The sequence below is a fragment of the Heptranchias perlo genome, chromosome 4, assembly GCF_035084215.1.
Source record: "Heptranchias perlo isolate sHepPer1 chromosome 4, sHepPer1.hap1, whole genome shotgun sequence".
In the NCBI taxonomy this organism is placed as follows: Eukaryota; Metazoa; Chordata; class Chondrichthyes; order Hexanchiformes; family Hexanchidae; genus Heptranchias; species Heptranchias perlo.
This window is the reverse complement of record NC_090328.1, coordinates 56845532-56989710: the sequence shown is the minus strand read 5'-3', so window position 1 is coordinate 56989710 and position 144179 is coordinate 56845532.

Genomic DNA, 144179 nt, shown 5'->3' with positions numbered 1-144179 from the left:
GCAGTGTAGGGAGTTCAAGAGCTGCACTCAGTGGCCAGGAAGCAAGTAAATTCATAGTTGTTGGGCTACCAGCATAAGGACTTACACTAATGGACTGGATAAAAAAAGATAATGGGGGTAATTTTACCACCCGCTATCGGGTGTGTTCTCGGCGGGGGGGCCCCGAAAATCGGGGCATCCCGGAGCGGGACCGGATCCCGTCTCGATCCCGCCCACTTCCGGGTTCCCCATGGACGCGCCGGCGTGCGCGCGCAGCCCCCGCTGGTGGGAATCCCACAGGCAATTAAAGCCAGCGGGATGCCACTTGACAGTATTTAGTTAGGTATTTCAGGTCACTAACTGACCTGATTAAGGGATTATGTGGGATTTTAGAACAAAGTGGGACTGTTTCCCACACTGGGGGAAACACTCCCAGGTCAAATGGACCTGTTGCAGCTGTCAGCCTGTGGCAGCTGCAAAGGTCCATTTGACTGGTGTGCGGGGAAGAGACCCTCACCCATTGCAGGAGCCCACTCTGTCACTTGGGACAAAGTTTGGCCTCCACCACCCTCCTCCTGACAGTCAAAGTCACCAACTTGCACACTTACCCCGGGGTCCAGAGACATGTACCTACCTTGCGGACCCCCTCAGATGTACATCTTCTGGATGGGGGCCGCCGTAGCTGCAGTCATGACCTCCTCGGAGGGCGAACAGCATCACCAGCCTCACCAGCCTCGCCATCCATGCCGTCCACCTCTGACACGTGGAGCTCCACAACACAGTGCTGTGATACATCCACCTGTACAGCAGGAGGGAGGGCTACCGCAGAGAGAGATGCGTCGCAGAGGGCACTACCCTCGCCACAGGGTCCACAGACCGAGGCTCAGCCTCCTGGACCTCTCTGAGCAGCAGTGCACACGGAGGCTCAGATTCACTCGACATGTAGTCGTGGACATCTGCAGCCTCTTTCATGCCGAGCTGCTCCTAGCTGGCCCGAGCACCATCTTCTTACCTGTCGCTGCCAAAGTCACCACTGCCCTCAACAACTTCTCCTCCGCATCCTTCCAGGGTGCATCCGGGGACATCGCCGACGTCTCCCAGTCGTCTGCGCAGAAGAGCCCTGCAAATACACCTACACCCACTCTGCAGTGACACAATGGGTGGCATCAGTTGTGGGTCCTCTTAGTGATCCTCAGGAGCGGGCATTATTGCACAAACCAGACAGGATTCGCGAAGACATGGCAGTAGTGGTGCCAATATAATATGCAATGTGAGTTGGTCAGAAATTCAATATAAGTAACACCCATGACAAACCCTCAAACAACCTTGTGCATCCCCTTCATGCTCACGACACGTTTGCCTTACGCTGCCTACTGCACATATGTGATGCATGCCCTGTGGCTGCAGCACAGGTAGTGGCAGGTTGAGTGAGGCTGGCCGTGAAAGAGATGCACGAGAGGGTGAGTATGAGATAGAGCCATGAGATTGTATGAGGATTGGGTTGAGTGGTAGTGGCGGGATGAGTACTGGCGAGGTGAGTAAGTGCAGGTAAGATGAGGATGAGGTTTGAGTGGGTCTGAGGGGTGATGTGACAGAGTAGTGTTGGCAGTGCCGAAGGAGATGTGGGGTGGGGGCAGTGATGTGGCAGACGGAGTGTAGGGGAAAGACTTCGTGTACTCATTTTGGCTGACCTACTGAGGTCATTGGAGCGCCTCCTGCACTGTATGCAGGTGGGCGACATGTTGGTGGTGCTGGTGACCTCCTCTGCCACCTCGAGCCAGGCCTTCCTGGTGGCAGAGGCAGGCCGCTTCCTCCTGCCCGCCGGGTGGAAGGTCTCTGTCCTCCCCCTCCTCCTCACCCCATCCAATGATACCTGGAGTGAGGCATCATTAAACTGGGAGCAGCCTTCCCCCTGGGCTGCTCCATGCTGTAATTTTTTCTATTTGTTGCAGCATCAATCAGTGGAGGACTGCCCCTTTAAATAGAGCGCCTCCAGCTGACAGATCTTACTGCGCATGCGCAGCCCGCCCGACGCGCAGATCAGCAGTGGGGAACCCGGAGGAGCAGGTAAGTGGCTCCAATTAGTGAATTGTCTGCTACGATCGCGCGGGAAACTGACTAATTTCACCGGGCGCGTTACCCACGCGCCCGATAGCCCCCCCGCCGAGAACCCGCAGCCCTGCTAACATCGGGCCCAATCAGTCAAAATCCTGATTTCACCAAGCTCCAATCTTCTGCCTACAGAATAGAGACACCCGACCCCCCATGCTATTAATTCATGTTCAAAATTCAAATTTAGTTGATGCTTTTGTTACCTCCAGACTCGATTATTTCGATGCTCTCCCGGCCAGCCTCCCATTTTCCGCCCTCCTTAAACTTCAGCTCATCCAAAACTTTGCTCCCTGTATCCTAACATGCACCAAGACCAGTTCACCCATCACCACGGTGCTCGCTGACCTACATTGGCTCCAGGTCAAGCAATGCCTCAAATTTAAAGTTCTCATCCTTGTGCTCAAATGCCTCCATGGCCTCGCCTTGCCTCACCCTTCCCTATCTCTGTAACCTCCTTCAGCCTGTAATCCTAAACTGTCTTACTGCAGTTTGTTTTAAGTTGTGTCTGCCGGAAAACTGCTGAAAAAAATCAGAGAGAAACAAAGTGGATGCATGTCCATATATGGGTTAAATGGACTACAGTGTTTTTGATTGCCAAAGGTGGATGATATCATGGTCATGTGGATACCCCATGGAATTGGGAGTATATGAAGAACTGTCTTAAGGGGGAAGGGGAGAACAGGAGCAAAGAACAAAGGCACAGATAGTTTCAACACATGATCGCCTGTTCTCCAAAGGATTGGGATAAAATCCATCTTTTGTACTTACAGCCTTGTTACTGCTTGTAGCTAATTGTACTGTAATCATTAAAATTATTTATACCACCACATTTGTTGTCTTGTCGAACTGATCTACAAGTCCTACAATCTTCGAGAACTCTGCATTCCTCCAATTCTGGCCTTTTGTGCATCCCTGATTTCTTTCACCCCTGCATTGGCGGCCGTGCCTTCAGCTGTCTATGCCCTATGCTCTGGAATTCCCTCCCTAAACCTCTCTGTCTCTCTACCTCTCTCTCCTCCTTTAAGATGCCCCTTAAAACCTACCTCTTTGACCAAGCGTTTGGTCACCTGACCTCATATCTCTTTATGTAGCTCAGTGTAAATTTTGACTGATAATGCTCCTATGAAGCACCTTGGGATGTTTTACTACGTTAAAGGCGTTATATGAATGCAAGTTGTTATCTGAAATAATAACATTTAATAGATAATGAAGGACTCAACAGGAGTATCCTTAACTAAAATAGTGCAGTTACACATTTTCACATCAAAATTTCCACGTAAATTGAAAATATGGAACTAAAATCAGTTGGCAAGCAGAAATTCGTACCTCATCCAGGTCTTCCATATTTATTTGCCCTTTGGCCGTGTATAATTTGATTGGCAGCTAGGACAAAGCTTTTGCATCTTGGCTAATTTACAGAACAAACAACTGGTGCTGTAGTTAACTTGCCTCCAAGTCTCCATTTTGAAGTTGAGAAAGGAAAATCCATTTAACTCGAGTTATTTCAAAACAGTATGACATAAAATACTGAAGTTTTGCCTATTTGGTACAAAATAAAAACATTGACTTCCTCATAGTGCCATCTGAATGACTGTACTCAGAACCAGCTCAATTGAATAATTACCATCCTATTACCTAACTGTAAATTAAATAATTGAAAAGCAGAAAAAACATGAGAGGAGTGTCAACAAACATTTTTTGAATTCATTTGGCGGTTAAAGAGTCCAGGGACTGTTAACAGTTTTATCAACAATATGAGGGCTAAATTAGGCCACATAGCGCCCGTCATGTAGGCACTACGTGGACACCTAAACCCCAAAAATGGCGTCCAAGATGCGGGCGCACACTTCCGATGTGACGTGAGCAGGCCATCTTGGTAAAGGTGGGTGCGCACCTAACAAACGCCGGCAGCATGTAAAGTAGGGAGATTATGACACTAATAAGTATACAACGCTGATTTGAAGCAGCAAGCGGCATTTTTGAACTCCCTGCTCCAGCCAACGCACTGTACTAACCTCGCATGTGCGAAAACAAATGTTGCAGGGCATGAAGGACCCCCCCACTCCCACCAATTCTATTTAAAGGGACCATGCAGGAGTTACAGGTTAGCTGCTGGATTAGTTATTCTGGCTGCTGGTACAATTGCGGGTGTTTGTGGAAGTTTCTTATATTGGAGAAAGTTGCAATACTCTATAGAGAGTGGTCTGGCAGATTGTGCAGTACTGTTAGTGGCATTTAAAATAGTGCGCTGACCAAAGTTGTTGCCAGAAATGGGTGGCCTGCTAGGGCTTCCTCTGGGATTTAAACATGACTGGGATCATGCAGAGAGGCCACGCAAAGCAGGACAAGCTGCCAGAATAGGGAGAAGGAGGAGGAGGAGGGGGAGCAGGGCACTCAGCAGGAGGCCATATCCAACAAGGGCCTTCAGGGCCTAATTCTTTTACTTCAACTTCAACAACGACCAGTGCATCTGACGGCTGCGGTTCACAAAAGAGGTCGTGACTGAGATTTGTCAACTGCTGCAGCCACAACTGCAGCCTCGGAGCAGGGCAAGGACAGCATTGCCTGTGGCTGTCAAAGTAACCGTGGCACTTAATTTTTATGGCTCTGGCTCATTTCAGGCTGCTGCTGGAGATATAAGCAACATCTTGCAGTTTGTAATGCACTGCTGTATAAGGGAGGTCACTGAGGCTCTGTACACACTCAGAAGCAGATTCATCACGTTCTCTCTTGACAGAGACAAACAGCATGAGTGAGCACGAGGGTTTGCTCACATTGCAGGCTTCCCCATGGTGCCATGCGTGCTCCACATCTGAACTCGGCCATAATCATGAACAGAAAGGGATTCCATTCCTTCAATGTGCAGCTGGTCTGCGACCACACGCAGTGCATCATGCAGGTCAATGCCCGCTATCCTGGCAGCAGTCATGACTCCTTCCTTCTGCAGCAGTCCAACGTGCCATCTATAATTCAACTAGCATGGCAAGTCAAAGGCTGGCTACTGGGTGACAAGGGTTATCCCCTCATGAGGTGGCTCATGGCTCCAGTCCAGAACGCACGTTGAGTACACCATAAGTGTCCTTAAGCAATACTTCTACTGCCTGGGCCACTCTGGAGGATCCCTGTAGTACTCAGCCTAGCAGGTACCAAGATTTGTCATTGTATCCTCCATGCTGCACAACCTGGCCATTATGAAGGAACAGCCCTTGCCACCGCCTATCCGACCAGAACCTGAGCAAGAGGCAGAGGAAGAGGAGGAAGAAGCAGAGGAGGGTGAGGAGGAGGAAGAGAGAGAAGAGGAGGCGGGGGAGGCGAAGGAAGTGCAGCAGGAAGTGGAGGAAGAGACAGGGAGGCAACAAGACAGACAGGCTCTGTCTGCCAGGGCTGTGTGTGATCAGATTATTAATGAGCGATACCAGTAACCTCAATGACACTTCCCCATTCACGAACAGTCCCACACTTCTTACCTTTCTACTCCCACATGACCATCAAATTGTTCTCCTTGTGATTACACATTGCTACCTCCCTCAGCTCATCGCAGAAATAAAAACCACCACCAAATGCAAATTCAAATTATAAATTAACACATGAAATGACTGAAACAACATGAGACTATTCACCCTTGTACATTCCCTTAGTGCCTGTCATTCGTGGCCTTTTCCTTTCCTTGTGCTCCTACGAGGTGCATCCCCAGTGGCTGGAGCATGGGTGGTGGAAGGTTGCTGACCTTCAATGGAGGAGAGTGCAGATGGATTTGGAGGACGACCTCGCCCTGGGCCTAGAGGACTCGGCTTCAGACTGCACCATCTCAGTCTGGACTGCAGCAATCTGGCCTGGTTGGCTGACAGGCAACAGTAAGGGCACTGATGTAGTGGCAGGGGTGGGAGCAAGAATGCTGTCACCCTGAGAGAGGACAGCAGGTTCGTCTTCCATGGAGCCACTGCCACTTTCCCAGGGCGGCACTCCAGCAATCCTGGTGATCTGCTGAAGAACAGTTTGCTGGACTGCTGTGATGCCCTGGAAGCCCCGTTCCACACTGGAACCCAGAGCCAAGATAGCAGCAGTCTGAGCTTCCACAGCAGCAGTCAAACCTTGGATGGATGATTTTTATGCTGCAATGGAAGCTGTGACATTGGTCATCAGAAACTGCATCATGGTGGGTTCCACAAGGTACACTGATGGAGGTGACTACCCGTTCCATGTGGGAAAGGATGAGCTCCAAGCTCTGCGCAAAGACGTGTGCCAAGTTGGAGTTGGACTCCTCCATGCTCCTTGACATTGTGCGCAGGCTTTCTGGCACACTTTCCAGTGCACCAAGCATTTGGTTGTGTACGCCCATCAGCCTTCTTCTGTAGCCTGGCCCATCGAAGTCCTCATCTGACTCCTCGGCAGCAGAACTAGTGTGCGACCTTGCCCTCCGGTGAGCTGACACCTGTGTATCCATTATCCTTGCCCCGGCTCCTGCGCACTTGTGCCTGGTGTCTCACCATGTGCAGATCCCTCCTCTAACCTAGCCTCTAAAGTACCTGCAGTGTCAGTCTTTGACCTGGTGGCTGCGAGTGTAAGATCAAGTGATGGTGTGTCTGCACCATCACCGTCATTTTCCTCTGCCTCCTCTGACTGTGACAGTTCCAGTTCTTGGGTATCTGAAATGACAAAGGGACAGGGTGTTGTGGTGAAGGGAGAAGAGAAAGTAAGACGTGTGTGCTCACACCATCTGCAACACGTGAGTCATAAAAGATTGTGGGATGAGGGAGAAGTGAGAAGGGAGAAGGAGGATTAGGTATGCAGAGACCCTCATCATCGATACCTCCAGCACCGCCAGTGACCACGGCTGCAACAATGGCCCATACAATGATCGACAGTACGGTGTCCTCTTTGGGGGTGAAAACGTGGAGACTGCACCTATCCTCCCCCAGTTCTTCCCTGCTGCCTGTTGTTATGCGCTACCTTCTCCTGCAAGAAAGACGGAAGTGTGTCAGTGAGTGTCCTGCAAGATATTTGGGTGATGTGGTTGTCATGGTTGAATAGCTGTCAGTGTGTGTGACCTGTTGGTTGTAGGTGCACAGCTTGCAAGAGGGTGAGATGCAGCATCTGATTTGAAGAGTTGCGTGCTGATGGAAAGTGTTTGTTGGTAGGTGGGTGATGTGGGGTGTAGTACATGGAGCAGTGGATGAGGCCAGTGGTGCAGTTGGTAGGATATGCCACTTGACAGTTAAATCACTCACCTTGACCACTCATGTCAAATCATTGAACTTCTTCCTGCACTACATCTATGTGCGCGGTGCGATGCTCCTGGCATTTCCTTTGTGTGCGACTTCCTCCCACTATCTCTTCAGCATTTGTCTGGAAGGCTTCCTGCCCCACTGCGGATAAAGGATGCCCCTCCACGCCTACACCTCTTCCACCAAGGCCTCTAGTGCATCGTCCAAGAACCTTGGTGCACACTCTCTTGCAGGCACTACCATTCCTCACTTTCCTGTAGCACAGAGTTAGCTGACAAACGAATTCCAGATCTCCCTATAGCCACAGTGCACCGCCCCTTTAAGAGGTGCAGGCTGCCTTTAAGTAGTGCTAGCCACTCCCGATATCAGGGCTCCCTACTGATGCATGCAGCCACAAACAGTGCAGGTAGTGCTGGCTGCACACAGCAATCATGTATATCATCGAGCAGCACAAATGTTACGTGCTGCCTGCATCTCAACCAACGGGCGCCAGTTAATCGCGCACCGCGATCCCAGTGCCCATTTTCAGGGGTTAACCAATTTAACCCCCCATATCTCTAGAAATATTTTCATTCAAATGAATTATGCAATCAAGGGTTAGCAACAGACAGATGTTATAGGATTTATTTAATTTTGAGGGTAGCTATACCTGATAGCACCATATTGACGAGTGGCCATGCAGTCATTCAAGTGACACAGTGATAGAAGCAGAGTTTTCATATAACAGCAAATGGGGAAAATTTCTCTTTTATTTTATGTTTTATAATAAGATGTTGAACTACATAGCCTAAACAATAGAATATAAATCAGAGGAGGTCATCACCAAACTCTATAGTGGTCTTAAATACTGTATCCAGTTATTATTCAAGCGCTGGAAGCAGTGCAGAGAGGAGCAATGAGGTTGATCCCCAGTATCAGGGGTCTGAGTTATGAGGAAAGGCTGGAGAAACTTGGGGGCCAGTGCTCCCGAAACAGGCAGGAGCCTTATTTAAATATTCAGATCAGGGCACTTTGCCCGTTCTAAAATCCTGACACAATTTTCGCAGACCAATGGGTAAGGTGGGCATTACGCAGGCACTACCCATTGTTCCCTGGTGTGGACAGTGGTTCTTAAAGGGATCACCACAGGCCATTTTTGTGCAGCTAGGAGGATATGCCGGTCCCTGTGCTCCCTCCCCCACTAAAATTGCCTCCCCCCCCACAAGGTCTGTACTCTCAGCCGGTTCGCTGTAGGAGCTGGCTGGTGTGCTATCCACATTACTTTGATGGCATCCATTCCCAGGAAGTTTAAGCCAGAATCATTTCAGTGGTGGATAATGAATGTCTAATTACAATCCCATTGGCTTTGTAAGTACAGCAAAATTGATCAATTAGCATCTCGTTAACAAAGAGGAATTTTCCAGCCTTCTGACTAATGGTGAGATCCTTAAATGTCCTCTGTAATCTTTGAACCGATCATTCAGCTTCCGTCTACAAGGTCAGTTCGTAAATTCAGATTCATTTTGTTAAGAGCTACTTATTTAAAATGGACTCACTGACCCAAACATTTCAGAAATTCTCATGCTAACTTCGGTGTGCAATAAATGTAAATTATTGTTCCTTAAAACCAACTTGTCCACAATCTATATTTGAAGCACATACATTGAGTAACAGTAGAGAAATTGAAATATTTTACAATTACGAAATAGGGAACAAATGAAACTTGATGTTTGCAAATATGGATTAATTAGGAGCAGAACGCTTTACCCCAAGATCATTTTATTATGTGTTTTTATAATATGTAAGAATTTTATAGGAAAACCTATCTGAATTTAGCAAAATTACTCTATGTATAGTCAAAGCTATGTAATGATCCTTTTCTATTGTAATCAGGTAATATTTGGGGGTGGGGGGCGATAATGTGATTCCCGTCCAGGCACCTCGGCACTATGACTGCTGACCAATGTGAGCTGCACACGCCTGTAGCACTGAGAGCTGACCCCACTCTATAATACAAGGTCAGCTCATTACCATGTTATCACAGTGTTCCACCTGATACACCAAGAGCATACTGCAGTTAATGGGTGTTATACTTGATGCCAGCAGCTCCTAAAGGGCTGCTGGTCACCCTTAAAGAGTTAATGCGACTCATGTTGAAGCAAGATCATAAATCAGAACATTTGAGAAAGCAGCTTTGCAAATCTTGTTGCGGAAAGTCTTTTTGGAGCAGAGGGGCACCTCCACACAAGACCAGTGCTTAAGCCATGTGGATGGAGGGGGTTCAAAGGGCCAATGCTGTCTCACCTGCGCCATGAGCCTGGGAGCAGGTGAGGAAGAAATCTTTTGGTCTCTCGAAGTACTGCTCACATTTGCTTAATTTTACAAGGGTAAATTATAATATATTGTAAGCTCGGTGCAGCATCACACCACAAATTGCATTTTGGTAGCTCAGTATCAGCAGTACTTGGAATCATTTGCGACTGGACGAGCTGCTGAGGCTGAGTTACTCAAGCCGCCTGTGCAGTTTGGGAGCATTTATGGAGGATTCCACAACCTGCATCATGTTTATGAATGCCCAAACAAGCTACCGACTACCAGAGAGATTGTGGCTATTCCTGGGCCATTTGGAGGCCAGCCGCCCCACCCCCCGCCCCCCCAACTTTCTTCCTCACCTTGGCCAAGGTCCTAAGCTCAGACATAGTTTCCATCATAAATACCCTGGTTGAATCTTTAGAAATCTGGGACGTCAATCTCCAGCATTTTGTCTTATCCAGATGCACTATGCTGGGGAATTAGATCGAGAAAAACAAGTTGCTCAGATTTTATGCTATAAAATTTTAGGTCCACAATTCCAACTGAAACTAAAAATTGCAGAATAGTACCAACTATATTTGACGTTTGCTTTTTCAGCACATTTTACTTGCACACTGCAAATGTGATATGGGTTGAAACTTTGGGGACAATGAAGTGAGCTGGAGAAAGATTTTGAAGTGGTACAGAAAATGTGCAAAATGAAGTGAGGTGAGAATTCATGAGCACATGGTGGGAGAAGCATGGAAATCCAAACTGGCAAAGGGGAGGATAAAATCTGCATAGGAGGAAAGAGTGGAGATTTAGACACACTAGGATGAAAAGGACAGAACGCACCACTGAGAAAGATAAAATGTATGAGAGATTAAACTGTTCATAGTAGAAAGTGCCTGGCAAGGACAAAGACGCAGTATAAAAATGTGTGACACTATCAACAAGGCAAAGCTCATGGTGAAACACAGAGAAATAAAAACTGAATTAATTTCAATTCATCTGCAAAAAAGATGGAATTGAGAGCAGAAAAAGGCTGGTGCAGAGATTGTGAGATGGACTGACCAGGAAAGGGCCATGCTTGTAATACAGAATAAACAGGATAAAAAAACAGACGAACTCAGTATGTGTCCAACCTAAGAGGACGGGAAATCCATAGACTGAAGCCAAGTAACAGAACCTTAGACAGACTTTGTTACTACTTACTTTTAAAGTTATTTTCTCCTCTTTCCTGGTCTCCAAATGCAACATAAGACCTGCATCTGGGCGAGCAGACACTGCCAGAACTCAAATGTTCTGCTTTGAACTAGGAGATACGGAACAATGGCCAGGTGATGACGCCACCTCTACGTTTTCCTTCCTTTGGTGCATCCACCCAGACCCTATAACCTACAATGTACCAGTGACCAATGACAGAATTACTTCATTATGTAGGTGGAAGAATATGAGGGCAATTTTCAAGAAGCGTCCAAAATGGCAGCGTTTGGCTGAGCGAATGCTCTGCCCACCTGGTGGTGCTGGTGTGAGGCCCGAACCATTTTGAAGCCTCGTTAACATGCCAGCGGGGAGCTGCGGGCAGCATGCTGCAGCTCGCCGGTAATGGGTGGGCAAGAAATTGTCTGGCTCCCATGTTGAGCCGGCTGACAGGTCATGCCTGGGAGGAGAGGAATGAGGTGATCCCAGGGCGGGGCCTCGAACGAGCCAGCAGCTTTTTGGGGCCCAACAAGAAAAAATGAAAAGTTTCCTGGGCCGTTTTTTTCACTAACACCAGCGGTCCTTAAAGGGATCGCTGCTTAGACCACTCAACACCTGGTACAATGGGCGGAGTGCACACTTGCACCTGAAAATTGCAATTGGGGTCCTACAGCCTACGTAAGACCCTCCTGCCTGCCTCCTGCTGTTTCAGGCAGGCGAGCTGTTCGCCCATTTACAAGCTCGTCTGGAAATTGCATCAGGCAGGCCTTGGGTATCAATGGATGGCCGAGGTGCCCCCCATGACCCCCCCATCCCACCCCTAGATTTTCAATTGCTGGCCGCCCCTTTTTCAGGCAAGAAATGGGTGCCGGCTGTTAAAAATTGTCCCCTATCAATTATAACACAGAGTTAACTAATAGTTACAGCTTTATGACAATGAATGAAACATTAGGGCATAGAATAAAATAGTTTTACTCCATTCAACAAACGACATTCACTTTTATCACACTATCAATTGAATTATCATTGAATTGATATTGTGCACTCTGTCTACAGTGTTGTGCACTAGATGTTTATCTCAAATCATACACTTTCAAACCATTCAAATGTCGATGAATGACATAGATTGAGTTGTAATCAGTGGCACATCACTGGCCTCAGTGGCTGGTTCAGAACAGGTGAATGCCAAATTGGTGCCATTTGAAGAACAACTGGTCTTAAAAAGCTGTCATTATAACTGAAAAGTACCTGCTGTCTGTTACAATGGAATGCATTCAATTTCATGAATTTGTCTTCAATTCTTTTAACAAAAAACGCATAATTTTTTATAGAAACAAAATATGAGGCAGTCCAATCGCATTATTGTTCAATGACTATTGTTCAATATGTGCATGAAGTATGAAGGTAAACTGTTAAATAAGGCAGTTTAGCAAGAGGATAATGCTTCTTTAAAACATAGATTTTGTATATATTGAAGGACAACTAAATCTAACAAATAATCCTGTTAATGTGGATTGTGTTCTCCTCCAGATCAAGAGCGAGAATATCAGTTTAAGACCTGAAATCTTTTCCTGAGTAATACCTGTCAGATTATTAATCTGATTATCGCAGATGTTGCAAGACTTCAATGTAAACAGTAACGTATTGATAAATTAACATTTAGAGGACTATCAGTTTTTTGCTACTGAGATGTATTAGGGATGGGCAATAAATGCCGGCCTTGCCAGCGACGCCCACATCCCGTGAACGAATAAAAAAAAAGTGGTTTTGATGTAAATGTAAATATTTTTCTAATGTTACACAGAGTTACACGGGGCTCGATTTTAAAACAAAAGTCTAGCTGCGTTGGGGGCGGGGGGCAAAGAAAATCGGCTTTTCGAGGAGCGGGCAGAATTCCCGGCTCCAAGATGCCGAAGAACACGCACAACCCAGAGCCATCCGGGTGCACACGCTGTTCCCGAACCTGGAAGTCCCGTCGACTTTCGATATTTAAACCAGCAATCCATCCACTTAAAGTCGTTAAAAAATGACTAAATATAACTTGCAATGAAGGCAAGCGAATTCAACGCTGCCTCAATGTGTTTCCCGTGCTTTGTGAAACACGCCATGGGAATTCATCGGGTTTCAGCCAGCAGCCATTTGGACATTTAAATCCCTGTTTGACAGATGGGGATAAAAGGTGAGTTATTGCAGCAGGGCACTCAGTTCTCTCAGACAAACTTTTGGCTGGGAGATCTTTGTGTTTAGACTGAAAATTCTTGGTTTTCACTCAGAATTGTTCTGTCTACACATATTTACCAACTTTTCGGGCCCCCTCAAACTGACACCATCAGGATGGGGGGGGGGGGGCGGCGCCATGGCTGCATTCACCAGTACATCCGAGGACAAGGAACATCACCATCCTCGCCAGGCACAGCGTGCATTTCCGCCACTTGCAGTTCCACAACACAGTGCTGCACTAGAGGCACCTGCACAACAGTTCAGAGGGGAGCAACAGAGAGAGTGACATCGCAGGAGGCACTACCTTCGTCAGAGGGCCTACAGACCAACGCTCAGATTCCTGGACCTCTCTGAGGAGCAGTGTATACGGGGGCAGAGAGTGAGTCGCCAGGCAATGGGTGAGACGTGGGAGCACTTTGAGTGGCATCCCCACTTCCATGTCCCCTTTCGCCATTATCCCTCCCCTGGGCCAGGGCCACATCACTCCTACCACCCTGCCGGATAACAGTTTGGAGGACATGTATCATGCCTCCTAAGGCCAGTTGTAAAGTTTTTGTCTGCCTGTTTAAGGCGGCAGAAATTTGCTCACCCTGAGTCCGAACGGCCGTTGTCAGGGCCTGAATGGACTCATTTGTGAGCCGTGCTTGAAGCTCAATGGAGGCCAGCCTTCTCTCCATCGCAGACATTCCCGCGCATACCTGCGACACTATCTCAGACATTTCCACAGTTACGGGCGACACTATTTCAGACAGTTCCTCATGTCCCTTTGACACTATCTCAGAGATTCCCTCACGTACCTGTGCCACCATTCCACTAATGCAAGAGTTGGACTCCTCCAACCTCTGCACTATTGTTGGGAGTGTGCATGGCACCTGTTCCCGTACCTCACAAATGTGCTGCTGTCCCTTGATCATTCTCCTTTTAAAGGATGGCCCCCGTGGTTCAGCATCTGTGTCCAGCTGAGCAGAGCCTGGAGAGGAGTGCTCCCACCGACGCCGACTCCCCACAGCTGCCCCTGCCACCAGTGTTTGCTCGTGCTCACTTGTGTGTGGTGGCTCACCAGGTGTCAACCCAACTAACTGATGACCAGGACCCACCGAGGTGTGAGTATCTGCGCTGGTGAATGGCTCGCTATGATGTGACGGTGCACCCTCAGAGGCCGGGAACTCCTCTGAGGAATCGCCCTCTGCCATCACTGTGGTCATTGAATGGCCTGTAAGAGAACAGAAACCAATATTAAGCATCATCACAGATATGTCATGTTGCGATGAGCATACTGAGGTATTCAACATGCCGATCATTCTTAACATCAATTTATATTGTGTGTAATGAATGTTAAAGTTGTATCACCAGACGTTTGTGGCGTGCCAGTCTCGGCCTCCCCGACGGACAGGCACTCGAGGGTGCGGCTGATGTACAGGGCCTCCTCCTCCGCCTCTGTGAGAACCATTATTTGTTGTGGCCCCCCTCCAGTCTTCGCCCTCTCCCGTGCATTTTGCACTCTCTTCTCCTAGAAGGGGAGAAAGTACAGACGTGTGAGTGAGTGATGGTGAAGTGGTCAGCCAATGAGTGCATTGCTTTGGGTGAGGCTGACCGTGAAAGAGGTGCATCAGAGGGTGAGTATCAGACAGAGACATCACATTGGATCAGGATTGGGGTGAGTGGTAGTAGTGGAGTCACAAATGGGGAGTAAGGAAGTGCTCAGGAAGTGAAGGTAAGTTGAGGATGAGCCTTAAGTGGGGTAAGGAGTGATGTGATGGAGTCGTCCTGGCAGTGGTGGGGGGGCTGGTGGGTGATGTGCATCACTGAATGCAGGGAATCAGTAAGTGTACTCACTTTTGCTGACCTAGTTAGGTCATTGAAACGCTCTCTCTGCTGGACCCAAGCGCGGGATATGTTGGTCCTACTGGTGACCGCCTCTGCCACCTCGAGCCAGGCCTGGTGGCAGACGCAGGGCACTTCCTCCTGTCGGCCGGGTAAAATAGTTCCCTCCTCCTCACCACGACCTGTAGCACCTCAAGTGAGGCATCGCTGAATCTTGGAGCAGTCTTGCCCCTATGCTGTTCCTTTGGGTCTTCTTGCTCCTTGCTCCAGCAAAATCCATTGAAGCAATGGTCATTTAAATCTAGACCCTCCACGTGATAGCCTGTCATGTGGGCTCACAGTCCACCCGCTGCGCAGCTTTTGAGCGGCAAACCAGGAAACAAGATTAATGGCCACCAATTAAGTCGCAATCGCGTGGGGAACAGTAAGTTTTTATTATTCGCGTTTGCCGCGCGCATATTGACAACCTCTCCCCACCCCCCGCCATCCTGCCGCCCTTTTAAAATCGTGAATTCGTGCCCCTGGAGTCTACAGCACAGAAACAGGCCATTCAGCCCAACTGGTCTATGACAGTGTTTATTCTCCACACAAGCCTCCTCCCACCCCTCTTCATCTAAGCCTATCGGCATATTCTTCTATTCCTTTCTCCCTCATGTGCTTATCTTAAATGCATCTATGCTAGTTGCCTCAATTATTCCTCATGGTAGCGAGTTCCACATTCTTACCATTCTTTGGGTAAAGAAGTTTCTTCTGAATTCCCTATTGGAGATATTAGTGACTATCTTATATTTATGACCTGTAGTTTTGGGCCCCGCCACAGGTGGAAACATTTTCTCTACGTCGATCCTATCAAACTATATCATAATCTTAAAGACCTCGATCAGGTCACCCCTCAGCCTTCTCTTTTCTATAGAAAAGAGTCCCAGCCTGTTCAGCCTTTCCTGATAAGTATATCCTCACAGTTCTGGCACCTTCTCCAGTGCCTCTGCATCCTTTCTATAATATGGAGACCAGAACTGTGCACAATACTCCAAGTGTGGCTTAACCAAGGTTCTATACAAGTTTAACACAACTTCTCTGCTTTACAATTCTATACCTTGAGAACTGAACCCCAGTGCTTGGTTTGCTTTTTTTATGGCCTTATTAACCTGCATCGCTACTTTTAGTGATTTGTGCATCTGTACCCTGGGAACCCTTTCCTTCTCTAACCCATTTAGATTCTTATTATCCAAGCAGTATGTTGTGTCCTTATTCTTCCTACCAAAATGCACCACCTCACACTTATCTATATTGAAATTCATTTGTACATTACACGCCCATTCTGCAAGTTCATTAATGTCTTCTTGTATCTTGTCACATTCTTCCTCAGTATTAACTATACACCCCAATTTGGTGTCGTCCGCAAATTTTGAAATTGTACTTCTGATTCCCGAGTCCAAATCGTTAATATAAATTGTGAACAACAATGGTCCCAGCACCAATCCCTATGGAGGGAAAGAACACCACTTCCCACCTTTTGGCAGTCTGAGTAGCTACCTTTAACTCCTACTCTCTTTTTTGTTTTATAGCCAGCTTACTATCCATTCTGCTGTTTGTCCCCTGACTCCACATGCTCTGACCTTAGTCATCAGTCTACTCTGCGGTACCTTATAGAAGGCCTTTTGAAAATCCAAGTATATTACATCTACTACATTATCCTTGTCTACTCTTTCTGTTACTCCTTCAAAGAATTCAATAAGATTGGCCAAGCATGAACTTCTCTTTTGAAATCCCTGCTGACTATTCTTTATTATATTTTTGGTTGCTAGATGTTTTTCTACTACATCTTTGAGTAAAGATTCCATTATCTTTCCTTCCACCTATATTAAGCTAACTGGTCTACAGTTCCCTGGACTTGTTCCTTCTCCCTTTGTAATTATAGGAATCACATTAGCTGTCCACCAGTCCTCTGTCACTATTCCCTTTTCTAATGAATTTTTATACATATATGTGCCTCTACTAGGGGTTTTATCCTCTCTAAGTTTGATTAGTTTATCAATACTCTTTCTCCTTTCTATCTTAAATGTCATTATATCTTTTTTGATCTCTTGTTCTAATGTTATGCCCACCATGTTGATCTCCCTGGTAAATACATGTATTTAGTAACGTAAATTGATCCTTTGTGGTTTAATTTTCAGAAGATCTGAATTGGGCCCAATTTGGTTAGTTCTGGCTAATTTCTGTTCTAAGTGAACATAAGAACATAAGAATATAAGAAATAGGAGCAGGAGTAGGCCAATCGGCCCCTCGAGCCTGCTCCGCCATTCAATAAGATCATGGCTGATCTGATCCTAATCTCAAATCTAAATTCATGTCCAATTTCCTGCCCGCTCCCTGTAACCCCTAATTCCCTTTACTTCTAGGAAACTGTCGATTTCCGTTTTAAATTTATTTAATGATGTAGCTTCCACAGCTTCCTGTGGCAGCAAATTCCACAGACCTACTACACTCTGAGTGAAGAAGTTTCTCCTCATCTCAGTTTTGAAAGAGCAGCCCCTTATTCTAAGATTATGCCCCCTAGTTCTAGTTTCACCCATCCTTGGGAACATCTTTACCGCATCCACCCGATCAAGCCCTTTCACAATCTTATATGTTTCAATAAGATCGCCTCTCATTCTTCTGAACTCCAATGAGTAGAGTCCCAATCTACTCAACCTCTCCTCATATGTCCGCCCCCTCATCTCCGGGATTAACCGAGTGAACCTTCTTTGTACTGCCTCGAGAGCAAGTATGTCTTTTCTTAAGTATGGACACCAAAACTGTATGCAGTATTCCAGGTGCGGTCTCACCAATACCTTATATAACTGCAGCAATACCTCCCTGTTTTTATATTCTATCCCCCGAGCAATAAAAGCCAACATTCCGTTGGCCTTCTTGATCAACTGCTACACCTGCATACTAACGTTTTGATCTTATTGCACTAGAACCCCCAGATCCCTTTGTACTGCAGTACTTTCCAGTTTCTCGCCTTTAAGATAATTACTTTCTCTCTGATTTTTCCTGCCAAAGTGCATAACCTCACATTTTCCAATATTGTATTGCATCTGCCAAATCTCCGCCCACTCACCCAGCCTGTCTATATCCCCCTGTAGGTTTTTATGTCCTCCTCACTCTCCACTTTCCCTCCCATCTTTGTATCATCTGCAAACTTTAATATGTTACACTTGGTCCCCTCCTCCAAATCGTTAATATAGATTGTAAAGAGTTGGGGACCCAGCACCGACCCCTGCGGAACACCACTGGCTACTGGTTGCCAGTCCAAGAATGAACCGTTTATCCCAACTCTCTGCTTCCTATTAGATAACTAATCCTCCACCCATGCCAGAATATTACCCCAATCCAGTGATTCTTTATCTTGAGCAATAATCTTTTATGTGGCACCTTGTCGAATGCCTTCTGGAAGTCTAAATACACTACGTCCACTGGTTCCCCTTTATCCACCCTGCACGTTATGTCCTCAAAGAACTCAAGCAAATTTGTCAGACATGACTTCCCCTTCGTAAAGCCATGCTGACTTTGTCCTATTAAATTTATTTATCCAAATGTTCCGCTACTGTCTCCTTCATAATAGATTCCAAAATTTTACCCACCACAGATGTTAGGCTAACTGGTCTATAATTTCCAGCCTTCTGCCTACTACCCTTTTTAAATAAGGGTGTTACATTAGCAGTTTTCCAATCTGCCGGGACCTTTGCCGAGTCCAGAGAACTTTGGAAAATTATTACCAAAGCATCCACAATCCCTACTGCCACTTCCCTCAAGACCCTCGGATGTAAGCCATCAGGTCCAGGGGATTTATCCGCCTTGAGTCCCATTATTTTACTGAGTACCAATTCCTTAGTGATTTTAATCGTATTTAGCTCCCCCCCCCCTAAAGCCCCCTGTTTGTCCAGTGTTGGGATATTCTTAGTGTCCTCTACCGTAAAGACTGAAACTAAATATTTGTTCAGCATTTTTGCCATCTCCATGTTTCCCACCATTAATTTCCCGGTCTCATCCTCTAAGGGACCTACGTTTGCCTTAGCCACCCTTTTTCTTTTTATATAACTATAGAAACTCTTGCTATCTGTTTTTATATTTTTTGCTAATTTATTTTCATAATCTATCTTCCCTCTCTTAATCAATCCTTTAGTTACTTTTTGCTGTCTTTTGAAGACTTCCCAATCTTCTATCCTCCCACTAAGTTTGGCGACCTTATATGTCCTTGTTTTTAGTCGGATACTGTCCTTAATTTCTTTACTTAGCCACGGATGGCTGTCATTTCTTTTACACTCTTTTTTCCTCAGTGGAGTTTTTTTTTGAAAGTTGTAAAATAACTCCTTGAATGAACACCACTGCTCATGTACCGTCTTACCCTTTAATCTATTTTCCCAGTCCACTTTAATCAATTCCGCTCTCATACCATCATAGTCTCCTTTATTCAAGCTCAGTACACTTGTTTGAGAACCAACCTTCTCACCCTCTAATTGGATATGGACTGTAACCATGTTATGGTCACTCATTCCAAGGGGATCCTTAACTAGGACATTATTAATTAATCCTGGCTCATTACACAGGACCAGGTCCAAGGTTGCTTTCCCCCTTGTAGCATCAGTTACATACTGCTCAAGAAATCCATCCCTAATACACTCAATAAACTCTTCCTCAAGGCTGCCCTGCCCAATTTGATTTGTCCAGTTAATATGATAGTTAAAATCCCCCATAATTATAGCTGTTCCCTTATTACATGCCCTGACTATTTCCTGATTAATACTTCTTCCAGCAGAGTTGCAACTATTAGGAGGCCTATATATTACGCCCACTAGTGTTTTTTTCCCCCTTATTATTCCTTATCTCTACCCAAACTGTTTCATTATCCTGATCCTTTGTCCCAATATCTTTTCTCTGTATTACAGTAATTCCTTCCCTTATTAACATAGCCACCCCACCTCCCCTTCCTTCCTGCCTGTCCTTCCTGATTGTTAAATAACCTGGCATATTTAATTCCCAGTCGTTGTCACCCTGCAGCCATGTTTCTGTAATGGCCACAAGATCATACCCATACGTAGTTATTTGTGCCGTTAACTCATCCATTTTGTTATGAATGCTACATGCATTCAGATAAAGAACTTTCAAATATGTTTTGTGACACTTAGTTCCTGCTTTATCCTTTTTTAACACTTTACCTTTTACTCCATACCTTCTGTCCCTTCCTGACACGCTTTCCACTGTCTCCCTGCTCAGGTTCCCAACCCCCTACCACAGCTTTGATGCTGGGTTAATCGCCTTACGCCTTCGAGTTTTTATTTTTTCTGTCGTGCCTAAAGTACACTTTCTTTCCGCTGCTCTACGCTTTTCCCTTTCACTTGTTCTTGAACAACTGTTTGTACTATTTATATTGTAGATTTCCCTTGGGTCTTCCCCTCTCTTGCTGCTCTCAATTTTATTCCCTTCTGACTCCCCGCTCAGGTTCCCATCCCCCTGCCACTCTAGTTTAAACCTTCCCCAACAGCACTAGCAAAGACCCCCGCGAGGACATTGGTCCCGGTCCTGCTCGGGTGTAACCCGTCACGCTTGTACAGGTCCCACCTTCCCCAGAACCAGTCCCAATGTCCCAGGAATCTAAATCCCTCCCTCCTACACCATCCCTGCAGCCACGCATTCATCCTGTCTATTCTCCTGTTCCTATACTCACTAGCACGTGGCACCGGTGGTAATCCTGAGATAACTACCTTTGAAGTCCTGCTTTTTAATTTATCTCCTAACTCCTTAAATTCACCTTGCAGGACCTCATCCCTTTTTTTACCTATGTCGTTGGTACCAATATGGACCACGACTACTGGCTGTTCACCCTCCCCCTCCAGAATGCCCTGCAGCCGCTCCGTGACATCCTTGACCCTAGCACCAGGGAGGCAACATACCATCCTGGAGTCACGTTTGCGGCCGCAGAAACGCCTGTCTGTTCCCCTTACAATTGAATCCCCTATCACTATAGCCCTGCCACTCTTCTTCCTCCCCTCCTGTGCAGAAGAGCCACCCGTGGTGCCCCGAACCTGGCTCTTGCTGCATTCCCGTAATAGGCCATCTCCCCCAACAGTATCTAAAGCAGAATATCTGTTTGAGAGGGAGATGGCCCCAGGGGACTCCTGCTCTACCTGCCTAGTCCTTTTACTCTGCCTGGCGGTCACCCATTTCCTTTCTGCCTGCGTACTCTTTACCTGCGGCGTGACCACCTCACTGAACGTGCTATCCACGATAGTCTCAGCATCGCGGATGCTCCACAGTGAGTCCACCCGCAGCTCCAGCTCCGAAAGACGGTTCACCAGTAGCTGCAGCTGGACACACTTCCTGCACACATGGTCGCCAGGGACACTGATAGTGTCCATGACTTCCCACATAGTGCAGGATGAGCATATCACGGGTGCAAGGTCTGCTGCCATGACTTGCCCTTAGACTCTCCGACTCTCCTCCCGCTCTAGGTCTCTCCTTTTATACTGTGCTCACCTCTCGGACTCTCCTGCCTCACCTGTGACGTCGCACAGTAGTTGTCTCTTATTGCAGGTCTACTGCTGCTTTTTATTCCCCAATCTCAGACTTCAAGGTAGATAAATCTCCGGGACCTGATGAAATGTATCCCAGGACGTTATGGGAGGTTAGGGAGGAAATTGCGGGTCCCCTAGCAGAGATATTTGAATCATCCACCGCTACAGGGGAGTTGCCTGAAGATTGGAGGGTAGAAAATGTTGTGCCTTTGTTTAAGAAGGGCGGCAGGGAAAAGCCTGGGAACTACAGACCGGTGAGCCTGACATCTGTAGTGGGTAAGTTGTTAGAGGGTATTCTGAGGGACAGGATCTACAGGCATTTGGAGAAGCAGGGACTAATTAGGAACAGTCAGCATGGTTTTGTGAGAGGAAAATCATGTCTCACGAATTTGAGTTTTTTGAAGGGGTAACCAAGAAGATAGATGAGGGCTGTGCAGTAGACGTGGTTTACATGGACTTCAGCAAAGCATTTGACAAGGTACCGCATGGTAGGTTGTTACATAAGGTTAAATCTCATGGGATCCAAGGTGAGGTAGCCAATTGGATACAAAATTGGCTTGACGACAGAAGACAGAGGATGGTTGTAGAGGGTTGTTTTTCAAACTGGATGCCTGTGTCCAGCGGTGTGCCTCAGGGATCGGTGCTGGGTCCGCTGTTATTTGTTATTTATATTAATGATTTGGATGAGAATTTAGGAGGCATGGTTAGTAAGTTTGCAGATGACACCAAGATTGGTGGCAGTGTGGACAGTGAAGAAGGTTATCTAGTATTGCAACGGGATCTTGATAAATTGGGCCAGTGGGCCGATCAATGGCAGATGGAGTTTAATTTAGATAAATGTGAGGTGATGCATTTTGGTAGATCGAATCGGGCCAGGACCTACTCCGTTAATGGTAGGGCGTTGGGGAGAGTTATAGAACAAAGAGATCTAGGAGTACAGGTTCATAGTTCCTTGAAAGTGGAGTCACAGGTGGATAGGGTGGTGAAGAAGGCATTCGGCACGCTTGGTTTCATTGGTCAGAACATTGAATCCAGGAGTTGGGATGTCTTGTTGAAGTTGTACAGGGCATTGGTGAGGCCACACTTGGAATACTGTGTACAGTTCTGGTCACCCTATTATAGAAAGGATATTATTAAACTAGAAAGAGTGCAGAAAAGATTTACTAGGATGCTACCGGGACTTGATGGTTTGACTTACAGGGAGAGGTTAGACAGACTGGGACTTTTTTCCCTGGAGAGTAGGAGGTTAAGGGGTGATCTTATAGAAGTCTATAAAATAATGAGGGGCATAGATAAGGTAGATAGTCTAAATCTTTTCCCAAAGGTAGGGGAGTCTATAACGAGGGGGCATAGATATAAGGTGAGAGGGGAGAGATACAAAAGGGTCCAGAGGGGCAATTTTTTCACTCAAAGGGTGGTGAGTGTCTGGAACGAGCTGCCAGAGGCAGTAGTAGAGGCGGGTACAATTTTGTCTTTTAAAAAGCATTTGGACAGTTACATGGGTAAGATGGGTATAGAGATATGGGCCAAGTGCACGCAATTGGGACTAGCTTAGTGGTATAAACTGGGCGACATGGACATGTTGGGCCGAAGGGCCTGTTTCCATGTTGTAACTTCTATGATTCTATGATTCTATGATTCTACTCTCAGGTCCACTGCCGCTCTGGGGAAAAAGTTAGGAAAAGCAAGGCAAAGCAGCACCTCCTTCCCCCACTTCACCGAACTCCCACACTCACCAAACTCTCAGTTCACACTGTGTATCCGCACACTGTGCTGTTCGCACTGACAGGCCCCTGTATTTCTACAGTTGAGACTCAGATGAGTCAGGCCTGCCCCACCTTCAAGTACCAGTTGAATCTAGCTAACCAATTAACTTGCTACAGCAGCTCTCTCTGCTGAAGCCTGACAGAAACTTAAAAATTTAAACTTTATCATTGAACTTAAACAGTTAATAGCAATTGAACTTAAACAGTTGGGAGCAATATGCACTAGATTTTAAAGAGATTAACCCTTAAACTCCCACAAGAGATTAACCCTTAAACTCCCACACTCACCAAACTCAGTTCACACTGTGTATCCGCACACCGTCTGGTGCAATTTATTTTTTTAATTATTTGTTCACGGATGTGGGCAACACAGGCAAGGCCACATTATAGCGCATCCCTTTATGTTGCTACCATGTATGTTACACCGGTGTTTGAAATGTGTTGAGTATTGATAGAGCAGAAAGATAACGTTACTGTTGATAGTCCCATATTGAGCTTGAATTGGGAGTCAAATGGGATGAAAGCCTCTGCTTGCTAGATGAAATGGGTTTGAGCAATCTAACTTCAATTCTTCGGGTGATAGCCAGCATAAAACTGCTTATAAAGTGGTACTAATTGGACCAATATCAGCAATCTCGCTCAGAGAAGGTGTGGAAAATGGAAATATCACACTGACATAGTCAGAATTCTGCTCTGAAACAGAAAATGCAACAAACATTCAGCAGGTCGGTCGGCATCTGTGGAGAGAACAGACAAGTTAACGATGCAGGTGTGTTAGAATGTCAAAAGAATACAGATACACAGCATTTAAAAAGGAACAGAACAGAATGGGCTAAAAAGTGACCGAAGGAATTCAATGTCAGTAAGTGTGAGGTGATAAATTTAAGTAAAAGAAAACAGCAGTAATTATACTCTGAATAGAAGCAAACTCAGTTTTACCACAAGAGGTATAGAATATAAAAGCTAAAAGGTAATTATGAGCCTATATAAAACCTTAATGAGACCTCAGTTTGAGGGTTGTGTGCAGCATTGAGCTCCACATTATAGGATGTGGATGGAATGAGGAAATAAAACTACAAAGAAAGACTTGAAAAATTGAGACTTTTTTTATTAGAAAAGCTCACATCACGGGGTGATAAGCTAGAATTGTTTAAAATTAGGAAAGGATAGGACAAGGTAGATAGAAGCAGATAGTTTCCAGTAGTTGAGGGACCTAGAGTGAGGAGCCATAGATACAAGATTAAATGTAAGAACTTTGGAAGAAACTTTTTTACACAGAGAGTTGTGAGGCTGTGGAAATCATTTCAGGGTTAGTGAGGCAGAAACACAGAAACACTCTTAAAATTATTCCTGGGAGTAAATAGGTGTAACTTATGTGTAAGCATTCACCCTTGTAAATGTTTTTTTGTATGTTGTGGGCTTGTTAAGCAGCAAATAACAGAGCACAGCAAAAGAGATTGACAGGAGTAACTCATTTGTTTTAGTCCACACAGCAGTATGGGCATGTGAGAAAAATTGAACTCAACGACACTGTTTTCATCAAATAGTATTTGTCAAATCGTTTTTTCTGCTTGGGGAGTGAGAAGATCCAGAAAAGCCATAATTCAATGTTGTCACAATGACATACATGTGTAGGTCATATGATGATACATTTAGTATGATTTATATCATTGTACTGTGTTTGCAAACAAAAAAGATCTGCCTAGCACGTTTTCATGCCCCTTTAACAAAAAGGTAAGTACACTGAATTTCTCCAAACTGTTTAGGGTGAAGTAGAAAATAATAATAGGATTTGGCAGAGTCAACATGGATTTATGAAAGGGAAATCATGTTTGACAAACCTATTGGAGTTCTTTGAGGATGTAACTAGTAGAATAGATAAGGGGGAACCAGTGGAACTGGTGTATTTGGATTTTCAGAAGGCTTTCGATAAGGTGAACAAAGTTAGAGCACATGGAATTGGGGGTAATATACTGGCATGGATTGAGAATTAGTTAACAGACAGAAAACAGAGAGTAGGAATAAACGGGTCTTTTTCAGGTTGGCAAACTGTGACTAGTGGGGTACTGCAGGGATCGGTGCTTGGGCCCCAGCTATTCACAATCTATATCAATGATTTGGTTGAGGGGACCAAATGTAATATTTCCAAGTTTGCTGATGACACAAAACCAAATGGGAATGTGAGTTGTGAGGAGGCTTCAAGGGAATAGAGATAGGCTAAGTGAGTGGCCAAAAACATGGCAGATGGAATATAATGTGGAAAAATGTGAAGTTATCCACTTTGGTAGGAAAAACAGCAATGCAGAGTATTTTTTCAATAATGAGAGATTGGGAAATGTTGATGTTCAAAGGGACCTGGATGTCCTTGTATATGAGTGACTGAAAGTTAACATACAGGTGCAGCAAGCAATTAGGAAGGCAAATGGTATGTTGGCCTTTATTATAAGAGGATTTCACTACAGGAATAAAGATGTTTTACTGCAATTATATAGACCCTTGGTGAGACTGCACCTGGAGTATTGTGTAAAATTTTGGTCTCCTTACCTAAGAAAGGATATACTTGCCATAGAGGGAGTGCAACAAAGGTTCACCAGACTGATTCCTGGGATGGCGGGATTGTCATATGAGGAGAGATTGAGTAGACGAGGCCTGTATTCTCTAGAGTTTAGAAGAAGGAGAGGTGATCTCAGTGAAACATAAAAAATTCTTACAGGGCTCGACAGGGTAGATGCAGGGAGGATGTTTCCCCTGGCTGGGGAGTCCAGAACCAGGGGTCACAGTCTCAGAATAAGGGGTAGGCCATTTAGGACTGAGATGAGGAGAAATTTCTTCACTCAGAGGGTGGTGAATCTTTGGAATTCTCTATCGCAAAGGGCTGTGGAGGCTCAGTCATTGAGTACATTCAAGTACATTGAGTACTTGTGCTCCAGAACTAGCTGCACCTCCAGCCAAGCTGTTCCAGTACAGCTACAACACTGGCATCTACCCGACAATGTGGAAAATTGCCCAGGTATGTCCTGTCCACAAAAAGCAGGACAAATCCAATCCGGCCAATTACCACCCCATCAGTCCACTCTCAATCATCAGCAAAGTGATGCAAGGTGTCGTCGACAGTGCTATCAAGCAGAACTTACTCACCAATAACCTGCTCACCGATGCTCAGTTTGGGTTCCGCCAGGACCACTCCAGACCTCATTACAGCCTTGGTCCAAACATGAACAAAAGAGCTGAATTGCAGAGGTGCGTTAGAGTGACTGCCCTTGACATCAAGGCAGCATTTGAGCGAGTGTGGCACCAAGGAGCCCTAGTAAAATTGAAGTCAATGGGAATCAGGGGGAAAACTCTCCAGTGGCTGGAGTCATACCTAGCACAAAGGAAGATGGTAATGGTTGTTGGAGGCCAACCATCTCAGCCCCAGGACATTGCTGCAGGAGTTCCTCAGGGCAGTGTCCTAGGCCCAACCATCTTCAGCTGCTTCATCAATGACCTTCCCTCCATCATAAGGTCAGAAATGGGGATGTTCGCTGATGATTGCACAGTGTTCAGTTCCATTCGCAACCCCTCAAATAATGAAGCAGTCCGAGCCCGCATGCAGCAAGACCTGGACAACGTCCAGGCTTGGGCTGATAAGTGGCAAGTAACATTCGCGCCAGACAAGCGCCAGACAATGACCATCTCCAACAAGAGAGAGTCTAACCAACTCCCCTTGACATTCAACGGCATTACCATCACCTAATCCCCCACCATCAACATCCTGGGGGTCACCATTGACCAGAAACTTAACTGGACTAGCCATATAAATACTGTGGCTACAAGAGCAGGTCAGAGTCTGGGTATTCTGCGGCGAGTGACTCACCCCTTGACTCCCCAAAGCCTTTCCACCATCTAAAAGGCACAAGTCAGGAGTGTGATGGAATACTCTCCACTTGCTTGGATGAGTGCAGCTCCAACAACACTCAAGAAGCTCAACACCATCCAGGACAAAGCAGCCCGCTTGATTGGCACCCCATCCACCACCCTAAACATTCACTCCCTTCACCACCGGCACACAGTGGCTGCAGTGTGTACCATCCACAGGATGCACTGCAGCAACTCACCAAGGCTTCTTCGACAGCACCTCCCAAACTCGCGACCTCTACCACCTAGAAGGACAAGAGCAGCAGGTACATCAGAACAACACCACCTGCACATTCTCCTCCAAGTCACACACCATCCCGACTTGGAAATATATCGCTGTTCCTTCATCGTCGCTGGGTCAAAATCCTGGAACTCTCTTCCTAGCAGCACTGTGGGAGAACCGTCACCACACGGACTGCAGCGGTTCAAGAAGGCGGCTCACCACCACCTTCTCAAGGGCAATTAGGGATGGGCAATAAATGCCGGCCTCGCCAGCGATGCCCACATCCCGTGAACGAATATAAATAAAAACAGAGATAGATAGATTTCTAGATATTAAAGGCATCAAGGGATATGGGGATGGTGCAGGAAAATGGCGTTGAGGTAGAAGATCAGGCATGATCTTGTTGAATGGCAGAGCAGGCTCGAGGGGCTGGATGGCCTACTCCTGCTCCTATTTCTTATGTTCTTATGTTCTAAGTATAAAGGGCATTCAGTATCGAAATGGATAACAGAGAATTGTAAAGAAATTACAGATCGATCACTTTCTAACTTTGGGTACATTTGCTGTTTCCTTAGCCAAATCCAAGAGCAAAAATGGTTTGTTGCAGTTCAATTTTTCCCTGCTCAGCATCTGACAGTACCTTGGAGAATTGAGATAATCTGCTCAGCCAGATGGAATTACCTTCCGTGGATGTTAACGTAGAGAATGACCTACCCAGCAATTCATTCTGATGGAGATCCCACAGCTGAATAGTAAAAGACAATAACATTCCCGATACAGAAACTGATCAGGAAAGATGGTTATTATGAAAAAGAATGCAATGATATCACCTCGACTCAACTCAAATTAATTGTACTGATTTCTTACAAAATTACGACAGAAGCCATTTACAAATCCCTGAGTTTGTTTTCATCAGGCAGTCAGATAGAGACTGGGAAACCCAAAATCAATTAGCAATTATGCGTATCTCAATTCCGCATAGATTGTTCTGACTATGCTTATATTTTACCACAAGCAGGTCATTCATCACCTTCACACTCCTTATATATATACTGTATATTAGAACATGAACTGTAACAAACTGCTTCTCCTTCTGGATTTGGCTGAGGAAACAGTATGTGTGCACAGCATAAGTATGTGGTAAGCAAAATTCAATATATTACATACAGCTATGGCAGGTTCTGTTCCACTTCAGTGCAATACTTGTTACAAAATATTTATAAAAAGCTGCTACATTCTTTTAAATGGTACTGACATATATAAAAAGTAACATAATTAAATGTTTTGCTCTGTCCTGAAATAGATTACACATCTATTGTAATATTTAATTTCTACTGGGGAGTGCAATGGCGAACCAGCAACTTAAGTACAGTAATGAAATATTGAGTATTAATGGAAAATTAGTTATTGCATTGTTTATCATGTGACTAGAGAACGTCAATATTCATAGTTAAATACCCAATTCACTGCCCTACTGCCTTCAAAGATGAATACTGTCAATGATAATCTTCATAACTTTAAACTTGATTTTTCAACAATTCTCGATGGCTCTCAACAGAAATTATTGAATCACCAGATCCAAATTATAATGGCCTTCCCACAGCTTTTTATAGATAACATCAGGACAAAACCATACATTTGGTGGCCAGAATAAAAATTAATCACGTTTTATTTTATTTGGGCTGTGCGCAGCCTGATAGAGAGCAATATTTAAAGATGCACAATATCTTCTGCAGAAGATATTGTGCATCAAAGAAAGGTGTTTGACTAGTTGTGAAGAAGAAATGACTCTTTCATTAATCAAATTTATTTTATCTCTAATGAAAATGTTCTGAATCAACCTTGTATGATTTATATCTCCTAAAATCCTTTTGACCTTGCAAAGTAATTTTAAAAATCTTTAAATATTGCTCTTTATTATATGTTATTCTCACAGAACACATCCCAGAAGCTGATGGTACCTTATTGTGATGCTATTGAGTATGGCTAAGTAACAGTGTGCTGCTTATGATTATATTAGCCCAGAATTTGCTGGAGCTAGGCATCTCCCAGCATACTCCATTTGATAGATTTGTTCCTTCACCCTTCAGCTCAAAATTGTTTGCACCGCAAATTGCTGGAAGTGTGAGCTGATAACAGGGCACCTGGGTCCTGAGTGAAGGATGGGACCAATAGCGTATCTCCTTAACCAATGAGATTTAAGGATAGAGAAAGAAACAGAGGAACGACAGAGAAGGAAATAGCGTGAAGTTGAGTCAAATCAGGTACAGAAAGAAAATATAAGAACATAAGAAATAGGAGCAGGAGTAGGCCATATGACTCCTCAAGCCTGGTCTGCTAAAATAAAGAGAGGGGAAGAAAGATTGGATTAAGAGGGAGAGACAGAAAAGAAAAGAAAGTAAAAAAAATTTTAAATTTAAATTTTAAATACCTCTAAGAACAATTCACTACCTGCAGGAATGAGACACCACAGTTTCAATTATTCTCTTTCTGGGCTGGAGAGGTTGAGTGACATTGCAGGAATAGAAATCTTGTCATTAAAATGATGCTTGCATCGTTAAGTAGCAGCCTGTAGGGAAATCCTGCTTTTCCAGTGGTTCGTGGACCCGGACAATAGTAGTCAAAGAAAGTCACCCTTTCGCAGTGGTTTCGTTAATCAAAAGTGATTATTTAATGATTTAACAATTCATACAAGCATGAAGCAAAGTAAGCAATACATAGAACACTACTCTATCAGTTTGCACTTATGCAATATTTACTGGTTTAAAAGTTCACACAAATATGAAGCAAAGCAAGCAATACATACAACCATAAACCAAGGATTTCAGTCTCAAGGTGGAAGAGTGATCAACTCTCTGTAGGCCTTGACGTTTCTTCTTCTTCTTCTTGAAGTTTCTTCTTCTTATTGAAGCTCCAGCTCTTCTGACTGCGGTAGGCGAAGCTTCTTCAAGCTCCTCCGACTGCAGCTCCTCCGATTGTTGACTCTCCAACTGTTGACTGCAGTTCCTCCGATTGTTGACTCTCCAACTGTTGACTGTTGAAGCTTCTTCCAGTTCCTCCGATTGTTGACTGCTTAAGCTGCTACGATGTCCTATCTTTATATGATTTTTCAAGGGCTTTTTGTTTATCTCAGATCTTCTTATCCATGTGAATCCAGGTGCAGTTATCTTTCCCAAGTATTTTTTTATTCGTTCATGGGATGTGGGCGTCGCTGGCGAGGCCGGCATTTATTGCCCATCCCTAATTGCCCTTGAGAAGGTGGTGGTGAGCCACCTTCTTGAACCGCTGCAGTCCATGTGGTGAAGGTTCTCCCACAGTGCTGTTAGGAAGGGAGTTCCAGGATTTTGACCCAGCGATGATGAAGGAACAGCAATATATTTCCAAGTCAGGATGGTGTGTGACTTACATAAGACCATAAGAACATAAGAAATAGGAGCAGGAGTAGGCCAATCGGCCCTTCGAGCCTGCTCCGCCATTTAATAAGATCATGGCTGATCTGATCCTAACCTCAAATCTAAATTCATGTCCACTTTCCTGCCCGCTCCCCGTAACCCGTGCAGGTGGTGTTGTTCCCATGCGCCTGCTGCCCTTGTCCTTCTAGGTGGTAGAGGTCGCGGGTTTGGAAGGTGCTGTCGAAGAAGTCTTGGCGAGTTGCTGCAGTGCATCCTGTAGATGGTGCACACTGCAGCCACGGGGTGCCGGTGGTGAAGGGAGTGAATGTTTAACAATTCATACATGAAGCAAAGCAAGCAATACATTCAGCTCTACTCCACCAGTTATGCGCTTATGCAATATTTACTGGTTTAAAAGTTCACACAAGCATGAAGCATGAAGCAATCTCAGCACTGTTTTTTCAACTTAATTGCCTTGAGAACTGAATTGTTATGGGAATCTTTATATTTATTGTGAGAACCGAATTTCTTTTGAGAACCAGAAGCTTCTAGAAGGCTCTTAAGGCTTCTGTCTATCGTTCTTATCAGGTGTTGTTGAAAACTGAAGCTTGTTGAATTTTTCTGCAAAATTGAAGTTTAATCTGATATCCGAACGTACAGTTTTAAACTGATGTCCAAATGTCCAAAAGAGCAAGTTAAATTCACATGCTCAAAAATATAGTGTCCAAATGTAATTTTCAAATACTTTGAATTCACAATATTCAAAGGGATTTTAATCACAATATTTAAAAGGGTTTTAACCGTTGCCCTACAGTCCCTCCTCAAGTGGGTCTGGCTGATCTTCTGACTGGTCCACTTCATATACCTTGGGCATTGTCCTTGGTTGTTAGGTTGTTTTTTTATTGGTTCCATTTAGGACGGGTTTGCCTTGACATACGCAAAAAACCATGTTTTCGGATTAAATGTCGCATTATACATAAACAAATTATCATAACAAACACTAGTATACATTGCATACAGATTAAAGCCATACTAATTATTCTATAAGTGCATTAGTTGGTTCCGTCTTCACCATGTTGTGTGACTGTGCCAGTATGGACCCAAGACTTAATGACAATGGAAGAATAGGGTGACCAAAGGATGGTTTTAAACTACAGAAGTAATCCAGAAAATGGTTTCCTTTACCACTTCTCAGTCTTAATCTCCAACAGCCCCCAGTTACCCCATATCTATGGTCCCTATCTTTTTGGCATCACATACCACCCTCGAGACATTTGCTCTTTAATTTAAGTTTCATTTGGCCAATATCACATATTATGATGGAGACAAAGACAATCATAATATATTGTTCTGAAAACTACAGTGTACAGTATTATCAAGAAATCATGGACTTAAAAGATCCTCCAGCTTTCCTTTTACCATTATCCACCTTGTGGATATTATTTCTCCCCTGCCCTCAGTTGTCCCAATTTCATGGTTAGCTCAAAAGAACGTAACCTTGAATTTTTAGAAATCCAAATTCTATGTCCTTCTTTACTTTTAATTAGTTGGTTTCTCAATGGAGCAGGTGTCAGTGCCTTGAACCTATTTCAGTATAGGCAAGGGCACAAACATCTCCAAGAGAAAGCTATCAATTAATTACTCTCACCTACACTTTCCTGACTTTCACTAGAATGTACTTGTGGGTGCACTCACACATCTTTCAATCACCTAGGGCAATACTCCTAGGTCCCTTTTGGTGGTGCACTATCTCTGCTTCTGTCACATACCTTCAATCACTTTCCCTTACCATTTTACACATCCCATTAATCACCATTTCATCTCATTCATGACCCCTGGAGAAACTTTACTTATACAATATTATCATTAACCCTTAAAATACAAACTAAATGTTCCTAACCTGGTCCAAGTTAGAATTAACACACTTTTGTTTATTTTACTTAACCTCTTCTTGGACCTTTTATTTCTCAAAATATCCCGCTATATTGTGCTTGATTACAATGATGTCATTTCAAAATTATCCCAATTCTAGAGAGCAGTATTATTGAACTGACAGGACATGCCAATGTTCAATTTTATTTCCCCAAAATATTTTCTTCCTTGATACACAGCATTGGGCAGGAACGACTTAGACTGAACTCTTTTTGTTCCAAGTAAAATTTGATCAACCCCTTAAACTGCAGGTAAATGTTTCCCTTCTCGAGCACTTGAACAGCAACTCGTATCAATTTATCTTATCAATTCCAATTTCAGAAACAAATCTTGCCCAGGTTTGGTGGTTTTACAGTAGAGATAGAAGTGCTTTTAATTACTTTTGGATGTGACTCCTATATCCACCCCCCCTCCCCCATTCCCCCTCCCCCCCCCCCCCCCCGCCACCTACTCGAGCATTTTGTCTCGGAAAAGAACAAATAACTCTGCAGATAAGGTCCCAAACTCTTAACACCTCTGGATCGCTTCTTAGACAAACACTTTTGTGACCCCAAAAACTGTTTAAAAGAAAAGAAAAACAGAAAATCCAATGTGGCTCTTCTTGAGAACCCAAGGGATTAAAAATAACAAACAATTCATTAATTTCTTACTGTCACCCTTTATCCCGGGTCCAGAGAGGGCTCCACGCACGTGTCTGTGGATGGATCTGGCACCTCACTCCAGGAGGAATCGGTGGGAAAGGGGGCACAGAAATTATGTCCAATATGTTTACCTTTGGCAATGCAAAGGTTGTTATTTGGTGAATTAACCTTGGAAGGGATTAATTTGTACTGACCACCCCATGTGTATTGCCCTTGTACTTTTTTTTAGCTGATTGACATGGATCCATTTTTCTTTTTCCCTTTGCAGGGCTGCTTTGTACACAGATGGACTGGCTTTATCCACAATGGGATATGGTCCAGAAAAGCGAGCCTCGAATGGCCCTGATGATTGGTATGTTTTTACCATCACTTTTAGTCCCACGTCACATTCTGCTGCTTTGACTTTGGTGTCAAAATACATTTTGTTGACCTTTTTAGATTGTCTAAAATTAGCGGCTGCAGATCTGTTGGTCACGTAATAGCCATTAATGCCAAGGGCTTCAGTTGGTCCCATGTTTTGTGGGATTGTCCAACCAACTTCTTTAGCATTATTTTTAATGCTCGTTTCATTCTCTCCACTATGCCTGATGAGGTAGGTTTATGGGAAATATGGAATCTTGTTTTGATTCCTAACAGCTGCAGAGCGGCTTGCTATTAGTTACCCTCCCAGTAAAATGGCTTCCCTGGTCCGAGTCGATGGATTTCAGAAGTCCCCATCTGGTGAATATGTGGTTCACCAGAAATGTGCTGTTGCACTGGGGGTCAGAAATGCTTCTACCCACTTTGACAATGTGTCTACGTAAGAATGTGTCAACACTCCTGCCTTTTTTGGACCTTTGTGGTGGTTTTGGTTGGCCACCCTACAGTGATGCTTTTTTCTGTCATACACCAGACTTCCTTCTATCACCGTGAGGAAATATCTACTTAAATTAAGAAACTTAAAAATGTTATACACTTGACATAAAGCACTTCAACAATAGCACTAAATTTCAAAGAATTATCCCTTTAACTGAAACAAACTCAACAAAACATGTTCAGAAAAGCATGGGCAAGACTGCCCCGCTTCTCTGTACTATCTTCCAAGGTCTCTCTCTCTGTCTCTCTTTTTAAGCTAGCAGCCGTCTGGACCCACAAACCACTGGAAAGGCAGGATTTCCCTACAAGCCCTAACTTTCTGCGGAGAGTTTGATTAGTTTTAATAGCAAAAATGCAACAATTTCTTGAAACTAATGGGGAGGTTGACGGTGAGCTGCCATTTTCACAAGGCTAACGGCAGAGTGGATCAAATCGTCCAGCAATTAGTGGTGATTCTCAAGTGAAGGCCCATCTCTTCCTCGCCACAAATTGCTGGGTTTTTCACACACTAATAAAGGCGTGTACATTAAACACGCCATTATTTTCCCAGCAAATTCTGGGCCATTGTGTAATCGCAAATGTCTCCCATAGAGGAAGCTAGTCATAGAGGTCATGCTGTAAGCCCCCTGACAGAGTCATGGGTGGTCAACTAGTTAAAAAATAGTTACTGCTCAAAAAGCCGGCACAAGCATGATGGGCCGAATGGCCAACTTCTGTGCTGTATAATTTTATGATTCTATGAAAAGGACAGAAACAGTGATCTTAGAAAATAAATGAATATTATTCGACCCTCAAATCCACACACGAGTAGTATGTTCCAGTTACTATGAATTTGTGCTTGATCATAACAGCTTCTGAAAAGAAATGTAACCTTCTGATATTATTCGCCCTACTGAGACAAGAGCATTTATTGATTGCACAAAAATGCAAAGATAGCAGCAGAATATAAAATACAAGTTTACCACTGCCCCAGGGTACAGTTATTGGTTTGTAATGTAATATGGATGAGTGAAAAATAATGGGATAATTTATTAAGAGTCAGAAACATATAAATGGCAGCAATGATAAATTTATTCAATGAGCTTTCAATCTGCTGAAATTTCCTTCTGCTAAACTGCAAAGACTTCACCATTTGAAAACTGAATTTATTTTACACCTTCTAGGGCAGCAATAGAGTTGGAAACAAGCACTCCCGGTGATATAAATACTTAGGCAAGAAAATTGCTACGACCTGTTCCTGTTCCGCTGCGTAGCTTCACTGGAAGTGCAGTGGAAAACCCGTTTATTGGTGTAAACCGCATTTCTGCTGCACTTCTGGTGCCATTGTGACAGTGGAGTGGGAGCAGCTCTGAGGTAATTCCTGGTTTTTATCACATTTTAACTAAAGTGGAATTTTCTTGCATTTATCATTTGATTGAAAATGTTTTGACTGTTTCCTCTGTGTTATCCTTCGATGCCACTAATCATCCCAAACTGAAAGGACAGGAAGGCAACCTCCTTTGAGGCGTCTATGGATGGAGCTGTAACTAGCTGGCAGGAGATGCATGAGAACAAACTCAGGTGATTCTGTCCCTGATTTTCTCTCCCTTTCCTAAAGGGAAGCATTAACAGGGCCTGAAATTCCAAAGCACAATCTTGGGAGAGGGAGGAGTGGGGGGAGACTCAATTTGGGGTTGATTCCAGCTGGCCACTCCTCACAGCAGTTTGGTGGCTACCTCAGGAATTCTGGCCAGCTTGCACCTCCCTCCTGCCAGTGGATCCCACATAGGCTGAGAGCAGGCATGGGTTCTGTTCTGGGCCTTCTAAAGGCCCCAAAGAAATGAATGAGCAAAGACAATCGATCCTGGAGGGAGTGATTACCTTTTAATGCATGCCCTTAATACCTTTGACGTCCTCGTAAGGGCCTTGGGCTTCCTGCCTTGGAGCAAGAGGGGGCTGCTCCAATTTCTCAAAGTGGGTTAATCGTTCTGTTGTACCTCAAAAGATATGGGCCGTCAGTCCCTAGTGTGTAAATGATCCCATCCTCGAGATTTGGGACAGGGTCATGGGAAAGCCAAAGCAGCAGGCATCAGTCCAACCTTAGTGCACTTCCTTGCCACCCATAAAGGTCTATGAAATGTTTGGCTCATAATTTCCACCTTGACACCCCCCACATAGTATGAAATCAAAAATTCACCAAGTGAGGAGCCAAAATACAAATCACCATCAGTTCACTCCATGATATATACGGCCTGGATTTTCCACCACAAGATCACAAGATAATTCCAGATGTGGAAGACTATTCAGCCCATCTTAGTTCATCCATCCATTGTGATCCTAATGTCCCCCATTGTAGCATCCAATTGTTTCTAAAATGATTCCAGCATCTGAAAGTTTGTTCCATATGCTGTTCACTCTCTGTGTGAAGAATAATTTCCTGATATTAGTCCTAAAATTACCTTTTACTAATTTGAACTTGTGTCCCTTTCTTCTACTCCTGCAATTTAATTTAATTTAAAGTAATATTCCAGGTTTACTTTTCCCACTCCCTTAACAATCTTATATAAGATCACTTCCTGGACTCCTCGTTTCAAGGCTGTAAGGCTGAAGTTTCTCTAGGCTTTCTTCATTACTCACACCTCTAACACTAGGGATCAGCTTTGTGGCTTTTCTCTGCACTGCCCCCAGCACTTGAATGGCTTCCTTGTTTCTTGGTGACCAGAACTGGATGCAGTATTCAAGATGCAGTCTGACTAGAGCACTGTAAAGTTTGATCAACAGCTTTGAGTTTAATTACAGTGAAACCTATAAATTAGGAACACCTAAGGGACTGGCATCAGGTGTCCTTTATTTGCAAGTGTCCCTATTTTCAAAATGGCCATTGTATGTACAGTGAATTATTTGGGACTGTCAATGAGTGTTCCTTTTTTGTAGATGCCTCTCTTTTGGTGCTGTCCCTTTGTACATGTTTCACTGTAATAGTTTTCCATGTGGAACTTTGTCAAAATATGTCAATGATCCTTCTATGGTAATTTTACCGCAAGATGTGCACTGGGAACGCACTTGTTCCTACTGGCGTGATCCTGTCAGATTTTCCTCCGTGGACCCTATTAACATTAGTACCACCGCCACCAATCCCCGCACAGCGACTCAATGCCAGAAAGAGGTTCACTGACCTCACCAGGGCAGCAAAGATAACAGGAGGAAGTTATTCCTTGTGGCAATGCATTACAATAAGCATGTTATTGGAAACCAGGCAGGTAGGGCTAAATTTCCCCCACCAGTGGACAGTTCAGAGAAGAGCTAAGAGACTGATACCCATCATCAGAGGACTGAGTTATGGGAAAAGACTAGAGAAACTTGAACTATACATCCTTGAAAGAAGGTGGCTGAGACAGGACCTCCTGGAGGTATGTATATATTGGTAAAAAGTGTAGAAAAAATGAATTCAAACTATTGGGGGCGATTTTCAACTGCCAGCCATCCGTTTCTTGTCTGAAAAATGAGCAGCTGGCAGTTGAAAATTTGAGGGGGCACCTTAGCCACTCGATTGACGTCCAAGGCCCGCCTGATGCAATTTATAGGTAGGCCTGTAAATGTGTGAGCAGCACGCCGACCTGCTTAAATTTGAAAATATGGGTCCTATTGTGGGTTATAAAATTTCCCACTTTCTTTTTTCAGTTTTCCTCATCTATCATTGGTCCAGCTCCCTTCACCTTTGGTGAAAGTGAAAGTGCAACTGTGATTTTAAGAATGGAAATTCTTATTCTACACTGACCTCTGAGAGCTGAAAGCATTCTGTTGCCTTAGTCTGCCACCCACACGCTAACTGGAGTCATTACATAAAGGGCCCTGTACTGGTTTCTATGGCAATGACTGAATGATAAAATAAAAATTGACAATTAAGGTGTACAGATGTGTTTGTTCTAGAGAACCCTGAGATTAAATTGCAAACTACATTATGTACCATAAATAAATAGAACATAACATAGTTTATTTTAGACAAAGAAAATCAAAGAAATTAGTAGGCAGACATTATGCAACTATTAATAAATATATTTCTTCAAGTAGTGGTGAAGGTTTGCTCCTTCAGTGGAACAAACCTAAGGCCCAGATTTTCCTGGGGACTTTATCTACAAAGTAAGGACCCTTGAACAGCACAAAAGGAAGAGGAAATTATGGAATAAGTGACTTACGGCATTAATTATGCCACTCCATATTTTCCTGGGACTTTTGCGCCACTTCACCATTAGCCTTGCTGAAAACGGTGTTAATTATCATAGCTCTGCCACATTCAAAACCGCAGCAATGGCAATTTTCCTTCAATCGCGCTGGGTTTCTTGCCACTACAAGCACGCTGATAAGGAAAGGGGCAGAAACCACAAAATGAAATGCGGAACAGATTTGTACTTGTCAGGTGCTAAGTTAAAAACAGTTGAGATCCAATAGGGTAGGAAGGACTGTGAATGCAAGCATTGTTGTCATACACCTATCAGACATAATCTGCAGCATTAAAACTTTTATTAAAGTTGTTCCACTGTCTGTGTTGTTCCTGCTCTGTTTTACAACAGATGAGACGTACAAAATTATTTTTTGGCGCAGGTCGGCTCTGAAGAAATATTAACTAAACATTTTGTTTTCTATTGAAAACAAATTCATTTCCTTGAGTTGGCAAGGAGACAGTGCCAGAGATTGTGCTACTAGTGGTTGAAGATGATTTTCTGGGTTATTAATTAGGGTGCATTTACACCTATACCTACCTATAACCTATCTTTAAAAGGTCATCATTCAACAGCAATGAAGTGAGCTGGATTTAATCTGTGGAGTCTGGATATACAATGGGCTCGATATTAGCAGGTCGGCGGGTTCTCAGCGGGGGGTCAACTGGGCGCATGGGTAACGCGCCCGGTAAAATCGGGGTGCTCCGCACGCAATTACAAGATAATTGGAGCCACTTACCTTTGCTTCCAGGTTTTCCGCGGCGGGCAGACTGCGCATGCGCAGTAAGGTCTGTCAGCTGGAGGAGCCCTATTTAAAGGGGCAGTCCTCCACTAACTGATGCTGCAGAAAATAGGAAAAATTACAGCATGGAGCAGCCCAGGGGGAAGGCTGCTCCCAGGTTTAATAATGCCTCACTCCAGGAATCATTGGATAGGGTGAGGAGGAGGAGGAGGACAGAGATCTTCCCCCCGGCGGGCGGGAGGAAGCGGCCTGCCTCTGGAACCAAGAAGGCCTGGCTCGAGGTGGCAGAGGAGGTCACCAGCACCACCAACATATCGCCCACCTGCATACAGTGCAGGAGGCTCTGCAATGACCTAAGTAGGTCAGCCGAAGTGAGTACACTTACTCATTCCCCTACACTCGGTCTGCCACATCATCGCCCCCACCCTACATCTCCTTCTGCACTGCCAACACTATTCTATCACATCACTCCTTACACCCACTCAAAGCTCATCCTCATCTTACCTGCACTTACTCACCTCGCCAGTACTCATCCCACCACTACCACTCAACCCAATCCTCATACAATCTCATGGCTCTATCTCATACTCACCCTCTGATGCATCTCTTTCACGGTCAGCCTCACTCAACCTGCCACTACCTGTGCTGCAGCCACAGGGCATGCATCACATATGTTCAGTAGGCAGCGTAAGGCAAACTTGTCATGAGCATGAAGGGGATGCACAAAGGTGTTTGAGGGTTTGTCATGGTGTTTACCAATATTTAATTTCTGATCAACTCACATAACATATTATATTGTCACCACTACTGCCACGTCTTTGTGAATCTTGTCTGGTTTGTGCAATAATGCCCTTTCTTGAGGATCACAATGAAGACCCACAACTGATGCCACCCATTGTGTCACTGCAGAGTGGTGTAGGTGTATTTGCAGGGCTCTTTTGTGCAGACGACTGAGAGACATCGGTGATGTCCCCGGTGGCACCTTGGAAGGATGCGGAGGAGAAGTTGTTGAGGACAGTGGTGACTTTGACAGCGACAGGTAAGAAGATGGTGCTCGGGCCAACCGGGAGCAGCTCGGCATGAAGGAGGCTGCAGATGTCCATGACTAGATGTCCACGGAAGCTGAGCCTCGGTCTGTGGACCCTGTGGCGAGGGTAGTGCCCTCTGCGAAGCATCTCTCTTTGCAGTTGCCTTTCCTCCTGCTGTGCAGGTGGATGTGTCACAGCACTGTGTTGTGGAGCTCCACGTGTTAGAGGTGGATGGCGTGGCAGGCGATGCTGTTCGCCCTCCGAGGAGGTCATGACTGCAGCTACGGCGGCCCCCATCCGGAAGATGTATGTTTAAGGGGGTCCGCAAGGTAGGTAAATGTGTCTGGACACTGGGGTAAGTGTGCAAGTTTATGCATTTGATTGTTAGGAGGAGGGTGGTGGAGGCCAAACTTTGTCCAAAGTGACAGAGTGGCCTCCTGCAATGCGTGAGCGTCTCCCCCCCACCTGTCAAATGGACCTGTGCAGCTGTCACAGGCTGGTGGCTGCAACAGGGAGTGTTTCCCCTGTACGGGAAACAGTCTCAGTTAATTGCAAAATCCGATCCCTCCTAAAATATCAGGTCAATCAGGTCTGTAAACGACCTGAAGTACCTGTTCAATTACTTTAAGTGGCACCCCGCCGACTTTAATTGCCGGCGGGAGTCCCACATGCGGGGGCTGCGCGCGTATGTCAGCGCGTCACTGGGGAACCCGGAAATGGGGCAGGTTGGAGCCAGGCCCTGGACCCGCCCCGGGAATCCCGGATTTTCGCAGCCTCCCTGCCACCAACACACCTGATCGCGGGTGAGAAAATAGAGCCCCATAACTGTATTCACTAGTCCTTCAGGCAGCCATGGCTGTTGTAGTGAATTTAGGGTAACATCATGGCAATTGACATTTATCTGGGACTAATTGCATAGCTTTTTCAAAAAGCTGGCACAGGCACAATGGGCTGAATGTCCTCCTTCTGAGCCATATGATTATATGATCCTATGATTATCAGAAAGGGTCCAAAATATGTTAAATGGACATTACTGGAAGATGACAAATATTTTTGAAGGGTTCAGTTACAATGTGCAGGGAAGGATAACACTCTTAACATTGTTTTAGTTTTAAATTATGATTCCTATTATCATTAGTCACAACTAATTGAGGAAACCACTTGCACTTTAAAAAATATTTAATGGCTTGTTGTGTATATGAACAATTTTGAAATACTCGAGAAGGCTACAACATGAGAACAAAGTAGATTTCAAACAAGAGTATCAAGTTGTAATGCTTGATTCCCGGACTTTTATATACTGAAACAGACATTACTAAAAAAAATCTGTTAAGATTTATTCAATAGTAAAATATTCTGCTGGAAAACAATGGCTGTGCCACTTCTGATTCGCCACTCGCTGCAGGGTATTTAATTAGAAATGCAGGAAAATACAGAGGAAATTATCAACGGCTAGATCAGCGCACTAAACGGCAAAATTTACACTGTACATCACTGATCGCACCGTTGCAGCAAAATCTGGGCCTATATTTTTTATAGCTTTGAACAAAATGCATTCAGGATGCTATTAACCTGGTCTTCCATTAGGAATGTTGTTGCAATTTTTAAAAATTTGCTGTAAATGGGGTTTCCGCCGCACCTCTGGAGAATGTACAGCGGTGGTGGAATGGGAGCAGCTCCGAGGAAATTCCAGGCCAATATCATGTTGCTGGTGCACTCACCAGCCAGTCTAGTGTGCTCTACGCACCATTTTGAACAGTGGGCTGACCAGCGGCGTGTGCATTATTGTGACTTTGCACAGGAAGAAAAAGGAACTCAAAGATACTGATTGTTTATTCATGTTCGTACCTGGGGGACCCGGTGGATGCCAACTTCAGTCTGTGCTTTAGCTAAAAGTACTTCACATATGATGAATTAGTTTGAAGTACAGTGACTTATGTAGGCAAACGCAGGAGCTGTTTGCGCATTGCAAGATCCCACAGCCAGCACTGAGATGAATTTAATGTCTTATTTGAAGGACAGCGCCTCCAACAATTGACCTCCCTCAATACTGCACTGGAGTATCAGCACAGATTTTGGGGCTGAATATCTTTGGTTCTACTCCACAGCCGTAAGTGTGGCAGAATGGGAATCCTGCTGCTCCTGTGACTTTTGCTGTTAACCCCATTATAGTATCTTTAAATATTTCCAGTGGGTGCCTGAACCAATATGGGTGCAACTTCGCATCCTGCTAAGGCGGGACAAGGAAAACGTCACACTCGGGGGACCAGCCAAATATTTTTCATTCCAAATATTATTGCAAGGGCTTCACATTCGATCTGTGAATAATTGGTCTCAGATTAACTCAGGGTATGGGAGGTGAATGCTATCGGTCGCTCGGAGCCGTCAGGATATTGGTGAGAAATTGCAGCTCAAACACCCACTTGAGACAGTTCAACTGATAAAACCAGTGGCAAATTAGGGTCATAATGTCCCAATAATGGTGCACTTGCTATTAAAATCTTTAGCCATTCAAAACTACCCTGACAGTCTTTTGACAACTCCCACTTTACTTTCTTACAAAGGAGTCTGCTCAATGGGTATGCAACCGTCGACATATTTAGTCTAAACGAATTTAGGCATCCGGGTTGGGAATGGGCTCAGGAGCCTCATTTCAATACTAAAATTATGTCTGCTCTCATTTCAGGCGGCCACCAGGGCCACCTAAAAAAAGGCCCCGATCAATTTAGCAGTGGCCTGAACAACCATGCAGATCAGGCACAAGTCCCTGCCCTGCAAAATTGGTTATCATTTCACGCCTGGAAAACAGGCGTATCGATCTTGAATTTAGACCCCATTGTCCTTCAAACAGAATTTATAAGCTTTGAATAAATTGCCAGAGTCTAATTGGAAGTTAATGCATAATGCAATCTTGGCTCAGCAGAGCTACTGACAGATTTTTATATTAGGAATTGCAAAATGAGTGAAAATATCACTGTCTTGGCTATGCCAAAGCAAAGTGACTTTAGGTGGCAGAAGCCAAGATCTTTTTTTCTATTTGCTCCTACCAGACATGGACCTTATGTCACTCAGTTCGCACATTTGCATTAAAAAAGGCCCAAAACCAAGGTGTGCAGTAAGTATGATAATCTTTACAGTGAAGAAAGAACATTTTTGATTGTGTACGATGGAGAAAATTGTCCAAGTTCAATTTCTTGGCACAGAGCCTTGCTCAATGGGAGGGCAAGCTGGATAATTTGAGCGTAGTGATCATCACGCCTACAAGTGGCCTTACCAAATTATCCAGTTAATTTTAATGACCAGAAGATCAAGAGGACCACGAATTGGTACACTGACCTCTGTGCACAATAATCCAATTCGCTCTCCTATCAAGCGAGAACACTAACTTCTAACATTTACCCCATAAATGTTTCTGTTATTCAACTTACTATAATGATTGCTGTTGATTAATTTTTAAGATAATTGTAAAGGGACAATATGCATTTGTGATGAAATTGAATTTTTTAATTGCATACAATTATTTTATTTGAGTTCAACTTCACTTTAACCTTCCAAGTAATTAACTAGTGACAATTTGAGATTTATTATTATGAGATTTATTGCTTACAATCTCTTTGTGACATCTGATCAAAAGGGTTGTGGCCCCTTCGCCAACACAGAGGTCAATGATTTTTGGAAAGGTCATCCTCTTCCAGTTGCACATCTCAGTGATTGGTTGAAGGCAATCTAGCCCTTTGTAGACTTTTTCATGTAAGAAGTAATCCAAAGTGTGGAATGCCTTGCTGCAACTAACAATCATTGCTGAATTGACTGCAGTATTCAAAAAGGCATTGGGTAATTACTTAAAGACAAATGTAAAAATGTGTGCGTAAAAAGCGGGAGCAAGATTTGTTTGGGGAGAAAACAGTAAAATGAGTCTGTGTGAAATCAACCCCCAAAAGTCAAATTCAACAAATTTCCGTTCTGGCTGTATGATGTTGACTAGGTGGGGAGGGGTTTTTCTTGGAGCCTAATATGGCTTTATCCAATATTAAAATTTCATTCAACGGCAGATTTAGCCAGCCTCCTCCCCCGAAGCATATTTTCTCATTATTATTTTACCCACCAGTTTTTTGGGCTTACCACTAACAGAGACATTGGGCTCGATTTTCGCACCCGTGATCGGGTGCGTTCACGACGGGGGGCTGCAAAAATCCGGGATTCGCGGAGCAGGTCTGGAGCCCGGCTCCAACCCGCCCACTTCCGGGTTCCCCAGTGACGCCATTAAAGCCGGCGGGGTGCCACTTAAAGTACTTAAACAGGTACTTCAGGTTGTTTACAGACCTGATTGACTTGATATTTTAGGAGGGATAGGATTTTAAAATGAACTGAGACTGTTTCCCGTACTGGGGGAAACACTCCCAGTTCAAATGGATGTGTTGCAGCCATCAGCCTGTGACAACTGCAAAGGTCCATTTGACAGGTGGGGGGGGAGACCCTCACTCATTGCAGGAGGCCACTCTGTCACTTGGGACAAAGTTTGGCCTCCACCACCCTCCTCCTGACAATCAAATGCATAAACTTGCATACTTACCCCAGTGTCCAGACACATTTACTTCCGGATGGGGGCCGCCGTAGCTGCAGTCATGACCTCCTCGGAGGGCGAACAGCATCACCAGCCTCGCCGGCCACGCCGTCCACCTCCGACATGTGGAGTCCCACAACACAGTGCTGTGACACATCCACCTGTACAGCAGGAGGGAGGACAACCGCAGAGAGAGATGCGTCGCAGAGGGCACTACCCTCGCCACATGGTCCATAGACCGAGGCTCAGCTTCCTGGACCTCTCTGAACAGCAGTGCACACGGAGGCTCAGAGTCACTCGACATGTAGTCGTGGACATCTGCAGCCTCCTTCATGCCAAGCTGCTCCCGGCTGGCCCGAGCACCATCTTCTTACCTGTCGCTGTCAAAGTCACCACTGCCCTCAACAACTTCTCCTCCGCATCTTTCCAAGGTGCCACTGGGGACATCGCCGATATCTCTCAGTCGTCTGCACAAAAGAGCCCTGCAAATACACCTACACCCACTCTGCATTGACACAATGGGTGGCATCAAGTGTGCGTGTTCATGGTGAACCCCATGAAAGGGACCTATTCCACAAGCCAGTCAAGAATGGGCAAGACGTGGCAGCAGTGGTGATAATAATATTTATTGTACATGTGAAAGAAAACAAATATAAATAAAAAACATGACAAATCGTTAGACACCCTTGTGCATCCCACTTGTGCTCACAAAACCTTAGCCTTACGTTTACGGGAACTCCTATGTGGTGCTACCCCTGTGACTTCAGCAGAGGTGGTGGCAGGTTGATTTTGTCCATGCCCTGACTGATGCCCTTTGGGTTTCGGTGCCTGTGAGGGCCCCTCCAAAGACTGCTCCACCTGCACCTGTGCAGGGGCAGACTCGGCCACCTGGAGAGGGGGCAGCATTGCGGGTACTGGTTGAGAGGGGGGCAACGGGTGAGACGTGGGAGTGCTTTGAGTGGCATCCCCACTTCCATGTCCCCTTTCACCATCATCCCTCTTGTGGCCCAGGCCCACATCACTCCTTCCACCCTGCTGGACGGCAGTTTGGAGGACTTGTGTGAGGCATTGGAAGGCCAGTTGTAAAGTATCTGTCAGCCTGTGTAAGGCGGCAGAATGTTGCTCACCCTGAATCCGAACGGCCGTTGTCAGGGCCTGAATGGACTCGTTGTTGAGCCGTGCTTGACGCTCGAGGGAGGCTAGCCTTCCCTCCATCGCAGACATTCCCGCACTTACCCACGACACTATCTCGGAGATACCCTCCTGTACCTGTGCCACCATTCCACTCATGCAGGAGTTGGACTCCTCCATCCTCTGCGCGATTGTGGAGAGTGCGTGTGGCACCTGTTCCAGCACCTCGGCAATGTGCTGCTGCCCCTCGATGACTCTCCTTTTCATGGCTGGCCCCCAGGATTCAGCATCTGGGTCCAGCTGAGCAGAACCTGGAGAAGAGTGCTCCCATCGATGCGGACTCTCCACGGCTGCCCCTGCCACCAGGGTCTGCTCGTGCTCACATGTGCGTGGTGACTCACCATGTGCAAACCCAACTAAGTGAGGACGGGGACCCACCGAGGTGTATGTATCTGCGCTGGTGGATGCATGGCTCAGATGTGACGATGGACCCTCAGAGACCGGCAGGTCCTCTGAGGAATCGCCCTCCGCAGTCACGGCGGTCGCAGATGGCCCTGCAAGAGAACAGAAAGCAATATTAGGCATGTGGACAGATGTTGAGGTGCTTTAGATGCCAAGTGATGCTAAGGTCATTCGCTATCATGAGTGCTGAGTGTTAGCTTTCTGTCACCGGCCACTTGTGCAATCCCAGCCTCGGCGTCCGCCACGGACAGGCACTCCAGTGTGTGGCTGATCTCCAATGCCCGCTGCTCTGCGTCTGTTAGTGCCACCTGGTGTGGTGGGCCCCCTCCGGTCCTTGCCCTCTCCCGGGCGTTCTGGCATCTCTTCTCCTATCAAGGCAAAACACAGAGGCATGATTGAGTGATGGTTGCATGGTGACCTGCTGCATGTATTGGTGTGGGTGGAGTTGAGCGTGAGGGAGATGCATTGGAGGGTGCGTGTGCAACACAGCCATGAGATTGTATGAGGATTGGGTTGTGTGGTAGTGTTCGAATGGGGACAGGGGCGGTGAGTACGTGCAGGCAAGGTGAGGATGATAGTTGAATGGATGTGAGGAGTGATGCGAGAGCGTTGTGGTGGCAGTGCAGAAGGGGTTGTGTGGTGGTGGAGGTGATGTGGAAGACGGAGTGTGGGAAAATGCGTACGTATACACACTTTGCCTGACCTGGTTAGGTCATTAAATCTCTTCCTGCACTGGACCCAGGATCGTGGCACATTGCCGCAGCTGGTGACCTCCTCGGCCACCTCCAGCCAGGCCTTCTTCGTGGTGGAGGAAGGGCACTTCCTCCCAGCAGACGGGAGAAAGATTTCCCTCCTCCTCCTCACCCCATCCAGCAGCAGCTGGAGTGAGGAGTCTGAAAATCTTGGGGCAGCCTTCCCTCAAGCCTGCTCCATAGTTCAGAATTGGTTGTTTGCTGCAGGATGAGCCTTGGTGGACTGCCCCTTTAAATAGGGCTCCTCCAACTGACAGAAACCCGGAAGCAAAGGTAAGTGGCTCCAAATAGCCTGCAATTGCGTGCTGAGCACACTGATTTCACCAGGCGCGTTACCCACGCGCCCAGTCAACCCCCCGCTGAGAACCCGCTGCCCTGCTAATATCGAGCCCAATGTTCAATTTGTTTGTAAACGGCAAGTGGCTCATTTCCAAGTTACTACGGTAATTCATTTGCATTACCTCGGCTTAGATAGAGTAGAACAGCTTAATTTATAGCCAACAAATACATTACTTGATGAAAGTAAAAAAACAATAGCATTATATTAGCACTTTGATTGTAAGTCAGTGAATTAGTTATTGATCCAATCCAAAAAGCTTCTAGTCTTTAGCAAATCTAGCCCTGTGTGGGGGGAGGGGGAGAGAATCTGGATCAATCCTGATTTCGGCTGTAGCTTTGACTTCAAAATTGTAGTTTTAAGACAGCTCTACACATCCCTGAATGCTGGTAATACTCATGATCCTTATTGTACCTGAAGTCACAATACAATGATAACGAGTTTGGATGCATCACCGTATTAAACCTGAGATCAGTTAATAAACCTGTACATAAAGGGCATGATTTTAGCCCGGAACCAGGAAGGGGGCGGGGGGGGTGGGGGATGGAATTCCTGACAGAAAACCTGGAAGGATGGGTTTCCCAGACTTCCTTACAATTTTGACATAAGGACGTTGGTTTTTTTTGCTGGTTTCCCGTCCGAGTGGGACGGGAGAAGAGCCAGGAATAGGGCGTGTTCAGGTAAGTGTTAGGTAGGGGAGTCATCGGGAGGGGGGGGAATTCGGGGGTCATCGGGGGGTGCTGTCAGTCATCAGGGGACTGTCAGTCACCAGAGGGGTCAATCATGAGGGGGTCGGGGTCGTGGGTCATCACGGGGTCAGAGATCGGGGGGGGGTCGCTGCAGGTCGTCTTGTTGGGCCTGGAGGAAGCAGTCCTGCTCCTCCGGGCCCACAAGCTGTGCTATAAAGGCACTTACCTGCAGTTGCGGGCCTCTCGCCTCCTCTCACACGGCATGATGGGGAATCCCGGTCCCCAGGGGCTAAAATCAAAAAAGCTTTGAAAATGGAGGCCTGCAGTTGGTTGCCCACCCCTCGTCCCGCCCCAGTGAAAACCAGAAATGGGCGGGTTGAAGGCAGGTTGGGTCGGGTTTTAGATTTTTGCAATTGTTACTGCCCCCACCCCGCGCCCAACCCATCCATTTGTCCAGCCTAAAATCATGCCCCTAGTGTCAATACACTATTAAGGGGATTATGTAGGTCTTCAATGAATGTATCACCACTATGAGTTCATCCCTAATTAATAAATGTGTTGAAACAAACTAGTCTAAGTCTAAAACAAACCAGATGCTAACTGGTTCCTTTTGACTTCAGTTAACATATTTTGGGATTCATTGAACAGGCTGTACCCTTACCACTGTTGATCATGACCAAGAGTTAAACACATTGCTCTTCACAGAGTTCCCACCCACATACTTTTCTCAGTATTTGCAAAGCAAAAAACATATGAGCCCCAAAATTCCTGGGGAAGCCTATGGGGGAACGCAGATGGGGATGGAGCAGGACTTTCACTGTCGAGGACCTTGCCCCAATGGAAATCGCAGGTTTGAGACACTCAGTATAACTCGGGTGGGAGCCTACATCATTTCTGGGGAAATTGGGACAGGAAGGAGCGAGGAGGAATCGCACCGTGGCTCTTTGCTGCAGCATCAGTGGGCTTCGGATCTGAGAAGCCATGATTAAAAAATTGCTGATAAATGGATTCAGGCTCCTTCTGCTGTTATAAGCAATTCAACCAATCACTCTGCAATCGATTACATTGCAAAACTGGCCTGGGAGTTCAAGAAACTCCCCCCGCCCCACAACCCGAGCAATATTTTATGTCAAGGACTCCTAGGTGTTCCTGGCATCCAACCTTGCTAAGCACATAAATGAGGATTTTTCCTCTTTTATATTGGATTATAATAGGCTCACCCACAAATTGGCAGGTGTAAAGTAGGCCTGCCCCCAAAAGTGCTGGAATTTCAAAAAGGGCGGGAAAGAGGCAGATCCCAGCTGGATCCAGATTCCATCCCAAATTCTGGCCCACCTGCAGTTACTGCCCCACCCCAGTCCTAAGAATTTTGGAACCATAGGGCCGGATTTTGCTGTGAGCAGCACCGTTCCTTAGACTCACACTTACCCATTGACTTTCCATGAGGTTTTACATGGCAAGTTGCTGTCAGTGGGAGATCCATTCAGCACGGCACCCTGTACAGGGCATCTGCGACCCGTGTGAACAGGGCAAGCAACTGTGTGTCTCCTTAACCAATCAGATTGAAGAATCGTTAATAAGCCGCGCAGTCTGAACCAGGAAGTGTAAGTTAGAATAAGAACATGAGAACATAAGAAATAGGAGCAGGAGTAGGCCAATCGGCCCCTCGAGCCTGCTCCACCATTCAATAAGATCATAGAGTCATAGAGTCATACAGCACGGATAGAGGCCCTTCGGCCCATCGTGTCCGCGCCGGCCATCAGCCCTGTCTACTCTAATCCCATATTCCAGCATTTGGTCCGTAGCCTTGTATGCTATGGCATTTCAAGTGCTCATCCAAATGCTTCTTGAATGTTGTGAGGGTTCCTGCCTCCACAACCCTTTCAGGCAGTGAGTTCCAGACTCCAACCACCCTCTGGGTGAAAAAGTTCTTTCTCAAATCCCCTCTAAACCTCCCGCCTTTTACCTTGAATCTATGTCCCCTTGTTATAGAACCCTCAACGAAGGGAAAAAGCTCCTTCGTATCCATCCTATCTGTGCCCCTCATAATTTTGTACACCTCAATCATGTCCCCCCTCAGCCTCCTCTGCTCCAAGGAAAACAAACCCAATCTTCCCAGTCTCTCTTCATAGCTGAAGCGCTCCAGCCCTGGTAACATCCTGGTGAAGATCATGGCTGATCTGATCCTAACCTCAAATCTAAATTCATGTCCAATTTCCTGCCCGCTCCCCGTAACCCCTAATTCCCTTTACTTCTAGGAAACTGTCTATTTCTGTTTTAAATTTATTTAATGATGTAGCTTCCACAGCTTCCTGGGGCAGCAAATTCCACAGACCTACTACCCTCTGAGTGAAGAAGTTTCTCCTCATCTCAGTTTTGAAAGAGCAGCCCCTTATTCTAAGATTATGCCCCCTAGTTCTGGTTTCCCCCATCCTTGGGAACATCCTTACCGCATCCACCCGATCAAGCCCCTTCACAATCTTATATGTTTCAATAAGATCGCCTCTCATTCTTCTGAACTCCAATGAGTAGAGTCCCAATCTACTCAACCTCTCCTCATATGTCCGCCCCCTCATCCCTGCGATTAACCGAGTGAACCTTCTTTGTACTGCCTCGAGAGCAAGTATGTCTTTTCTTAAGTATGGACACCAAAACTGTATGCAGTATTCCAGGTGCGGTCTCACCAATACCTTATATAACTGCAGCAATACCTCCCTGTTTTTATATTCTATCCCCCGAGCAATAAAAGCCAACATTCCATTGGCCTTCTTGATCACCTGCTGCACCTGCATACTAACTTTTTGATCTTCTTGCACTAGAACCCCCAGATCCCTTTGTATTGCAGTACTTTCCAGTTTCTCGCCATTAAGATAATAACTTGCTCTCTGATTTTTCCTGCCAAAGTGCATAACCTCACATTTTCCAATATTGTATTGCATCTGCCAAATCTCCGCCCACTCACCCAGCCTGTCTATATCCCCCTGTAGGTTTTTATGTCCTCCTCACTCTCCACTTTCCCTCCCATCTTTGTATCATCTGCAAACTTTGATATGTTACACTCGGTCCCCTCCTCCAAATCGTTAATATAGATTGTAAAGAGTTGGGGACCCAGCACCGACCCCTGCAGAACACCACTGGCTACTGGTTGCCAGTCCGAGAATGAACCGTTTATCCCAACTCTCTGCTTCCTGTTAGATAACCAATCCTCCACCCATGCCAGAATATTACCCCAATCCAGTGATTCTTTATCTTGAGCAATAATCTTTTATGTGGCACCTTGTCGAATGCCTTCTGGAAGTCTAAATACACTACGTCCACTGGTTCCCCTTTATCCACCCTGTACGTTATGTCCTCAAAGAACTCAAGCAAATTTGTCAGACATGACTTCCCCTTCATAAAGCCATGCTGACTTTGTCCTATTAAATTATGTTTATCCATTCCGCTACTGTCTCCTTAATAATATACTCCAAAATTTTACCCACCACAGATGTTAGGCTAACTGGTCTATAATTTCCAGCCTTCTGCCTACTACCCTTTTTAAATAAGGGTGTTACATTAGCAGTTTTCCAATCTGCCGGGACCTTTGCCGAGTCCAAGAATTTTGGAAAATTATGACCAAAGCATCCACAATCCCTACTGCCACTTCCCTCAAGACCCTCGGATGTAAGCATCAGGTCCAGGGGATTTATCCGCCTTGAGTCCCATTCATTTACTGAGTACCAATTCCTTAGTGATTTTAATCGTATTTAGCTCCTCCCCCCCTAAAGCCCCCTGTTTGTCCATTGTTGGGATATTCTTAGTGTCCTCTACCGTAAAGACTGAAATAGTGAATGCAGTGTCAAAATCAAGTACAAAAAGCGAAATAAAGAGAGGTAAGAAAGATTGGATTAAGAGAGAGAGAGAGATAAAAGAGACAAAAGGAAAAAGTACAAAAATAAATTTTATTTAAATTTTCTTTTGAAATGTCCAACAATAATTAAAAGTTAAAAGAATGAGACTCCACACTTGTCAAAGTTAATTTTCAGTGCCAGAGGGGTTGTTTGGCTGTAATTAAGGCTTAGCACGCCGTTAAAAGGGTGCCTCCACTGGAATGGCCCAGCCCTAACTTTTTTTGGCGAGTTTAGTCCATATATATGAGGTAAATATAGGAATGTCACGCCGTTCAATACATGTGAATGGGGAGGCAAACGGTGAGATGCCGTTTTCGCGGAGCTTTTGGAGGAGCAGGGCATTTTGGACAGCAACTTCCGGATTTCCACGTTTAACTGCGCACATGCAGTCGCTGGAATTTGCTGTCCGATTTGCAAATAAATAACAGTGAGCACTGTTAGCCTCACCATTATTTTTACAGCAAAATCCATCCCAATAGTGTTTAAATCAATAAAAACTTGTGTAACAATTTCTTACCTGCTTTATTGATGGCATTGAATGTAGTGGCTAATCGGGCCGTAATGTTGGACAGAATTACACCATGAAACACACAGTAAGCATCCAGATTACAAAATACCCAAGTAAATTGTCTGATTTTCTTTCCCTTGTTGTCCGTCTCCAAGAGGATTTCAATTTGATATTTTATACAAGGACCTTGATCTGAGATGCAGCTTTACATACCTGCTTCTCTGATTGGGGCCTGTTGCATTTTTGTGAGCATTAAGAATCATTCTATGCTGCAACAACTGATTGATTTTAAGATGCTATAGTTATTGGAAAATAAAATTTTGGAAAATATTTTTATTAATATAAAAAGCAAAAAAAGAAGGTTCTTGGAAAAAAGTCATTGAACATATCTAAATCGTAGCAGATAATGAAAGGATTCAATAGCCCAATTCTGGGAAATCTGTTATTACATTTCAATGGTGCAGTGTAGTTTACAGCCGACACATCATCATAATCAACAATGACAACACTAAATATCAAAATACCTGGTCTGACCGCCGTGGGACTGGAGAGTGAATGTATGTGAGCCTTCTCCCATTCATCAGCTGTAACCTTGGCAAAAGAGCTATTTCTCCGAGGTTTCCAGGGCTCTATGGTCAAAGTTATGTTGGGCGAGTGGGAGAAGCTCCCTGGAAATTCACCCCCTTAATGTCCTCACTGTTGGTCATATCTTAGGGACAAATTTTAAAAAAACATTTCACTACTACAGCCAACTCACCTTTTCATGCATAATAGTATTGTATTGGGCTATTTTAAGTTGTGTGTAAATTTCATATATGAGAAAAACAGTTAATCTCTGTGTGTTAGATTATCATATATCTCCTTTCACTCCATTTTAAATCAGGTATATTTCTTCACTGAAAACCCATTTTAATTGGCATGCTATTGCCATGAACGAAAGAAAGAAAAAACATGCAATTACTTACTTTCATAGAATCATAGAATGGTTACGGCACCGAAGGAGGCCATTCGGCCCATCGAGCCTGCGCCGGCTCTCTGCAAGAGCAATCCACCTAGTCCCATTCCCCCACTCTTTCCCTGTAGACCTGCAATTTTTTCCCCTTTAGGTACCTATCTAATTCCTTTTTGAAAGCTACAATTGACCCTGCTTCCACCACCCTTTCAGGCAGTGCATTCCAGATCATAACCACTCGCTGCGTAAAAAAGTTTTTCCTCATGTCACCTTTGGTTCTTTTGCCAATTACCTTAAACCTGTGTCCACTGGTTCGCGACCCTTCCACCAGTGGGAACAATTTTTCTTTATTTACTTTGTCTAGACCCTTCATGATTTTGAATACCTCTATCAAATCTCCTCTCAACCTTCTCTGCTCTAAGGAGAACAATCCCAGCTTCTCCGGTCTATCCATGTAAATGAAGTCCCTCATCCCTGGAACCATTCTAGTAAACCTTTTCTGCATCCTCTCTAAGGCCTTCACATCCTTCCTAAAGTGCGGTGCCCAGAATTGGACACAATACTCCAACTGTGGCCAAACCAGTATTTTATAGAGGTTCAACATAACATCCTCACTTTTGTACTCTATGCCTCTATTTATAAAGCCCAGGATCCCATATGCTTTTTTAACCACTTTCACAACCTGTCCTGCCATCTTCAACAGCCTGTGTACATATAACCCCAGGTCTCTCTGCTCCTGCACCCACTTTAGAGTTGTACGCTTTAATTTATATTGCCTCGCCTCGTTCTTCCTACCAAAATGTATCACTTCACACTTTTCTGCGTTAAATTTTATCTGCCATGTGTCCGCCCATTCCACCAGCCTGTTTGTGTCCTCTTGAAGTCTATCACTATCCTCCTCACTGTGTACTACATTTCCAAGTTTTGTGTCATCTGCAAATTTTGAAATTGTGCCCTGTACACCCAAGTCCAAGTCATTAATATATATCAAGAAAAGCAGTGGTCCTAGTACTGACCCCTGGGGAACACCACTGCATACCCTCCTCCAGTCTGAAAAGCAACAGTTCACCACTACCCTCTGTTTCCTGTCACTTAGCCAATTTCGTATCCATGCTGCCACAGCCCCTTTTATTCCGTGGGCTTCAATTTTATTTTCAAGCCTATTACGTGGCACTTCATCAAACGCCTTTTGGAAGTCCATATACACAACATCAACCATATTGCCCTCATCAACCTTCTCTGTTACCTCATCAAAGAACTCAATTAAGTTTGTCAAGCATGATTTGCCTTTAAAAAATCCATGCTAGCTTTCCTTTATTCATCCACACTTGTCCATGTGACTATTAATTTTGTCCCAGATTATTGTTTCTAAAAGCTTCCCCACCACTGAGGTTAAACCGACTGGCCTGTAGTTGCTGGGTTTATCTTTACATCCTTTTTTGAACAAGGGTGAAACATTTGCAATTCTCCAGTCCTCCGGCATCACCCGTGTCTAAGGGGGCTTGAAGTACTTTGAAGTACAATGACTGCTGTTATGCGGAAAAAGACTCAGAAAGATCCCACAAACAGCAACGCGATGAATGACCAGCTTTTGGTATTGGTTGAAGAGTGTTGGCTAGGACACCAGTGATCTCCCTGTTCCTCTTCAAATACTGCCATAGAATCATTAACGTCCACTTTAGCATCTCATCCAAAGGACAGTACCTTTAACTGCGCAGCATTCAGTACTGCTCAAGTTCTGGAGTGGGGCTTGAATCCCCAAAATTCTGATTCAGAGAGAGCTATCACCTGAGCCAAGTTGACCACATATAATTACAGTAGAAACGTGTCTATTTCTGGGGATTGGATTTGCAGTAGCAGAGCATATTGTCCTTTCACCTGGGTTCGAGTTGAGTGGGAACTGATGAAATAAGTCTGCTTACTCTGCTGGCTGTAAGGGTCTAATGTCAAATGAGTTTGGACACTTTTAAGGGAGTTCCTAGCATCCAACCATTTCGGACCCTCCCCCAACCCGCCCATTTCCAGTTTACGCCGTGGCAGGATGAGGGGCAGGCGACCAACCTGCTCCCAGGAGGTGGGTTGGTGATTAAAACCTTTCAAGGAGGCTGCGGGCCTCCATTTTTTCAGAGTTTCCGATTTTCACCCCAGGGGACCAGGATTCCCTGCTTTCTCTTTCACTCCACGTGAAAGGAGGCGAGAAGGCCCGAGGCTAACAGGTAGGTGTCTTTCTGGCACAGCTTGTGGGCCCGGAAGAGCAGGAGTGCTTCCCCCAGGCCCAACAAGCCTACCTGCAGCGACCCCCCAACGATTGCAGACCCTCCCCCCTGATCTCCGAACTCCCCCCAACGATCGTGGACTCCTAAGCCCTGATCCCCCCACAATGATCGCGGACCCACATCCCCGATCACCCCCCCCCCAACAATCGCGGACCCCTGCAATGGCCCTCAATCCCGACATCCCCCCCGTGACTGACCCGCGATCCCACCCCCATGACTGACTCCCCACCATGCCCCTGGCTGGTCTCCCGTCTGACTGAGACCAGCCTATCAGGCTGATCAGTTGGACAGCAAACCGACAAAAAAAAAGACGTCCTTACGTCAAAATCGTAAGCATGTCCGGGAAACCCGTACTTCCGGGTTTCCCATCCACAATTTTTGATCCCCCCCTCCCTCCCTGGCTCGGAATCAAAATCATGCCCACAGAGTTTGTTGGGCTCTGGGGTCTATCTGAATATTCAGGATCCAAAGTGACATCCTTGAAGTAAAGAAATTGAAGCTTTCATTGTTGTGATCCACAATTCTACCAAGACATCAGGCTATCATTCTTCTCATATCTTTCTTGTATTGTGCTTTCTTAGATTCTGATGAAGAACCAAGACCGGGCCCAACCCCGACACACCATTCTAAATTACCAAACATCAGTTCAGGTCCACCATCCTCACAAGGGAGTTAGATAGGGAAGTGCAGCTGAACGACTTGGCACAGGTGAGCAGGAGGGAAGGAGAGGAGATGGATGAGGAAGGGGAAGCCGCTTGCTGGAGGATGAGGGTCTCCCCCTTACCCCAGCCCCTGATGTACATGCCCCTGCTTTTAAATGCAAAATGCCTGAGCCCCAGTTTCCTGTATTTGTCCCAGGTGAGGTCAGGTGCTGCTTGCCCACATATAAATTGAGTGCTATGAGCCAGATAAGTCACTGTTGTGAAAGCTATCAGCAATGGAAGCCATATAAGTTGTGTTTGCAGATTTATATACAAAGGAGAAAAGGTATTACAAACATGCCTTCATTATAACTTCATGGCATGTAGCATTCATTTAAAGTACTGGCATGGGCCTTCTGCTCAATGCCTGCTCTGGTGTCAGTGTGTACATAACTCAATAGGATGAAGACTAAAGGATAATTGTACTACAGTCCCTGAGCTGGGGTCAGGTCTCCTACTTCCCCATTCCTGCTTCTTCTCCAAAGTTCCATTGCTGTATTTGGAGGGCCTGCTACACAAAAGTGGAGAGAGAATGCAGGCTTCCTGGTCCACCACCATTTCTCATACTCTCTTACTATCTGCTCTCTTCTCCAGTGGTATGCATTGCGTGGAATTTTCTTCCCCTCAGCCCTGCCCTTCAGGTATCAGGGGCTGTGTTTGGAACTGACAGAAGTTTTGCCTCAATCAAGCCTCTGCGGAAATTTTCAGCAGGCAGGATTCTGAGTGGAGATCAGGCATCCTTAGGCCTTGCCCGATATCCCACCTTCGATTGGCCATTGGGTTGCAGTTTTCACCGATAAACAAACTGTATTGTGGAATCTGATCCTAAAACATCAATAAAAGCCATGAAATTCAATACAAAAAAATGGAGTTAATTTATTCAGTCACCTTAAAGCAGTGTCCTTTTGGTTGTATGTGGTTTTTAGAGTTGTCAACATTTTTGGGAGTGTGTCTGCTTTTTTCAAGCTGTTCATCAGCTTTTTCAAGTTTTGTTGGTTGGTATGTGAGTGCTCAGGCCTACACGGGCTGCTGACCTTCCTCCCCTGCAACTGTGTTGTGGATGAAACATTAAACCAAAGGCTCTGTGTGCTGCTCAGGTATACTTAAAAAATCACATGGCACTATTTCAAGAGCAGCTGGTTGGTTTTTAGCTCTCAACCAACACCACTTGTCACTCATCCCATTGGTGTTCATGGACCTCGTTGTGCGCAATTTGGCTGCTGCTCTTGTCTTCAACTGCAATTAAATGACGCACAATGACAAAAACATCACTTAAAGACAAGGAGGGCTGAATTTCCACTGGGGTTCTCCCGCTTATCAGCTGTAACTTCGATGAAAGAACCATGGAAATCCCGGAAAAGCAGTGTTTTTACGCCAATTTTCCGGGGCTTCTGCAGTTCTTTTGCCAAAGTTATGGTGGACAAGCAGAAGAAGCCCCATGGAAATAGACCCGTGAGATTTCTACCCATATTAGTATGAACTCCTGCTAATGCTCTTTTAAAGCCACGGATAATTGATTTTGCAATTTTTCAGTTGATAGAGCAAATTGGAACAAACCATGTAGCAATCTGTTACGTAATTAAAATAACAAACATCCTCTCACTCTGAAGCTGTATTTCTTTTCCGCGTTAACTCCTTATTTGATTCAAAATGTGTTCACCCTCACCAGCTTTTATAATCCTCACCTTCAGGGTTTCATCAATATTTACTTACTCTATGCCCTGCAGTTTAACAAATTTTCTAAAATATATGGAGGGGGTTAAATTGGTTAACCCTTGAAAATGGGTGCTGGGATCACGGTACGCGATTAACCCGCGCCCAGTCGTTGAGATGCAGGCAGCATCGTGCTGCCTGGTGATTTCAGTGATTGCTGCGTGCTGCCAACCCGACCTGCACTGTTGAGTGGCTGCTCACCAGCAGGGGGCCCAGATATTGCGAGTGGCTAGCAGCACTTAAAGGCAGCCTGCACCTATTAAAGGGGAGGTGCACTGCAGCTGCAGGAAGTGGTGGAAGTCAATTGTGAAGTGAATCTGTGCTGCAATATAGTGAAACATGGTGATGATGGGAACTCTGGAATTTTTAATGATCAACAATTTGCCTGCTCAAAGTTTGCGGGTGTCTTATATTTTCAAAATATAAGATACAGGTCTGAACGGAGATCAGAAATCACACACATAAAACACAGATACAGGTCCTGTCCTTATGTTCAAAAACTATTGGTTTATTTTAAAACATTGAATAAAGGTTGTTCACAACTACATTCCACATCCTCCAATCTGCACGCCAGACCTCACCAATCTGCCGATCTGAGTTTGTACCAGGCCTGCGAGAGTGCATGCACCAAGGTTCACTGCTGATGCACTAGAGGCCTTGGTACAAGAGGTGGACAGAAGAAGGGGCATCCTATATGCGTAGAGGGGGGGCAAGAGGCCCTCCAGACATATGCTCCTGAGGCAGTGGAAGGCAGTGGGGGACGAGGTCAATGCCAGTAGCATAGCGCCAAGGACACGGATGCAGTGCAGGAAGAAGCTTGATGATTTGACACGAGTGGTCAAGGCGAGTGAGTTCAACTGTCAAGTGGCATCTCCTACCAACTGCACCACCAGCCGCATCCACTGCTCCACACTGTACACCCCCCATCACCCACATACCAACAAACTCTTTCAATCAGTACTCAACTCTTCATCTCACCCTCACACATTACCACTGTTATAAGTCGCACACCCACAACTCACAGGACACACACACTGGCAGCTATTCAAGTATGACAGCCACATCACCCAAACATCTTGCAGGATACTCACCGACACAAGTCCCGCTTTCTTGCAGGAGAAGGTGGTGCATAACAGGAGGCAGCAAGTGGCAGTGGCTCCGTGGAGCATGAACCTGCTGTCCTCTCTCAGGATGACAGCATTCCTGTCCCACCCCTGCCACTCTGCCAGTGCCCTTGCTGTTGCCTATCAGTTAGCCAGTGTTGAAACTTTATTATAGGAACATAGGAAGATAGGAACAGTAGGCCATTTAGCCCCTCAAGCCTGTTCCGCCATTCAATGAGATCATGGTTGATCTGTGACCTAACTCCATATACCCGCCATAGCCCCATATCCCTTAATAACTTTGGTTAACAAAAACTATCAATCTCAGATTTAAAATTAACAATTGAGCTAGCATCGACTGCTGTTTGCAGAAGGGAGTTCCAAACTTCTACTACCCTTTGTGTGTAGAAGCATTTCCTAACTTCACTCCTGAAAGTCCTGGCTCTAATTTTTAGGCTATGTCCCCTCATCCTAATATTCAAGTATAGGAGACTCTAAAAACAGGTACAAATGCATCAGCAGCCAGAAGCAATAATCCAGCAACAAATTCGTAACTGCTGCATGATCCCTTTAAATAGCACTAGTGGGGAGTCCTCCATGCCATTTAAGACCTGTTCAGCGGTACAAGGTTAAGACTGTACGATGGCTGGAGCGTGAAGATCCAATATAGCAGCGGTCCCTTTAAACCAGCGTTGCACACTGATCTACATCATATTGTACCTACTTTACATGCTGCCGGCGCTTGTTAGGTGCACAGTGCAGCCTCTTTTACCAAGATGGCATCCTGCACATGTCACGCTGGAAGTGTGCACGTGCATCTTGGATCCCAATTTTGGGGCTTAGGAGTTTGCGTAGCGCCTACACGGCGGGCGTTACCCAGTCCACTTTAGCCGCGATGAAGATTTGGACAGGCCAACAGAAGAGGGATGATTTTACGAATGATTGCTTGGCAAAAGAACCAAAGGCGACACGAGGAAAAGCTTTTTTAGGCAGCGAGTGGTTTTGATCTGGAATTCACTGCCTGAGGGGGGTGATGGAGGCAGATTCAATTGTGGCTTTCAAAAGGGAATTGAATAAGTACTTGAAGGGGAAAAAATTGCAGGGCTACGGGGAAAGGGTGGGGGAGTGGGACTAGCTGGATTACTCTTGCATAGAGCCACCACTGGCTCGACAGGCCGAGTGACCTCCTTCTGCGCTGTAACCATTCTATAATTCAATTCTATGAATCCTGCCTGTCAGGAATGTGGAATCGTAATTCTGGGGGTTCCCTCCAATTTCTTTCTCAATTGTTTCCAGACAGATTTTTTTTTTACTGTGGGAGGTAATATCATTGATTCAATCATTTAAGAATATCTTATCCACAAAATACATGTGTGGCAAACTCCAGATATTCTGGCTATTAATGGGTCAGCATTCTAGACATTTCAAGCCCAAAACAGTGATCCATTTAGACACCATCTGGTTTGCTGAGTGATTTCTGAATTTATTTGTTAACTTCTAATGAGATGCAGATGGATGCACAATGCAAGGTTAGAATTACATTTGCATCAGCTATTACAACCATAAGTTTCGGGAGGGAACGAAATCATGTATTCCCCGTGCTTTTAGAAGAAAATTTCCTCAGGGAATCACATGATCACCAACATCTTCAATTCCAGTGCACTCTTGGAGATAATTATCATGGCACCTGCCAAACTAGCACTGAAGGGAACAGCTGTAATATAACATTAATCAGCAATACACCAGCTAGCCTTTCAATTTTATGGCTCACTAAAACCATGAATACCTAAGAAAAAGTAGCTGATAATGGGTAGCCCATGTATCCACATCATAGACCCTCCACTTTTTGTATTCAATAACATTATTAGAACTGTAGAAAGTCATTATAATTACTGGAAAATTTAACACAGAAATCCATCGCCTCAGAACATTCAAGGTAGCGCAGTCCAGTCAAAGATAAATTAGAATTATCTGGTAGCTATTTAATGGTTGGTGCATCATTGTGGTAGATGTTTAGGGGTAACTTTGCAAGGCAAGGCTCCCAATGTGACAGGACTAATGGTCAGTGACAGGGCTAGCATAATATAGGGCCAATTTTATGACTTGTGCTGCCAACTAGCGAGGCTCTACACTGGGAGCAGAGACAGGGGTAAGTTTTAACATACTGGTGAGATCTCAGCGGGGGCACAATATGCAGGTGGAAAACCGGAAAAAAATTTTTGTGTGTTTTCTTGAGCGATCGTGACTCAACCAAAGGCCCTTAATGTGACTTCCGGGTTTTGCAACTCCAAGCTGCACAGCGGGCGTACTGTGCACCCGAATGACATGCTGGGAGCTGGAGTATTTAAAGGCACATTGCAACTATGGATTTAGAGGACGAAAGGAGGAATTTAAAGACATGGAACAACTAAGGACGAAGCCAGTACCCCGGTTTACTGACACTTCACTTGAGTTGCTACTGGCAGGTGTGAGGAACAGGAGGGACATACTGTACCCGGGGGATAGAAGGAAGTGCCCTGCCTCTGCCACCAAGAAGGCCTGGCTTGAGGTGGCAGAGGAACTGAGCAGCAGGAGCACTGTGGCAAAGTCGAGGGTGACCTGCCACTACCTCTGCAGAAGCCACAGAGAAGCCACTAGATGTAGTAGGAAGAGGAAGGCAAAAGTTTTGTGATCACCAAAGATATGCACAAAGGTGTCTGACTAAATGGGATGTTTACAATTCTCTTTGGTTTTTTGTTACATTCACAATAAACGTCATACCTGTCACCATCACTGCCACGTCTTGTCCATTCTTGAGTCCCTTTCGTGAAAGTGCCCTTGCGAGTCCCTCACCATGAACGGCAAGACTTGATGCCATCCATTGGGTGCATTTACAATGGGTGTATGTGTGGTTATAGGACTGTTTTGTGCAAATAGAGGTGGGTGGGGGCTGGTGTTGGTGGTGGTGCTCGTTCCAGGTGGTCTGAGTACTTCACTAGCTTCACTTTGCAGATCTCCTTATGAGAATCTATCAAATATGAGTGTCTCCCTGGCATCACGAGCAGCCAGATGTGCCACTGCTCTGCTGATGAGTTGCCCATCCTCCTCCTCTTCCTCCTCATCCTCCTCCTCATCTTCTTCAATGTTGATGGCAGGTGGGATGCTTCTTGAGCACATGGGACCTCATCCACTTTTCTATTAATTAATGGTGTGCAGAATGCAACACGTCTATTATTCTACATATCCTCGCTGGTGAGTACTGAAGGGATCCCCCAGATCGATCCAGGCGCCTGAAGCACATCTTGAGCGTTCTGATGGCTTGTTCAGTGACAGACCAGGTGGTGATGTGACTGTCATTGTACCGCTGCTGTGCCTCGCTGGTGAGGTTTCTCAGAGGTGTCATGAGCCACGTCTGCAGGGGGTATCCCTTGTCTCCAAGGAGCCAGACCTCAAGTCTGCCTTGTGCGTGGAAAAGGGCTGTGATGTTGGATTTGTGCACAATTAAGAAATTTTGGCAGCTGCCAGGGAATTTTGCATACACCTACAGAAACCTCTTCCAGGGGTTGCAAACCAGCTGCACATTGATGGAGAGATATCCCTTTCGGTTGATGAACAGTCCTAGCTCATGTGCAGATCCTCAGATTGCCATGTGTGTGAAATCAATTGTGCCCTGCCCTGGGAAGCCAGCCAAAGAGTGGAAACCCACTGCCCTCTCAGTCTGGCTGATGTTGTCACAGGGGAAATTGATGTAATCGGACACCCTGGAAAAACAAGCCAACCGTGACCTGTCATATACACTTATGTGCAGAGGACTGAGAGGTCCTGGTGATGTCACCAGTGGCGCCCTGGAAGGATCCGGAGTCAAAGAAATTGAGGGCAGTGGTGACTTTAACTACGGCGGGCAATGTGTGGTCACTGGGCCCATCCGGGAGCAACTCTGCATGAAGGAGCCTACAGATGTCTGCAACCATCTGGTGACTCAATCTGAGCCTTTGTAGGCACTGCTCCTCAGACAGGTCCAGGAAGCTCAGCCTCTGTCTGTAGACCCTCTCACGAGGGTAGTGCCCTCTGCGACCTTGGCCCCTCTGTTGGTCCCCTCTCTGCTCTTCTGCAGGTCCCTGTGGTGCACCTCTCTCTTGTGGACCTGCAACTCCCAGAACTACAGGCCGTGCCTTCCGCGGATGGTGATGTGCCTCCTCCTCAGATGTACTGCTGAATAAATCCATTGCACCCCCCACCCCATCTTGATGTTGTCATTTTAAGGGAGTCCAAAATATAGGTAAATATGTCTGAACACAAGAATTCTCAGTGTGAACCAAGAAATCTCAGACTAAGCACTAAGAACTCCCAGCCAAAGGTTTGTCTGAGAGAACCGATTGCCCTGCTATAAAAAAATCACCTTTTATTCATGTCTAAATCAGTGGTTTAAAGGTCCAAATGGGTGCCGGCTGCAACTCGCCTCCGTTTCCATGGCGTGTTTCAGAGGCCACGGGAGACACGTTCAGAAGCAGTTAAAATGGCTTGTGTAGTTCAAACCAGAACAATTTAACATCCTTAAGTACTTTAAGTACCTCAATTGGCCCTTTAAATAACAAAGCCGGTGAGACTTCTGGGTTTCAGAAGCGCGAGCGCACCAAGATACGTCCGGGTCAAACCCGGAAATTGGCGTGTTGGAGCCGGGATGCACTCCTGCTCCCGAAACTGACAATTTTCACTGCCCACCCGCCTCCAACTCACCCGTTCTTCAGGGTTAAAATTCACCCCACAGTGTCAGAAAATTACCATTATATTTTATTTTTCCTGCTACCAAACATATTTAGATAAGTAAAATAATTGATTCAGTCTGTCCTCCCGAAACTTAGGGTTGTAATAGCTTATGCAAATATAATTCTAACCTTGAATTATGCTTCCATCTGGGTCTCATTAGAAATTTATAAATAAATCCAGAAATCACTCAGCAAACAGATGGTGGCTAATATCTGAAGTTTACCACACATGTATTCTGTGGCTAAGATATTCTTAATTGATTGTATCAACTATTGTGCCCCCCACAGTAAATAAAAATCTGTGTGGAAAGAATTCCGTAGTTTGAGAAAGAAATTGGAGGGAACCCCCAGAATCCTGATTCCACATTACTAGTTAGACTGGAAATGCATTGCAAGTTGACCTCCAAAAAGTTGAGGCTGTTTTTTTTTAATCAAAGATTGCAATAATCACGATGTGATAATGTTACTGTCCATTTACCATGTTGAGTAGTTTGGTTCTTCTGATGGTAATGCTACTTCTAATGTAGTTACTTCATTTTACACATTGAATCAACCTCAGTCATAAGAAACCTCTCCTCATTCTTCCTACCAAAATAAATTACTTTACACTTCTCTGCGTTAAATGTCACTTGTCTGCCCATTTCACCAGTCTGACTATGTCCTTCTGAAGTCTTGATGTGGAGATGCCGGTGATGGACTGGGGTTGACAATTGTAAACAATTTTACAACACCAAGTTATAGTCCAGCAATTTTATTTTAAATTCACAAGCTTTTGGAGGCTTCCTCCTTCCTCAGGTGAATGTGGAAATGAAATCCTCGAACCTATCGCATTTATAAATCACAGAACAATGCCTGGTGATTACAGATAGTCTTTTCAACTGCCCGTTGCCAAGGCAACCAAAGTGTTCAGACAGATAGGTGTTACCTACAAGGCCACCGAATATACAAATGGCCAGAACTAAAAAAACAGATGATGTGGAGATTCCAATTAAAAAAACAGCGAGAGAGGCAGAAACATAGAAACATCTGGAAGGAAAAGACAGCAATTGACCCGTTATATTAAAAACAGATAACATTTGTTCGCTGGTGGGGTAACGTGTAGCGTGACATGAACCCAAGATCCCGGTTGAGGCTGTCCTCATGGGTGCGGAACTTGGCTATCAATTTCTGCTCGACGATTTTGCGTTGTCGAGTGTCTCGAAGGCCGCCTTGGAGTACGCTTACCCGAAGGTCGGTGGCTGAATGTCCTTGACTGCTGAAGTGTTCCCCGACTGGGAGGGAACCCTCCTGTCTGGCGATTGTTGCGCGGTGTCCGTTCATCCGTTGTCGCAGCGTCTGCATGGTCTCGCCGATGTACCATGCTCTGGGGCATCCTTTCCTGCAACGTATGAGGTAGACAACGTTGGCTGAGTCACAGGAGTATGAACCATGCACCTGGTGGGTGGTGTCCTCTCGTGTGATGGTGGTATCTGTGTCGATGATCTGGCATGTCTTGCAGAGGTTACCGTGGCAGGGTTGTGTGGTGTCGTGGACGCTGTTCTCCTGAAAGCTGGGTAATTTGCTGCGAACGATGGTCTGTTTGAGGTTGGGTGGCTGTTTAAAGGCGAGTAGTGGAGGTGTGGGGATGGCCACAGCGAGGTGTTCGTCGTCACTGATGACATGTTGAAGGCTGCGGAGAACATGGCGTAGTTTCTCCGCTCCGGGGAAGTACTGGACGACGAAGGGTACTCTGTTGGCTGCGTCCCGTGTTAGTCTTCTGAGGAGGTCTATGCGATTTTTCGCTGTGGCCCGTCGGAACTGTCGATCGATGAGTCGAGCGTCATATCCCGTTCTTACTAGGGCGTCCTTCAGCGTCTGTAGGTGTCCATCGCGTTCCTCCTCGAACTTCCCCGGAGCGGAGAAACTACGCCATGTTCTCCGCAGCCTTCAACATGTCATCAGTGACGACGAACACCTCGCTGTGGCCATCCCCACACCTCCACTACTCGCCTTTAAACAGCCACCCAACCTCAAACAGACCATCGTTCGCAGCAAATTACCCAGCTTTCAGGAGAACAGCGTCCACGACACCACACAACCCTGCCACGGTAACCTCTGCAAGACATGCCAGATCATCGACACAGATACCACCATCACACGAGAGGACACCACCCACCAGGTGCATGGTTCATACTCCTGTGACTCGGCCAACGTTGTCTACCTCATACGTTGCAGGAAAGGATGCCCCAGAGCATGGTACATTGGCGAGACCATGCAGACGCTGCGACAACGGATGAACGGACACCGCGCAACAATCGCCAGACAGGAGGGTTCCCTCCCAGTCGGGGAACACTTCAGCAGTCAAGGACATTCAGCCACCGACCTTCGGGTAAGCGTTCTCCAAGGCGGCCTTCGAGACACTCGACAACGCAAAATCGTCGAGCAGAAATTGATAGCCAAGTTCCGCACCCATGAGGACAGCCTCAACCGGGATCTTGGGTTCATGTCACGCTACACGTTACCCCACCAGCGAACAAATGTTATCTGTTTTTAATATAACGGGTCAATTGCTGTCTTTTCCTTCCAGATGTTTCTATGTTTCTGCCTCTCTCGCTGTTTTTTTAATTGGAATCTCCACATCATCTGTTTTTTTAGTTCTGGCCATTTGTATATTCGGTGGCCTTGTAGGTAACACCTATCTGTCTGAACACTTTGGTTGCCTTGGCAACGGGCAGTTGAAAAGACTATCTGTAATCACCAGGCATTGTTCTGTGATTTATAAATGCGATAGGTTCGAGGATTTCATTTCCACATTCACCTGAGGAAGGAGGAAGTCTCCGAAAGCTTGTGGATTTTAAAATAAAATTGTTGGACTATAACTTCTGAAGTCTGTTATTATCCTCACTGTTTACTACATTCCTGAGTTTCGAGTCATCTGCAAACTTTGAAATTATGCCCTATATACCCAAATCCAGGTCATTTGCCAATCTTTGATTCCAATCTACCTGAGACAGATCCATTTTCAACTCACTGAAATTAGCCCTCCTCCAGTTGAATATTTTCACATTTGATTTTTCCTTTTCCATAACTAAACCTAATGATATTGGGATCACTGTTTCCCAAATGCTCCCCCACTGAAACATGTTCCATCTGCCCCACTTCTTTCCCCAGAACTAGATCCAGCACTGCTTCCTTCCTTGTTGGGCTAGAAACATACTGATCAAGAAAGTTCTCCTGTATACATTTCAGGAATTCCTCCCCCTCTTTACCCTTTACATTGTTATTTTCCTAGTGTATATTAGAATAATTTAAAGTCCCCCATTATCACTACTTTAAAATTCTTACTTCTTTCTTTAATTTGCCTGCAAATTTGCTCCTCTTTCTCCTTCCCACTATTTGATGGCCTATATTATATGCCCAACACCATGATAGCTCATCTATTGTTCCTTAATTCTAACCAAATAGATTCTGCCTTTGAACCCTAAAGTACATCATCCCTTTCTAGTTCTGTAACAGTATGTTTGATCAATATTGTACCCCCCCTCCTTTTATTCCTTCTTATCTTTCCTGAATATATTGTAGTCAGGAATATTAAGTGCCCATTCCTCCCCTTGTTTGAGCCAGGTCTTAGTCTTGCCACCATATCATAATCCAATGCGGCTGCTTGTGCCTGCAGCTCATCAACCTTATTTACCACGATCCATGCATTTTCGCACATGCACTCCAAACTCACCTTAGTCTGCCTCGCATTTCCCCTTGTCTGATCCCTCCTAGTTCTGAATTATTCTTTATTCTAATGCTGTTTGTCTCTCCCAGTCCCCTGTGCTCCTTGTATCTCCTCTTTAATGCTTCATCCTGGTGCCCCTCCCCCAGCCAAATTAGTTTAAACCCTCCCCCACAGTACTAGTTAACCCCCCTGCAAGGACATTGGTCTCAGCCCTGTTGAGGTGCAACCCGTCCATTTTTTACAGGTCCCTTTTATTAGTCCTTTAATGACTGCCCATTTTCTGAACTTCATAATTGATGGTTTTCATTCCTGCATGTTACTTGTTGATTGATATGGCACCTATTTGTTCAGTTGTGATTTATCTTTGACCTATGAATACAAAATTAAGCACAAGTATGACATCGAAATTTGAATGAGTTACATTGTGACACTGAAATATGGTACAGGAAATGTGATGGACAACTGGAAATGCACATAATCGTAAAGTTTATATATAATTACTAGTGCATCTCCTGTGACATTCCTCATAGTGAGTCAGAAGTTATGCAGTTGTAATGTGGGGTAGTAGGGTGTGGAAGTGGGGGAGATATGCCCATTTTCAATGAAAGAATTTTGAAAGAGGTTTATGAGAGATCTCCGCAGAGACTGAATTGTTTCTTGATTAGTTCCTGGAAAATAAATACTGTAGAGACGGTTTAAACCTTGCCCATCCACCCAGCAGAAACTGCTCCCCACCTTCAAAAGCCTCCCAAAAGCCTATCTCCCCAGTCCACTGCTTTATGAAGTCTCTTTTATTTAGTAAAGGTATTATGTAGGTAGACTTTGTTGTTGCTTTTGTCAGTCAAGATTATAATTTCTAAAAAAGTGTAAGTACTGAGAAACGGTGGCCTCATTTAAAGAGCCAATGTTTCTGAATGTTTTTTTTTTCTAAAGGTTTGACCCAGAAGACTGAATAAGACTACTACCCTACCTCTTACTGAATTTAACAGGGACTGTAATGTACTCAATGCTGGATGTGAAAAGCACTCCCCACTGTCAAAAATGGGCCTGACCAGCCATCGGCCTTAGTGACTTATGGTAGGTGTATCTTTAGGTTGCAGTCAGCTATGTGAGACCCCTGCATTGGGAACCAGCGGAACTACTGCAGGTCTCGCGTAGTATAAAAGCAGCTTAAAATTCAAACTGTACAAAGGATTCTCATTAACGTGAACATGTTTTAGTTCATTCTGTCAATTTCAGTCTTCTTACATTTTTTTCAAACTGAGTGTTTACCTTTATCTTCACATCCTCCAGGAATAATGGATTGAACGAATTACTGAGACGAATTGTTAGAGTGCATAATTATCATTAATAGTGATTAACCCAGCAATGATTTAAGCATCGACCCTTTATGGTAATTCAGCCTCTTCACACTGCCGGGCAGAGAAACTCTTCCAAAGCACTACTACCACAGATGTCATTGGCACTCACTAACAAAATAAAGATATTCAAAAAATCATATAAGGCGCACAGAACAGAATAAAAGGATGTTAATTTTAATTGGAATTTTTAGTAACTGCTTGGCTTTTAAAAGGGACCCTGACAGTGAGATTTTGTGCTTAATGTTCACTGTTACATTTATGGTTCCTTAATTTGAGATTACTAATTTTATGTAGGTTGAACTGGAAATACAAATAGTGACCACATATTGCATGGCAACACACCATATTTAACTGGTGACTGATGATTATCATCAGCTTCAGAATGCCATAGGGAGAATATATAATATTAATCAGAGATTCCCATTCTAAGAAAAGTCTGGTGCTTTTCATCCTAGCACTTGATTATTTCCCTTAATAGTTTACAATGAATAAATAATACAGATGTTTTAGTATTTCTGGAGACTATTTTTGTAATTTGCTCCCCATTTTCTGCTCCATTTCCTTATATCCTGTTCACTGACATATATGGTATAGTCTGTGACATTTGGTCAGGTTGCTGGGAGGCACACTTGATGAGTATAAGGAAGTAAAATGATCTTTTCTTTCCAGCTTTCCTCTTTTCTTCCAAACGAGCCAGCTGGGATTGAATGTCAGTCTAAGCTAAAGTTCAGTGCTCCGGTAGTGTATCTACCCACCTGCCTCACAAAATTAACACAGAAATAGTTCAAGAATTATTGGTACTACAGCATAGCGTCTTACTGATAACAGTCAACACGTGACAAAATAGTTGGGTAAATTTTCCTCTTCAGTTACACTGGTAAACTAATAAACCAGCATATCCTGGATGCGTGGAGGAGAAAAAAATCAGGCGTGGAGCCATTCCATCGACTCCCACCACCCGATGTCACTTCCAGCATTTTCCACCGGAAGTGATGTTGGGCATGTAATATATCGGCCTAAATATGGACGGGTATTTGTAATAGGACATAAATAAAAGATGATATCATACAAAGTATTTCCTGTCATTTGCACTTTGGCAGTCACTAGATCGCCTGAGACTGGGTTTCCTTGGTGATCTAGAATCTGTGGCTATATTTTTGTCTTTCTTAGAAGAAATTTTTTTCCATGGTTTTTTCCCTGAAATTAGTGCCCACAATTTTAAATAGTGCTCACAGCTGCTTTGATCTTTCGTCCTGAGTCATCTGCGAATTCACTACTCTTAACACCCACATATAAGCCAATGGGCACAGATCTGAAATTATGCTGGTTTCCCGCATTTAGTAGCCTAAATCACCTACTGATCCTTTTACATTGAGAAAGTTTTGCTAAAAATACACAAGTCCATCACCATCTGTAATGAGAAGAGGCAGATTAATCTTTCTTTTTGGTCAGCCCCATTAATGATCTCAGCTAGTTTCTGGTTTCCAACTCTGACAGAATGTCTACAGTTGGACTGCCCAACTTCTGGATGAGTTGGAATTTGTATGCGATGGAGCTTGGGAGGCCAAGGAGGGCATGTGAGAAGTCAAGCTTGGAGGTGACAAACCTAACCAAGGATTATGCTTGAGTTAAGAACCAGGCAATAACATCTTCACACACCTGTCTCCCTGGCTTCTGTGCTTGGATAACTGCTAGTGGCTGCTGCTCGTCATTCAGCTCCATGATGAGGCCTCTGTCTGCTGTAATATTGTGCAGCATGCATCATACAATTACAATTCTTCCCACCTTCTCTGAAGCATATGGTAAGGGCCTCCTGATCATCCAGCAACTTAAGGATTGCCTTAGCACCCCAGATATCTGCTTGATGAGGCTCCTAGTTTATTCCCAAAGCATGTTACTCCCATCTGACCCCAGGATCACTGGGAATTTCTGTCCCAGGCTACCGGCAGAAGGGTCAGGAAAATGAGGTGCAGCTGTGTGTCTGGCCTTGTACATCTGGTCGGCAGCAGAAGGTCCCACTTTGATCCTGGGTGGGGTTTTGAAATTTTTAAGAATGTTTTCAGCCTGCCCTGAAACCCCATGGACTACGTAGGTAGAAATACTCTTATTCCTTTAGTAATCCCTTGTTCCATGGTGTTACAGTGTTACTCAGGACGACACCTTCACTGTCACCCCAAACTTGTTCAACACTTCGTATGTATTGGACAATTCCAGTAACTCAGGGATTCCCTGCAACTGTGAATCCCGTCTCCCTCTGATGCCCTTGTGGATAATCAACCACTTCTCTCTTTGCTCTGAACTGTCTAGTACTGACTCTTGGGTGACCACATTCTGGAGACTATGATCCAGAACCCCCTCATCTTCTCTGATGCTGCAGAGAGTGGCCGATTGCTCCTTGAGCAGAGATCCTCTGCTCCAGAATCGCAATTTGAGCCTCAACTCCCACTAGCAATAAACTCTCACAAAATCAGACTCCTCTTACTTACTGAAGAAAAAAGAATCTTGCACAACAAGGCTGAACTCCCTTTAAAGCTGAATGCTCACTAAGGCTAAACTTCACATTCTTCAGGCCTTTCACACTCCACTGGCTTCCTGCAGCTTCAGATTCCCAAGTCCAAATCATTTCTATGTTCTGCGACATGCTCCATGGGTTTGTTGGTTCTGTAAGCGCCTTTTATACCCTCCCAAGCTGCCCTCTCTTAGTGTTGAACTCTAATATAAGTGACAGCATTTACGGAACCCACTCAGTATGTCTGAAGGATACTCTGTACAATTCACTTCTGTCAGTGTTGTGCTGATAGATTTTCTAAGTCCTATTTTGAATGGGACTAAACAACACAATTTTCCTTTCTTTTCCAGACTGCCAGTTGGTTCATGGAAATCAATGTCTCCCTCATCAAAATGAAAGTCTCCCTCCATTGCACAGTTTTATATGCTTTCAGCTCATACCCTGTGACACTTAAACAGTAATATTGCAATAATAAAGTTATTGAAAAGTCAGAAGTAGCTCTACTATTATAATATTAATGCCACACTAGAAAGATAAGTCTAGAGCATACTAAGAGTTTAAGATCTTTTTAGCTATCAAAGTGAGAAAATAAACTCTTTTATTGCTATATCTAAAGATGAAGACAGCAATCTCTCACTTAAAACCTACATTGACCGCAGGAGATTAATAACTAGACTGTAGTCACGCAAACTGAATCTGAACCAAAGGGAACTTGTGTATTTTCAGATGCACCTGAAATGGTCCAATATATGTTTATTTAGGTATAGAAATTCAGTTTGAGACTCATCTCTAATAAATTAAATATTTTGATGCAGCATTGATTTGGTCAACAATCTAGATGATGAGACAAAATATATGCAATGATAGAAAACATGAGAAATTTGGGTCTATTTTCCTTCTTTAAAAATAAGTATTAAAGTTCATCCATTTCTGTTTGTGAATAGCATTGAACTTCAAACTGGTGGTACAGCTAGCTCCGTGCTCTCACACAAAGCACATTAGTTCTCCACATCATTACTTTCAAAGGCAAAGTATATTAATGTACTTGGAAATATATCGCCGTTCCTTCATCGTCGCTGGGTCAAAATCCTGCAACCCCCTTCCTAACAGCACTGTGGGAGAACCTTCACCACACAGACTGCAGCAGTTCAAGAAGGCGGCTCACCACCACCTTCTCAAGGGCAATTAGGGATGGACAATAAATGCTGGCCTCGCCAGCGACGCCCACATCCCATGAACAAATTTTTAAAAATGTACATCTGGGTTTCCTCAAATCGGATTTGTACCCCATAAATTTGATAATTTCACTCAAGAGAAATGAGCCAATCAGTACCTATCTGCACTGATGTTCATTTTCTTATTCTCAAGCAGTTAATAAGCTGCTTAATCACCAACTCTTCTAAACAAGTCATAAATACGGCTGAGCACTGAGGGAACCACAGGCAATGGCTGCTCATACCATTCAACATAGGGTTGTTAGGACACAGAATTAGTGGTGGAAGGAAGAAATTATAACGGCTTTCAAAAGGAAAGTGCTTAAATATTCGAAAACAATTATTTTAAATGGGTAGAGAAAGGGCAGGGGAGTATGCCAAAGTGGAAAGCTCTTTCAGAGAGTCAGAACAGACACAGTGGGCTGAATGGCCTCCTCCTGTGCTGCAAATTTCTATTATTCTATTATACATGGCCTACTATGCCGAGAGTCGAGCTCCAGCTCCATTGAGCCAGATGGGCTTTAAGCTCAGAGACAATGGGGCCGATTTTTGGATGGCTGAGCGGGTGCGTTGGGGGCGGGGGGCGCCGAAAATGGCGGAATCGCAGAGCGGGTTCGGAGCCCAGCTCCAACCCGCTCACTTCCGCTTTCCCCAATGACGCGTTCGGGTGCGCGCGCAGCTCCCGCATGCGGGACTCCCACTGGCAATTAAAGCCGGCGGGATGATAATTTAGATAGTTATTTAGCTAGTTGAGGTACTTGACATAGAATCATAGAATCATAGAAGTTTACAACATGGAAACAGGCCCTTCGACCCAACATGTCCATGTCGCCCAGTTTATACCACTAAGCTAGTCCCAATTGCCTGCACTTGGCCCATATCCCTCTATACCCATCTTACCCATGTAACTGTCCAAATGCTTTTTAAAAGACAAAATTGTACCCGCCTCTACTACTGCCTCTGGCAGCTCGTTCCAGACACTCACCACCCTTTGAGTGAAAAAATTGCCCCTCTGGACCCTTTTGTATCTCTCCCCTCTCACCTTAAATCTATGTCCCCTCGTTATAGACTCCCCTACCTTTGGGAAAAGATTTTGACTATCTACCTTATCTATGCCCCTCATTATTTTATAGACTTCTATAAGATCACCCCTAAACCTCCTACTCTCCAGGGAAAAAAGTCCCAGTCTATCTAACCTCTCCCTATAAGTCAAACCATCAAGTCCCGGTAGCATCCTAGTAAATCTTTTCTGCACTCTTTCCAGTTTAATAATATCCTTTCTATAATAGGGTGACCAGAACTGTACACAGTCTTCCAAGTGTGGCCTTACTAATGTCTTGCACAACTTCAACAAGACATCCCAACTCCTGTATTCAATGTTCTGACCAATGAAACCAAGCATGCCGAATGCCTTCTTCACCACCCTATCCACCTGTGACTCCACTTTCAAGGAGCTATGAACCTGTACTCCTAGATCTCTTTGTTCTATAACTCTCCCCAACACCCTACCATTAACGGAGTAGGTCCTGGCCCGATTCGATCTACCAAAATGCATCACCTCACATTTATCTAAATTAAACTCCATCTGCCATTCATCGGTCCACTGGCCCAAGTTATCAAGATCCCGTTGCAATCCTAGATAACCTTCTTCACTGTCCACAATGCCACCAATCTTGGTGTCATCTGCAAACTTACTCACCATGCCTCCTAAATTCTCATCCAAATCATTAATATAAATAACAAATAACAGCGGACCCAGCACCGATCCCTGAGGCACACCGCTGGTCACAGGCCTCCAGTTTGAAAAACAACCCTCTACAACCACCCTCTGTCTTCTGTCGTCAAGCCAATTTTGTATCCAATTGGCTACCTCACCTTGGATCCCGTGAGATTTAACCTTATGTAACAACCTACCATGCGGTACCTTGTCAAAGGTTTTGCTGAAGTCCATGTAGACCACGTCTACTACACAGCCCTCATCTATCTTCTTGGTTACCCCTTTAAAAAACACAATCAATTTCGTGAGACATGATTTTCCTCTCACAAAACCATGCTGACTGTTCCTAATCAGTCCCTGCCTCTCCAAATGCCTGTAGACAGACCTCATTGACTGGAGATTTTGGCAGGGGTGCAATTTTGAAGGATCCTTAGCATGTTTCCCGTGCTGTGGGAAACACTCCCTGTTGGAGCAGACGTGTTTCAGCCAGCAGCCAGTGGGAGATGCAAAGGATTATTTGACAGTTGGGGGGAATACCTCATTTAATGCAGCAGGGCACTCTGTCACTTCAGACAAAGTTTTGGCTGTAACACCTTTGTCTTTCCACTCAAAATTATTAACTTATACCCTAAACTCTGCTGTGCAAACACATTTACCTACTTTACCCCTCAAACTCACACCGTCAGGATGGGGGACGCCATGGCTGCATTCATCACTTCATCTGAGGACGAGCAACATCACCAGCCTCACCAGGCACACCGTCCACCTCCGCCACGTGGAGCTCCACAACACAGTGCTGTGCCACAGGCACCTGCACAACAGCACGGAGGGCAACAACAGAGAGAGTGGCGTCGCAGGAGGCACTACCCTCGCCACAGGGTCTACAGACCGAGGCTCAGCTTCCTGGACCTCTCTGAGAAGCTGTGCATACGGAGGCTCAGAGTCAGTCGCCAGGTAGTCGCGGACATCTGCAGCCTCCTTCATGCCGAGCTGCTCCCGGCTGGCCTGAGCAGCATCTTCTTACCTGTCGCTGTCAAAGTCACCACTGCCCTCAACTTCTTCACCTCCAGATCATTCCAGGGTGCCGCTGGTGACATCACCGGGATCTCTCAGTCGCCTGCTCACAAGTGCATAAGGCAGGTCACCGACGGCTTGTTTCGCAGGGCCTCGCACTATATCAACTTCCCCATGGATGACCTCAGCCAGACGGAGAGGGCAGTGGGATTCCACACTGTGGCTGGCTTCCCATGGGTGCAGGGTGTAATTGATTGCACCCATATAGCAATACGAGCACCTCCACATGAGCCAGGGCTGTTCATCAACAGGAAAGGCCATAAACACTCAGCTCATCTGTGACCACCGCAAGAGATTCCTTCACGTGTGCACCAGATACCCTGGCAGCTGCCACGATTCCTTCATCCTCCGGGAGTCCAACATCCCACCCCACTTCCATGCACCAAACACCTTGGGGACAAGGGATGCCCCCTGCACACATGGCTCATGGCACCTCTGAGGAATCCTACCATCAAGCAACAGCGTCGATATAACGACAACCACATCGCTACCAGGTCTACAATTGAGCAGGATATAGGGCTGCTCAAGATGCGCTTCAGGTGCCTTGATCTTTCTGGGGGAACACTTCAATACACACCAGACAGAGTGGGACGCATTATAGTCGTCTGTTGTGCCCTGCACAACATGGCACAACAGAGAGGGGTGCCGCTGGAGGAGGCCCCAGCCACATCTGCCACCCACATTGAGAAGGAGGAGGAGGAGGAGGCAGAGGAGGAGGAGCAACCCATGGTCAGAACAGTGGCTCACCTGGCTGCTCGTGAGGCCAGGGAGTCACTGATGTGTGAACGGTTCTCCTAACATCAGACTGCGTGAAGAGTCCAGTCCTCACCACCTGGACAGAGGAGCGACCACACCAGCCCCCTCCCCCGCCCCCTGCACAAAACAGTGGTGCAACTACACCTACATCCACTGTAGAGTGACCCAATGGGTGGCGTCAAGTGTGGGTGTTCATGGTGAACCTCATGAAAGGGACTTATTACACAAGCCAGTCAAGAATGGCCAAGACGTGGCGGTAGTGGTGACAATAATAATATTTAATGTGCCATTAACAAAAATCAAATATGAATAAAAAACATGACAAACCGTCAAACACCCTTGTGCATCCCCTTTGTGCTTACAAAACCTTCACCTTTCGCTTCCGACTATTTCTACAAGGTGCTTCCCCTGTGGCTGCAGCAGAGGTAGTGGCAGGTTGCTTTTGTTCAAGCCCTGACCGATTAGATGCTTTCGGCCTACGCCCTCTGGGTTTCGGTGCCCGTGACGGCCCCTCCAAAGACTGCTCCACCTGCACCTGTGCAGGGGCAGACCCGACCACCTGAAGAGGAGGCGGCATTGCGGGTACTGGTTGAGAGGGGGGCAATGGGTGAGACGTGGGAGCGCTTTGAATGGCGTCCCCACTTCCATGTCCCCTTTCGCCATCATCCCTCTCCTGGGCCAGGCCCACAGCACTCCTACCACCCTGCTGGACGACAGTTTGGAGGACATGTGTGAAGCCTTGTAAGGCCAGAGTTAGTGTATCTGCCTGCCTGTTTAAGGAGGCAGAAAGTTGCTCACCCTGAGTCCGAAGGGCCATTGTCAGGGCCTCAATGGACTCATTGGTGAGCTGTGCTTTAAGCTCGATGGAGGCTAGCCTTCCCTCCATCGCAGACATTCCCGCACTTACCCACGACATTATCTCAGAGATGCCCTCACGTCCCTGTGACAGTATCTCAGAGATTCCCTCCTGTACCTGTGCCACCATTCCACTCATGCAGGAGTTGGACTCCTCCATCCTTTGCGCGATTGTGGAGAGTGCGCGTGGCACCTGTTCCAGCACCTCGCAAATGTGCTGCTGCCCCTCGATCATTCTCCTTTTAAAGGATGGCCCCCAGGGTTCAGTATCTGTGTCCAGCTGAGCAGAGCCTGGAGTGGAGTGCTCCCACCGACGCGGACTCTCCACAGCTGCACCTACCACCATTGTCTGCTCGTGCTCACATGTGTGTGGTGACTCACCATGTGCAACCCCAACTAAGTGAGGATGGGGACCGACCGAGGTGTGTGTATCTGCGCTGGTGGATGGCTCGCTCAGATGTGACGGTGCCCCCTCAAAGGCCGGCAGGTCCTCTGAGGAATCATCCTCTGCCGTCACGGCGGTCGCTGGAGGCCCTGTAAGAGAACAGAAGGCAATATTAAGCATGATGACAGGTGTTGAGGTGCTGAAGATGGCAAGGCATGTTAACATCATTTGCTGTTGTGAGTGCTGAATGTTAAAGTTCTGTCACCAGCCGTTTGTTGGGTGGCAGTCTCTGCGTCCCCGACGGACAGGCACTCGAGGGTGCGGCTCAATTCAAGAGCCTCCTGCTCCACGTCCGTGAGGACGGCCTGATGTTGTGGCCCCCCTCCGGTCTTCGCCCTCTCCCGTGCATTGTGGGCTCTCTTCTCCTTTAAGGGGAGAAAGTAGAGAGGCGTGAGTGAGGGATGGTGACATGGCCAACCGCTGAATGCATTGGTTTGGTTGAGGCCAACCGTGAAAGAGATGCATCAGAGGGTGAGTATGAGACAGAGCCATTACATTGTATGAGGATTGGGTTGAGTGGTAGTGGTGGGATGATTACTGGGGAGGTGAGTAAGTGCAGGTAAGTTGAGGATGAGCTTTGAGTGGGTGTGAGGAGTGATGTGATAGAGTAGTGTTGGCAGTGCAGAATGAGTTGGGGAGTGGGGGCGGTGATGTGGAACACAGAGTGTAAGAGAATGAGTAAGTGTACTCACTTTGGCTGACCTAGTTAGATCATTGAAACACTTCCTGCACTGGATCCAGGTGCAGGAGACGTTGCTGCTGCTGGTGACCTCCTCTGCCATCTTGAGCCAGGCCTTCTTGATGGCAGAGGCCAGCCATTTCCTCCCTTCCGCCGGGTAGAAAATCTCCCTCCTCCTCCTCACCTCATCCTGTAGGACCTGGAGTGAGACATCGGTAAATCTGGGAGCAGCCTTTCCCCTGGTCTGCTCCATGCTGCACTTTTGGTTGGTTGCTGCAGGAGCAGCATTGGAGGACTGTCCCTTTAAATAGGGCTCCTCCAGCTGACAGCCTGTAACGCGGGTGTGCAGTTGGCCCGCTGCACAGGTTGATGACGGGAAACCCAGAAGCCACAGTAAGTTCCTTCAATTTACCCGTGATCGCGTGGGGAACGGACCGATTTCACTGGGTGGGTTACCCACGCACCCAGTCGCCCCTCCCCCGCTGCTATCCCGCCTCCCTGGTATTTTCAGGGCCAATGACTTACTGCAGGAGTTATATTTGAGTACAAGATTCGGATTAGAAATGACAGCAGAATGATCTCTTGCAAACCTCAAAAAAACAGGCCGCCTGCTTCAGATAGTATGGACTGATGAGAGGTGAGGCTATGGGTGCTAAATTGGGCCGTGTAGCACCCGTTGTTTAGGCGCTTCACGGCCTCTCTGATATCCAATATGGCGTCTTGGATGCGCACACATGTTTCCAGTGTGACGTGCGCCATACGCCAACTTGGTATAGGAGTTAGCGCAGGCGCACATAACAAACGCTGGAATCATGTAAAGTAGGGAGAAAATGACTTCAATCAGTGTGCAACGCTGAATTAAAGTGATAAACACCATTCTGGGACTTAAAGCTCAACTCAAAGTACAGTCTTAACTCCGACCATCTGAACGTGTCTTAGAATGCTTGGAGGACCCCCCACCGGCACTATTTAAAGGGACCATGCAGGATTTACAGGTTAGTGGTTGGATTATTGCTTCTGGCCGCCGAGAGATTTTTGTAACTTTTTTTGGCGGTCTCCTACACTTGAGTACTAGGACGCGGGGATGTGCAGGAGTGAAGTTCAGAAATGCTTCTACATGCAAAGGATGGGAGACGTTTGGAATGCTCTTCTGCAGACGGAAGTTGATGCTAGCTCACTTGTGAATGTTAAATCTGAGATTGATAGATTTCTGTGAACCAAGGGTATTAAGGGAAATGGGGCTAAGACGGGTGTATGGAGTTAGGTCACAGGCCCACCATGATCTCATTGAATGGTGGAACAGGCTCGAGGGGCTAAATGCCACTGCCACTTGCTGCCTCTTGATATGCGCCATCGTCTCCTGCAAGAAAGCGGGACGTGTGTCTGGGTGATGTGCCTGTCATGGTTGAATAGCTGCCAGTGTGTGCGACCTGTGGGCTGTGGGTGGGCGGCTTGAAACGGTGGTAATGTGTAAGGGTGAGAGGAAGCATCTGATTGGAAGAGTTGAGTACTGATGGAAAGAGTTTGTTGGTATGTGGGTGATGGGGGGTGTAGTGCGTGGAGCAGTTGGTAGGAGACGCCACTTGACAGTTGATCTCACTCACCTTGACCACTCATGTCAAAGCATTGAACTTCTTCCTGCACGGCATCCATGTCCATGATGCTGTGCGTCTGGCATTGACTTCACCCCTCGCTGCCTCCCACTTCCTTTTGGGCTTATGACTGGAGGGCCTCTTCCCCCCCCCCCGCCCCACTGCGGATATAGGATGTCCCTCCTTCTGTCCACCTCTTGCACCAAGGTCTCTAGTGCATCAGCAGAGAACCTTGGTGCAAGCACTCTCGCAGGCCTGGTACCAACTCAGATCGGCAGATTGGTGAGATCTGGCGTGCAGATTGGAGGATGTGGGTTTTAACATAACTCATCGGTGTATACACACAAGGATGGGACCTGCATCTGCGTTTTACGTGTGCAATGTCCAATCTCCGTTCAGACTTCATGCAGACAGTAGACTGTTATTTTCAGCAAGTAACAGGGACCAGCTACCTTTAATTTCTAACCATTCTCCCTTTAAGAGATTGGGCTCCCCTGCTGGTGGAATGTGCGAATTGCATTGATTTCACGTGCAAGGCCCGGAATGGAATGCTGATTGCAGGTTAGTACTCAGGCCGGCCGAAACTCATGTCCTGCCCACGCAGGGATCATTGGGCATAGGGTAATAGCACATCATGCTACCCGCGCCCAAAAACGGCCCTTATCCAATCTTCCCCCCGCAATATCTTGTTTATGTATGGGTGAAATAAAGTTGTTCAAATAAACTGTTGTTAATTTATAATTTGAATTTAGCTGTCCATAGGATATATTTGCTGCTGTTTATTTTATACACAGGGGACAATACACTCTAGGATACCTTCACTTGTGATTGTAAGTTGACTAGACAAGAATATCACCCTTTTCAAATTGGCTCTAAATTAAAAAGGCTCCAACTGTTTCTCTGTAAAAAGGTTCAGAAAGCTCATTGGCTGATATTAACAAGCAGTGAACAAAGACTTTTCTTTTCCTTTCTGCCTTTGTTATTTACATACCATCATTTGTAAATGGAGGAAATTTAAGCTGTAACACAGTTTTTAAGGAACTCCAAGCAGAGTTTCCAGCCATGTTGCCAGTGTTACAGTGGGAGTCTTCTAGAATAGCTGTGTAAATTTGGGCCCTAGGAATTGTTGCCTTCAAATATTAATCAATGCATGGAACAGACACCCAGAGAAGGTATTTGATTCAGGATCAATTGGTACCTTTAATAGTGAACTGGATCAATATCTGTTGAGTAGCATCAAGGGTCGTAGAGTAACATGTTTTTGATATTTTACTTAATTTTCTTAAATTCAGCAAATGGACCTCATGTTCCCTATGATCTGATGAATACCTTTCTCTGCCCAATAGCTAGATAAATGATAACAAGAATTACAAAAAGAAACCCTTACATTGGCCATTGGAATGTATCACATGCTGCCACCTAATTCTACTCCTTCAAAAAACAGACTTGTCATGCTTCAAAAACTGCTCTCAAATATTTGGCACTAACTTTGCAATTTTATACATCAAATAGATTGTTTGTATTTTTTTATGTCTGTAGTAGTGCAGTAAAAGAGTTCTCATAATATTGTAACACTGATTGTGGATCTAACCTGTTCTATACCTGACCTGAGTGTAGTGTTCACAAGCTGTTAATGGAAAAAGCCCCACCCTCCAGAACAGTCCTCCCATGTGCTGATGAATACATAGACACATAGGTGGAAAAGGAGCTCAGCAGTACTTCTCGTCTCAACTTAGGATCAGGGTGACCTGCACCAATGAGCATTGACGTATGGCTGCAGTTTGTTTTTGAAAGGGCAAGCAGGGATCAAATTGTTCTGTTAAATATAGCATCTAATGGCACAGGGGCACTGAATGACGATGTTACTAGATGTACCTGTTTGATATTTTCAGCAGCTTTGAAGGAGTGCTCTGTGGTAGGATTGAATCTGCTGCATACTTACTGGCACAATATTTGTCTGCTTGATATGCACATGTCCTTGAAGCTAAACAAAAAAAAAGACAGACTGATGTATTGCGCCAACTCACAGATGTGATAGTCATTTAAAACATCACAATATTGATGAAGTACATTTAATTTTCTCTGCACCAGTGCACTACCATTTTTCCTTTTAATTGGGATATTTCAAACAGTAGTTATTTTTCATATGATGCATTCAATTTTGATGTTGATGAAGTGGGAAGTTAAAATGAAACACGGCCGACTCCTTGGCGCAGGTACAAGCGACTGGCCGGCATATCCACCCGTCGAGCGGCCAAAGTCAAAATCAAACCCTCTATAAAAATGCTACTCAAAATTAAATTATGTCTGTCCTGTAGTCGCTTGTGTTATACTTCCTTCTCATGACTAACAGTATTACGGCTGATACTAGACACTCCTGTGATAGAAAACACCTCTTTAGATGTAAATGGATCTTCTGCCTGATGTACGACAAACAATTTTTTCCAGTGTATTTCCTTACCAACTCCATCTAGTTTGAGACAAACACATAAATGTTGCCACGAATCCCTCTATGACGGTTCTTCAATGATGATAGGCTATTCCAAATATCCAGACTCTTATTGAGGAGAATTAGAATTTAGTAATTGGCTTCAGAGGTTTGAAAGTGTTGGGAATATATTTATGGTCTCAGGGAGCCCATGCTCCACTACTCGCTTTCCAGTTCCGAAAGATTCGAGTCGACCCCAATTGGTTATCGTGGCACATACTTTATTACGAAGAACAGTTTAATACACTCAGTATTTAGGCAGCAGTTTACAGAATGGATACTGGAGGCATATTACCTGCTTCTACTCTGGGTAGAGCTCGCACCTTGGCCTCTCGCTTCTCACAGTCCTCACAACCTCCACCCTCTTGGATCCTGCCTTCTGCGGACTTCTTTCCTTCTTCCAATACGGGCGTAGGGTCCTGCCAACACGTCCGCCTTAACAAACCTAGCCTACTGTTCCTGGAGGATTCCTCTACACTGAGCCTTGGTTTGAGCTGTGTCTTTATACACTGTTTAGCAGGAAGTCCTGTGGTGAGCTGGCTAAACATCCTCAGCACAGTTGATGATGCCAGACATACTCCATCATCTTGACAAAAGGGACCCTGACGGTCTGGCACCTGACCTGACATCATCGACTTGCTGAGACAATGGCAAAACATTTCCCCTCATCAATATGGATGGGTCAGTGATGCTATCTTGCTAACGACTTAATCTCTCTGGGAGCTGAGGCAATGGCAAAGCCCTTACCCAGTTGTCTCAAACCAAGAGTGAGCTGTGTCTCTAGAATGTACATCCCCCAAGCTAATCACCTTAATATATTGGGTGTCTGTGGCTATCCCCAGTAAAAGTCCCTCATACAGGCCTATGATTTGTACAATATGGTTACATGCTAAACATATTTCATGATACATACATTATGTAAAAAAAAATCTTTGGTATTTGTTACACTTGTAGCACACACCTGCATAATCTAACAAAAGTTTGCATCTTCTGGTCAGAAGTCTAAATGGTCAAAGTATAATAGCTCAATCAAAAGCAGTCCTATCAGTATTACTGCTATTTTAGAGAAACCACGGTAATTTCAGATACTTTGCCAATTTTTTTAAACCAGAACTAATAATCAAACTAAGATCACTGCTGCCAAGGGACAAAACACAACACACTAGGCTAGATATTCCAATTTTGTGGAATTGGGGCACATCTTCATTATGGTGGGACTTGCACCTGCTACAAAAATGCAAAATTGTTCTGGCCAATTTTCTACCCTTGGGGTCTCTTGAATATGAAGGGGGGTGGTCGCAGAGACTGACTGTGTCCAGCCTTAGAGGTAGTCAACACTGTTGTACAGCAGAGACCTCTGCTGGTGGTTGAAGATTTTTTTTAAAGTTTGAAAATTGCACCAAAGCCCCTTCTGCCACCATAGCAACAGTACTTGGTAGATATGAATAGATGTGCAGCACTTTTATGGCACAAATAACAGGAAATGCGCCAGATGACATATTGTCGTTATTTGAATGTCATTATAATGTGCCTGTCGATATATGGATGGCCATATTGTATATAATTGTCACTTCTGGTAGGAAATGAGAGAGGACCTTGTGGAGGGATGGCCCTCACTGCAATGTTCAGACTGAACTGCCAGTTTACTGGACAGCTGTAATGGAGTGGACCAGGCAGGGGAAGAACTCACAACAGTGGAAAGGCCTGGACCAAAAAGTACCTGAGTTTTAAGGAGGAGGAAGGATGGACGAGTCAGCAAATAGCAAGCAGCAGCCCCCAGCGCCAACACTGCAGTACCACGGGGGGGGCAGATAGCACAGCTTTGCTCTGAAAACAGGCTTACATGTCTTAAAAATTTGATATACCAGGACGGAGAGCGGGTGTCAGAGGGCACAGAGAGGGAGAACAGTTATCAGCAGAGGAGAGATGGGGGAGCATAGAGAGCAGAAAGGGTGACAAAGGCAAAGAAAATAGTGCTGGGAACCTGGCAAATATAATGAAGTAGGCTACACAATTCTCTTTGCCGTCTCTCATGCCCTCCCACTGCTTCCCCTTCACCATTCATAGTGGTTGTTCATTTCTCCTGCCCACCCAACCATGCATTTTCCAAGCCAACTGCCCATTCTTCATGGCCGCCTCACACGGCTTCCCGTTGCACCCCTTCTCTTCACTGCCTCTCACGCCTTGTAGCGACTGCACCACCAGACAACGCCATTCTGCTTCCACTCCTCCTCACCCTTGCCTCTCCTGCTCATTTCTGAGTTCCGCCTTTACACTCCATCCGCACGGCTCCTGTTTTTCCTTTGCCCGCCATCTTCCACCTCCCATCTTCTCCGCCATTCCTTCACTTGCCACTGCTCTCACTTTTCCTTTGCCTGCTGCCACCACCTCCGAGTCCAAGCTCACCAAACCACTGCTCCCTGACTGCTAAAAGCCACTAAAGTTGCCACCTCTTAAACCTACAATGCCCAACCAAAACATCATTGACTGCTCCAACATTGTCTGACCTCACCAAACGACCCTCACCGCTCCAACTCTCCACTCAAACTCCATTTCACTCTGGCCTCATTTCACCTGCTGCCTCCTCAAAAATTTACTGTGAGCATTGCGACAGAGAATTTACTAGGTATTAAGTATTTGTAAGGTTGAAGTAACAAGGTTAAGAGTTTTATGTAAGTTTTCAGAAAAAAAAATCAATAAATACAAATAGCATTCTTTCCTCTTCAGTAATGCTAGGCTAGAAATTACTGTAGGCAGTAACAGTGGGGTCTGATGCTTATAGGACTCATGGGACATTGGGCTGCCCATTATTTTAACAGAGACCTTAATTCATTTGAAATAAAGGGGTTAATGCCCCTGTTAAAATAGGGAACAGAAGAAGCTCAAAAAAATGTTAAATGTTCTTCTGCTAATTTGACAACAACCTAACCTATTTTTAATGTTTATTTCTGTTCTACAACAAACATCGATGATGTCACTACACATTCAATGATTAGATTATTGTAATTTTCCATTTTGTTCATCTTTTAATACTAAAATGAATTTTCAATTGAAGTATCAATGACTAATATGGAATATTAGACTCATTAAGTAATTTTGTTTGACACCAAACTAAATGTTTTGTTTTATTCTGATGAAGGAGTACACACCCAAAGCATTAACCTGACGGAGGGTCACTCACCAAAAGCATTAACCTAATGAAGGGGTACACACCCAAAGCATTAATCAACCGAAGGGTTACACACCCAAAGAATTAACCTAATGAAGGGTTACACACCCAAAGAATTAACCTAATGAAGGGTTACATACCCAAAGCATTAACCTGACGGAGGGTTACACACCCTAACCTAACGAAGGATTACACACCCAAATCTTTAACCTGTCTTTTCTCTTTACAGATGCTAACTGACCTGCGGTGTTTTCAGCATTTCCTGTTTTTATTTCAGATTTCCAGCATTTTGCAGCTTTTTTTCTTTTTAGTTTATTGGTTTGTTCCATTGTTCCTAATTAAAATGCCTTATCCCACAACTTTAAAAAGCTGACTGAACTCAAAAGGCACAATTTTAGCCCCCAAGTCTGGATGGGTTGGAAAAACATGTTCGACCTCGAGAAACGCGTTCGACGCAGACACACCTGGGTGCGTGCAGATCGGGAAGCCAGAAGTCCCGTCGGTAATTAAAGCCAGCGGGCCAATATTTAAACCAGTAATCAAGGCAATTAAACTTGTTGAAGTGTTTCATTTTATGTGTATTGAGGCAGGGAAAGGATTTCAACTCTGCCTCAACGTGTTTCCCATGGCAAAGGTGCCATGGAAACGGAGGCAGGTTGCAGCCGGCAGCCATTTGGCCATTTAAATCCCTGTTTGACAGATGGGGATAAAAGGTGAGTTTTTGCAGCAGGGCATTCAGTTCTCCCAGACAAACCTTTGGCTGGGAGACCTTTATGTTAATTCTGAGATTTCTTTGTTCACATTCAGAATTCTTCTGTTCTCAAATATTTACCTACTTTTTGGACCCCCCTCAAACTGACAACATCCGGACGGGGGCGGGGGGCAATGGCTGCATTCAGCAGTACATCTGAGGAGGAGGCACATCACCATCTGTGCCATGCACGGCCTGCAGTTCTGGCACTTGCAGCTCCACAAGACAGAGGTGCGCCACAGGGACCTGCAGAAGAGCAGGGAGGGGAACCACGGAGGGCCCGACATCGCAGGAGGCACTACCCACATGAGAGGGTCTATAGGCAGACGCTGAGCTTCCTGCCCTCTCTGAGGAACAGTGCCTGTGAAGGCTCAGATTGAGTCGCCAGGTGGTCGCAGACATCTGCAGGCTCCTTCATGCAGAGCTGCTCTTGGCTGGGCCTGGTGGCATCACATTGCCCGTGGCAGTTAATGTAACCACTGCCCTCAACTTCTTCGCCTCCGGATAATTCCAAGGCACCACCGGTGACATCGCCGGGGTCTCTCAGTCATCTGATCACAAGTGTATATGACAGATCTTGGATGGATTGTTTTGCAGGGCGTCCCACTATGTCAACCTCCCCAGCAACAGTATCAGCCAGATTGAGAGGGCAGTGGGTCTCCACTCTCTAGCTGGCCTCCCAAGGATATCACTCGATCACCGCGCAGCTCGTTTGTGACCACCGGAAAAGATTCCTTCACGTGTGTGCGAGATTCCCTGGCAGCTGCCATGATTCCTTCATTCTGCGAGATTCCAACATCCCGGCCCTCTTCCATGCACCAAACAGCCTTAAGGGCTGGCTCCTTGGAGACAAGGCATACCCCCTGCACACATGACTCATGACACCTCTGAGAAACCCCACCAGTGAGGCACAGCATCGGTACAATGACAGTCACATCATCACCAGGTCTGTCATTGAACATGCCATGGGAATGCTCAAGATGTGGTTTCAGTGCCTGGATCGATCTGGGGGGGCCTTTCAGTAAGCGCCAGCAAGAGTGGGTAGAATTATAGTCGTCTGTAGCGTCCTGCACAACGTCACTCAACAGAGAGGGTTACCGGCCCTATGCCTTCATGAAGCATCCACATCTGCCATCAACATTGAGGAGGAGGAGGAGGAGGAGAAGGAGGAGGACGACGGGCAACCCATCAGCAGAGCAGTGGCTCACCTGGCTGCTCGTGATGCCAGGGATTCACTCGTATTTGATATATTCTCATAAGGAGATCAGCAACGTGAGGATAGTCCAGTTCTCAGACCACCTGGAATGAGCACCGCCAACACCAGCCCCCCACCCGCACAAAACATTCCTACAACCACACATACACCCATTGTGAACGCACCCACTGGGTGGCATCAAGGCTCGCCATTCATGATCAAGCACATGAAAGGGCGCTATCACCACAGGGACTCAAGAATGGGCAAGACGTGGCAGTGGTTTTGAGAATTATAAGATTTAATATGCATGGATAAAAAAACAAATGTAAATGAAAAATATGACACTCTGTCAGACACCCTTGTGCATATCCTTTGTGATCACAAAGCTTCCTACTACTTCTACGTGGTGCATCCCCTGTGATTGCAGCAGAGGTAGTGGCAGGTTGCTCATGTTCATGCCCTGACTGCTGAGATGCTTTCGGCCTATGCCCTCTGGGCTTTGGAGCCCATGAGGGCCCCTCCAAAGAATGCTCCACCTGCACCTGTGCAGGGGCAGACTCAGCCACCTGGAGAGGAGGCAGCAGTGCGGGTACTGGTTGAGAGGGGGGTAATGGGTGAGACGTGGGAGTGCTTTGAGTGGTCCCCACTTCCATGTCCCCTTTCGCCATCATCCCTTTCCTGGGCCAGGCCCACATCACTCCTACCACCCTGCTGGACAACAGTTTGGAGGACATGTGTGATGCCTTGTAAGGCCACTTCTAATATCTCTGTCAGCCTGTTGACAGAATGTTGCTCACCCTGAGTCCGCGTGGCCGTTGTCAGGGCCTGAATGGACTCATTTGTGAACCGTGCTTGAAGGTCGATGGAGGCTGCCATTCTCTCCATCGCAGACATTCCCACACTCACCTGTGTCCTAATCCCACTAATACTGGAGGTGCATTCCTCCATCCTCTCCACTATTGTAGGAGAGTGAGCGTGGCACGTCTTCTAGTACCTCGGGAATGTGCTGCTGTCCATCGATCATTCTGCTTTTAAAGGATGACCCCCGGGGTTCAGTATTTGCGTCCAGCTGAGCAGAGCCTGGAGAGGAGAGTGCCCACCGAAGCAGACTCTCCACAGCTGCCCCTGCCGCCAGTATCTGCTCGTGCTCACTTGTGTGTGGTGACTCACCAGGTGACAAGGCAACTAACTCACTACTAGGTCCCACCGAGGTGTAAGTATCTGCGCTGGTGCACGGCTCGCCAAGATGTGACGGTGCACCCTCAGAGGCAGGGTGTTCCTCTGAGGAATCACCCTCTTCTGTCACTTCAGAGATTGAAGGGCCTGGAAGAGAACAGAAAGCGATATTATGAATCATCACAGATGTGTAATGTTGCGATGAGCATACTGAGGTGTTCAACATGCCAATCATTAATAACATTAATTCATGTTGTCTGTGATGAATGTTAAAGTTCTGTCACCAAATGTTTATGGAGTGCCAGTCTCGGCATCCCTGAGGGACAGGCACGCGATGGTGCAGCTGATCTCCAGGGCCTCTTCCTCTGCCTCTGTGAGGAACACTTTTTGTTGTGGCCCCCCTCCAGCCCTCATCCTCTCTCGTCATTCTGAGCTCCCTTCTCCTACAAGGAGAGAAAGTACAGATGTGTGAGTGAGTGAGGGTCAAGTGGTCAGCCGATTAATGCATTGCTTTGGGTGAGGCTGACCATGAAAGCGATGCATCAGAGGGTGAGTATGAGACAGAGACATCACATTGGATCAGGATTGGGGTGTATGGTAATGGTGGGGTCACAAATGGGGAGGTGAGGAAGCACTCAGGAAGTGAAAGTAAGTTGAGGATGAGCCTTAAGTGGGTGTGAGGAGTGATGTGATGGAGTAGGCTTTGCAGGACAGAATGTGAGGGGAGGGGAGTGAATGCAGGTGAATCAGTAAGTGTACTCACTTTTCCTGACCTGATTAGGTCATTGAAGCGCCTCCTACACTGGACCCAAGTGCGAGAGACGTTTCCACTGCTGGTCACCTCCTCTGCCACCTCGAGCCAGGCCTTCTTGGTGGCAGAGGCAGGGCACTTCCTTCTGTCCGCCAGATAGAATGTTTCCCTCCTCCTCCTCACGCCGGCCAGCAGCACCTCAAGTGAGGCATCACTAAACTTTGGCGCCAGCTTGCACCTTTGCTGCTCCACTCTCTTCAATTCCTCCTTTCTCCAACAAAAGCCATTGCATCAGTGGCCCTTTAAATATAGACACTCCAGCTGACAGCACATCATGCGGGTGCGCAGTCCGCCTGCTGCGCAGCTTTCAGACAGCAAACCTAGAAGCCCCATTAAGGGCCATCAATTAGGTTGCGATCACGTGGAGAAAGGTAGGAATTATTTTTCGGGTTTCCCATGCACCCATTAATGCCCCACCCACCGCTGTGACATCCCACCGGCATATTAAAATCATGCCCAAAGACAATGATCTAGATTTTCCAAATTGGTAGGTTTGGTAGGACTTCCAACTGCTGTAAGACTTCTCAGCCGATCTTCTGGCCTCAGAGTCATTAACATATTGTAGGTGGGCTCCCCGGTCTCTTGAGTTCTTCTCAGAGTTTAGCAGTGGCAGACCCCAAGCTGCTGGTGAAAGTTGAAAAATACTTTCAAAAATTCTTAATCCCTGTCCTTGACCTGTGTCATCGTTCACTCTGCAATCAATTTGCCAGGCAAGAATTCAAAACCTCCCTCCGCCTTATAGAACACTGGATGCCGGGAGCCAAAAGGTATCCATGGTACCCAATGTTATTATGACATAAATGACAGAAAATATATTCGCCCATATATGTATTGTGTGCCGCTGGGCCCTGCCTGTGGGAAATCAGGGACATGTAAAAATGGGTTAAGAAATGAGACAATGCATCTCCGACCCATTTTCCACCCCATTCATCCTAGTTCTACTGAAAAATTGGCAGAGGTTAAGGTAGGAAATCCTGGCCACTGATTCTAATCGTGTTTGCAAGGTAGCCTGCTCTTCCTCATTTGTGCTGCAAATTTTTGTTCACTACATCAGGCACAATTAATCATTTTTGCATGATATCATTTTGGTTGATTCTTTTCTTAATTTCAACATTATCTAGATGATATAACCGTTCAGATCTCATATTCAATTCAGCTTAACCTTTAAACATAACTGAAGCTATTTTACCAAAGTAATGAATTTTCACAGACTAGTGGAATGCATTTTGGCTAGTTCAGCATTCGGTTTTGACAGCTCAATATGCAGACCTTTGTCAAGAACAAGGCTGAGGCCAAGCCATCCACAGACCATTAGGAACACAGACATGCCGTGTGCACTTGTTATTATACTGTCAATAATGAGATACCTGCTTCATTGACTTGGAGATCCCCTTTATGGACTTGATGTCTATCCATAATTGGTCTACCAGGGATTGTCTCATGAAAACTATCAAAGTTTGCCTGCTTTGTAATGAATGGTAATTTTTAAAATATTTTTTCCATTGATATGAAAGTTGACATTGTTATTGGTTTTCAAAGAAGGTATTATGGTGCATAGTGTAGTGATTGTGTTACTGGACTAGTAGTCTAGAGGCCTGGCCTAATAATCCAGAGAATGTGAGTTCAAACCCTACCATAGCAGTTTAAGAATTTGAATTCAGTTCAAAAACGAAAATCTGGAAATAAAAAGCTGGTATTGGCAAAAGTGACTATGAAGCTGTCGAATTGTCGCAAAAACCCACTGGTTCATTAATGTTCTTTAGGGAAGCAAACCTGCTGTTCTTACCGGTCTGGTCTTTACTTGACTCCAGTCCCACACCAACATGGTTGACTCTTAAATGCCCTCCCAAGTGGCCTAACAAACCACTCAGTGTATCTAGGGCAACTAGAGATCTGCAATGCCCATATCCTGAGATTGATTTTTTTTAAACTTAATTTAATTTTAGGTGAATAGTTTAATTTAGGGACTACCCAGCGGCTCACCACCACCTTCTCAAGGGCAATTAGGGATGGGCAATAAATGCCGGCCTCGCCAGCGACGCCCACATCCCATGAACAAATAATTTTTAAAAATTATTAATAATATTACAATAGAAGGCTATATATTACCATTATTGATATTGACTGCTAAAGGGGGTAATTTTCTCCTTCACCACCTGAGCGTTAATCTGGCAGAGCGGATTATCCACCCGTTGTAGAACCCGCCTGATTTTCATCCCATTGATTTAAATGGAATGAATATTGACTGCGTTATACAATGGGCAGGCAAACTCCACCAGCAGATTACTGCCCGGGCAGTGAAGGTGACAATTACCCCCCGATACTTTAGGTGTTCATAGGACGTTCCTACTATTTTAATAGGGGAGCTTAACTTATTTATTTTAAACAGGTTGAATTCTCGAATAAAACAGTGAATGGTGGAAGGTCATATGAACATGTTAAGCTTTTGTCCATTAGTAATGCCAATGGTAATCTCCAGACTATAATGTTGTTTCCACTTACCACTAAAAATCATATTATTCTGGGCTGTTTGCTTTCAAACCTTCAATGATGTTGTTTGAAAAGTTTAAAAATATAAAACCTTATATAAAAGTTATAAAGTTAACCCAAACCCCCAAGGTTTTTAGGATATAGAAAAAAGTTAAATGTAATTTTAAGTATGGCAAGTATATTAGTTTCAGAGGGTAAAACATTTAAACCATGATATCCCACTTAGAACTTGTTTTTTAATATACTTGTCAGCAAATCATAAAACTCTGTTCAGAGTCGTGTGAGCATGACTTTAGAGCATTGACAAAGTAGCACAATATCCCTGAAAGGAAGCAGTGATTTTCTGTTGAACATTTGTTGGCATCAGCCTGAGAGATATTTGCCCACCGTTAACATCCTGGGGGTTACCACTGACCTGGCATCTTATTCTATAATTCTGAACCTGCACAATGAGATTAAAATATCACAGATCAGACAAGATAATATATACACCTGTCATAACCATTAGATAATTATAAACAATAAATAATCACCAGTAACATCGCTCTGGCAGCTCATGAAGTGAGAACGCTACTAGTAAATGATTAGAAAACAAATAGAGTTAAAATTCATTAAATACTTCCGTTGTTGGAAATGGAAAAAAAGATAAATGGTAGAAATGTGTTTTATTCCCAATTGAAAAATGCACGATGAAAAATTTGCCATAAAATCATATTTGAGATGTATGAAATTGTATTATATAACATGTATGGAAACCTACAAAGAGAGAGATAAATTGAATAACACCATGTGCTGCCCTGGATCCGAGTGAAATCTGCAACAACACTGACAGTAGGACTGGGTTTGTGATACTTCCAAGCTATATGCAAGACACATGCAAAAAAATCTAACTGTTATTATATCTTATTCTTATATAAGGGCAGATTTTGCTGTCTTGGCACTCCTCAGGTACAATTTGAGCAGACGTTCCCCTCTGTGCCGGGAGCTTCACCTCAGCACTGAACTTCCTCTGAGGCATCGTTAGAATATCTTGGGTCGACACTGGGCACACATGATGGCACAATATTGGGCGCAGGTCCACAGGGAAGAGGAAGTTCAGGCACCTGTGGGACCTTAAAAGAAGTAGCAGCAACTGGTGGAGGAGAAGCCCCAGGAGAGTGGCGAGAGTCATAAATAACACAAAGGAAGATGGTCACTTTGTCAGACGCCAATCATCACAGCCCTATGGCATAGCTGCAGGTATTTTTCAGGGCAGCAATCTTGGCCCAATGACTTTCAGCGGCTTCATAAATTACCTTCCCTCCATCACAAGATCAGGAGTGGGTTAGTTGGTAACTATTCTACAGTGTTTAACTCCATTCACAACTCCTCCATTATTGAAGCAGCCCATGCCAGCTTACAGCAGGGCTTGGATAACATCCAGGCTTGGGCTGACAAGTGGCAGATAACAATGTCAACAATGTAGCTACAAGAGCATGGCAAATAAATGTGAGATAATAGTCATCTCCAACAATAAAATGACCAATCACCTCCCTCTGACCTTCAATGGCACCACCATCACTGAGTCCCCCACCATTAACATCCTGGGGGTTACCACTGACCTGAAGTTTAACTGGGCCAGCAATGTCAACAATGTAGCTACAAGAACATGGCAGAGGCTGAATGCACTGTAATAAGTAGTTCCTCTCTTGACCCTTTATCATAGCATCATAGTGGGAAAAGCACAGAAGGTGGCCATTCAGCCCATCGTGCCTGTGCCGGCTCTTTGAAAGAGCTATCCAATTAGTCCCACTCCCCTGCTGTTTTGCCATAACCCGGTAAATTTTTTCCCTTCAAGTATTTATCCAATTCTGTTTTGAAAGTTACCATTGAATCTGCTTCCACCATCCTTTCAGGCAATGCATTCCAGATCATCACAACTCGCTGCGTAAAAAAAAGTCTCCTCATGATGCCTCTGGCTCTTTTGCCAATCACCTTAAATCTGTGTCCTCTGATTACCGACCCTCCTGCCAATGGAAACAGTTTCTCCTTATTTACTCTATCACAACATTCATGATTTTGAACCTTTATCAAATCTCCTCTTAACCTTCTCTGTTCTAAGGAGAACAACCCCAGCTTCTCCAGTCTTTCCACATAACTGAAGTCCCTCATCACTTGTACCATTTTAGTAAATCTCTTCTTTAAAGTCGCTCCACCATCTAGAAGGCTCAACTCAGAAATGTGATGATGGATGGCTACAGCTGCAAAACACTCAAGAAGTTCAATATTCCATTACACACCAGTGTGCCTGGCCGAGCACCAGCTCAGCCATTCCTCCTCTACAGGTCCTCTAACTGCACAAATTCTCCTCTACAAACAGTGAAATTATGCACCACACAGCTGATGCATACAAACAAAACATATGAACATACGAATTAAAAGCAGGAGTAGGCCATTCGGCCCCTCGAGCCTGCTCTGCCATTTAATAATATTGTGGCTGATCTGATTGTGACCTCAACCCTACTTTCCCGTCTACCTACTATAACCATTGACTCCCTTGTTAATCAGGAATCTATCTAACTCAGCCTTAAAAATATTCAGTGACCCTGCCTCCACCACTCTCTGGGGAAGGGAGTTCCACAGACTCACGACCCTCTGAGAGAAAAAATTTCCACTCATCTCCATCTTAAATGGGAGACCCCTTGATTTTAAACTGTGGCCCCTAGTTCTAGTCTCTGCCACAAGGGGAAACATCCTCTCAGCATCTACCCCTTCTAGTTCCCTCAGGATCTTATATGTTTCAATAAGGTCACCTCTCATTCTTCTAAACTCCAGTGTATACAGGCCCAACTTGTCCAACCTTTCCTCATAAGATAACCCCCTCATCCTAGGAATCAGTTGAGTGAACCTTCTCTGAACCACCTCCAAAGCAATTATGTCCTTTCTTAAATAAGGAGACCAAAACTGCACACAGTATTCAATGTCCTGTACAACTGTAGCAAAACATCTATACTTTTATATTCCATTCCAATGCAATAAATGACAACATTCCATTTGCCTTCCTAATCACTTGCTGCACCTGCATACTAACTTTTTGTGATTCATGTACGAGGACACCCAGATCCCTCTGTACCTCAGAGTTCTGCAATCTCTCTCCATTTAAATAATATACTGCTTTTCTATTCCTCCTGCCAAAGTGGACAAGTTCACATTTTCCCACATTATACTCCATCTGCCAAATTTTTGCCCACTCGCTTAACCTATCTCTATCCTATTTGATACTTCCTGAGGCCTGTAGAGTAGGGCCCCACCTCATCTGAACAGACAGTGGAAGTGCTACTTCAATGTGTCTATTGCTTAATCACCCAGAATTTTGGTGGAGGCATGAGCCCCATTGCATTTTCCCTCCACCTTAGTGTGGGAATTCATGATTGGTGTTAATAAGCAAGGCAGCAAGGAGTAGCTCTGGTTATTCAACAGCCATCTGTCCAGTCTGCCTGCTCCTTCAAATAGTTGAGGCACTGTGAATTTTTGCAAGATAAAAAACCATGGCTTTTGAATTTTTACATATATATTGTTGGGATGTGGGTTACACTGGCAAAATCACATTTATTAACTAACCCTAGTTGCCCTGAGGAGATCTTATTGAGTACCAATTGTTTGTACAACTGATTAGCTTTCTAGGTCACTTCAGAGGGCATCAAGAGTCAACCACATAGTGCGTTACTAGGGTCACATTTAGACCAGAGCAGGTAGGAGAGGCAAGGTTCCTTCATGAAACAATAATCCAGAAGTTTTAATGGTCATTTTTTTCTGGTGTCAGCCCACAAATTATTAGAATTATTGGCTCCAATTTCACAACTTGCTATTGTGCACTCACAACCTCTGGTTCACTAGTCCAATACCATAACCACTACACTACCATACCTGGGGTGTCTTGCAATTATCTGCACTATTCTGTTGTGGAAGAGTGCTTTAATCAACATAGTTGCATAAACAAAAATCCCTTTCTGTATAGTTTTAACATCATTTATTTCAGAAAATGTTAAACGTTGGTTAGACGTTTTAATACAGAAAAAAAAATTAGTTACCTCACAGGCTTTTCTATCACTGGACTGGAAAGGGCATAACTTAAAAACAGAGGGTGCTAAACTGGGACTTGTGGCGCCCGTTGTTTCGGCGCTACACGGCCTCTCCGACATTCACGATGGCGCCTTGGATGCGCACGCACGTTTCCTGTGTGACGTGCGCCAGACGCCATCTTGATATAGGAGTAACACTGGAATCATGTAAAATAGGGAGAAAAAGGCTTCAATCAGTATGCAACGCTGATTTAAAATGATAGACACCATTTTGGGACTTAACACTCAACTCAACGCACAGTCTTAACCCCGACCATCTGAACGTGTATTAGAGTGCCTGCAGGACTCCCACCGGCACTATTTAAAGGGACCATGCAGGATTTACAGGTTAGTGGCTGCATTATTGCCTCTGGCTGCCGAGACATTTGTAACTGTTTTTGGAGGTCTCCTAGACTTCAATACTAGGACGCAGGGACATAACCTAACATTTAGAGCCAGGACAAGCAGGAGTGAAGTTAGGAAATGTTTCTACACGCAAAGAGTGGGAGACATTTGGAATGCATTTCTGCAGATGGCAGTTGATGTTAGCTCACTTGTGAATGTTAAATCTGAGATTGATAGATTTCTGTGAATCAAGGGTATTAAGGGGTATGGGGCTAAGACGGGTATATGGAGTTAGTTCACAGGTCCACCATGATCTCATTGAAGGGTGGAACAGGCTCGAGGGGCTAAATGCCACAGCCACTTGCTGCCTCTTGATATGCGCCACCTTCTCCTGCAAGAAGGCTTCTTCGACAGCACCTCCCAAACCCACAACCTCTACCACATAGAAGGACAAGGGCAGCAGGCACATGGGAACAACAGCACTTGCACGTTCCCCTCCAAGTCACACATCATCCCAACTTGGAAATATATCACCGTTCCTTCATCGTTGCTGGGTCAAAATCCTGGAGCTCCCTAGCTAACAGCACTGGGAGAACCTTCACCATACGGACTGCAGAGGTTCAAGAAGGCAGCTCACCACCACCTTCTCAAGGGCAATTAGGGATGGGCAATAAATGCTGGCCTCGCCAGCGACACCCACATCCCATGAACAAATAATAAAAAAAGAAAGCAGGACATGTGTCTGGGTGATGTGCCTGTCATGGTTGAATAGCTGCCAGTGTCTGTGACCTGTGAGTTGTGGGTGGGCGGCTTGAAACAGTGGTAATGTGTAAGGGTGAGGGGAAGCATCTGATCGGAAGAGTTGAGTACTGATGGAAAGAGTTTGTTGGTATGTGGATGATGTGGGGTGTAGTGCGTGGTGCAGTTGGTATGAGACGCCACTTGACAGTTGACTTCACTCACCTTGACCACTCATGTCAAAGCATTGAACTTCTTCCTGCACTGCATCCATGTTCATGATGCTGTGTACCTGGCATTGACTTCATCCCCCGCTGCCTCCCACTGCCTTTTGATTATATGTCTGAAGGGCCCTCTTGCCCCCGCTGCGGATATAGGATGTCCCTCCTTCTGTCCACTTCTTGCACCCAAGGCCTCGAGTGCATCAGAAGAGATCTTTGGTGCATGCACTCTCGCAGGCCTGGTACTAACTCAGATTGGCAGATTGGTGAGGTCTGGCGTGCAGATTGGAGGATGTGGGATTTAGTAGTGTGCAACCTTTATCCAATGTTTTAACATAACTCACCAGTGTGTAAACATAGGGATGGGATCTGCATCTGTGTTTTGTGTGTGCGATGTCTGATCTCTGTCCAGATTCCATGCAGACAGTAAACTGTTATTTTCAGCAAATAACAGGTAGCAGCTACCTTTAAGAGATTTCTAAGAAACATACTCCCTTTAAGAGATTGAGCTCTCTCTGGTGGTGGAAAGTGCAAATTGCATTGATTCCACATGCAAGGCCTGGAAAGGAACATTGATGGCAGGTAAGTGCTCCCTTGGGTCCAAACATGCATCTAGCCTGCCCAGGATCCGTCGGGCGCGGGGTGTTACCATCGCCCAGAACAGACCCTTCACCAATTTTTCCCCCAGAAAGTCTTAGCATGCTTTGTTACTATTCATGATGTGGAGATGCCAGTGATGGACTGGGGTTGACAAATGTAAACAATTTTACAACACCAAGTTATAGTCCAGCAATTTTATTTTAAATTCACAAGCTTTCGGAGGCTTCCTCCTTCGTCAGGTAAATGTTCAGGAGCTCCTTGAAGCCTACGCATTTATACATCACAGAACAATACATGGTGTTTACAGACTGCCCCTGCAACTGCCCGTTGCCAAGGCAATCACCGTGTTCAGACAGAGAGTGTCTATTGTCACAGGGAAGTCTATTGTCAATTTATCCGACCACACCCTTCAAGCAGACGAAATCGAAGTTCTCAGCCGAGGGCTCAATTTCTGCCCCACTACCAAAATGGATCCCACTAGTCTCGCGGCGGACACAGAGGAATTCATCAGGAGAATGAGGCTCCGGGAATTCTACCACAAACCCCAAGATTTCAGCAGCGAACCCAATGAGACAATCGACGATCCGGAACAGCAGACAGAGGGATCCGCGGTACAGCAACCGAAGAGGAAAGAGTCAAACTGGACTCCTCCGGAGGGTCGCTGCCCTCAGCTGGACATGTATGCTCAAGCTGTCAGGAAATGCGTCAATGCCAGATTCATCAGCCGCACTCAGAAGACAGTCCAGAATATCACCCGAGCACAACGCAACGCCATCAACGCTCTCAAGACCAACCGCAACATCGTCATCAAACCAGCGGACAAAGGAGGAGCCATAGTCATACAGAACAGAACAGACTATTGCAAAGAAGCATACCGACAACTGGACAACCAGGAACACTACAGACGGTTACCCGCAGATCCGACCAAAGAACACACCCACCAGCTCAACAAACTGATCAAGACCTTCGATCCAGACCTTCAAAGCATCCTACGCACTCTCATCCCACGTGATCCCCGCGTGGGAGACTTCTACTGCCTCCCAAAGATACACAAAGCCAACACACCCGGACGTCCTATCGTATCAGGCAACGGAACCCTGTGTGAGAACCTCTCTGGATACATCGAGGGCATCCTGAAACCCATCGTACAGGGAACCCCCAGCTTCTGTCGCGACACTACAGACTTCCTACAAAAACTCAGTACCCACGGACCAGTTGAACCAGGAACACTTCTCACCACGATGGACGTCTCGGCACTATACACCAGTATCCCCCACGATGACGGCATCGCTGCGACAGCATCAATACTCAACACCAACAACAGCCAATCTCCGGAAGCCATCCTACAACTCATCCGCTTCATCCTGGATCACAATGTCTTCACCTTCGATAACCAGTTCTTTACCCAAACACACGGAACAGCCATGGGGACCAAATTCGCACCCCAATACGCCAACATTTTCATGCACAAGTTCGAGCAGGACTTCTTCACTGCACAAGACCTCCAACCAACACTATACACCAGATACATCGACGACATTTTCTTTCTATGGACCCACGGCAAGGAATCACTAAAGAGACTACACGATAGCATCAACAAGTTCCATCCCACCATCAAGCTCACCATGGACTACTCCTCAGAATCAGTTTCTTTCTTGGACACACGAATCTCCATCAAAGACGGGCACCTCAGCACCTCACTCTACCGCAAGCCCACGGACAATCTCACGATGCTCCACTTTTCCAGCTTCCACCCTAACCACGTCAAAGAGGCCATCCCCTATGGACAGGCCCTGCGAATACACAGGGTCTGCTCAGACGAGGAGGAACGCGATGGACACCTACAGACGCTGAAAGACGCCCTAGTAAGAACGGGATATGACGCTCGACTCATCGATCGACAGTTCCGACGGGCCACAGCAAAAAATCGCATAGACCTCCTCAGGAGACCAACACGGGACGCAACCAACAGAGTACCCTTTGTCGTCCAGTACTTCCCCGGAGCGGAGAAACTACGCCATGTTCTCCGCAGCCTTCAACATGTCATCAATGAGGACAAACACCTCGCTATGGCCATCCCCACACCTCCACTACTCGCCTTTAAACAGCCACCCAACCTCAAACAGACCATCGTTCGCAGCAAATTACCTAGCTTTCAAGAGAACAGCGTCCACGACACCACACAACCCTGCCACGGTAACCTCTGCAAGACATGCCAGATCATCGACACAGATACCACCATCACACGAGAGGACACCACCCACCAGGTGCATGGTTCATACTCCTGTGACTCGGCCAACGTTGTCTACCTCATACGTTGCAGGAAAGGATGCCCCAGAGCATGGTACATTGGCGAGACCATGCAGACGCTGCGACAACGGATGAACGGACACCGCGCAACAATCGCCAAACAGGAGGGTTCCCTCCCAGTCGGGGAACACTTCAGCAGTCATGGACATTCATCCACCGACCTTCGGGTAAGCGTACTCCAAGGCGGCCTTCGAGACACACGACAACGCAAAATCGTCGAGCAGAAATTGATAGCCAAGTTCCGCACCCATGAGGACGGCCTCAACCGGGATCTTGGGTTCATGTCACGCTACACGTTACCCCACCAGCGAACAAATGTTATCTGTTTTTAATATAATGGGTCATTTGCTGGCTTTCTCTGCCTTCCGGATGTTTCTGCCTCTCTCTGTTTTTTTTTCCTGTTTGTTTTTTTGTTGAATGTGTATTCGGGGGTTCTGCAGGTGACACCTCTCTGTCTGAACACGGTGATTGCCTTGGCAACGGGCAGTTGCAGGGGCAGTCTGTAAACACCATGTATTGTTCAGTGATGTATAAATGCGTAGGCTTCAAGGAGCTCCGGAACATTTACCTGACGAAGGAGGAAGCCTCCGAAAGCTTGTGAATTTAAAATAAAATTGCTGGACTATAACTTGGTGTTGTAAAATTGTTTACAATTGTCAACCCCAGTCCATCACCGGCATCTCCACATCTTTATTAATAGAGAGATAGAGTACAAAAGCAAGGAAGTTATTCTAAACCTTTATAATTCACTAGTTAGGTCCCAGTATTGAGTATTGTGACCATTTCTGGGCACCATACTTCAGGAAGGATATCAAGGCCTTAGAGAGGATGCAGAGGAGATTTACTAGAATGGCACCAGGGATGAAAGACTTCAGTTATGTGGAGAGACTGGAGAAACAGCAGTTGTTCTCCTTAGAGCAGAGAAGGTTAAGGGGAGATTTAATAGAGTAATTCAATATCATGAAGGGTTTGATAGAGTAAATAAAGTAAAACTGTTTCCAGTGGCAGAAGGTTCGGTAACCAGAGGACACAGAGTTAAAGTAATTGGCAAAAGAACCAAAGGCGAGATGAGGAGAATTTTTTTTTTATGCAGCAAATTGTTATGTTCTGGAATGCACTACCTGAAAAGGGAATTGGATAAATAATTGAAGGGGAAAAATTTGCAGGGTTATGGGGAAATGGCAGGGGAATGGAACTAATTGGATAGCTGTTCAAAGAGCTGGCACAGCTCAATGGGCTGAATGGCCTCCTTCTGTGCTGTATCATTCTATGATTAGAACTAGATTGATGTTTTGTTGGCTATTTTGTGCTGTAATAATTTCATTCTGTTTCCAATGCTTGTATAATTGCTAGACAGTGAAAATACTTAGGGATTGACTCACATTCACTGTTCAACACTGCCAGGCTTCAAATTGACAGGACTAAAAATGGAGTTTCCTAATCACACTGAAGACGTTGAGTAATGGATTCTTTTTGCCTTCATTTCTTTCAGATCCTAAAATAGCCCTCAACTGAAGAACTACACCACACAACAAAATTTAAAAAGTTAGATGGCTATAAATCACGTTGGATATTTTTTATATAAAATGATTTGGAAGCATACATTTTGCTGAAGTTAAGTCTTTTGAAAGTGCACATAAACTGCATTGACCTGCATTTTAAATATTTTTTTGCTCTCTTTTGCCAGCACTTAACAAGTTAGTTAGTCTACTCCTAGACATTTATTATAATGCACATTGATGATGTTTATATTTTGCTTAGCCAAGTACTTAAGATGGCATTATATCTATAATAGCAATATTTAATTGCATCTATGTCCATCAGAGGGAGCTAGTTATAGATGTGGTGATGCCATTTGTTAAACGCCTGTGTGAGTCAGCAGTAGTAAGATGTGTGTTGCTGGAAAAAACCTGAATGGAGTAAATTTGTAAAGGTGAAGTTTTCCTTAGAGCTGTAAATTCTAAACTACAGTCTGTAAGATACTGCATTTGCTGCTGTAGTGAACATGATTTCCAGTTCTGATGAAAGGTTCACTGTTTTTCTCTCCACTGATGCTGCCTGACCTGCTGAGTGTTTTCCAGCATTTTCTGTTTTATTTCTTGATTTTCTAACACTGCACGGACACTGCTGTATTCGGACCTCTATATTTCTCAGTCTTAAGGGTGCATTTGCATTGCAGCTGACACTGATATCTGTAGTTTGAGTTCCAACCAGGCAGAATCTAGTTTACATTACTTGGTTCCTGCGTGTCTGGAATCTCAGCTGTTCTATTTAGGAGAGAGCTCTTTGAATGCCTGGATACATGAATAGGGAGAGCTGTTTCCCAATGGTTGGCAACTTAAATGTTTAGAGAGCAGGAAGGTGCTGAATCTCTGCTCTTTAAACATTTCAAACAGATCAAGTTGATTTACAAATTGTTCAAGGGGTCCAGTGGACCTTCTGAGCACTTTATAAACCTGATTTGACTTCACACTAGATTTACATTCCTTGCTACTATTTGCTATTTATACCGGAATGTTTAATTTTTCAGTTAATTCATAGCAACTTTATGCAAAGTAGTGTATCAGCTCAGTGGCAGCACTGTCGCCTCTGAGTCAGAAGGTGATGGGTTCAAAACTTGAGCACATAATCTCAGCTGTGCAGTAGAGGGAGTGCTGCACTGTCAGACGAGCCATCTTTTGGATGAGATATTAAGCCAAGGTCATGTCTGCCCTCTCAGGTGGACACGAAAGACCCCATTGCACCATTCGAAGAAGAGCAGGAGCATTCTCCCGGTTTCCTGCCCAACATTTATCCCTCAACCAACACTACTAAAAAACAGTTTAATTGGTCATTTATCTCATTGCTGTTTATGGGACCTTGCTGTGTGCAAATTGGCTGCCGTGTTTCTCTACATTACAACCACACTTCAAAAGTAATTAATTGGCTGTGAAGTGCATTGGGATGTCCTAAGGTCGTGAAAGGCGCTATATAAATGCAAGTTCTTTCTTTCTAAATTGAGATTACTAAAATTAATTCGAACATTGTGATTTTTGGCAGGAAAGATTTCATCAATTGAAGTGATGTTCAAGGCAAGGATATGAGTCACTGCATTCAGACTGTCGAGAGTTTCTACTCATCCATAGTGCACATTTTTATTGTTCACTGAAGTCAAGGTGGTTTCTCCTCGAGATAGGACAGTCATCCAGCATGCAGGACAGTACAAAGGATCTCCAAACTTTGCGTGACTCATACTGCAATGCACTACCAGAGTGACCAAGAGCCATAAAACTCTACTCAACAATCCAAAAGTTTGCTTTATAACAGAATATGTAGGTTTTTGTGCTTAGTTATATTGATGTTCTGCTATTAGTTGAAATGGTGTAAAGGATTCACAAGTCTATACCCCGGTCACCCAAAAGCCAGCCTTGTTTTTGATTATCCTTTGGTTTAATTTAATTTGGTTTAACTTTTTGGGTCACCCCCTCCTAATATCTCCTTCATTGGCTCTGCATCCATTTTTGTCTGATTGTGTCACCGTGAAATGCCTAGGGACTTTTTCTACATTAAAAGTGCTATATAAATGCAAGTTTTTGTTGTATCTTGCTCACATAAATAAGCTGTACAAAACTGATTAAGGGTCAAGGATTCCTATATTGACCCAACAAATTCTGCAGCCAACAGGAGGATTATTTTCTGGGAATCACACACTACCTGCACGTTAAAGGATTGGAAATGGCTTATGTACAACATCAAACTGATGGTAGTGTTCATTTCTTTATGTGGGTACAGTCTACCACTCCTACCACTCTGGATCAAGCTATAATAGATTTAATTACAACTATATAGCTAAATGTTTCTTTGCACATTCAGGGGAATAATTAAGCCTGCACAACTTTGTTTTTCAAAAAATATACTTTATTCATAAAATTTGCAACAATACATACAATACAGCCGTCATATCACATTCCAAACGTACACAATACAGATTATACAATTTGCAGATTACATCAATGAACACATTGTGCATAATTACAGTTCATGGCACTCTAGGGTGCCTCATTGCATTACAATCAATACAGATTACTGATGACAGATTCATTACAGGTACATTACAGATTCATTACAGGTACATTACATCAATTTGAATTTTACATTCTGCTATAGGTGAACAGGGTATCTTGACCAATAGCTACTGAACATTCCAATGGTAAGGTCAAGGTACTCTCCCCCCCCCAACCTCTGTCCATCCGTCCATCCATCGACTTTATAGATAGACGTGGTGTGACTGTACATCTCCTTTCTGTCACACTTTCTCTGTTACACTTCAGGCATCTTTGTTCTCGTGTGCAAATTTCTTCCATCTGATTTTGTATTCATAAAACAGCAACAAAGCACAACTGAACAGATAGAGAGCGTACCAATCAGCAAGTAGTAAGCAGGAATGAAAACCACCAATCATGAAGTTACCGCAAACTGCATATCAAAAATGGGCAATCAGCAACAGCTAGCAGTAAAAGAGGGTAAACCAATCAAATTGCTCCAAAAATAGTGTGATTACTTTGAGCTGCTGTCTTCAATTTTGCTTTTGCTTTAAATGTATTGGTAAGTTAACATTTCTAGCATAATCTTACTCATGGGGTTTTCTCGTGGCATAAACCTGGAATACATTTTCTTGGAGAAGCATACTCATGTGTTAAGAGCTTGGTTCTTATCTAGGAATGCTTGGCTAGAGAGAGAGCTATTGGGCTCGGCTTCACTAACGCTTCTTTTGTAAATATCATGATTCCTCATGATTGGCTACTGTCCATGTTAATCACAGCTCACCTCTCTTCTCTCCAGCTTGGCTCTAGAATGCAGCTAAGGATCGTTTTCTTCTAACTCTAATGAATAGTAACAATTGTAAACAATTTTACAACACCAAGTTATAGTCCAGCAATTTTATTTTAAATTCACAAGCTTTCGGAGGCTTCCTCCTTCGTCAGGTAAATGTTCAGGAGCTCCTAGAAGCCTACGCATTTATACATCACAGAACAATACATGGTGTTTACAGACTGCCCCTGCAACTGCCCGTTGCCAAGGCAATCACCGTGTTCAGACAGAGAGGTTTTTTCCTGTTTGTTTTTTTTTTCCTGTTTGTTTTTTTGTTGAATGTGTATTCGGGGGTTCTGCAGGTGACACCTCTCTGTCTGAACACGGTGATTGCCTTGGCAACGGGCAGTTGCAGGGGCAGTCTGTAAACACCATGTATTGTTCTGTGATGTATAAATGCGTAGGCTTCAAGGAGCTCCTGAACATTTACCTGACGAAGGAGGAAGCCTCCGAAAGCTTGTGAATTTAAAATAAAATTGCTGGACTATAACTTGGTGTTGTAAAATTGTTTACAATTCTCTATTAATAAAGCCAAGGATCCTATATGCTTTTTTAACAGCCTTCTCAACTTGTCCTGCCCCCTTCAAAGATTTGTGTACATACACCCCCAGGTCTTTCTGTTCCTGCACTCCCTTAAAATTGTACCATTTAATTTATATTGCCTCTCCTCATTCTTCCTACAAAAATGTATCACTTCACACTTCTCTGCGTTAAATTTCACCTGCCATGTGTCTGCCCATTTCACCAGTCTGTCCTGCTCACTATTTACTACATCTCTGAGTTTCATGTCATATGCAAACTTTAAAATTACACCCTCTATGCCCAAGTCCAGGTCATTAATATATATCAAAAAGAGCAGTGGTCCTAATACTGACCCCTGGGGAACACCACTGTATACTTCCCTCCAGTCTGAAAAACAACTGTTCACCGCTACTCTCTACTTTCTATCTCTTAGCCAATTTTGTATCCACGCTGCCAATGTCCCTTTAATCCCATGGGCTTCGATTCTGCTAACAAGTCTGTTATATGGTACTTTATCAAACACTTTTTGAACGTCTATATACACAACACCAACCGCACTACCTTCATCAATCCTCTCTGTTACTTCATCAAAGAACTCAATCAAGTTAGTCAAATATGATTTGCTTTTAACAAATCCGGGCTGGCTTTCATTTATTAACCCATATTTTTCGAAGTAAAAATTAATTTTGTCACAGATTATTGTCTCTAAAGGTTTCCCCATCACCAACGTTAGGCTGACTGGCCTGTAATTGCTGGGTTTATCCCTCTCCCCTTTTTTGAACAGGGGTGTAACATTTTCAATCCTTCAGTCCTCTGGCACCGTCCCCATATCTAAGGAGGATTGGAAGATTGTGGCCAGAGCCTCTGTTATCTCCACCCTTACTTCCCTCAGGAACCTAGGATGCATCCCATCCGGACCAGGTGACTTTTCTACTTTGAGCGCTGCCAACCTTTTAAGAATCTCCTCATTATCTATTTTTATCCTAATCAATTTCTTGACTACCTCCTCCTTTACTGTGACATTGGCAGCATCCTCTTCTTCACTGAAGACAGATGCAAAATACTCATTTAGTACCTCAGGCATGCTCTCTGCCTCCATAAGAAGATCTCTTTTTTGGTTCCTAATTGGCCCCACCCTTCCTTTGACTACCCTTTTACTACTTATATGTTTGTAAAAGACTTTTGGGATCCCTTTTATGTAACCCATTATTCTATTCTCATACACTCTCTTTGCCCCTATTTCCTTTTTCAGTTCTCCTCTGTAATTTTTGTATTCAGCTTAGTTCTCTACTGTATTATGAGCCTCCTTTTTCTGTTTCATTTAATATAAAAGAAATTTCCATTACTTATATATAGCCTTTAAGTTTCACGTTACAGTACTATGATTACTGACACAAGTCATCAGAACACAAGCAATTTGCTGCATTTCATAAACTGGTATAAATTCACAAGGAGCAAGGCAAACTGAGTTCAAGTAAAGTTCATTTAAAGAATAACTTACCCTAATTAAAAATAGGTAATTCTCTTCTTCAGCTTTTACTATGAACTATGAGCTTGGATTTCAAGACTATCACTGCATCAGGTGTCAGCCTTGCCTCAATGATAGCACTCTCACCGCTGATTCAGGAGGTTATGGGTCCAAGACCCACTCCAGAGACTTGAGCATATAATCTAGGCTGACAATTCAGTGTAGTAGTGAGGGAGTGCTGCATTGTCAGAGGTGTTTTCTTTCAAGTGAGATGTTAAACAAAGGCCTCGTCGAATCTCTCAGGCGGATATAAAAGATCCTACAGCACTATTTGGGGAGTTCTCCTGCTGTCCCGGCCAACACTTATCTGAACCAATAGCTTCAAAAAAGATTATCTGCTCATTTATTTCAATGCTTTTTGTGGAAGCTGTGCGCAAATTGGCCGTTGCTTTTCCCTACATTACAATCATTAGCACGCTTCAAAAGTACTTCAATGTCTGTGAAGCACTTTAGGGCATCCAGAGGTTATGAAAGGCACTATATAAATACAAGTTCTTCATTTAGTTGTGATTACATGATGATGCATGTTATGATGCTTTTATCCTTGTTAATTGGATTCAGAAAATTAAATAAAAGATTAATAACATAATCAGTACTACATGAATTAATTCCTTTAACAGCACACTTTGTTTGCTGAAAGCTTTCATTAGGATATTCAGTTCTGTTTTTTGTAAAGTTATGTTTGAAATGAGCTTATACTTATTATTTGAATTGAATTTTAAGGCTAAATTCTGACCAGGCTTAAACCTGACCAGGCTTGTATCATATGGTTCATTCTGATGCCCTGCACTGGCTTCCTTGCACAAAACGACTTCTGATCTTCCCAAATACTTAATTGGAGGAGGGCCAATTTCAGTGGGATGAGAACAGATCTGGCCCCAGTAAATTGGAATCAAAGATTGGCAGGCAAAAGTGTAATTGAACAGTGGCTGGCCTTTAAAGAGGAAATGGTCCGAGTACAGTCTTGGCAAATTCTCACGAGGCAGAAAGTTGGGACAACTAAACCTAGAGCTCCCTGGATAACAAAAGAGATAGAGAGCTTGATATTAGCAGGGCGGTGGGTTCGCGGTGGGGGGTCTATTGGGCGTGTGGGTAACGCGCCCGGTGAAATCAGTCTGCCCCGCGCGCGATCGCAGGCTGATTGGATCCACTTACCTGGTCTTCCGGGTTCCCCGCTGCTGAGCTGCGCGGCGGGCGGGCTGCGCATGCTCAGTAAGGTCTGTCAGCTGGAGGAGCTCTATTTAAAGGGGCAGTCCTCCACTGACTGATGCTGCAAGAAATAGGAAAAATTACAGCATGGAGCAGCCCAGGGGGAAGGCTGCTCCCAAGTTTAATGATGCCTCACTCCAGGTATCATTGGATGGGGTGAGGAGGAGAGGGAGGACAGAAATCTTCCCCCCGGCAGGCGGGAGGAAGCGGCCTGCCTCTGCCACCAAGAAGGCCTGGCTCAAGGTGGCAGAGGAGGTCACCTGCACCACCAACATATCGCGCACCTGCATACAGTGTTCAGTTCCATTCACAACCCCTCAAATAATGAAGCAGTCCGAGCCTGCATGCAGCAAGACCTGGACAACATCCAAGCTTGGGCTCACAAGTGGCAAGTAACATTTGCGCCAGATAAGTGCCAGGCAATGACCATCTCCAACAAGAGAGAGTATAACCACCTCCCCTTGACATTCAACGGCATTACCATCGCCGAATCCCCCACCATCAACATCCTGGGGGTCATCATTGACCAGAAATTTAACTGGACCAGCCATACAAATACTGTGGCTACGAGAGCAGGTCAGAGGCTGGGTATTCTGTGGCGAGTGACTCACCTCCTGACTCCCCAAAGCCTTTCCACCATCTACAAGGCACAAGTCAGGAGTGTGATGGAATACTCTCCACTTGCTTGGATGAGTGCAACTCCAACAACACTCAAGAAGCTCAACACCATCCAAGATAAAGCAGCCCGCTTGATTGGCACCCCATCCACCACCCTAAACATTCACTCCCTTCACCACAGGCGCACTGTGGCTGCAGTGTGTACCATTCACAGGATGCACTGCAGCAACTCGCCAAGGCTTCTTCGACAGCACCTCCCAAACCCACGACCTCTACCACCTAGAAGGACAAGAGCAGCAGGCACATGGGAACAACACCAACTGCACGTTCCCTTCCAAGTCACACACCATCCCGACTTGGAAATATATCGCCGTTGCTTCATCGTCGCTGGGTCAAAATCCTGGAACTCCCTTCCTAACAGCACTGTGGGAGAACCGTCACCACACGGACTGCAGCGGTTCAAGAAGGCGGCTCACCACCACCTTCTCAAGGGCAATTAGGGATGGGCAATAAATGCTGGCCTCGCCAGCGATGCCCGCATCCCATGAACGAATAAAAAAAAATACAGTGCAGGAGGCGCTGCAATGACGTAAGTAGGTCAGCCAAAGTGAGTACACTTACTCATTCCCCTACACTCCATCTGCCACATCACCGCCCCCACCCCACATCTCCTTCTGCACTGCCAACACTACTCTGTCACATCACCCCTCACACCCACTCAAAGGTCATCCTCATCTTACCTGCACTTACTCACCTCGCCAGTACTCATCCCGCCACTACCACTCAACCCAATCCTCATACAATCTCATGGCTCTATCTCATACTCGCCCTCTCATGCATCTCTTTCACGGTCAGCCTCACTCAACCTGCCACTACCTGTGCTGCAGCCATAGGGCATGCATCACATATATGCAGTAGGCAGCGTAAGGCAAACGTGTTGTGAGCATGAAGGGGATGCACAAGGGTGTTTGAGGGTTTGTCATGGTTTTTACTTATATTTAATTTCTGACCAACTCACATTACATATTATACTGTCACCACTACTGCCACGTCTTTGCGAATCTTGTCTGGTTTGTGCAATAATGCCCTTTCCTGAGGATCACAATGAAGACCCACACCTGATGCCACCCATTGTGTCACTGCAGAGTGGGTGTAGGTGTATTTGCAGGGCTCTTTTGTGCAGACGACTGAGAGACGTCGGCGATGTCCCCGGTGGCACCCTGGAAGGATGCGGAGGAGAAGTTGCTGAGGGCAGTGGTGACTTTGACAGTGACAGGTAAGAAGATGGTGCTCGGGCCAGCCAGGAGCAGCTCGGCATGAAGGAGACTGCAGATGTCCACGACTACATGTCGAGTGACTCTGAGCCTCCATGTGCACTGCTGCTCAGAGAGGTCCAGGAAGCTGAGCCTCGGTCTATGGACCCTGTGGCGAGGGTAGTGCCCTCTGCGACGCATCTCTCTCTGCCTTTGCCCTCCCTCCTGCTGTGCAGGTGGATGTGTCACAGCACTGTGTTGTGGAGCTCCACGTGTCAGAGGTGGACGGCGTGGCCAGCGAGGCTGGTGATGCTGTTCGCCCTCCGAGGAGGTCATGACTGCAGCTACGGCAGCCCCCATCCGGAAGATGTACATTTGAGGGGGTCCGTAAGGTAGGTGTATTTCTCTGGACCCCGGGGTAAGTGTGCACGTTGGTGAATTTTGTTATTAGGAGGAGGGTGGTGGAGGCCAAACTTTGTCCAAAGTGACAGAGTGGCCTCCTGCAATGAGTGAGGGTCTCCCCCCCCCAACCTGTCAAATGGACCTTTGCAGCTGACACAGGCTGATAGCTGCAACACGTCCATTTCAACTGGGATTGTTTCCCTCTGTATGGGAAACAGTCCCAGTTGTTTGTAAAATCCCACCCCTCCTGAAATATCTCCTTAATCAGGTCTGTTAACGACCTGAAATACCAGAATAAATACTTTTAAGTGGCACCCCCGGCTTTAATTGCCTGCAGGAGTCCCACATACGGGGGGCTGCGCGCGCACATCAGTGCATCTGTGGGGAACCCGGAAGTGGGCGGGTTGGAGCCGGGCTCCCGACCCATTCTGGGATTCCCCGATTTTCGGAGCACCCCCGCCAGGAACGCTCCTGATAGCGGGTGGTAATATCGAGCCCAGAGAGCAAGATGAAGCGGAAAAAAGGGACGAATGACAGATGTCAGGTTGATAATATAAGTGAGAACCAGGCAGAATATCGAAAGTTCAGAGGAGAAGTAAAAGGGAAATAAGAGGGGCAAAGAGAGAATATGAGAATAGACTGGCAGCAAACATAAAAGGGAATCCAAAAGTCTTCTAAATAGTAAATGGGTAGTAAGAGGAGGGGTGAGGCCGATTAGAGACCATAAAGGAGATCTACTCATGAAGGCAAAGGGCATGGCCAAGGTACTAAATGAGTACTTTGCATCTGTCTTTACCAAGGAAGAAGATGCTGCCAGAGTCTCAGTAAAGGAAGATATAGTTGAGATACTGGATGGGCTAAAAATTGATAAAGAAGAGGTGCTAAAAAGGCTAGCTGTACTGAAAGTAGATAAGTCAACCGGTCCGGATAAGATGAATCCTAGGTTGCTGAGGGAAGTAAGGGTGGAAATTGTGGAGGTACTGGCCATAATCTTCCAATCATCCTTAGATATGGGGGTGGTCCCAGAGGTCTCGCGAATTGCAAATGTTACACCCTTGTTCAAAAAAGGGTGTAAGGATAAACCCAGCAATTATAGGCCAGTCAGTTTAACCTCGGTGGTGGGGAAACTTTTAGAAACGATAATCCGGGACAGAATTAACAGTCACTTGGATGATTATGTATTGATTAGAGAAAGCCAGCATGGATTTATTAAAGGCAAATCATGTTTAACTAACCTGAGAGAGTTTTTTGATGAGGTAACAGAGAGGGTAGATGAGGGCAATGCAGTTGATGTGGTGTACATGGACTTTCAAAAGGCGTTTGATAAAGTGCCGCATGGTAGGCTTGTCATCAAAATTGCGGCCCATGGAATAAAGGGGGAAGTAGCAACATGGATACAGAATTAGCTAAATGACAGGAAACAGAGAGTAGTGGTGAATGGTTGTTTCTCGGACTGGAGGGAGGTGTACAGTGGTGTTCCGCGGGGTTCGGTGCTGGGACCACTGCTTTTCTTGATATATATTAATGACTTGGACCTGGGTGTAATTTCAAAATTTGCAGATGACACGAAACTTGGAAGGGTAGTGAACAGTGAGGAGGATTGTGATAGACCTCTCGAGGATATAGACAGGCTGGTGGCATGGGCAGACACATGGCAAATTAAATTTAACACAGAAAAATGCAAAGTAATACATTTTGGTAGGAAGAACGAGGAGAGGCAATATAAACTAGAGGGCACAATTCTAAAAGGGGTACAGGAACAGAGAGACCTGGGGGTGTATGTGCACAAATTGTTGAAGGTGCAGGGGCAGGTTGAGAAAGTGGTTAAAAATGCTTATGGGATTCTGGGCTTTGTAAATAGAGGCATAGAGTACAAAAGTAAGAAAGTCATGATGAACCTTTATAAAACACTGGTTCGGCCACAACTGGAGTATTGCGTCCAGTTCTGGTCACCGCACTTTAGGAAAGATGTGAAGGCTTTAGAGAGGGTGCAGAAGAGATTTACTAGAATGATTCCAGGGATGAGAGAGTTTAGTTACATGGATAGACCAGAGATGCTGGGGTTGTTCGCCTTGGAACAGAGAAGGTTACGAGGAGATTTGATAGAGGTATTCAAAATCATGAAGGGTCTAGACAGAGTAGATAGAGAGAAACTGTTTCCATCAGCGGAAGGGTCAAGAACCAGAGGACATAGATTTAAGGTGATTGACAAAAGAACCAAAGGTGACATGGGGAGAAACTTTGTTACACAGCGAATGGTTAGGATCTGGAATGCACTGCCTGAGGGGGTGGTTGAGGCAGATTCAATCATGGCTTTTAAAAGGGAATTGGATAAGTATTTGAAAGGAAAAAAATTGCAGGGCTATGGGGATAGGGCCGGGGAGTGGGACTAGCTGGATTGCTCTTGCATAGAGCCGGTGCGGACTCGATGGGCCGAATGGCCTCCTTCCATGCTGTAACCTTTCTATGATTCTATGATTCTATAAGTCTATCCATAAGTGTTGTTCTTTGCCTAGCTAAAAATAGTCACTATACTCCAAAACTGATTCATTTTGTGGATCATTTTGAGATGCTTCAATAATGTTAAGTACTTAATGTAAGTCTCTGCTTTTTCCATTAAGAGGTGCACAAAGAAACCCTTAGTAACACTCCGATATTCCATCCCTGCCTATATACAAGTGCCTGGTCTCCATGGTCTCCATGGTCTCCTCAGTACAGCACAGTAGAGATCATGAAAACAGTAGGTGGAGGATCATGAAAGAAACTTCTTTTACAGCCTTTGAGTTACTATGTGCTTTCTTACCTAACCTAAAATAAAGTCACATGTTAATTTGGCTGTGGTTATTCACATGAACTATCTAAATCTTTTATTTCTTATATGATATATGTTATATATACATCAAAGGAATCTCTAACCTACATTATTAACCATATTACCTAACATAGATTGATTTTCAAAGAAAGCAGGATGTTTTGTACCCACTTGTACCCCAACTAATGTTTGGCTAACATTAATAAATTGCCAATTTGTTTTTATATTTATTTTATTTTGGTGGAGAACATATCTTGAAGATGTGCAGGAGATAATGACTGAGGCATCTGGCTTTATTGCGATAGGTATTGGAGAGGAGGAAGGAAAGATTAAGAATGAAAGAGATTGATTAGCGAGGCATCAAACTGAGACTGAACTGGAATAGAATATTTATAGCACTCAATTAATTAAGTAAATTGTTCAAGTCTGATTAGTTAATTGACTTTATGCAGGACTTTCACAAAGCTCCTCGAGCATCAGTAAATGGGATATGCAGCAGTAGGCTGGGGAAATGTGTCCACGACTCATATATTTAATATTAATGTTTTAAGTGAATGAATGTAGCCAATTTACTTTACTTTCTAAAGTAGCTTCGGTAGTAAATTGAAACGTTCAATATCAGTTAGTGGGAGGGGAACAGTAGGAAATCACTAAATATATTGAATTAACTCTTGATGCAAGCTGTCAAATAAGCATCATAAATAACAAGAACACACAGACCAATTTAGGTAAATGGCTAGCTAATAAAGGTTTCTGTTAAATCTATCTATAAACATCAAACTCTGTCATCTAGCATATTTTGTCCAGAACTTCACATTTCCCATCTCATACCTCAGGCATCACACTTCAGATATCAAACCTGTATATGGAAATATTTTGCAACTAATTGGCTCAAGTTTTGCATTCATAAAGCAACAACAAATCCCACCTGAAGAGGTAAGGAAGATATGAATCAAACGAGAGGAACCTGAGTACAAAACCTACTAATGAGAAATGACTAAAGGCATAACAAAACAATGAATCAAGCAAGGCATGTCAGAACAATCCACCAATAAAAGAGAAATGGAAATGAATCAAATTACTAAAAATACATTTGGTTTCTCCATTAAGCTGAGGATTTACTACTGGATGTAAAGATTTGTAACCTAAAGTCATTAAAAAATTACAAAATTTGGAAGGAAATGATTAAACTAATCTATACAACAGCATTTCTGTGCCTTTCTGAAAAAATTATGACTGGCATTTATGGTACTTTACATCAGTATCACTGTCAGATTAAGAGACTCAACAAGGCAGCAGGCTACAATTATCAGATTAATAACGCTGTTGGATAAGAAGCAGAAGACGTAAGTGAAAAAGTATTATCAAAGGAGAAAGGGAAAGAAACAGGACACGAGGTAGTGAGAGATCAAATCACTGTTTAGAAGGGGCAAGGGATATCAAAAAATGAAATGAGAAAACCAGAAAACCAAGTGTCAATGTTTCAAAAATTGGAGTCAGGGTTAAGTAGTATGTATGTGAATATATACAAGTGTTCAGAACAAAACTGGAGAGTTAGAAGCATTAATAAGCAGTCGGTACTAGGACCGCAGCTTTTTTGATATATATTAATAACTTGGACTTGGGTGTACAGGGCACAATTTCAAAATTTGCAGATGACACAAAACTTGGAAGTGTAGCAAACAGTGAGGAGGATAGTAATAGACTTCAAGAGGGCATAGACAGGCTGATGCAATGGGCGGACACATGGCAGATGAAATTTAATGCAGAGAAGTACGAAGTGATACATTTTGGCAGAAAGAACAAGGGAGGCATTATTGATTAAATGGTACAATTCTAAAGGGGGTGCAGGAACAGAGACACTTGGGGGTATATGTGCACAAATCTTTGAAGGTGGCAGGACAGGTTGTGAAAGCTGTTAAAAAAATCATATGCGATCCTGGGCTTTATAGAGTACAAAAGCAAGGAAGTTATGTTGAACTTTTATAAAACACTGGTTCGGCCATAGCTGGAGTATTGTGTCCAATTCTGGGTACTGCACTTTAGGAAGGCCTTAGAGAGGGTGCAGAAAAGATTTACTAAAATGGTTCCAGGGATGAGGGACTTCAGTTACGTGGATAGACTGGAGGAGCTGGGGTTGTTCTCCTTAGAGCAGAGAAGGATGAGGGGAGATTTGATAAAATTGTTCAAAATCATGAAAGGTTTAGATAAAGTAAATAAAGAGAAACTGTTCCCATTGGCAGAAGGGTCGAGACCCAGAGGATACAGATTTAAGGTGACTGGCAAAAGAACCAAAGGCAACGTGAGGAAAAACTCCTTTACACAGTGAATGATTATGATCTGGAATGCATTGCCTTAAAGGGTGGTGGATGCAGATTCAATTGTGGCTTTCAAAAAGGAATTGGATAAATATTTGAAGAGAAAAAATTTGCGGGGCAATAGAGAGAGGGCAGGGGAATGGGACTAACTGGATTGCTCTTAAAAAGAGCCAGTAGAGGCTCGATGGGCCGAATAGCCTCTTTCTGTTTCCTTTGTTGATTGGACATGTTGAGCCTTTAATCTGCTAAGACTCCTAGGTTTCTTCAACTTCATCCTTAGCCATTTCAGCACTATTCATGGATTTCAGCATCATTCATGGAGTATGAGTTTATGTATGATTCTATGATTCTATAAACATTAATAACTATGGAAGGATAGGTGAGAGGAGTCATGTCGAAGTGGGGGGAAGTACTGAATGGGGTGTCCCAGGCAAAACTATTGTTTCTAATTTACATCAATAATTTGGATTCAGAAACTAAAAGAAAAATGGGCGACACACATACTCCATGAGTCTTAGCAGATTCAAGGCTCAACATTTCCAATCAACAAAGGCAACAGAATGTTAAACTATGTGGCCAAAGTAGTGGAATACAAGACAGAAGGAGTTCGAGGAAAGAAATGAAATTGAGCTAAATAAGTCGAATTTGCTTTGTCTGTAACTCTGCACATTTACTTGCAGTCTGTGAAATAAAGCAGCTTAAGAATTCATATTTGGTCTTGTCTCATCAAGTGTTCCTCATTTCAACTTCAAAAAGGTGGAGAAATGCTCATGAGGATATGTGTGAGAGACGCTAAGGGCAAAATTGGATATTGTTGTGCTCATTTTTTTGGCAGAAAGTAACACCATTTCATGAGGCCATGTCTTGCGCCCATATGGTACCAGAAGTATGTCCAACACTATACTGGGTCGAGTGATATTTAGGTGTCTCTGGCAGTTGCCTCAAACAGGCAAATGCTCATGAGGCGCCCAATGCTTGTTTCATGACCCCTCCCCCAGCACTAAATGGAGCAAAACACACTACTGGTGGCCGCCAACAAAATATTGTAAGTTTTTTGTTTTTAATTTTGTTTTTAATTTTGTTTTTAATCTGGAGCCAGGAGGAGCACTGAGGGCCGCTGCCGGCCCAAACAGGAGCTCATCAGCGAGCTGCCTTTGGATGCTCGGTTGGTGTCCGCAGCTCACCACAATTATGGTGATGAGGCCCAAAGCCCAATTTGGAACGAGCCTTGGGCCTTTGGCTTCTGGCCCGTATATCAAACGCGTCGCCAATCTATACCCACTATACCCAGCTCGGGTTACAAAAGGGTTTTATTATTTCACCCTCTGGCTACCCTATCATAGAGTTAGATATTAGGCAAAATGGGCAGATCCCTAAATGTAAGACACTCAGACCACTTACAGGAATGACCAACAACATGGTACCAAAGAGAATATCTACGGTAACCGTAAGCTTGTAACATCGGAACTGTAGGGTATTTCTGGATGGATAAATTAAGATGAGCTGAATGGCCTTCCTCAGCGATAAATATCTTGTTGTCTTGTGATATGATATTGTAGCTATAATGGTGATATAGCTTATGTTTGGACTTAATTAGGAACTTAATATTCCTGGTTGTAACATTTTCAGGAGAGATAGAGAGGGAAAAAAGGGAGTGGGATGGCAATTGGTAAAGGATTCTATCACAGCACTAGAATAACAGGATGTTCTAGGAGTTTGTATTAAGACAATCCATATGAATATAGTTAAGAAATAGAAAGGGAAATGGTACAATTCTCTGTGTGCATCACAGGGCACCAAACAGTGGAGATGAGACAGAAATTCAAAGTTTTGCATGGGACTACAGACAGCTCAGAGATATGTAAGAACAACAGGCCAATAACATGAGTGATTTTAACCATTACAAGATAGACATGAATAAAAATAATGCATGTAGTCAAAGTGGGGAATTCTTTTTAAAATACATCCAGGGCTCCTTTCTAGATGATTATGTTTCTATTCCAACAAAGAAAGAAGCACTGCTCAATTTAGTTCTGGGAAATGAAGTGGGATAAAGTAGGAGAATAATTGAGAAATAGTGACCACAACCTGGTTAGGGTCAGTGTGAGAATAGAAAACGATAATGACAGGCCAAAGATACGGGTGCCAGACTAAAACAATGCAAAGTTCATCAAGATAAGAAGGGATCTGGCTGATACCAACTGGGAAGAAAAGCTAGCTAACAGGTCGACAGATCAGCAGTGCTAAATCTTCAAATATGGAATGGATAGAGTACAAAGTAAATATACACCTAAAAGGCAAAAAGGAGTGCATAAAATATAGAGTTTTATAGTTGGAGCAACTGAAACTAAACTGAAAGTTATAAGGGAGGCATATGATAAAATTAGAGTTGTTAATACTATGAAAATCCATAGGGATTTTAGAAAGGACAGTGGGAGGTGAAAAGGGCTAAAAGATAAGATGAAAATCAATTATAAAGGCTTTTATAAGTACATAAAAAGTAAAATAATAATTAGGGAGAGTGTAGAAGTGCTTAGGAATGAAGGTACAAGCCTAATGGTATGACAAAGATATATTAAATAAATATTTTGCAAATAACAATAGAAGTGAGGATGTAGGTGTACCAGAGAAGGGTATGGAACAATTGTTGGAGATAAGGATAGAGATGGAATTGGTTCTGAAAAGTTAGGAGAACTCAAGGTGGATAAGTCATTGGCCCTGACCTGTTGAAAGAAGTCATAGAGGAGATGGCAAAGGCTCTGGCCACAATTTCATTCCTCCGCCTTAAAAGTGCAAATTATTCTGTGGGACTGCAGAGTAACCAATGAATGTCAGCCGTGACTCAGTGAGAGCACACTCACCTCTGAGTCAGAAGGTTGTGGGTTCAACTCTAACTCCAGCGACTTGAGACTAGGCTGACTCTTCACTGCAGTACTGATGGAGTACTGCACTGTTGGAGGTGTGGTCTTTGTATGAGATGTTAAATCATCTGCCCTCTCAGATGGACGTAAAAGATCCCATGGCACTATTCAAAGAAGAGTAGGGGAGTTTTCCCGATGTCCTGGCCAATATTTATCCCTCAACCAACATCACCAAAATTGATTATCTAGTCATTATCGTATTGTTGTTTGTGGGATCTTGCTGGGAGCAAATTGGCTGCTGCATTTCCTACATTACAACAGTGACTACACTTCAAAGAAAGTGCATCATTGGCTGTTAAGCGCTTTATGATGTTCTACAATCATGAAAGGTGCTACAGAAATTCAAGTTACTTTTTTTATTTCTCTCAACACCTTTGTTCAAGAAGGGAGAAATGGATAAACAGGATAACTATAAACCAATTAGTCTAAAGTCAGTTTTGGGCAAACTCCTAGAATCCATAATTCAAGATAAAGTAAGGATTTAGAAATATTTGGATTGATCAAGGACAGCAAGCTAAAGGCAAGTCATGTTTGACAATTTACCGCTCAAGTGAAGAAGGTGATAATTACCCCTCCCATGTTTAAATTCTCTTAATCCTGATATGAAGACTTTTCCACCTGTTCAGCACTATAGTGACTCTTTCTCTGGAAAATGTTGGAACCTTGCTATATTTTAGCTTCTGGCCTAGTTTACAATTGCCTAAGTGTATCTAATGAAATGTTACTAAGCTCTAACTGAACTTGCCCATAAGCATGCTGCTAGCCTCCACAAGGCTGTACTTGTCCTTGGCGATGTTAATATTCTCTCTAAGACCACTGTAACTATGATCACATCACCTTACACAAGAGGCTGTGTACAGATAGTTGTGACTTAAAAGCCAATCAACTCAATGGCCATTGGAATTTGAAACTGGAGCACTGGAATTTGAGATAAGCAAGTTCTACAAAGTGGAGAGAAAAGTATAAAAGGACGAGCGAGTATCATTTTAGGGAGAGGAGGGGATCCAGCTGGAAATAAAGGGTGCAAAATGAACTGAAGGAAGAGAAAAACAAACCAGCAGAATAGTGCAAGACAAAACCAAAATATTAGAATATATTTAATCAGGTAAAAAGAGAAATTGAATATAAAAAAGAACAAAACCATTAGAAGATTCAGTAAAGTAAGGAGCTGGGGATCAAAACACAGTAAAAAGAATTATAAAGCTGCCAGATAGAAGGCAACAGTTAAACTATGAAGAAAACATTGTGAGAGACAATTCAGAGTTTATCGGCACTGTAAAGGGTACCTTCAAGCCAATGTAAAAAAATGGTGAATTCAATACCGTTGGGATTTATTTAATATTAATCTGTAGTTGTTACATAGTCCCCTCCGTGGTGAAATTTGAAGCTTTTACAATGAGTTACCACAGCAACTAAAAGATGAATGTGAAGCATAAATTGCTTCAGTTCTTAATTTGCTATAATTGGCCATCTGCTTCTTAATCAAAAGTGTTTTAATAACACCATGTTCTACCAGCTTCCCTTTTCCCAAAGTTATATGTCAGCCAAGCAACAGTATGGGGGGAATTTTAACCCCCCAGGTTGGACGGGAGAGGGGCGAGGGGGAAGTTAAAACTTCAAAAATCGGAATCCCAACCCCAGCCCACCTCCAACTTCCGGTTTTAACAGAGGCAGGTTGGGGGGTGAGCGACTAACCTGCTCTCCAGAGGCAGGTCCGTAATTGAAATATTTAAATGAGGCTGCATGCCTCAAATTTTAGCAGTCTTTTAGACTTAATGCCTGAAGGCTGGAGGGAGGCGAGAACGGTCGGATCCAGCAGCTAAGTGCTTTCCCAGCACTGCTAGTGGGCCAGGAGGAGGAGGAGTGCTTCCCCCGGCCCACCAAGCAAATCTGCTTCACCCCCCCCCCCACCCGCAATCGGTCAACTCCGCCTCGGCGATCCAATCTCCCTAAGGCCTATCCGATTTCCCCCCAACCTCCGATCTCCCTCCGGTCTCTCGCCGGCCTCCGATCTCCCCCCGGCCTCCGATCTCCCCAAGGTCGATCTGATCTCTCCCCGGCCTCCGATCTCCCCCTGGCCTTTCCGATCTCCCCCTGGCCTTTCCAATCTCCCTCCCCCACCCCCACACCCCGACCTTTCCGATCTCGCATTCCCTTCCTCCCACCTCTCCACTGGTGCCACAGGCCGTCCCAGATTGAGAGGCTCGCTGGCTGCCAGCTGGGAAACAAAGACAAAAAATGTAAATGAGGTCCTGCTATTAAATTCAGCAGGACCTCTGGGTTACCCGAATTTCCAGGTATCCCCACCACTTTGACCATCCCCCCAACCTCCGCTCCCTCCACACTTCCCTGTAAATATCGGGACCTATTTGTTTCTCTGAGGAAAAGTCAGAAATGTTGTCAGAGGTGTTCTTTACTGATAGATCGGTTCAGCCCAAACCAAATGCTTTTTAGTCAGTCCATACCAGTACAGGTCCGAAACTGGCATCATCAACTGAGTTGACACCATGGCCCTGAAAATCTTTGAGCATTAGAGGGCATAAGTCCCATTTCCACTGGGGAAGGGGGACACCTGGAATATGGGACCTAAAATCCCGACCTCAGTCGGGATCCGCTCCAATTGGTCCGGATCTTTGGAGGACATTTTGTGACAACACCCATAAAATTTGGCATTGATGTAGCTGATCGCAGTCAATTTGAACATTGAAAGACTGGAGTCTCTAATCAAGAAATTCAATGGGGGTCATTTTGACTTTGTGCGATAGTTTAGAACAGGTGATAGCAAATGGAAGTCAATGGAAATAAAAACTGGGAGAGATTTAAAACAGCTTGCTGATTTGCTATCACCCATTTTACACTATCACACAAAGTCAAAATTACCCCTAATAAGACTGCAGTAGGAGCCTGCATGGCAGGTGTCATACTTTACCCCCAGAATTTTAGGGTAAGCAGCAACATGATAGAAGTGAACAGCCCCGACATGCTGCAGCTTGAGAATAATCCCGAAAATGGATGAATTCGCCAGCTCTCCTGTATCAATGGCCTGACATATGAACACCCTGGATAATATTGCAGAATTCCCTGGTTGCATCTTAGAAGAAGCCAAGTTAATTTCATTTACCCCCCCCCCCCCCCCCCCAGCCCCAGCAAAGGAAAGGGAAGCATCCAGAACTCTCAACCGTTGATTTTATATGGTGGCACCAGCTGAAAAATGCATAACCAGGACATCCCCTCTCCCCCTCCCCCTCCATTAAGATCGTTTGCTGGTTTGCCCCTGTCCCCTGCTGCGATTGATTGGAACCATAACCCCCTTGAGATAATTTTCTGTTACTCCTTGCCTCCTCCTCTTCCTAATTCCCTCTCCCACTTTCCATTCATCCTCTCCCCTCATTCCATTCCCCTTCCCCCATTGCCCATTTCCCTTTCACCCATTTTCCTCCTCTCCTCCCTTCCCATCCTCTCCTCTCCCCATCATCATTTTCCTCTTCCCTCCCCTCCCTCTCATCCCTCTTCCACCCCCTTCCTGCTTCTCCCTCTCCCGCCCTCTGCTCTCCCTCCCCTTTTTCCTTTTCTTCTGCTTCCTACCCCACCCCTCCCCCTCCTGCTCCTTCCTCCTTCACCTTCACTCCTCCCCGACTTTGGTGCAATCATTCCCCTTGCTCTCTCACCGTGCTGCAGTGCTACCCTTGATCTTGACTCCCTCTGTACAATACCACAGCAGGTTGGCTAGTATCAATTAATTATGAAATCCAGAAAATTGCTTTATGTTTAAAGAAAGGTTATTGGGTGCTGGAATCCAAACATGAAACTCTGGTGAGAGTTGTCATGGAAACTAAATGCTCTTTGATTGAGCTATATTCCGAACATCTCACTGCCAGTTCAAAATATTTCCTGACTTTGAAAAACAGCTCTTCTAATTGATCAGAGCATTTTAATGACTTATAAAACTTTTAGCACAGTTTCTCACACAGTGACGGTATGGGTAAGAACCATCACTGTGCTCACTGAAAGGTGATGAGAAATTGAAAACGGACAGTGTGAAGGGCAGTGACCGGCAGAGTTCTGCAGGGGTCTCTCCTGGGTCCCTACTGTTCATCTTGTTCATGCATTACTTGGAGAAGAACATTTTAAGGAATATTATAAATATTTTCTGGTAATACTAAGCTACGAGACCGGAGGAAGACTGCCATCATTGATGGAGAGCTGGTGAAATTTGATATTGATATTGCCGTGCTTTCTGAGCCCAGACCACCTGATACAGGTTCTTTATGCAAATTTTCTCAGGGCTGCTCACGTTCCGTCGCTGTAACCTTGGCGGAAACCCCATTTACACACGTTTCGGCCAAACTTCCTCCCAAGTTACAACAGCAGAGCAGGAGAAGCTTTGAGGAAATTCAACCCCTCAGTTTTCTCTTTTTATTAACACGATGGCTGCACGCAACTGCAGAGGAGAATTATGGGTGTAGAAGTGCTGGTGTGAAAGATGCAAGAAGCTATGGCAATGCCTCCCATGCTCTGCTGCAGCACCATATTTGGGCACAGTGCATGTGGCATGCACACTATGGGCCTACAGTACAGTCCAGGGGCCCAGAGGACATGATCTTTATTCTATTTGCCTATCCTAACCATAAGAATCTACTAGCAATGAAGAAGATTATTTTAAACTATCCCACAAGCAAGTTCCTATTAGGAATATGTTTGTGTTGGCATTTGACATGTTGGTCTTTCATCTAAAGAAAGGAAGCTGACATATTTCATCAAAATAAAAACAAACTTTATGTCGAACCTAACTTAACAAGCAGTAAGACAGGTTCGGGAGTTAAATGATTTGCTGAGTGTTTTTCCAGACTGTACAACTGGTTGATGTAATCAAATGTGTAATGACTAATCAAACCACAAAGACCAATGAGTATCAGAATATATGAAAAATTATCATTTTTCTTCTTTGGATCAAATTTCACAGTAATCTGATGAATTACCTTCAAATAATGTCATACTTTTTCCAAATCAGAGCTACAAAGTGAAAATTGAATGTCACCCAGAACTCCTTTAAGTTACACTATACATCTCAATTTTGGCTCCTGTGATCAGCACTCAGATTAACCTTGCCTAAGATGGCAGTCTTGGCATTCATATCTGAGGGGATAGATTCAATCTACATATTAGATGGGCTGAAGCAGCCATTTTTGCGCTGATATAAATGCCATTATTTCCACGCTGAAGACAGATAAAGACTACATGATATTTCTGATGTCATACATTCTGTGAAATCATACAAATCTGATTGATGAATCAAATAGATAGTAGCTAGTTACCAAAAAATTGTATTACATGACGAAGTAATTTCAAAACAAGGCCTTCTCAACTTAAAAGTACCTTTCAAACTAACTTTCAGGGAAGAGAGATATTTAATTTCAACCAGTGCCATATCCCTAGAAGATTTAGCAAAGTTACTCCGGCAGAAAGGGAGCACCTCTGAGGAAATTCCCAGCCCATGGTTTCGGAGCAGCCACCGACTAACCTAGGTCACCATCAATTCCTGCCAGAGTATAAATTGTACCTGCTCGGCATGAATCGGCTACCGAGGTAACTTTACTGGAAGTACAACAGAATCCTCGTTTACACACGTAACAGAGTTTTCTCCACCCTTCCAGCAAAGTTACAGCATCAGAGCGGAGCAACTCTAGGGAAATTCCCAGCCATGGAGATTGGCATCTTTTTCCATCATGGAGGAAAACCTCCTTATAAGAGGAGCTGCTCACTGAATCAATTTATCACCAATATCAGGGGAGCAAAGTGCCAAATCTCAATGGAGGAAAACATAAATGTTTCTCCTGACTTAAGGAGATTTTTTTTCCTAAATGAATACATTTTCAGGTTGTACGTCAGCTTGGCTCAGTTGGTAGCATTCTCACCTCTGAGCCAGAAGGTGATGGCTTCAAGCCCCACTACAGGGCCTGAGCATAAAATTTATGCTGACCCTCCAGTGCAATAGTAAGGCAGTGCTGCATTGTCGAAGGTGCCATCTTTCAGTTGAGATGTTAAACCCAGGCTCTGTCTGCTTGTTCTGGTGGTTCAAGTGATATTAAGGGCAGAATTTTAACTGTGAAAAATGGGTGGGTTGGGGGCGGGGGGAGCATTGAAAATTGCAACAATTTCCTTGCTCTGCTCCCATCCGTCTGAGACCAGCCTGTCAATCAAGCCAGCCAGTCCGACGGCAAACCGACAAAATAAAAGACGTCCTTATGTCAAAATCGTAAGGACATCCTGGAAACTCAGACTTCCGGGTTTCCCGTCCGCGATTCCCAATCCCCACCCCCAACCCCCTTCCCGGCTCCGGGTCAAAATCCTGCCCTAGTGCCTCCTGGCACTATTCAAAGACGATCAGAGACTCTTCCAATGTCCTGGCCAACAATCCAGCATTGCAAAAACAGATTAACTTATCATTTGTCTCATTGCTGTTTGTGGGACCACCCTGAGTGTGAAATTGCTCCTGCATTCATCTATATATGAACAGTGCTTAAACTTCAAAAGAATTCATTGTATGTGGAGTGCTTTGGGATGTTTCTGAGATATGATAAGGCACTATGGGGTAATCCTTTGAGTACTTCCTGGCAATGAAGAACTTTGCCCACCCCCACACATATTGAGAAACTGTGGGCGCACTGTGATGGGCAAGTCTCCCCACCTCCAGCCTATACTCGGAAAATTGCCCCTTATATAAATGCAAGATCTTTTTTCTTAAATAGGGAATATCTTGCTGTGAAAGCATTTCATTTAGCAAGACTAAAGCTTGAAATGATAAAGGATGTTTTAACCTGCATACTGGCCAACTGTGGTTATGCAAAAGCTATCTGATGTGCAAAGTTCTGGTTACTATAAAACTGCCTTTTAATGTTACCTTCTGTTTGTTAAATGCTGATGATTATAATCATTTTCACTAAAATTCTATTAAATGACATTCGCGTATTGTGTGTTTAAATTATCAAATGGCCCAAATAAGTGAAGACATGAACAATGAAAGGAATCCAAAGAGGAATGTTGATACTGAGCTAAATATTAAAAAGTTTTTTTAAAAAGTGGTTAAATGCACACACTGGTGAAATGTGAATCTTATACATGCTGAATAGGGTTTGGATGTGACATAAGCAATGTAATTTAAGAGTCCATCCACCACCAACAGGTTAACTTATCATTTATCTCATGGCTGTTCGCAGGACTTCCCTGTGTATGAAATGGCTCCTGCATTCATCTACACACATTAATGATAAGTTAACCTGCCTGACTGCACCTCAAGTTAAAATTGCACCTACCTCTTATTCTAGCATCTTTGTACAAGATCAGAACTACATATGTTATATGTTAGCACTATATCACTTCTGCATTTTAGACAAACTTGATAGTTATTCATGATAGTCAATAAAAGACTAAAATAAAACAGAATAGCCTCTGGTTCCCATGATTTTTTCTTCTTTGTTTCAAGCCACTTAGTGTTTAATATACTTACGCAATAGATAAATGACTAAAGAAGTAAAACTGCCACATGAAATATCGGAAGCTTTATGACTAAAATTGACTGTAGTGTTTTTTCGAATGTAGTTAGTATCGGCTAAAATTACGCTGTTCCATCTCAAAAGATACATTGCAAAAATATTCATATAATACTAAACACATGTTATTCATTAAAAATGAATTAATGTGAAAAGGATCTCTCTATTTTAGGTATGCAATGGTGCCCTCATATGGCATTATACTGAATAGAAAGTAGACAGTTGCTGCAATATTTTTTTTAATTCATTCTTGGGATGTAGGTGTCGTTGGTAAGGCCAGCATTTGTTGCCTGTCCTAGTTGACCTGAGAAGATGGTGGCGGGCCTTCTCTTTGAACCACTGATAACAGTTTGATACAACTGTGTGCCCTGCTAGGCCACTTCAGAAGGCAGTTAAGAGACAACTACGTTGGTGTGGGACTGGAGTCACAAAAAGGGCAGACCAAATAAGGATAGCAGGCTTCCTTCCCTAAAGGACATTAGTGAACCAATGGGTTTTAAAGCTTGAAAGTATAAATGGGAATTTAACGCACAAAGGAGAATTTTAACTCCTAGGGGCAAGCCACAGGTCGCGTGGGCCGCCCACCTGCCAGCTGCAGTAGGAAGCTCGATCCATTCTAATGGCTGGTGTGGGGAGGGGGTGGGGAGGTTCGGAAGCCTCTTTTTACACTATGCCCAAATTTCCTCTATCTTTGACACCGATTCTATGAAAACTCTGCCAAACCCTCTGCTGCTCATTAACATAACTACGTCCCTATGCAAAAGTGGAACTCAAAGAATTTCCTGAATTTATGCCAATTCTGAACGAACTGTAAATTTAGCCTGCAAATTTAGGCACAACAGGACCAAACATCATATTTCTGGTGTTCTATTCTGATTTTTTAAAGTATTTTTTTATTTCTCCTCACTGAAGCCAAGTTTATTTTCTATATCTTTGAATGCATCGTTATGCCATTAGAATGATTTGCATTAAAAATATTAAAACTTCCACAATTGCATTCTCTTAAACATGTTGGGGGAAAAAAATTCAATAGGGGCCGTTTTTGGGCATAGGTAGCGTGATGTGCTATTACCCCGCACCCAATGACCCCTGCGCAGGCAGGGCGCAAGTTTCGGCCCACCCGAGGTCTTACCTGCAATCAGCGTCCCATTCCGGGCCTTGCACGTGGAATCAGTGCAATTCGCAATTTCCACCACCAGGGGGAGTGCAATCTATTAAAGGGAGGATGTTTCTTAGAAATCTCTTAAAAGTAGCTGGTACCTGTTATTTGCTAAAAATAACAGTCTACTGTCTGCACAGACTCCGAACAGAGATCAGATATCACACACATAAAACACAGATGCAGGTCCCATCCCTATGTTTACACACTGATGAGTTACATTAAAACATTGAATAAAGGTTGCGCACTACTAAATCCCACATCCTCCAATCTGCACGCCAGACCTCACCAATCTGCCGATCTGAGTTGGTACCAGGCCTGCGAGAGTGCATGCACCAAGGTTCTCTGCTAATTCACTAGAGACCTTGGTGCAAGAGGTGGACAGAAGGAGGGACATCCTATATCTGCAGTGGGGGGGGCAGGAGGCAATAGGCCCTCCAGACATATACTCAAAAGACAGTGGGAGGCAGCGGGGGATGAAGTCAATGCCAGGCCCACAGCATCATGAACATGGATGCAGTGCAGGAAGAAGTTCAATGCTTTGACATGAGTGGTCAAGGTGAGTGAGGTCAACTGTCAAGTGGCATCTCATACAAACTGCACCACGCACTACACCCCCCCATCACCCACATACCAATAAACTCTTTCCATCAGTACTCAATGCTTCCTCTCACCCTGACACATTACCACTGTTTCAAGCCGCCCACCCACAATTCACAGGCCACACACACTGGCAGCTATTCAACCATAACAGGCACATCACCCAGACATACGTCCCGCTTTCTTGCAGGAGAAGGTGGTGCATATCAGGAGGCAGCAAGTGGCAGTGGCATTTAGCCCCTCGAGCCTGTTCCACCATTCAATGAGATCATGATGGACCTGTGACCTAATTCCATATACCCACCTTAGCCCTATATCTCTTAATACCCTTGGTTCACAGAAATCGATCAATCTCAGATTTAACTTTCACAAGTGAGCTAGCATCAACTGCCGACTGCAGAAGAGCGTTCCAAATGTCTCCCACCCTTTGCGTGTAGAAGCATTTCCTAACTTCACTCCTGCACGTCCTGGCTCTAAATGTTAGGCTATGTCCCCGCGTCCTGGTTTTCAAGTGTAGGAGCCCTCCAAAAACAGTTATAAATGTCTCGGCAGCCAGAAGCAATAATCCAGCCACTAAGCTGTAAATCCTGCAAGGTCCCTTTAAATAGCACTGGTGGTTGTCCTCCAGGCACTCTAAGATATGTTCAGATGGTTGGGGTTACGACTGTGCGTTGAGTTGAGCGTTAAGTCCCAAAATGGTTTCTATCACTTTAAATCAGCGTTGCACACTGATTGAAGCCATTTTCTCCCTACTTTACATGATTCCAGCATTCGTTATCTGCGCTAACTCCTATACCAAGATGGCGTCCGGCGCACATTATGCTAGAAACGTGCATGCGCATCCAAGACGTCATGTTGGATTGTAAACAATTTTACAACACCAAGTTATAGTCCAGCAATTTTATTTTAAATTCACAAGCTTTCGGAGGCTTCCTCCTTCGTCACCTGACGAAGGAGGAAGCCTCCGAAAGCTTGTGAATTTAAAATAAAATTGCTGGACTATAACTTGGTGTTGTAAAATTGTTTACAATTGTCAACCCCAGTCCATCACCGGCATCTCCACATCATGTTGGATGTCAGAGAGGCCACGTAGCGTCGAAACAACGGGCACTACATGGCCCAATTTAGCGCCCGTTTTGCCTAATGTGCATAAATGATGGTTGGTGGCTTCAAATTTTCATTTTCATGTATAAAGAAGGGCTTAAAGAAAGAATATGATGTAGGTTCAGCACTTTCTTCAGGTTCCGATTGTTTACACTGATTTCCACTTGTATTACGTCGGTTTTCACCTTCAGGTGAATGCCAATAAGATTCTCAGGAAATTTTGGTGTAAGTCGCCAATGGAAAGATCGTGGCAAATTTCAACATAAATGTTGGTGTAACTTGCCGGTTACACCGTTACAGGAAATTTCAGGTCAACGTGATATAACTGAGCTGCCGTTATAACCTCTGTTATTCATTTTGTTCGTTAACCCTATCTACTAATTATTTGCATTCTCAATATTTAAGTGCAGCTAATTATGACTCTGAAGTTAAACAATTTTTAATGCATGATTTGCTGTCTGACGTCTTCTTTGATGAATTGGCAAGAAAGGGTTAATTCATTCACTCTGCAGATTGCGTGTATTCTAATTGGAGGTTGATGGGGTAAATGCTAATACAATCCAAACTGGTTGATGTAAGACAGCTCAGCGAGCCAAATCTAAGCATCCTTCACTCCTAGGTATAGACTGTGAGAATCCCCAGACAGTTAAGGTGAAGGGGTTAAGGATTCATCTGGAACCTTGATAAATATCAGCCAAGGTACCAATCCCAGTGTTCTTACATCTGTGTTATATCCTTCTGCAGTTCCTGTATCTTCTTCTTACTTTGTCATGCACCGTAATTTTATTTTATCAGCCAATTTTGATACAATTCCCTCTGTGCCATGTCTAAATCATTTATATGGAGGCAAGACACAGTGCTGACCCTGGTGGTGTTTACAGCTCATTTACATGGGACAGTGGTCCAGCTGGTGAGGGCTGCTCTTCTCCCCTGGATTTGAGTGAGTCACTGCTACTGATTATTTCTCCTTATGGAAGGCGGTTGGGGTGCCTTTGTGTGTGAGGGCAGGGGGGGGCGCAAAGGGGGACAGGGGGTTTATTTGTCCAAGTGAGCCTCCGGGAAGGGCCGCAGCTACCAACGGAGGCCTAACAGCTTTCATTCTGCTTGGGTTATATCCAAGAGATGATTCAACCCACTTATTTATTATGGAGAGGCTGCATCTGGAAGTTAAAATCTTTACCAAAAATATTTTTAGCTTTTTTAAAAAAAAAGCAAGTTGGGGAAAACCTTTTTGAATAGTTTTGAAAAGAAGCCATTTCTTTGAAAGTTGTAACAGTTTTCTTCTTCTAACCCATAATCCTACATGTAGTCTCTTAGGTCTTGGTGGAAATTTTTTCAAATCCTTCACAACAACAAGCAAGAGGCTGCCTTTTCCGCAGTGCTGTAAATAAAGTGTGTGGGTGTATTAATGGGATTTCACTTGTCACACACGGTGGCTGCTTGTTCCCTCGGGACTTTGCACAGAGCCTGCCTGAGGAAACAATTTCTGAGGTATGCCCAGGGTTACATTTTGGCAGGAGGTTGCCTGTGTTTTTTTGAATGGATAGAAGGGAGGAGAGTAACACTGTGTTAGATCTGCCACAGAAGGATCAAGCAAATGGCAACCTGGTGGGCACTTGCGATTTAATGGTCACGATGGTCTCTCTGCTTGTGCATAATCTGAACAGGCTGCTCCAGGAAACTGTCAACCATGAAGCATGAAGTGCCCTTGCTGTAAGTGTATGAACACACTAGATACTAAGGCAGAGCCTCCTCTATAGGCTGCTTACTGCAGGCACTGAATCAATTGTGCATTTGATGTAGTGAGGATGGCTTTTACTCTTCAAAATGAAATGACTGAACCTTATAACACAGTGAAAATATAATCACTGAGAAATATATCTATTGTCAATATAATACTGTTGATGGAAAAGAAGAATTGAATGCACTGGCTGCAATGCATTTCAAATTATAACATGTTTTATTAAGTTAAGACATTTACACAATATTTAATCATTCTGACATAAATTACTCATTTATATTCAGTTAAATTCAATTTATTGTAGGTCGTTCAAGTTTTGTAATTTAAAGTTTAATTTATTTTTATTTTTCACTCCTATTTCAATCATTAATACCTCCTGTTGTAGGAGCTATCTTACCATGTTGATCTCGGCAGCATCTGGGCACTGCTGTGCAATGTAACAGCATAATGGCAGGATTCCCCGATAACATGGAAATTCCCCATTTAAAATGTGCTCTGTGAGCATTCACCCACTCCCCACCCCCCCTACAATCCAGCCAGCAGACCTCTCTTGGCAGATGCCAACGAGGGCTGCATATGGTCTGGAAGGATGGCGTATTTCTGTATGAATTTAGTGTGAACAATAATTACATTATAATTTTTTAATTTAATCAAAATAGCACCAGAGTTGCATCATTTCCTTTTTTTAGGTCATGTTAATTTTTGACAGTACACTGCAAAATGTTAAAGTTACGCAGAGGCACAGAGGGAAAATTTTACCAAAAGACTAGTCAGAAATCCTGCACTGGTTGCATCTACATATTCAGGTGTTAACATTTCTGTGTGTGTTATTTGTAACAAAATTGTTAATCCATTTAAAATAAATGGGTTAATGACTGTTAAAGAAGCACGCAGAGGAGTCTGATACAAACACTTTAGGGCCAAAATTCCAACAGCGCCAATGCAGGAGTTCCGCCCGCCTTCAGGTCATGGCACTGACCCTGCCATAAATTGTGGAGTTGGCTAATTTAAATAGGCAGAGGCATTCATGTAAAAATTAATACATATTGTCCATTTGTCTAAATGGACTACAGACAGGAGTTAGACCCTAAATGGGCCATGGAGAGGGAGTAGTGGGGAGCGGTGAACAGGAAGTGGGGAAGAGGGGAGTAGTGGAATAGCGAGAGTGGGGCAGGAGCATGGAATAGGTGGGGAGGCAAAGTGAGGAGAGTGGGAGATGGAAAATACCTGGAGGACAGACAGAGCCCTGGTGTAGCAATAGGATATCAAAGCTGCTGATGCTTAAAAGTGCAACAGCAGCACAGGAGGAAGCCGGCAACCTGGGCGAGAAGCATGGGAGCCAGATCAAAGAAATGAGCGCCAAACTTCAGCAGCCAGATTTACATGTCCTCATAGTGGATATACAGAGCAAAAGGGATGGGTTGTTTGGGGTCAGGCACCGGGAATCCACAAAGAATGTGGTATGCACGTTGTGGGAGCAGGTTGCTGTGGCAGTCAGTGCCACCCCCTTGAACCCCAGGACTCTTTTGCAGTGCAGGAAAAAGTTAAATGACCTCACCAGAGGAGCCAAGGTAAGCTATGTGCTCCCTCTGACTTTTCCTTGCAGCTTCTTTATATGCTTGACACTCCTTCACTCTTTAGCCTCACAGAGAAGTCAAAGGTGAAAGTGGGATCTGGGCAGTGGGGAGTGAAAGCTCTGCAGAGATCAACGCCTGGCTCCTGAGCCTACGGCCCCAGACCTCTGGGACCCTGCTCTAACGGAGAGTGAGCAAGGGAGTGGAATTTGACAAGGCAGTTTGTGGAAAAAAACAGACTTGATTAGTTGAATAGGCTGTTTCTGTTCTGTAATATTCTATAATTCTCTGAAAAGTGCTAAACCCTTTTGCTTCTCCACTTCTCTCTCCTTTAAGAACCTTCTCAACAATCATCTTTTTGACCAAGTTTTCAGTCACCGTTCTAAACTCTTCTTGGCACAGCGCCTGTTTTCTCTATTTACTTGTGAGGCACTTGGGGATTTTTTTATACTAAGGACATTATATAAATGCAAGTTGTTGTTGGTAATGGTACAGAAAAACAGAATAACATATAGGAATTGTAAACAATTTTACAACACCAAGTTATAGTCCAGCAATTTTATTTTAAATTCACAAGCTTTCGGAGATTTCCTCCTTCCTCAGGCAAATGTTTCAAGAGCTCCTTGAAGCCTACGCATTTATACATATAGAACAATACATGGTGTTTACAGACTGCCCCTGCAACTGCCCGTTGCCAAGGCAATCATCGTGTTCAGACAGAGAGGTGTCACCTGCAGAACCCCCGAATACACATTCAACAAAAAAACAAACAGGGAAAAAAAAAACAGAGAAAAAAAACAGAGAGAGGCAGAAACATCCGGAAGGCAGAGAGAGCCAGCAAATGACCCATTATATTAAAAACAGATAACATTTGTTCGCTGGTGGGGTAACGTGTAGCGTGACATGAACCCAAGATCCCGGTTGAGGCCGTCCTCATGGGTGCGGAACTTGGCTATCAATTTCTGCTCGACGATTTTGCGTTGTCGTGTGTCTCGAAGGCCGCCTTGGAGTACGCTTACCCGAAGGTCGGTGGATGAATGTCCATGACTGCTGAAGTGTTCCCCGACTGGGAGGGAACCCTCCTGTTTGGCGATTGTTGCGCGGTGTCCGTTCATCCGTTGTCGCAGCGTCTGCATGGTCTCGCCAATGTACCATGCTCTGGGGCATCCTTTCCTGCAACGTATGAGGTAGACAACGTTGGCCGAGTCACAGGAGTATGAACCATGCACCTGGTGGGTGGTGTCCTCTCGTGTGATGGTGGTATCTGTATCTGCCTTCTGGATGTTTCTGCCTCTCTCTGTTTTTTTTCTCTGTTTTTTTTTTCCCTGTTTGTTTTTTTGTTGAATGTGTATTCGGGGGTTCTGCAGGTGACACCTCTCTGTCTGAACACGATGATTGCCTTGGCAACGGGCAGTTGCAGGGGCAGTCTGTAAACACCATGTATTGTTCTATATGTATAAATGCGTAGGCTTCAAGGAGCTCTTGAAACATTTGCCTGAGGAAGGAGGAAATCTCCGAAAGCTTGTGAATTTAAAATAAAATTGCTGGACTATAACTTGGTGTTGTAAAATTGTTTACAATTGTCAACCCCAGTCCATCACCGGCATCTCCACATCATAACATATAGGAGGCAGCACAACATTTTTAAAAGGTACAGATTGGCTGTCTGACTCCAGCATCGATAAAAACTAATATAATACCTCCTTTACCTAACGATTCAGCACCGAGTTGTTGTACAACAACAATTACTGAACGTAAAAATAATGTATTGTGCCTGAAGTGTGCTGCATTATTTCTGCAACTTGTAATAAGGCACTATATAAAATTACATAGATTTACATATAATTGTAAATCTTTCTTTAATTTCACAATCTCTTCCAGAGAAGCTGTAAGGATGGCTGCTGTGTGAAATACAAAAAATTCACACTGGTATGGTATGGAATACTTTTCTGAATTATATTAAGGTATACTGATAGGACAGAGCACAGGGAGCTCTACTCCACATCTGGGCGCAGCAGCTCTGTGATTTCAACTTACGTATGGCCCCGTATTTGCTGGGCGGAGACAGTTAAAATTCCCCCTTTAGTTTCAGAATCTCCTTGTCTTTTTTTTTGTTTTTTCTGCAAATTCGTCTCGCTAAGAATAGCTAGATCAGGACCCATCATCTCATTGTTATTAACAGAGGAAGTCAGAGCATCACCTTCACTAAGTGCAGTGAGCAAGGGCAGTATAATGCTGAAAATTAAATGTGTTTCCTCATATATCGGATGAGGCTTCCCTGAGACTTGGAATTGAGTTTACATTGATAAAATGATACAGATCTATCTGGCCTCTTTGTGTAAGGAATTCCTTATTTTGTGTGATTCGTGGACACTGAATGAATAGTCAAGAAAAGAAAGTCACCCTCACTCACAGTAGCTTTGTTAATCAAAAGTAATTATTTAATGATGTTATCATTCATACAAGCATGAAGCAAAATCAAACCATACATATGACTTTCCTCTACAAAATCCCGTTATACATTTAATAATTCGTAACATTATTATGTAATGACTTAACAATTCATACATCAGGCAAATCATTAATATACATACAACCTTTAAACCAAGGCTTTTGCTCATCGGGCCTGAAGGTTGATCAGCTCTTCAGTACTCGTGGTCCTCTTCTTCTTGTGTGATGTTCAACTGCAGTGTGCGTTCCTTGTGACAGCCGGGTGGTGAAGAGACGGTTCTTCTCTCAAAGTTTTCTTTTTATATTGTTTTTTACCAATAGGATGTAGGATTGGGGAGGGTCATTCTTTTTGTCCAATTGCTACATGTTGCTATGCTTCAATAATTTAACACACTTCAATGATTGACAATTTAGGCTTTGATCATGTAACTTGAGACCCTTTGATGTAGAAAAGACCTTGTGCTCGAACAATGGGTTGCAAAAGGCCCCTTTGCTGTCTCTGTTTACGGCCTTTCATGTAGAGATAGCCCCTTACATTTCTACACACAGACATTCTTAATGGTCCTTACATCTCTAATTTTGATTGCTTCAATAGTTTCAAATCCATTCCTTATACCATTTGACCATATGCTGGGTGCAATACTATTTGATGTTTTACAAATCCCAGTTCTTTTGAACAGATTACCAGAGAGGAATGAGATGCCTATGCTTTTTTTCACACCTGTCATTGCTTTCCTGATCCGAAGCCTTTGATGTATGTCCTTGTTGCCTTTTCTTACATCACCCCCTGCTGTGTTGAAAAGCTCGAGCTTCCAAAAGCCTATGTGTTTTGAAAGCCTGACAACACTTTAAGTTCAATATTATCCATCTAGGCTTATTTATTTAATAATCTAGATATCTATTCGCAGTACAATGTCTTCGATCCCGAAACTCATGCTTCTCCAATGTCATCAGCGTCAGTGAGGAAAAACAGGATTTGCGAGAACACAGTTTATCACATTACTGTGTTTGCAGGTTATCAAATGTCTTTGTTTAAAAGGGGTACAGTTAACCCTTTCCTTCAAATATCTTTTGTTAAAGAGGTTTTGAACCCCACATTTGTTAAAAATGCCAATTAGCACATTATTAGAATGTGAATTTTTAAATCTTAGTTTTGTAACTAATTAGCTTGTTTGGTGAATTGTTGCGCTTGTCACAATGAGAGGGATTTCACTGTAGAGAATAAAACGCTTCTTTGCTTTTTTCAGGAATGAGCAATAATTGTCCTGTGCATTCTGATTAATTGGATGACGTAGGTTAGGTTTTCCTGTCGCATGCCCTTTCTGTTTTACTTAGATGTTTTGTCCAACAACTGTAACAAAATAAAATCAGTACCAGCATTGTAATAGCAAGAGTGCTGAGGAGGTGGTATTCTCTCTGCAAGAGGTCTCTGGGGTCACATACTCTACATGTTAATCACACTCATTAGTTAGTAGTAGTCAGGACTTTGTTTTAAAACACAGTACACGTCAAAACTGAAAACAAGCTGGCTATAAAATATACTTCAGCAGAATACTAAGGATACTTCTGCAGCTGTCGATCTGCTCAACCATTCCCTCACCTCCAGCTTTGATGCCCTAATCCTCAGTAAAAGCTTTACTCTCTCCATCGTGGTCATTCCCCTGGTATAACCCAATCTTCGCTCCCCCAAATGCAAAGGGAGCAGACTTGAGTGTACCAGCACAGTACCACCAGGCCCACTGGTCCTCGGGAGCAGTGTGCGCCTGCACCCCAGTGAGCTGAGCTTATACGATAATGCAGGGTCAGCTTATTTAAATATTGTTGTGGCACGCTCGGCATGTAGTGCATGATGTGCTGGGAGCACCACGAGAGTCAGGGACCAGAATATCGGGAAACAGCAGTAAGTAAAGGGCTGCTGGCTCACCTTGAAGCAGTGCCTTTTTTTAGTGATTCCATGGGGCACAAAGTCCCCTTTGAAGAATTGACCATTGGAGCCCTCATAGCAGGTGGTCTAAAAAGTAAGGCTGGCCTTTTAACAAGAAGGCCACCTGGGAGTAAAATGTATTATTTTTAAAGCACGTCTTCCCTTACGTGCCGTTTCCAAATAGACACTTAAGGGGAAATATTAACTCCCAGGAGGTCTGCCGGCAGAAGGCATGGTCCTGCTGCCCAGGAGGTGCTGCGAGAAGCACGGTCCATTTAATGGCCAAGCCTCAATAACATAGATATGATGAACTATCCGCCTGACATGGGCTTCCAGAGGCAGCTCTCCAGGTTCCAGCCAGCGAGTGTAGGGCAATCCCAAAGCCACCCGAACGGCACTCAGGTAAGTCGTCGGGGGGGTGGGGATCGTGTGGGTTTTGTGAATGCTGAAGGAGGGGGGAAGCCCCTACTCCTCCTGGCCCCACAAGGAAAGTAAAAAAAACTTGCCTGTTGGGCCTCTTCTGACCCCACAAAAAATATTTTACACTTACCTGTAAAGGCCTCTGCTTCTTGCCTGCAGGGTTTTACTGAGCAAAGCATCCACTGAGGGGGTCATTGGACCCCAATTTATATGTGTTTATGAGGCTCCTGCCTGAGTCCGGTGGGCCCCATAACCGTCCAAGAAAACAATGGCATTGAAATGGCCGCAAGGCGTTAAAAGAGAGGGAAGTGTACCGCTTGGGTTTCCGCCAGGCAAAGGGAGTTAAAATTCCCCCTAAAGTGGCTGGATGCTACTCAGACACTCCATGTAGATTATGGGGCTTCAGTCTAACTTAAATATAAACTAGAGGCTTAATGAGTCTTGCGCACATTCATGGCATACATTATTGAATGCTGCATGTATTGGGCGCTGCTTAATGCGATGCCTCAACTCCCAAAGCACTGTGGGGCTCAACATTGCATTATCAACCTGTATACTTAAATCACAATCTCAGCATTCTGCCAACAGCATTCAAATCCACTTCACCGACCTGAATAAAACAGATTTTGGTACTTTGGAACACTGAATAGTTGTCCCATCGCGGAGGTAATTGTACTGCCTGTCAGTGGTGCTGTGCCTCACTTCAGTCTGTATCTTTGCAAATCTAAGAAGGTGTGTGGAGGTGAAGAGTTTGTGAATGTGTAGGGAAAAATGAGAAAAAAACATTTAAAAAAGAAACTATTTTACTCAGCTGAAGGAGAGTTCAATGCATATTGCTGTCTTTGAATCAGATAGGAGAGGCATTAATTGAGAAACGTATTGAAATAGGGACAGTGCTGCCTGACTTTTACGCCACATTTGGTTGGGGAGTTGGGACAAAATAGCATAATGGAATCTGAGGCTATTTATAATAACGAATGATTGTCGGCATTTTACTCAGAGTCAGAGAAAAAGATCCCAAAAGTACAAGATGTGTGAATTAAAACTTCGATCCCATCTGTCACTGTCTTCAGCAGATGGGCTGTGGCTCCTCTCTCACCTGAGGGCGACTGCTGATGAATATCTTGTGGGAATAAGAGTTCTGCTGTCATTAAGGCAAAATTAGTGATATGTAAGGGACAGCAGACGCTGCTGGAGTGATAAATCCTTCTGAAATTATGATGAGGAGCCCGCGAGAACTTTTTTCAAATGGATTCTTAAGCCGACTTGCCTCTAATGAAGATCTTCCAATGGCCTCTGAATCTCCAGTCCACCAATGAGTTAGCTCATCAGCTACTTTGGATCACTGAATGCCAGGCCAACAAAGATATCTAATTACGTAATATTTGGGCTTTTAAAGTAGTTAATTTTGCCAAACAAGGACCAATTGGCCCTAAGTTGAAAAGCAACAGCAGGATAATAGAGGCAAAAGGCCCAAGTAAGATTGTAATTTAACTTAAATTTTAAAAAAACAATAAAAGCTAAAATATAGGGGTCAGGCTTCTGAGAATCTGGGCTCGATTTTCGGACCCCCGAGCCGGTGGGTTCGTGGCGGGGGGAGGGCTCTGAAAATCTAGGATTCCCAAGGCGGGTCCTGAGCCCGGCTCCAACCCGCCCACTTCCGGGTTCCCCAGTGACGCGCTTACATGCGCGCGCAGCCCCCGCATGTAGGACTCCCGCCGGCAATTAAATCCAGCGGGATGCCACGTAAGGTCATTATTTTGATACTTCAGGTCGTTAGCAGACCTGATTGACACGATATTTTAGGAGGGGTGGGATTTTCATCTCAACTGAAACTGTTTCCCGTAATGGGGGAAACACTCCCAGTTCAAATGGACGTGTTGCAGCCATCAGCCTGTGGCAGCTGCAAAGGTCCATTTGACAGGTGGGGGGGGGAGACCCTCACTCATTGCAGGAGGCCACTCTGTCACTTTGGGCAAAGTTTGGCCTCCACCACCCTCCTCCTAACAATAAAATTCACAAACTTGCACACTTACCCCGGTGTCCAGACACATTTACCTACCTTGCGGACCCCCTCAAACGTACATCTTCCGGATGGGGGCCGCCGTTGCTGCAGTCATGCCCTCCTCGGAGGGCGAACAGCATCACCAGCCTTGCCAGCCACGCCGTCCACCTCTGACATGTGGAGCTCCACAACAGAGTACTGTGACACATCCACCTGTACAGCAGGAGGGAGGGTAACCGCAGAGAGAGATGCGTCGCAGAAGGCACTACCCTCGCCACAGGGTCTACAGACCGAGGATCAGCTTCCTGGACCTCTCTGAGGAGCAGTGCAAACGGAGGCTCAGAGTCACTCGACATGTAGTCGTGGACATCTGCAGCCTCCTTCATGCCGAGCTGCTCCCGGCTGGCCCGAGCACCATCTTCTTACCTGTCGCTGTCAAAGTCACCACTGCCCTCAACAACTTCTCCTTCGCATCCTTCCAGGGTGCCACCGGGGACATCGCCGACGTCTCTCAGTCGTCTGCACAAAAGAGCCCTGCAAATACACCTACACCCACTCTGCAGTGACACAATGGGTGGCAAAAGTTGTGGGTCTTCATTGTGATCCTCAGGAAAGGGCATTATTGCACAAACCAGACAAGATTCGCAAAGACGTGGCAGTAGTGGTGACAATATAATATGTAATGTGAGTTGATCAAAAATTAAATATAAGTAAAAACCATGACAAACCCTCAAACACCCTTGTGCATCCCTTTCATGCTCACGACAAGATTGCCTTACGCTTCCTACTGCACATATGTGATGCATGCCCTGTGGCTGCAACACAGTAGTGGCAGGTTGAGTGAGGCTGACTGTGAAAGAGATGCATGAGAGAGTGAGTATGAGATAGAGCCATGAGATTGTATGTGATGGGATGAGTACTGGCACGGTGAGTAAGTGCAGTTAAGAAGAGGATGAGCTTTGAGTGGGTGTGAGGAGTGATGTGATAGAGTAGTGTTGGCAGTGCAGAAGGAAATAGAATCATAGAATCATAGAAGTTTACAACATGGAAACAGGCCCTTCGGCCCAACATGTCCATGTCGCCCAGTTTATACCACTAAGCTAGTCCCAATTGCCTGCACTTGGCCCATATCCCTCTATACCCATCTTACCCATGTAACTGTCCAAATGCTTTTTAAAAGACAAAATTGTACCTGCCTCTACTACTGCCTCTGGCAGCTCGTTCCAGACACTCACCACCCTTTGAGTGAAAAAATTGCCCCTCTGGACCCTTTTGTATCTCTCCCCTCTCACCTTAAATCTATGCCCCCTCGTTATAGACTCCCCTACCTTTGGGAAAAGATTTTGACTATCTACCTTATCTATGCCCCTCATTATTTTATAGACTTCTATAAGATCACCCCTCAACCTCCTACTCTCCAGGGAAAAAAGTCTCAGTCTATCCAACCTCTCCCTATAAGTCAAACCATCAAGTCCCGGTAGCATCCTAGTAAATCTTTTCTGCACTCTTTCTAGTTTAATAATATACTTTCTATAATAGGGTGACCAGAATTGTACACAGTATTCCAAGTATGGCCTTACTAATGTCTTGTACAACTTCAACAAGACATCCCAACTCCTGAATTCAATGTTCTGACCAATGAAACCAAGCATGCTGAATGCCTTCTTCACCACCCTATCCACCTGTGACTCCACTTTCAAGGAGCTATGAACCTGTACTCCTAGATCTCTTTGTTCTATAACTCTCCCCAACGCCCTATCATTAACGGAGTGGGGGGTCATTGAAGCGCCTCCTGCACTGTATGCAGGTGCGCGATATGTTGATGGTGCAGGTGACCTCCTCTGCCACCTCGAGCCAGGCCTTCTTAGTGGCAGAGGCAGGCCACTTCCTCCCGCCCGCCGGGGAGAAGATCTCTGTTCTCCCCCTCCTCCTCACCTCATCCATGCTGTAATTTTGCCTATTTTCTGCAGCATCAGTCAGTGGAGGACTGCCCCTTTAAATAGGGCTCCTCCAGCTGACAGCCTATGATGCGCCTGTGCAGTCCACCCGCTGCACAGCTTTCCAGCGCGAAACCTGGAAGCCAAGGTAAGTGGCTTCAATCAAGCTGCGATTGCGTGCGGAACACCCCGATTTCACTGGGCGTGTTACCCACGCGCCCAGTAGACCCCCCGCTGCCAACCTGCCTACCTCCTAATATCGGGCACTCTGTATTACTCGCAGACAGCAGGTGGCTTATCAGAATATTGCAAGTGCATTGCCCATGATTATCCGTCTGCTGATTTCACTGGATGGAAAATCATAGCCGGTGCACTGGGAATTTTCAAACAACCCGCCCATTGCTCTGCTGGTCGAACAGGGTCGTGGAAAATCTACCCGAAAGATTGGTTTAGAAATAATATAAAATGAAGTTAACATTGTAAATATAAAAGAAGTAGAGAGCAGTTAGACATTGTTTTAAAATTTTGGACAAAATATAAATATAAATATGATTTGGATTCAAAAGTTACACAGCCTTGGGGATCAGGGGATACTTATGCAGAATTTTCCATCAGAAGATTAACTAGGTGGGATTGAGTCCACGTTGGGGTCGATTTGCACATGGTCTTTTTTTTAAATTCGTTTACGGGATGTGGGCATCGCTGGCGAGGCCGGCATTTATTGCCCATCCCTAATTGCCCTTGAGAAGGTGGTGGTGAGCCGCCTTCTTGAACCGCTGCAGTGCGTGTGGTGACGGTTCTCCCACAGTGCTGTTAGGAAGGGAGTTCCAGGATTTTGACCCAGCGACGATGAAGGAACGGCGATATATTTTCAAGTCGGGATGGTGTGTAACTTGGAGGGGAACGTGCAGGTGGTGTTGTTCCCATGTACCTGCTGCTCTTGTCCTTCTCGGTGGTAGAGGTCGCGGGTTTGGGAGGTGCTGTGGAAGAAGCCTTGGCGAGTTGCTGCAGTGCATCCTGTGGATGGTACACACTGCAGCCACAGTGCGCCGGTGGTGAAGGGAGTGAATGTTTAGGGTGGTGGATGGGGTGCCAATCAAGCGGACTGCTTTATCTTGGATGGTGTCGAGCTTCTTGAGTGTTGTTGGAGCTGCACTCATCCAAGCAAGTGGAGAGTATTCCATCACACTCCTGACTTGTGCCTTGTAGATGGTGGAAAGGCTTTGGGGAGTCAGGAGGTGAGTCACTCGCCGCAGAATACCCAGCCTCTGACCTGCTCTCATAGCCACAGTATTTATATGGCTGGTCCAGTTAAGTTTCTGGTCAATGGTGACCCCCAGGATGTTGATGGTGGGGGATTCGGCGATGGTAATGCCGTTGAATGTCAAGGGGAGGTGGTTAGACTCTCTTTTGTTGGAGATGGTCATTGCTTGTCACTTATCTGGCGCGAATGTCACTTGCCACTTATGAGCCCAAGCCTGGATGTTGTCCAGGTCTTGCTGCATGCGGGCTCGGACTGCTTCATTATTTGAGGGGTTGCGAATGGAACTGAACACTGTGCAGTCATCAGCGAACATCCCCATTTCTGACCTTATGATGGAGGGAAGGTCATTGATGAAGCAGCTGAAGATGGTTGGGCCTAGGACACTGCCCTGAGGAACTCGTGCAGCAATGTCCTGGGGCTGAGATGATTGGCCTCCAACAACCACTACCATCTTCCTTTGTGCTAGGTATGACTCCAGCCACTGGAGAGTTTTCCCCCTGATTCCCATTGACTTCAATTTTACTCGGGCTCCTTGGTGCCACACTCGCTCAAATGCTGCCTTGATGTCAAGGGCAGTCACTCTCACCTCACCTCTGGAATTCAGCTCTTTTGTCCATGTTTGGACCAAGGCTGTAATGAGGTCTGGAGCCGAGTGGTCCTGGCGGAACCCAAACTGAGCATCGGTGAGCAGGTTATTGGTGAGTAAGTGCTGCTTGATAGCACTGTCGACGACACCTTCCATCACTTTGCTGATGATTGAGAGTAGACTGATGGGGCGGTAATTGGCCAGATTGGATTTGTCCTGCTTTTTGTGGACAGGACATACCTGGGCAATTTTCCACATTGTCGGGTAGATGCCAGTGTTGTAGCTGTACTGGAACAGCTTGGCTAGAGGTGCAGCTAGTTCTGGAGCACAAGTCTTCAGCACTACAGCTGGGATGGGGCCCATAGCCTTTGCTGTATCCAGTGCACTCAGCTGTTTCTTGATATCACGTGGAGTGAATCGAATTGGCTGAAGACTGGCTTCTGTGATGGTGGGGATATCGGGAGGAGGCCGGGATGGATCATCCACTCGACACTTCTGGCTGAAGATGGTTGCAAACGCTTCAGCCTTGTCTTTTGCACTCACGTGCTGTACTCTGCCATCATTGAGGATGGGGATGTTTGCAGAGCCTCCTCCTCCCGTTAGTTGTTTAATTGTCCACCACCATTCACGACTGGATGTGGCAGGACTGCAGAGCTTTGATCTGATCCGTTGGTTGTGGAATCGCTTAGCTCTGTCTATAGCATGTTGCTTCCGCTGTTTAGCATGCATGTAGTCCTGAGTTGTAGCTTCACCAGGTTGGCACCTCATTTTTAGGTACGCCTGGTGCTGCTCCTGGCATGCCCTTCTACACTCCTCATTGAACCAGGGGTGATCCCCTGGCTTGTTGGTAATGGTAGAGTGAGGAATATGCCGGGCCAGGAGGTTACAGATTGTGCTGGAATACAATTCTGCTGCTGCTGATGGCCCACAGTGCCTCATGGATGCCCAGTTTTGAGCTGCTAGATCTGTTCTGAATCTATCCTATTTAGCACGGTGGCAGTGCCACACAACACGTTGGATGGTGTCCTCAGTGCGAAGACGGGACTTCATCTCCACGAGGACTGTGCGGTGGTCACTCCTACCAATACTGTCATGGACAGATGCATTTGCGACAGGTAGATTGGTGAGGACGAGGTCAAGTAAGTTTTTCCCTCGTGTTGGTTCGCTCACTACCTGCTGCAGGCCCAGTCCAGCAGCTATGTCCTTCAGGACTCGGCCAGCTCGGTCAGTAGTGGT